This window comes from Anomaloglossus baeobatrachus, chromosome 1, assembly GCF_048569485.1.
Source record: "Anomaloglossus baeobatrachus isolate aAnoBae1 chromosome 1, aAnoBae1.hap1, whole genome shotgun sequence".
In the NCBI taxonomy this organism is placed as follows: Eukaryota; Metazoa; Chordata; class Amphibia; order Anura; family Aromobatidae; genus Anomaloglossus; species Anomaloglossus baeobatrachus.
This window is the reverse complement of record NC_134353.1, coordinates 767,146,855-767,270,223: the sequence shown is the minus strand read 5'-3', so window position 1 is coordinate 767,270,223 and position 123,369 is coordinate 767,146,855. Positions and strand designations below refer to the sequence as shown.

General features: G+C 46.9%; 1 protein-coding gene across 2 annotated transcripts; it reads right to left on the bottom strand.

The window, feature by feature from the left end:
- Window positions 1-9,213: 9,213 nt before the first annotated feature.
- TCN2 (transcobalamin 2) lies at window positions 9,214-68,703 on the bottom strand. Of its 2 annotated transcripts, none has more exons than XM_075324374.1 (10): window positions 68,581-68,703; window positions 55,775-55,848; window positions 51,958-52,147; window positions 44,696-44,850; window positions 37,519-37,674; window positions 35,708-35,883; window positions 35,183-35,363; window positions 30,819-30,993; window positions 14,101-14,204; window positions 9,214-10,111 (listed from the first exon to the last, which is right to left on the bottom strand). In XM_075324374.1, the coding sequence occupies exons 2-10, from the start codon at window positions 55,839-55,841 to the stop codon at window positions 10,059-10,061; spliced, it is 1,257 nt and encodes a 418-aa protein (XP_075180489.1). In that variant the 5' UTR covers window positions 55,842-55,848; window positions 68,581-68,703; the 3' UTR covers window positions 9,214-10,058. The 2 variants fall into 2 exon arrangements, with proteins under 2 accessions (XP_075180489.1, XP_075180497.1); XM_075324382.1 differs by having other exon boundaries at window positions 55,775-55,850; window positions 68,585-68,703.
- Window positions 68,704-123,369: the final 54,666 nt, after the last annotated feature.

Genomic DNA, 123,369 nt, shown 5'->3' with positions numbered 1-123,369 from the left:
AGCTCTATGAAGAAATGTACAACGTGATTTGGGCGCTAGCAAGCACATGGGGGTCAAGGCTTATTGGCTCCAGTATCAGGTTGTTCCTGTGCAAAATGGATCCTTCTACCAAAGCACAAGAGTGGAGGTGGAGTACATTATAGCTGGATGTGCGCGGTACGACACCAGCAGGGAGTGGCTCCTGCTATAATTACTGTATATTGCAATGTGGAGGCAGGGCTGGCAACTGTTTTGTTGGCACACAACAGATCAGCACTGAATGGTATAAGGGCCAGGACTCCTTTTGAATAGTCATTTGACATATGGATGGTTGATGAAGACACAGATCAAAGAGGAGTCAGATTAGATGATCAGAGAGATATATCTGCTTAGCAAACTTTTCTCCAAGAGCATGTTGGGCCTCTTCTCACCTGCTTTTTTCACCTGTGACGAAATTAGGCGAGGTTACACAGACAGCCAAGAAATCTTATGTTAGTTGCCGCCATATTGTGAAAACAAATGTTGGAGCTGCTTTTTCATAGCCATTTTCTGTATTCAAACTAGCTGATATCTTTTGTCACGGTACAAGATGGGGAGGGGAGAGAGGGATGTAGACCCACTGCTCTCAAAACCAGGCTTTCCCCGGACTAAGGGCCTACCCAGTCTTTACCAGAGCTTCTGATGGTGAGGTTGGACTTAAGGCCCCGTTACACACAACGACATCGCTAACGAGATGTCTTGGGGTCACGGAATTCGTGACGCACATCCGGCATCGTTAGCGACGTAATTGCGTGTGACACGTACGAGCGACCGCTAACGCTGCAAAATACTTATCAAATAGTTGCTTGTTGACACGTTGTCCATTTCCCAAATGTCGTTACTCGTTTAGGACACAGGTTGTTCATCGTTCCTGAGGCAACACACATCGCTACGTGTGACATCCCAGGAACGACGAACAACACCGTACCTGCGTCCTCCGGCAACGAGGTGGGCGTGACTTTCATGCAGCTGCTCTCCACCCCTCCGCTTCTATTGGACGCCTGCCGTGTGATGTCGCTGTGACGCCGCACGAACTTGTCCCCTTAAAAAAGAGGCTGTTTGCCGCCCACAGCGACGTCACTAGGAAGGTATGTGTGACTTGCCCATGACGCATTTATTCCTTGTGTTTGTCCTGATGAAGGGGACGGAAATGTCCCTGAAACGCGTAGACCCATGTAAATAAAGGAATTCTTCCATACTCTCGGTGGATCTGTGGTCTTGGCGCGGTATTCAAACCCGTTCTTTCTTCTACTCTGCAAACCGGTATCAATACAGGGGTAACCCTATGCAAATGGTTTAATTTATTTATTTTATACCATGATATAGACCTGGAGATACTGCCTGTGATTCCAACGAATCACGGACGCTGTCTGAGGATGGAGTCTGACTACAGCCAATCATATACACACGGTGGGTGGGGAAAGCAGTGAATATTCATTAGAGATAATTGTCAGACCCGAAAGGAACGCTGCAGCTGCGGGGACTCGGTAAGTATGTAATGCTTTTCCCTTCTTTGATTTCTTTCTTTTTTTTTTACAGTGGCCAATCACAGCCATGCCAATACTTGATGTGGCAGGGAGAGGATGGCTTTTGCCATCTGATCATTTACCGATCCTTGGCAAGATCTTTTGCGGTAAATCATCGGATGTCTGATGTTGATCCGACCAAAGATCACATGATTTAAGGATTTTCCGATATTTGTTGATCAGGATCACTCATCTTTACTTCAGGGAACCCCAGTAATGTCAAAAAGCACATAAAAACGTACAAAAAAAAGCAACGTGGGCATTACACGTGCGTTTTTTCCTGCATTTTTCACTGACTCCATTGAGGTCAATTAGGGAAAAAAGCAGGAAAAAAAAAACCTCACAAACAATTGACATGCTGCTTGTTTTTGCAGCAACAAAAACAGCAAGGACAAAAGAAGCAATGTGGGCACGGCAAGTCACGATTCTCATAGACTTTTCTGGGATGCTCTTTTCTTGCTTTATTGCTTTAAAAAGCAAGGAAAAATGCTATAAAAAACACACTGTGGGCACAAGGCCTTTGAGTCAGGACGAGAGGACGTTCCTGGTTTAGGGGTCAGTGTGTTGAGAGTACAGGTGAAGCAAGGAGTTGTTCTAGTGAAGCTGGTGTGGTGTGAAACAAATAGCACAGAAAGAGCAAGAAACCATTAAAAAGAACCTGTTGGAGCGACAGTGGTCACATTGGCAGACACGCTGGAAGAGACAAAAGAAATGCATGAAACCAAGAATGTAGTGAGTCCATTGTATACCAGTGGTGTGCGCACTGGTGAAGTGGGGGTGCTGCCCAGATGAGGAGACAAGGACGAGGGAAGCGGCTGTAAGAGCAGTTCTCGTATGGGATCACTGCCTGTGGCTGTGGGTGCAGGATATTCAGCAAAACATGTTGACCCATGGATTTCAGGACCATAGGGATGAAGGGCTTATTTAACTTGCCTGGTTAAAAGAATGTTTACAAGTAAAGTGTCGTTATTGGAAACGGCAATGATTGTGTTTCTGTGTTATACAGAAGATACCATGAAGTGTGCTGCCTGCTGTATTCTGTGGCCAAGTGTGCCAAGTAAAGACTATTTTGTTGTTATGAATAGGTTTGTTGCCCTTATCTGAAAGTCCCACGGACCTGAAGAATAGCGTAATAGCTCCGGCCTGAAGGTACTCAAAGTAACACTATCGGCACACATACAGTTAGGTCCAGAAATATTTGGACAGTGACACAATTTTCGCGAGTTGGGCTCTGCATGCCACCACATTGGATTTGAAATGAAACCTCTACAACAGAATTCAAGTGCAGATTGTAACGTTTAATTTGAAGTTTTGAACAAAAATATCTGATAGAAATTGTAGGAATTGTCACATTTCTTTACAAACACTCCACATTTTAGGAGGTCAAAAGTATTTGGACAAATAAACCAAACCCAAACAAAATATTTTTATTTTCAATATTTTGTTGCGAATCCTTTGGAGGCAATCACTGCCTTAAGTCTGGAACCCATGGACATCACCAAACGCTGGGTTTCCTCCTTCTTAATGCTTTGCCAGGCCTTTACAGCCGCAGCCTTCAGGTCTTGCTTGTTTGTGGGTCTTTCCGTCTTAAGTCTGGATTTGAGCAAGTGAAATGCATGCTCAATTGGGTTAAGATCTGGTGATTGACTTGGCCATTGCAGAATGTTCCACTTTTTTGCACTCATGAACTCCTGGGTAGCTTTGGCTGTATGCTTGGGGTCATTGTCCATCTGTACTATGAAGCGCCGTCCGATCAACTTTGCGGCATTTGGCTGAATCTGGGCTGAAAGTATATCCCGGTACACTTCAGAATTCATCTGGCTACTCTTGTCTGCTGTTATGTCATCAATAAACACAAGTGACCCAGTGCCATTGAAAGCCATGCATGCCCATGCCATCACGTTGCCTCCACCATGTTTTACAGAGGATGTGGTGTGCCTTGGATCATGTGCCGTTCCCTTTCTTCTCCAAACTTTTTTCTTCCCATCATTCTGGTACAGGTTGATCTTTGTCTCATCTGTCCATAGAATACTTTTCCAGAACTGAGCTGGCTTCATGAGGTGTTTTTCAGCAAATTTAACTCTGGCCTGTCTATTTTTGGAATTGATGAATGGTTTGCATCTAGATGTGAACCCTTTGTATTTACTTTCATGGAGTCTTCTCTTTACTGTTGACTTAGAGACAGATACACCTACTTCACTGAGAGTGTTCTGGACTTCAGTTGAGGTTGTGAACGGGTTCTTCTTCACCAAAGAAAGTATGCGGCGATCATCCACCACTGTTGTCATCCGTGGACGCCCAGGCCTTTTTGAGTTCCCAAGCTCACCAGTCAATTCCTTTTTTCTCAGAATGTACCCGTCTGCTATCTCTCTGATGGATTTCTTCTTTTTTTTCAGCCTCAGGATGTTCTGCTTCACCTCAATTGAGAGCTCCTTAGACCGCATGTTGTCTGGTCACAGCAACAGCTTCCAAATGCAAAACCACACACCTGTAATCAACCCCAGACCTTTTAACTACTTCATTGATTACAGGTTAACGAGGGAGACGCCTTCAGAGTTAATTGCAGCCCTTAGAGTCCCTTGTCCAATTACTTTTGGTCCCTTTAAAAAGAGGAGGCTATGCATTACAGAGCTATGATTCCTAAACCCTTTCTCCGATTTGGAAGTGAAAACACTCATATTGCAGCTGGGAGTGTGCACTTTCAGCCCATATTATATATATAATTGTATTTCTGAACATGTTTTTGTAAACAGCTTAAATAACAAAACTTGTGTCACTGTCCAAATATTTCTGGACCTAACTGTAGTCCCAGAACTCTCATTTAAAATCAGTGTGTCGAAGTGCTGCACTTCACACGCTCGCCCTTGGTTACTGCCCCGGGCACCATTGCTTCAGCCATGCGCTGCAATCTCCTGACACCTGAAAAAGAGATGACTCTCCTTCATGGAAACAGCTCCTCTGTTTTGCCTCTCTATTTTTGTCTTGCTTGGATGGAATATTAATATTTTTATTACCAATAAAGAAACTGTTTTTTAAGAAAATTCTACTTTCTCCTGAAGTTGCTGGAATTTCTTCCTTTCTTCATGTGTTCCCACCCAGGTCAGGGTGTTTCCGTGCACCGGAGGTAAGATTTGGGAGTGAAGAGGGGAGAGCTGAAGTTTCTTCGTTTTTGATATCTCCTTCATGGTAGCCCCATGACATCTTTGCATTACAACTATTATTCCTAATTCCAATAAGTAATATTCATGAACATGGATATTTATAGTATGTCCACCCATATCCTGTCCACTGCCATTAACTTGAGAACGGTGGCAGCTATAGGCATAGAAGTGGTGTCTAGGTATAGTAAAGTAGCCATGCGCTATGCAATGAAACCACCTATACCGCCACCTGGTGGAAAACAACGGAGTTAGCATTTTTATCTCGAAAACGGAACAAGATAGAGAAAAAAAGTGAATTACAAAGTTGTAGGGCATCGCCAATTCAATATGAGTCGTGTTTTCTGACTACCCTCCTGCCTGCTGTTTTTGTACCTCGCTGCCCGATCCGAATTTGACCTCTGCTATGTTTTCTGATTACGTCCTTGCCTGCCGATTCTATCCCTGTTCTGCTATTCCTGGTTTGACCCTGCCTGACGACTACTCTCATCGGACTGCAGCCTTCCACAGGTAGTGGTCTCCAGGGCCCTGTGGAATTCAAAATCCCTGTATAGGGGTTAAAGGGTTTCAGGGTTCTGGGGGTCCTGCTTGGTGAGTGGCTTCCCTCTAGCCTGTCCATTACATCTCATCTGAGTCTGTGGATCCAGGAAGGCGTTACATATATAGACTGTAACTCAGAGTTAGTGCATAATATGTCTTAGCAAAGTCATTAATTTTATTTATGTAGACCAGGGGTGGAAAACTCAAGGCCACGGGCTAAATCTAGCCCTACTAGGCAGGGATAGCTCGGTTAGTCATACTACTCAGGTTCCTCTTTCTTATAGCCCTACTACCCAGAGACAACTCTCTTAAAACCCTACTAACAAAGGACTCCAACAGGTTTTGTTCAACAATGGTCTTGTTTTGGCTCCATACATCTTCCCATCAATTTTAACCATGTTCCCTGTCCCTGCTGAAGAAAAGCAGGCCCAAACCATGATGCTGCCACCACCATGTTTGACAGTGCGGATGGTGTGTTTCCGGGTGATGAGCTGTGTTGCTTTTACGACAAAGATATCGTTTAGCATTGTGCCCAAAAAGTTCGATTTTGGTTTCATCTGACCAGAGCACCTTTTTCCACGTTTGGTGTGTCTCCCAGGTAGCTTGTGGCAAACTTTAAACAACACTTTTTATGGATATCTTTAAGAAATGGCTTTCTTTTTGCCACTCCTCCATAAAGGCCAGATTTGTGCAGTGTACGACTGATTGTTGACCTATGGACAAACTCTCCCACCTCAGCTGTAGATCTCTGCAGTTCTTCCAGAGTGATCATGGGCCTCTTGACTGCATCTCTGATCTCTTCTCCTTGTTTGAGATGAAATTTTTGAGGTACTGCTGGGTCTTGGTAGATTTGCAGTGGTATGATACTCCTTCCATTTCAATATGATCGCTTGCACAGTGCTCCTTGGGATGTTTAAAGTTTTGGAAATCTTTTTGTAACCAAATCCGGCTTTAAACTTCTCCACAACAGTATCACGGACCTGCCTGTTGTGTTCCTTGGTCTTCATAATGCTCTCTGTGCTTTAAACAGAACACTGAGGCTATCACAGAGCAGGTGCATTTATATGGAGACTTGACTACACACAGGTGGTTTATATATACCATCAGTCATTTAGGACAACATAGGATCATTCAGAGATCCTCAATGAACTTCTGGAGTGAGTTTACTGCACTGAAAGTAAAGGAGCAGAATAATATTGCATGCCCCAATTTTCAGTTATTTTTTACAAAAGTTTAAAATAAACAATAAATTTTGCTCAACTTCACAATTGTGTTCCACTTGTTGTTGATTCTTCACCATAAAATTAAAATTTGTTATCTTTATGTTTAAAGCATGAAATGTGGGAAAAGGGTTGAAAAATTCAAGGGGGCCGAATACTTTCGCAAGGCACTGTAACTCTACTAACTTGTAATGCCCATGCCAGTATCACCGTGCTGTCCAACTCCTCTTCCCTGGCTGAAACGCCATCCCTCTCACATACCCAGCCATCCAGTGGTGGCTGCTCAATCTCCAGTCTATGCTTCTGTCTCCCAGCGCCTGAACATATTGCAGAGGCCTTCTGTTAATGCTCGTAGGGTGTGATTAAAGGGTTAGTACGCCCTAATCAGGAAGTGCCTCTCAGGTCGCCTGAGAGGCTTCAGGTATTTAAGGTACCTCCCCCTTAAGGGAGGTGCCTGGGCAACGAGTTAGTTACGTTGCTAGTTCTCAGGTCTTCAGTGCTGCTGTCACTGCTGCTGTTAGGCTATGTGCGCACGTTGCGTACAGTCACTGCAGAAATTTCTGCAGCGATCTGAAGAGCACACGTGCGCTTCAAATCGCTGCAGAAAATGTCCGTAGTGAAAAAAAAAAAGCCGATTCCATGCGCTCTGACTGCAGCTCCTCCCATAGACAGAGCAGGGGCTGCAGGCAAAGCGCACGGAAGAAGTGACATGTCACTTCTTTGAACGCGCGCTTCGGGCAGCAGCCGAAGCGCTGCGCTCTAAGACGCCACGTGCGCACTGCGCACGGCTCCTGCATAATCTTCATAGATTGTGCAGGGGACGCAGGACGCATGCAGTTACGCTGCGCTACAAAGCGCAGCGTAAGTGCATGTAATTACGCAACGTGTGCACATAGCCTAACTGTTCTACATTCTGCTGTTGATTTGTGTTTCAGTGAACTCCTAATCTGCTGCTACAACCATCCATGCTGGCCGCCTACCACAATACCCGCTGCCGCAAGTATCCTTATAAGCTTCTGCTTCCACATTAATCCATAAACGCCGAATCCACAATACTGACTGCTGCTGCTACAACCAGAGACTGTATTGTATCTCTGGCACCAGCTGCTAAGGTACTGTAGATCCTCCAGGGCTGCCTTCTGGGGGCTGCTTAACAGCTTGTGTACCATAACAGGGACGGTCCAGTTGGCTCCACCAGGCAAATGAACGGTACTTTCAGTCCAGTAGACCCACTAATCCCATGCTCACCCTACGAGCATAATATAGCCAAGGACAGCTCTCATTTAGCCTTACTACCCCGGGATAGCACTAGTACACCATGCTATGAAGAAAAAGACATGGATCGCACATCCCACAAAAATACAATGATCTAAAGCCGCTAGGCAAAAAATTAATTAAATAGAACATGAGGTTCTTTTGTTACCATTCTGATCAGATTGTATTAAGCCCACTGCCACTTCATGGCAAACCTCTTGAGTGGGTCCCTATCCTAAACCTTTTAGTGCGGCACTGTGCGCCAACCACTGCTGCAGCGACAAAGCACCAGCAGGGCAGGCTCTTGTACAGCCCTACAACCCATGGACAGCTCTCATATAACTCCACTATCCAGGGACAGCTCTTGTACAGCCCTTCTACTCAGGGGCAGCTCTCATACAGACCTACAACTCAGCGACAGCTCTTGTATAACCCTACTTCCCAGAATCAGCTCATATATAACCCTTCTAACCAGGGACAGCTCTTGTATAGACTTAGGGGTGCTTCACACACAGCGAGATCGCTACTGAGATCGCTGCTGAGTCACGGTTTTTGTGACCTCATTAGCGATCTCGCTGTGTGTGACACTGAGCAGCGATCTGGCCCCTGCTGTGAGATCGCTGCTCGTTACACACAGCCCTGGTTCGTTTTTTTATTGTTGCTCTCCCGCTGATAAGCACACATTGCTGTGTGTGACAGCGAGAGAGCAACAATCCTGAATGTGCAGGGAGCAGGAGCCGGCGTCTGACAGCCTGCGGTAAGCTGTAACCAAGGTAAACATCGGGTAACCAAGGTGGTTACCCGATATTTGCCTTCGTTACCAGCCTCCGCAGCTCTCACGCTGCCAGTGCCGGCTCCTGCTCCCTGCACACACTAAGCTAAGCGGTCTGCGCTGGTAACTAATGTAAACATCGGGTAACCATACCCAATGTTTACCTTAGTTACCAGTGTCCGCAGCTTCCAGACGCCGGCTCCGTGCAAGGCAGTGTCGCTTGCACGTCGCTGCTGGCTGGGGGCTGGTCACTGGTCGCTGGTGAGATCTGCCTGTTTGACAGCACACCAGCGACCATGTAGCGATGCAGCAGCGATCCTGACCAGGTCAGATCGCTGGTCGGATCGTTGCTGCATCGCTAAAGTGTGAAGGTACCCTTAATGCTTGAACTATCTATATACCTTACAGCTCTCGTATAGCCCTTATACTCAGGTACAGCTCTTGTAGAGCACTACAACCCAGACACAGCTCTCATACAGCCCTAAAACCAAAGGACAGCTCTGACGTAGCCCCTGGCCAGTTTGTGTATGCTGGGACCGTGTTGCATGGAGATCTATACGAGTCCTTACAATTCCAAGCGACCCTTTGAAGGCAACCATAATGCTGATGTGGCCATCATGAGTTTGAAACACCTGATGTAGACATACTAGTGTACTGTGCAGGTGTACTGTTTCAGAGAAGACAGTCCCAACATAGAACAGATGGATTTCTTGGATGTGTTACAGTATTTTTCAAACATGACGGTATTTATTTGAAATCAGTTAGTAAGTATCTTGTTACTTAATTACAGTTGTATAAATAAAAATAATGTTAGCGAACTTATGGTACTGATATTTGGACACCATACTGCGTGATGCTTATACCTAGACTTTGTTCTAAATCACTATTAGTGCGTTATATGACAGTACATTATATGGTGGGAGTTGGGGGGCGCCAACACAAGGTAACACACAGAATTCATTCAAAGTAAGATCAGCCTTGTACAGTGGTTGAATAGTGCAATGCATTCATATGGTCAGTGAGACACTAGTACATGAAAGTGAAAAACATTCCTAATTAAGAATTATAGTGGAAAAGTATCAAACATCTCCAGTTTGGCACTCACCAGGTAGACCTGGAGACAGATTATTTAATAAAGGCAACTTAACATTGAAAATCCATCAGCGTTAATTGCATTGTAAGGCTTCAATTATGATTTTTCTATATTTGTGCTTCTGTATGTATCATGTTCAAATCTATATTTAAAACGTCCATTCTTAAACCTTAAAAACATTTTACGACAATTTATCATCATAGCAAAATGAATAAAGTTCACAAAAGAATCTGTTTTTCTACAGCCTCGAGACCCTGAGTATTGTATCTGTGAAGTACAGTTCATCAAAGTGAACCTTCGTTTAATATGTGTTCCCAAAAATATCAGCATAGGGATATAGATTTTTAGGTTATTTAGTAAAATCATTTAAGAAATATAGAAAAAAAAAATCTTGAATGTATGAGGAATCTCGAGAAAAATAGCACATCTGTAGTTTTTTTTGTGGTCTTCAATTTTAGAACTTTACAGTTTGAAGCTTCAGAGTCGCAGGATGATTGTCTCACCGTCCTCTGGCCTGTAATCAGCAATACCTAAAAAAACAACACAGTTTGTAAGAGGAAAAGGACTTATTCAGACATAGGGGTTTTTTTTTTCTTGCATGGAAACCAGATCATATTTTTAGCAGCGCTTGATCAGTGTCAGCTCATATTGTCAATGTTTCATCTGATCTACTGATGTAGATTTCTCAAGCTTCTCTTGGCACCAGTCAGAGAAAACAAAACAGCCTTAAGATGCCATCAGTGTGCCGCACCAGTTTTTAATAGACATATTAAGTTACATCTGGCGAGTTTGATCACCGACTGTAGTCAAAAAGAGACAAGTCTCCTTTTTTCTTTTTTGTGGACACTCCGTTTGCAAAAACTAGATGGGCCAGGCCTCGCTCAATACACTTGTATCTCACATACACCAGAGAATCCTCGCAGTGCACAGTGCGCTGTTCACTATATTGTAAAACTGACCTGGCAATATGATTCCCCAGGTCAGTACTAGTTTGTAGATACCAAACATGTATAGTTTTATGTTTATTTAAGTGGTGGAAAAAAAAAATCTGAAATTTATTAAAAAAGAAAGAATTGAGCTTTTTTCTCCATTTTCCAAGACTATTTTCTTTAGCGTTCTCATTTTTTGGGATCTGGGGCTGCGTGAGGGCTTAATTTTTGCATCTTGAGCTGATGTTTTTAATTACCGTATTTTTCGCTTTATAAGACGCAAATGATTATAAGACGCACCCCCAAATTTGGTGAAGGAAAAGAGAATTTTTTTTTTAATGTTAAATGGGGTCCATCTTATAATGCCAGTGTCCCTCTAACAAATTATATAGGGTATATGTCCCTCATAGCCCCCCATCCTAAAATTAGCCCCCTTAATCTGGATATGGCCCCCTTATATTGAATATAGCCCCCTTGTGATGGCACACGTTCCCCTGTGCTGCCTATGGCCCCCTATGGATTGCATACATTCCCCTGTGCTGCCTATGGTCCCCTATGAATTGCATACATTCCCCTGTGCTGCCTATGGTCCCCTATGGATTGCATACATTCCCCTGTGCTGCCTATGGTCCCCTATGAATTGCATACATTCCCCTGTGCTGCCTATGGTCCCCTATGGATTGCATACATTCCCCTGTGCTGCCTATGGCCCCCTATGGATTGCATACATTCCCTTGTGCTGCCTATGGTCCCCTATGGATTGCACACGTTCCCCTGTGTTGCCTATGCTCCCCTATGGATTGCATATGTTCCCCTGTGCTGCCTATGGCCCCCTATGGATTGCACACATTCCCCTGTGTTAGATAGCGCCCCCATGCTGCTGACCATGGCCACTATAGATTGCACAAGTCCCCCAGTGTTAGATAGCGCCCCCATGGTGCTGCCCATGGCCCCTATATAGATCGCACAAGTCCCCCTGTGTTAGATATCGCCCCCATGGTGCTGCCCATGGCCCCTATAGATTGCACAAGTCCCCCTGTGTTAGATATCGCCCCCAGGCTGCTGCCCATAGTAAAATAAAACACTCTTTCCTTCCCTCCTCCAGCGCTGAGCTCCCTCCGTGCTTCTGTTCTTCCACTTCCTGGTTCTCGGACGGTCATGTGATCGGCACAGCAGACTGAGATCTCTTGAGTGCCTGATCACAGTGGAAGCAGGGACACTGGGAGAAACGCTGCAGGGGTAAGTAAAGCTTTTTTATTTTAGAATGAGCAACAGTCTGGGGGCCAAATCTAACCCAGGGGGGCATGTGCCATCACAGGGGGGCGCAGGGACATATAATATGCACCGCTGCCCCAGCCCCTCACTGCGGTGCGATTTCAGCACCACCGGAGATGGACAGCGGCTGTGCATATTATATGAGCGGGAGCAGGAGATCAAACACTGCCGCCGCAGCGTTCACCTGCCCCCAGCAGCGCCCCCACCTCCCCTGGACCTTGCAGTGTATATATATATATTATATATACACCCCCACATATTCGGCTTATAAGACGCACCCCCTACTTTCCCCCAAAATTTGGGGGAACAAAAGTGCGTCTTATAAAGCGAAAAATACGGTATACCTTTTTGGGTACATGTGATGTTTTGATAGCTTCTTATTGCATTTTACTGCAATGTTACGGAGACCAAAAAAAATGTAATTCTGGCGTTTTTAATTTCTTGCTATGCCGTGTACCGATCAGATTAATTTATTTGATATTTCAATAGATTTGGTATTTCGGTGTTCATAAATGCCCAAAGTGTGCATTCTGTTTTTAATTGTTTTATTGTTAAATTGGGCAAAAAGGGGGTGATTTTAACTTGTGTTATAATTTTTTTTCATACTTATTTTTTTTATACTTTTTCTTGTTTTTACTAGTCCCCTTCAAGTTGATACAATGGGATCATTTCTGCTGTTCACAGCGTTGTTTTAGCATTGCTCTGAACAGCAGAAATGTTGATCTCCTATGACCACCGGCACTCAGCTGGCGTTCAAAGGAACTACATCATGACAGTGACATCATACGACCCTGGCTGTCATGACAACCCATGGGCACCCCATAATCACGTCTGATGGTGGCAGGGAATGACGGATTCCCCACTGGCGCACATTAAATCGTGCTGTCAGAAATTGATAGAAGGATATAACTAGCAAACAGCCGTGGGTGACTCTCTGATCTACCTATCCCGGTTAGCTGCACATGGCGGCTGATCAGATCAGGGACAGATGCGGGCTTATTGCACGAGCCCCCATTAAAGGGAAAAGATACAACCTTAGACTAGCTAGTACATCTAAGGTTGTAAAGGGTTTAATAATCGCAATGGCTCTGTTAAAAACTAATGCTATACGGATGGTGTCTGTACCGTATCCATTTTTGTTGCGCCCCCACTGAAATGTGTAGGTGAGTCTCCTCCAATAAAACGGATAACACTAGAGCATAGAGTGAATTTTTTTCACAAATTTCGTTGGTTTGTGTGAAAAAACATTCATGTGAACTAACACATTAACATTGGTCCATGTGCTGTGTTCGGCTATTTTCCAACTGGATAACACTCAGACCAAAAATACATGAATGTGAATATACAGTATACATGTTAATAGCCCCATAGCCTATAATGGGCACCTATTCTATCCATGAAAAACATATGTCTGAGAGAGGCCTAAGGGGCACTTTGCACACTGCGACATCGCAGGTGCGATGTCGGTGGGGTCAAATTGAAAATGACGCACTTCCGGCATCGCATGCGACATCGCAGTGTGTAAAGGCTGGATGATACGATTAACGAGCGCAAAAGCGTCGTAATCGTATCATCGGTGCAGCGTCGGCGTAATCCATGATTACGCTGACGCGACGGTCCGATGTTGTTCCTCGCTCCTGCGGCAGCACACATCGCTGTGTGTGAAGTCGCAGGAGCGAGGAACGTCTCCTACCGGCCTCACTGCGGCTTCCGTAGGATATGCGGAAGGAAGGAGGTGGGCAGGATGTTTACATCCTGCTCATCTCCGCCCCTCCGCTCTGATTGGCCGCCTGCCGTGTGACGTCGCAGTGACGCCGCACGACCCGCCCCCTTAACAAGGAGGCGGGTCGCCGGCCACAGGGACGTCGCACGGCAGGTGAGTGTGTGTGTGAAGCTGGCGTAGCGATAACATTCGCTACGCCAGCTATCACCACATATCGCTGCTGCGACGGGGGCGGGCACTATCGCACTCGGCATCGCAGCATCGGCCTGCGATGTCGTAGTGTGCAAAGCCCGCCTAAGTGTGATAATGGAGATACTAAGAGTCATAAACCCAAGCCTTCCACCATAGCACAGTCCCCATTTATTTTAATGTCGTCCTATAATGTCCTTGATAGTATAAAATAAATGAGGACTGTATTACAGTAGAGGCCATTGTATTTGCAATACTTTACTCAGTTTTACTTGTGTCACATATTTCCCATTGCCACTATTTTAGGACTATACATACGACTACAAAGTCTTGTGTATTCAGACCTCAGATTCTTAACCTTCAGAAGTTATCAATTCAACAAATTAATTATAAGTAGATTTACCTTCTATCAAGGAAATATTTGGCTCCTTCAGAAGTTGCCAGTAACCGGCCACCTTATTCACTGCGGTTAGCAAAGGTCCGTACAATGTATTTTTGGTTTCAAATCTAAAAGGGAAGAAATTACAATTATTGTTAGTAGTGGAGGAATAGAAAAGCTAAACATCTAAAAGACAACAGGGAAAAGTAAGACCCGCTGTGCATTTGAGAGTATGGCCATGGTCACATGCAGCATTTTTTTCTGCAGCCAAAACCTGCTCTCTTATTGCTGTACTCAAAATGCAGGTTTTGATGTGTTTTGGTGCAGATTGTAAGCATCATTGGTTTACAGTATATCTTTAATAAAGTTACATTTATTCCACAAAACTGCAGCAAAAAATACAGCAAATTGCATGAGTAAAGCCTGTTTTCTGCGTTTTTCACTTGCTCATTGCTTTGTACGGTTGAAAAAATGCCACAAAAGCACAAAAGGCAGATGAGTACTTTAGAAGTGAACCCCAATACATATACTGTTTGTACAGTGCCTACAAGTAGTATTCAACCCCCTGCAGATTTAGCAGGTTTGATAAGATGCAAATAAGTTAGAGCCTGCAAACTTCAAACAAGAGCAGGATTTATTAACAGATGCATAAATCTTACAAACCAACAAGTTATGTTGCTCAGTTAAATTTTAATAAATTTTCAACATAAAAGTGTGGGTCAATTATTATTCAACCCCTAGGTTTAATATTTTGTGGAATAACCTTTGTTTGCAATTACAGCTAATAATCGTCTTTTATAAGACCTGATCAGGCCGGCACAGGTCTCTGGAGTTATCTTGGCCCACTCCTCCATGCAGATCTTCTCCAAGTTATCTAGGTTCTTTGGGTGTCTCATGTGGACTTTAATCTTGAGCTCCTTCCACAAGTTTTCAATTGGGTTAAGGTCAGGAGACTGACTAGGCCACTGCAACACCTTGATTTTTTCCCTCTTGAACCAGGCCTTGGTTTTCTTGGCTGTGTGCTTTGGGTCGTTGTCTTGTTGGAAGATGAAATGACGACCCATCTTAAGATCCTTGATGGAGGAGCGGAGGTTCTTGGCCAAAATCTCCAGGTAGGCCGTGCTATCCATCTTCCCATGGATGCGGACCAGATGGCCAGGCCTCTTGGCTGAGAAACAGCCCCACAGCATGATGCTGCCACCACCATGCTTGACTGTAGGGATGGTATTCTTGGGGTCGTATGCAGTGCCATCCAGTCTCCAAAAGTCACGTGTGTGGTTGGCACCAAAGATCTCGATCTTGGTCTCATCAGACCAGAGAACCTTGAACCAGTCTGTCTCAGAGTCCTCCAAGTGATCATGAGCAAACTGTAGACGAGCCTTGGCATGACGCTTTTTAAAGTAAAGGTACCTTACGGGCTCGTCTGGAACGGAGACCATTGCGGTGGAGTACGTTACTTATGGTATTGACTGAAACCAATGTCCCCACTGCCATGAGATCTTCCTGGAGCTTCTTCCTTGTTGTCCTTGGGTTAGCCTTGACTCTTCGGACAAGCCTGGCCTCGGCACGGGAGGAAACTTTTAAAGGCTGTCCAGGCCGTGGAAGGCTAACAGTAGTTCCATAAGCCTTCCACTTCCGGATGATGCTCCCAACAGTGGAGACAGGTAGGCCCAACTCCTTGGAAAGGGTTTTGTACCCCTTGCCAGCCTTGTGACCCTCCATGATCTCGTCTCTGATGGCCTTGGAATGCTCCTTTGTCTTTCCCATGTTGACCATGTATGAGTGCTGTTCACAAGTTTGGGGAGGGTCTTAATTAGTCAGAAAAGGCTGGAAAAAGAGATAATTAATCCAAACATGTGAAGCTCATTGTTCTTTGTGCCTAAAATACTTCTTAATACTTTAGGGGAACCAAACAGAATTCTGGTGGTTCGAGGGGTTGAATAATAAATGACCCTCTGAATAAACTTTTCTCAATTTAAAAAAAAAAATAAAAAAAAGAAATAACATTCTTTTTTGCTGCAGTGCATTTCACACTTACAGGCTGATCTACAGTCCAAATGTCACAATGCCAAGTTAATTCCGAATGTGTAAACCTGCTAAATCTGCAGGGGGTTGAATACTACTTGTAGGCACTGTATACTGCTCTTATAGAGAAAAATCTACATGTTGAAATTCAGTGTTTTGACTGGGTTCACATGTCCGACGTTCATGGTTTGAGAATGGACTGCGTTGTACAGATCAGTCGCAGGTATCCTCCACTAGTGTTGAGCGGGCGCAATGTAAGTCAATGGGAAATACTTAGCGAGTAACCCGAAAGCCGTACTATTCGCTACTCGCACAAAAAGTATGGCTTTTGGGTTACTCGCTACGTATTTCCCATTGACTTGCATTGCACATGCTAATCATAACGAATATGCGAGTAGCGGACAGTACTTGCTAACAGCATAGCGAGTACGAATATTTCACTACTTGCTCAACACTAATCCTGACCAAAACTCAACAGTCTCATAATATAATCCTAGGAGGCAAAGTTTTGGTCTCATATGCCAAGAGGCTAAGTTGGCGGTCACATAGTTACATAGGTTGGAAAAAAGACTTCAACCTTCCTCCATCAATTATATATTTTTGTCACTAAATCGTCTGTAACCAACAATGTTGTGTGTTCTGAGGAAATCATCCAGCCCTTTTTTAAAAGCTGTTATAGTATCTGCCATTACTACCTCTTGTGGTAGGGCATTCCACAGTCTGACTGCTCTAACTGTAAAGAACCCTTTCCTATGTAGATGCTGGAATCGCTTTTCTTCCACCTGCAGTGAGTGCTCGCTGGTCCTTAGTATTTTCTTTGGAAGGAATAAGTCATGTGCCAGTCCTTTGTATTGACCACACATGTATTTATACATATAAATGAGATCTCCTTTGAGACGTCAAGAGACCTGAGGTCAACCCAGACCTCACGGTCTGTACTCAGACACTGAATGTCAGACATGTCAATCCAATCTTACGAAGTGAAAAAACTATTAAAACAATTGAAAGACATGTACTTTTCTAAAACAATAAAATAGCTTATAACAATATTTTTTTTTATATAATGCAAACATATTTCACATTATTTTACAATTAAGTGATTAATTGGAGACATGTACAAACAATAAAGACAATACAAATTATCACATAGTTCAATTGTTACAGGAGAAGTGGGAACACAGCTCACAATGAAATAGAGGGGACACTAGAGGTAAAAAAAGTACCGGTACTTGTCATGTATTGTCTGGCTATCATTATAATATCTAGGGCATTTCAAATAAGCTGCAGGAAAAGGTCATCATCCAGTATCTGTCTAAGTGCAGTTACCAAGTGCTTTTGGGTGCATGCAGGATGTGGAGACAGATGAATAGGAAGGATCAGATTCTGAGGAAAATTTAGAAAAAGGGAACAGAGTAAGGTTAGTGAGTTGAGGTGATAGGCCTGTCAAAAGAGATGTGTTTTTAGAGCACACTTAAAAACATGGCGTCTAGGTATTAGTCAAATCACCTGGGATAGTGCATTCCAGAAAACTGGAGCAGTACAAGAGAAATCTTGGAGACAGAGGTGCGAAGTTTGGATCATCAAGGATGTAAATCTTAGATTAGTTTCAGAAAGGAGAGCATGGATAAGGTGATAGAGAGGAGGTGGGAGATATTGGGTGGTGCAGAACTCTGGAGAGATTTATGGGTGAGTGAGAATGGTTTGTATAGTATTTTGTAGTGAATATGTAACCAGTGCAATGACTGGCACAAGGTGCCATCAGTTAAGGCCCCGTCACACTAAGCAACTTACCAGCGATCCCAACAACGATAGGGATCGCTGGTAAGTTGCTAGGAGGTTGCTGGTGAGCTGTCACACTGCGACGCTCCAGCGATCCCACCAGCAACCTGACCTGGCAGGGAGCGCTGGAGCGTGGCTACACGAGTTGCTGGTGAGCTCACCAGCAACCAGTGACCAGCCCCCAGCGCTGCGTGGAAGATGCTGCGCTTGGTAACTAAGGTAAATATCGGGTAACCAACCCGATATTTACCTTGGTTACCACTGCACGGAGCTACACGTGCAGAGAGCAGGGAGCAGCGCACACTGAGCGCTGGCTCCCTGCTCTCCTAGCTACAGCACACATCGGGCTAATTACCCGATGTATGCTGCAGCTAAATGTTCACAGAGCAGGGAGCAGCGCACAATGCTTAGCGCTGGCTCCCTGCTCTCCTACTTACAGCACACATCAGGTTAATTACCCGATGTATGCTGCAGCTAAATGTGCAGAGAGCAGGGAGCAGCGCACACTGAGCGCTGGCTCCTTGCTCTCCTACTTACAGCACACATCGGGTTAATTACCTGATGTGTGCTGCAGCTACATGTGCACAGAGCAGGGAGCAGCGCACAATGCTTAGCGCTGGCTCCCTGCTCTCCTACTTACAGCACACATCAGGTTAACTAACCCGATGTGTCCTGCAGCTAGCTACATGTGCACAGAGCAGGAGCCGGCAGCACAGGCAGTGAGAGCGGCGGAGGCTGGTATCGAAGGTAAATATCGGGTAACCAAGGACAGGGCTTCTTGGTTACCCGATGTTTACATTGGTTACCAGCCTCCGCAGAAGCCGGCTCCTGCTGCCTGCACATTTAGTTGTTGCTGTCTCGCTGTCACACACAGCGATCTGTGCTTCACAGCGGGATAGCAACAACTAAAAAATGGCCCAGGACATTCAGCAACAACCAACGACCTCACAGCAGGGGCCAGGTTGTTGCTGGATGTCACACACAGCAACATCGCTAGCAACGTCACAAAAGTTGTTCGTTAGCAGCGATGTTGCTAGCGATGTTGCTTAGTGTGACGGGGCCTTTAAGCAGCTGGACAAAAATATCACCCTGGCTGCCGCATTCAAGATAGAATGGAGAAGAGAAAGTTTGGTTAGAGTTAAGGGTGCTCTAGCGATCTCGTTAGCGATGTAACACGCCAGATCGCACATACGATTTGCCGAGATCACACATTTGACCGGCGCAACAAAAATTGACCTATGTGCGATCTCGGCAAATCTTATCTGCGATCTGGCATGTCACATCGCTAACGAGATCGCTAGTGATATAGAAGGGTTAATAGTTTCTCTATTTCTTCATTAAAGATTTATTGTTATTAGTAAGTATATCTGATGGTAGTTTATAGTCATGGAGCCTACGGAATAAGAGACAGTCTCAAGGATTATTATTGTCTCTAAATGTTCTTCTTGTCTTCTTCTTATCTCATATGCATGACTCTACATTTTTCTTTTGCTAAAACTTAAAGGTCATATGAGCAACTTGTAAAGTCCAGCTAAAAGCCTTATTTGCAAAATCACATTGATCTGTAAATGGTATAAATAAACTGTACTTTGGTTAAATAAACAGAAGAAATTGATCATGCCCACATGGATGCTGGTCTTTTCTCTCCGAGCGCTCGATCTTGATTAGGTCTGAAGAGGCCTAATTCAGAGGACCTCACTGGTGATCCCATAAGCTGACTTGTGACAAAACAGAACAGCTACAACAGTTTTTGGCGCCCAACGTGGGGCCGTGGCCAACCAGCCTATTCGGAAGAAGTTTTGGGGACTCTTGAGACAGTGAAATTTCAGCTGCAGCAAGGTGAGAAGCTTTATTCTTACACTTTATTTCACTCTCTCTGATTTCCCGAATATTCTGGGTAAGGCTGTACACACGGTTCAAGAACTCTGGCATCACCAGTGAGTATTGTTTTTTCATGCATGTCTGAATGAGAGTTGAAATATAGAGTAATAAGATAATCTGTGGTCCGTCCATTAACTGATTGCATAGATTGCATAGCACGGAATTTGGGACAGTCTCTGTATAATTGCATTTGCTGTGTTGCTGTGTTTTGTGTTTTGCTTTGGCCATCTTTGCATCTTTGATGGGCAATACACTGGTCTAGGGATATGTGTTCATAAGTGGTTTCATATTAATGCCTAGATAAAGTAGGCAGGCAATAGGTTGTTGTATATTGATGAGAAGTCTCTGAATAACAAAGTGACAAGTAATTGAGATAAGAGACTTGGTGAAATAATATGTATGTATAAGTCTAATGGTTATAGGTCATACTGTGGACTGTGAAAAGATGTTCCGGTTGTGAAATGTCACAGGGCATAGCCATATAGAGTATTTGAGTGGATACCTGACATATGTATTTTTTTTCCCATCAGTGTCAAGAGCGGTTTAGATAATTTTATTTACATGTGAGGTTCACTGACCCTTGGAAGGTGTATTGTTACATATGTTTCTAGAATCAAGTGCTGTGAAGGTATATAAGTAGTCTCAATTTTCTGCTGGGATTGTGTATTATACAAGTGGGTATTAGGGATGTTTTGGAAAAACTGAATCTGGACGAAGAATTCTTTTTGAGATAACACTCTTGCTAAACAAACTGTGCGCTGCCATTCTGTCATTCTGTTGGGAGGGGTCAAGTGAACAGCTGCGCGATTTTCTGCCCTCTGTGAGAAGTCAGCTCTGAGGATTGTTTTAACTCTAGTTTACGTTCGTTGCCGGAATACTTTGTAAAGGACCAGCATGAAGTACCCAACTGCACATCAGGTTTGAAGAAGTGGGTTAGAGAGCATTGTGGCCTTCCCACTTACATGGAGGTGGTCTAGCAGGTGAGAGGACTATCACACCTGGTCCTTCCTGCATTAGTCATCTGGTCTATTGGGTGAGAGGTGTTTTTTTAACCCTTCCCAATACGCCCTACAAGTGTAGCAGGTTAGAGTGAATGCTGATTTAGCCTTCCTGCTACCACTTGAGAGCCCATTCTGACTTGCCAGAAGAAGTGTGGCCTGTTAACAAGGTTCAGGGACACTGAGAGGGCATTTGCAGAAAGGTGGGCTGTGTGGGAATAAGTTGAAGCCATGGGCAACTTGTTCAGTGTGCAGCGTGGGGCTCCAGCAGGATCCAAAACAGCCAAACAGATAGTGCAAGAAAGAGAAGGCAAAGAAGCAGTGAAAAATGTCAGACCGATACTCAAAAAGGCAGACATGCCAGAGTACGAATGTTTGGATGTTGAGAAATGGCACAGATTCAGGGAAGAAAAGAGAGGTTGGATAAAAGATAAGAGGGTAGAGCAACAAGTAAATAAATGGTGTCGTGTGGCTGAAGAGGTGCAGCATTGTGGATATAAAGAGACCACAGCGGGAGATAAGGTGTATTATGAATGTTTTAATGCACCAAAAGCAGGAATTGTGACTGCTACCGCCCCCCCTTCACATAAGCAGAAACCCAGACCAGATGAATGGGCTTGTAAACATTGTAGTCAGAAAAACCCAGACTGGAGAGGTACTTGTGCTACGTGTAATGTTACTCGCCCTAAGCAGATTGCACTAAATCCTGTTCGAACCAGATCACATGTGATGACAGAGGACGCTGACACTGAGACAGAGGTAGTGAAGGAATTGAGTTTTGGGGAGGAAGCTGACGGTGAGGAAAGGAAAGAACGCCTTGGGACCAGTACAAAAAAATCAGATACATCCCGACCGAGGAAGGTCACAAGAATCAGACAGAAACAGGAATATTACCCCTGGAGCCCCTCTGACCAGCTAGCTATGTTGAAACAGTTACCTGACCCTGAAAACCAACCTTTCCCATTTTACAGGCAAATACAGACAATACAGGTGACTTATAAATGCACTTGGGCAGACCTCGAGAGTTTGGTGACTGCAAAGGCAGGTGACGTGCTGGGACACATAATTAAATCACATACTGATATGATGAAGGAGCAATCATGGGTCATGGATGTTCAGTCTGAGAGGTCTGGAATGACGTACTGTGAGGCATTGAAAGGATGGGCTACAAAGAAACAAACAGAGCAGTCTGTACTGATGACTGACGTGACACAGCAAAAAGGGGAGAGTATAGAGACGTACTTTGGGAGGTTGCAGCTGAAGTGGACAGACATGGGGTACAGTGCAAGAAACGACCTTGATATCAAAATATTGGTGAATGCATTCATTGACGGCATGAATAAGTTTTTACGAGAAGCAGTACAGACAGCCAGACCTGAGTGGAGAAACATGGACCCAACAGACCTTCTGCAAGTAGCTAAGGGGGTTGAACTGACAAAATGCAAGCGACCAGTTATGTATGCTAGAGCACAAGGAAGACAGTGGAAGCAGAGAGGGGGGGCACCAGGTGACCGAGCGACTGTACAGTGCTGGAATTGTGGACAGAATGGACATTATGCCAGACAGTGCAAAACTCCAAAAAGGAGAGTGAGCAGACTGATTTCCCTCCTCCCTTGCCTCTGACCTAAGAAACTGGCAACCCAGTGACAAATGTGTACCCTGTTTTCGTTCCCTCAGGACCTGGTCCCACCTTACTTACGACCATAACCATGCCAGGGGGGAAGGAGGCAGAATTTTTAATTGACACTGGGGCAGCCGGCACTGTGGTACATAAAGACCTGATAAAGCCAGATATGATCACTGACGAGACTGTGGAGTGTGTCGGGGTGGAGGGATTGGTGTCTGAAACTCCCTTGACAAAACAGATGAAGCTGAGATTACAAGATAGCCAGGAAATTCTCACAAAGCTTATTGTTAGTGAAAACACTCCTATGAATTTGCTGGGGGCTGATGTGTTAAGTGCTATCCAGGCTACCATACAATACACCCCAGAAGGTATTACAGTCACAAGTCCCCTCTCTGACAAACACTTGTGCAAGATTGCAGCAATGGTGTACATGTCCAAATCTGCGAGAGTATCCGATACCAGAACTAGTGAAGACATAGCAATGCAACAAGTTCCAGACATTGTATGGGCAAAGGAAAAAACTGATGTTGGTCGGCTTCCTATTCCCCCTTTTCTGGCAGAGAATGGTTGCAAAGTTTCACGTGAAAAATTACAGTACTGTAAGCAAAAGGTAACATTTTTGGGTCACTGTATCTCTGAAGGTACAAGACACCTGACTGAGGAGAGAAAACAAGCAGTCCAAAATCTCTCCTTACCCAGGTCCCACCGGCAACTGCGCACCTTTTTGGGCTTAGTGTCATACTGCAGGCCTTGGATAAGGTCTGCCTCGCAAATGATGCAACCCCTCTATGATTGTCTGTCATCTGACCCCTTTGACCTCACTCAGGAAGCTATTGATTCCTTTCATTCCCTTAAACTACTCATTGTATCTGCCCCGGCCCTGGGTATTCCAAATTACGATCAACCATTTTTCTTGTTTTGCACAGAACAGGGAGGGCATGCGACAGCCGTCCTCACACAGCAACATGGTGACAAACAAAGACCAATAGCTTACTACTCAGCGCGATTGGACCCAGTTGTCAGAGGGTCACCCACATGTGTCCGTGCTGTAGCGGCTGCTGCAGTACTGCTAGGGAAAGCTTGCGAGATCACATTGACATTTCCCTTAACAATTTACTCCCCGCATGACATTCATGCTATACTTGTGCAAGTCCAACCAAAACACCTGTCTATGGCCAGACAGCTCAGACTTGAATGTGCCCTTCTGATTCCTGAGTATGTCACCCTCAAGAGGTGTAATGTTCTGAATCCAGCCACCCTTTTGCCAGTAGATTCAGAAAAGGGGGAATTGGTGACAATGGTAGCAAGTGAGGATGAATACTTTGACATGACGCACGAGCATGACTGCATAGAGCTGATGAGTCAGGAGACAGCAGGTTTTCCACATGTCTATGATACACCTATTACTAATGCAGATTTTGAGTTTTTTGTAGATGGCTCCAGATACCACCTGGATGGGAGATTCTACACTGGATATGCAGTAGTATCCTCGCATGAGGTAATCCGAGCTGAACCACTCCCGCCGCACATGTCCGCGCAGGAGGCGGAGCTAACAGTGCTCATTGAGGCGTGTAGAGCGGGATCAGGTAGGAAAATTAATGTTTATTCAGACTCAAAGTATGGATTTGGGATCTGTCATGATTTTGGCCCTATCTGGAGAAGTAGAGCTTTTCTTACGTCAGCTGGTAAGCCTATTAAAAATGCAGAATTGGTAAAACGGTTAATGGAGGTACTAATGTTACCAGTCCAGGTTGGCATCATTAAGGTGAAAGCACACACAAAAGGTGACTCACTGGAGGTAGCGGGCAATAGAAGGGCGGATGCAGCTGCGAAAGCAGCGGCAAAGAGGCCTAGGGATCAGAGGATAGTGGCAGGGAGCCAGCAAGTCCCAGCCACAGTGAGTCTGGATGTCCTGAAATCCCTCCAGCATCAGGCTGCCCAAACAGAGAAGGAACACTGGGAGAAAATGGGAGCTGGGCTGAACTCGAATGGAGTATGGGAAAGTAAGGATAGGTTGTGTTTACCAAGGTCCCTGTTCCCTATGATGGCACAAGCAACACATGGCCCCACTCACGCCTCAAAAAGTCACATGTGTAACCAGGTGAATGCCTTCTGGATCGCTCCTGGCTTCAGTTATGTAGCCTCCAAACACGTACAATCCTGCATTATCTGCGCACAACACAACCCAGGTAAAACAGTAAAAGTCCCTAAGAAAGCAACACCCAGACCGCTCTACCCGTTTCAACGACTGCAAATAGACTACATACCACTACCCAAGGTAGGAGTGTATGAATACGTCCTGGTATGTGTAGATCTCTTCTCAGGATGGGTTGAGGCCTATCCAGTAAAATGTGCAAATGCTAAAACAACTGCAGAAAAACTGATGAAGGAACTAGTCTGTCGGTATGGCATCCCAGAAGCCATAGAAAGTGACAGGGGTACACACTTCACTGGAGAAATAATGAGGGACATTATGCAGGCTCTGGGAATAGAGCAGGCATTCCATACCCCTTATCATCCACAGAGCAGTGGAAAAGTAGAGAGATTAAACGGGACACTTAAACTAAAAATTCAAAAGGCCATGGCAGAGACAGGAAAGAATTGGGTAGAGTGCTTATCCCTGGCACTCTTTTCAGTCAGACACACTCCAAATAGAAAGACAGGCTTGTCTCCTTTTGAAGTCCTTTTTGGTAGTGCCCCAAAAACAGGTCTCTACTTTCCACAAGTGTTACAGATGCAACACGGCACTATGACAGCCTACGTCCAGGCCTTACAGGAAAGACTTAATGTGGTGCATAAACATGTCTTTTCATCCATTCCAGATCCCAATGCAAGTGCAGATGTGCATCAGCTGAATCCAGGTGATTGGGTGGTCGTGCGCAGACACGTGAGAAGGAGCCTAGATCCACGCTTTGATGGCCCATTCCAAGTCCAGCTGACCACATCCACCTCAGTGAAACTTGAGGGAAAACCCACCTGGATCCACGCCAGTCACTGTAAAAAGGTCACTCCACCGGCAGAATGACAGTTTTGCTAATTATCCTGCTAGGTGTAGCAGGGTTGCTGCACCAAACAAAGACACTGAGCGAACTTTTAAATACGGACTGGGATAATAAACTCATTCGCCACCATATTTCTCTTACTGAGGACATGGAAGGAGAAAAGCCTAAAGACTGTTGGATCTGCACACACAGTCCTATTTCTTCAAAGACTATGCCTTATTTAGCCTTACCTCTGGAACCACAGGAGGTGTTGGTACCAGACTGTATACACAATGAAACCTGGACTCAATCTAGATTTTTGGGAGAAGATGTACCTCGTGATGTATCTGCTACATTGACTATAGTTGGATGGGTCACTAAACCCTGGTTCCAGCTAAATATCACACGACCCGATGGATACTCGTGGTGGATGGAATACGATTCAGACAAGGGCATAATTGCCAAAATAAAGACTAAGATTCCTCATTCGGGCCCCATTCCTCATGATGGATTATGGTTCAGTCTTCAATACAATGGTGTTGGAAATTGTGGAAAAGACAATAACTGTTTCTATATACATACACATAACTTAACCAAGGACAATGAGACAGTATATCAGAAGGGTATTGAGGGCTGTACATCATCATTTATTAGACGGACTTTTAGGAGGGAGCGGGGTAGCTGTATCTCGGGTATGACTGGAAAACAAATGAACAATACGTGGTGTGCTCATAAAGTCATGAAGGGGCTTCTGAATCTGCTTTATTGTGTACAAAGTCAAACTCACTTTTGTATTTTCCCAGAGGGAGTGTTTTTGGTTTGTGGGAATCGTGCTCACAAGTGGGTGAGCCCTGATATGAGAGGGGTTTGCACACTTGCCAGACTTACACCAGCCACTTTCATAGTTCCTCATAGTAAAGTAGATGTAGCAGCTGTCCCAATTCATACCTTGTATAAAGGAGCAGCAGATAATAAACCCCGGCCAAATGGTAGGCCTCATGTAGTAGAAATGGGAAAAGCAAATAAGGTATTTAGTGCTATTTTCATACACCCTTTCTTAATGCAAATGTGGGACAAGCTAGTAGAGTCCACTGACTACCTGGATGATCAAATTTTTCGGGTTCTTGAGATTCTTAATGCTACCAATGCTATACATAAACAATTAATTGTAGTCACTAACCAGCATACTATAGTGCTAGACTTTGTGACAGCAAAAGACGGCGGAATGTGTCAAATAATTGGTCCTGCCTGTTGCCATTACATTGACCCTGCAGGCAACCTCCAGGTTAGAGCAGATATACAGAAAACAAGTGAACTTAGGGATAAATGGTTAAAAGAGCACGATGCCAACAAGGACTCCTGGTGGGGAAATACATTTTCTTTTATGAATCCAGCCAATTGGTTTAAGGGCATAGCAGGTTGGGTTTCCGGCATTATACAAACCTGTATGCAAATATTGTTGTTCTGTCTACTGCTTTATATAGCTGTAAAAGCATTGATATATGCATTACCTAAACTAATGAATAATGTATGTTCTAAGAGTCCCAGCATTGAACCCTCTGTAGTTTACTACGGACCCCAAATGGCCTCTGCTGACCGGGAGTAGGTGTCCACACTGAGGGTGGATGGGTGAAGTCTTAGGAAGACCCCTCATGGGTACTAGGCCCATGAGCCAGCAGCTCCTGTTTGGACGCCTACTGACCCTGTAGTGAAGGTTATACCATTTACAAAAGGGGGAAATTGATATAGAAGGGTTAATAGTTTCTCTATTTCTTCATTAAAGATTTATTGTTATTAGTAAGTATATCTGATGGTAGTTTATAGTCATGGAGCCTACGGAATAAGAGACAGTCTCAAGGATTATTATTGTCTCTAAATGTTCTTCTTGTCTACTTCTTATCTCATATGCATGACTCTACATTTTTCTTTTGCTAAAACTTAAAGGTCATATGAGCAACTTGTAAAGTCCAGCTAAAAGCCTTATTTGCAAAATCACATTGATCTGTAAATGGTATAAATAAACTGTACTTTGGTTAAATAAACAGAAGAAATTGATCATGCCCACATGGATGCTGGTCTTTTCTCTCCGAGCGCTCGATCTTGATTAGGTCTGAAGAGGCCTAATTCAGAGGACCTCACTGGTGATCCCATAAGCTGACTTGTGACAAAACAGAACAGCTACAACACTAGCGATATCGCAGCATGTAAAGCACCCTTGACACAGATTAGTAGAGAGTTGCAGTAGTCCAGACGAAAATGAATAACAATAACAGTCACAGTAAGAGTTTTTTCAGTTTCAAATTTTAGAAAAGGCCAGATTCTGGAGATGTTTTTAAGATGCAAGTAATATGAAATATTAGCTATAGGGAATAAAGGAAAGTTCTGTGTCAATTATAACCGCAAGACAGAGTGTGCTTGGGAGTTATGGTTCAACCACTTCATGAGAAGATGTGTACTTTGACAAGTAATAGGGCAATAATGTTTTGAACCTTTTTATTTTCAGGCTCCATATCTCACCACCCAATTCAGCTTCGCTTGTGAGGCTACTTTCATTTTATAAACAATAATCTTGGCTATCTCATAAATAAATTTGACTGGCAACTATTTAGCATATCATTAGTTATGCAGACTCTTGTGATATCACTGCATTGTTACTGTTTTGCTTCTAAAAATCCAAATTTAAATTTTTATTATTTTGTTAGTATTTTGTAAATCCACCTTTGGCTTTGAACACTGCCTGAATCATTCTGGGCATGCTCTCGATCACATTTTAAGCATGTGTCAACCGAAATCTGATGCCAGGTCTCTTCTACAGATTCCTAATGTTGGTGCATACTGGTCGACTCACTTGGGTACGTATAAAGCTTATTCTTCAACTCTACCCACAAATATTCGTTTGGGTTGAGGTCTGAGGACAGTGGGAGTCAACCCAGCACCTCTAATTCATTGTCGTTGAATGATTTCTTCACCTTTCTCGACGTATGCTTTGGGTCGTTGTCCTGCTGGAATACTATATCGTCCTTTTCATTCTCATACTACTCGAGTGTACAAATTAACTCGTCTAGTAGGATACTCACATGTAGCTCACTATTAAGTCCTACATTGATCCTGGTCAAGTAACCAATCCCATTGGCTGTGGAACAACTTCATATCATCAGGCTTCCTCCACCAAACCTGACAGTTCCTACAATTTCTTGATCTGTTAGCCACTTTTTCCCTTATTTCTTCCAGACCCATTTGCACCCATCAGAGCCTAGTCTATTGACTTTCATGATATCTCTTCAAATCACCCTTTTCCAATCTTCTACTGTCCACTTTTCGTTCATGTTTGCAAACTTGAGCTGACGCTTCTTATGACAATATTAAAGTCAAGGATTCTTCAACCTTTCCAGACTTGTGTAATGTGCATCGCATGGTGCGTGTATGGACGCATGTGATCTCACTATAATGAAGCATACGAGCCACCTCCACTACCATGTATGTTGCACCAGATTTGATAACCCTTGCGATGAGCCATGTTGTTGACTCGGATTTTTTGTCTAGACGCCCGCCTGTTGGCTTTTGAATGGATGGACGTACTTCATTTCATATTCTTCCAACTGTCATGGCCTCACATGATGCAGTTTGGCAATTTTCATGGCCGAGAGACCACTATCGATGAGCTGAGTGATGTGGTTTCTCTGTTCTTGGGAAATCTTCTCCATGGCGGCTGCTCCTTGATTTGAAACAGTGACATTTCGCTTGTGCATGAACCTAATAACACACTGAGCTATTAGGGAATGTGAGAACAAGTTGTCATTTATAGTATATAAGAAGAGAAGAAAAAAAAATTCCACCACCAGGAGCAAAAGAGTAACAATGTACTGACATGACAAGAATCTGCATAACTAATCATATGCTATATAGCTGTAAGATAAATGTATGTATAAGATAGCTAAGATCATTGTCTATAAAATGATAGTAGTCTCACGCGCAAAGCTGTAGTGGATGGTAAGATATGGAGCCTGAAATTCAAAAGTTGAAAACATGGTTACCCTTTTGCTCGTCAGTGTATAATTGGGTGTCATCAGCATAGGAATGATATTGGAAACTAAATCTGCTGATGGTTTGTCCAATAGGGGCAGTATATAGAGAGAAGTGGATGGGAGGTTGGACTGAGCATTGAGGAACCCTAATAATAAAGGGAAGATAAGAGTAGTAAGAGGCGGCAAATGATAGAGTGAAGCAGTGGTCAGAGAGGTAGGAGAAGAACAAAGAGAACTCTCTTGAGGCCCATAGAGCGGAGCATAGTGAGGCGTAGCTTTTGGTCCCCAGTGTCAAATGCAGATGAGAGATCTAGTAGAATCAGCAGGGAGTAGTGGCCTTTAGATTTTGCGGTTAGTAAATTGTTAGAGACTTCAGTAAGGGCAATTTCAGTAGAGTCTGGACAAGAGAGGGGGGAGATCGGAGCTAAAGATGACTAGATTGTTCAGAAGTTGCTGGGTATTGATGCCCCATAGATTTCTGCTTCTGTGATAAGTGGGACTGTTTAGGGACTGTAGAAAGTTTTTGACAGGGAAGGAAAAAAGGTTGAGGTCAGAGAGTGGGGGAGGGGAGTTATTAAAGTCATGCGCTGAGCAGAGTCAAGAGAAGACCAAGTCCAGAGCTTTTGGAATCACAAGTGTTTCTTCCTTTCTCCTTTGCTAACAACTACCAGATTTTTATTTCTAAATACATGGCATTGCAAAAGATTCAATCAACATACAAGTATGTTTCCCCGATATTAACAAAGATGTGTATTTACAATATCTCATGTTTATATTGATCAATCATTGCTGCAGAGTGTATGAAAAAGTTGTGAATTAATAAATTGATCAATTTTATCACGTACATACTGAATCAATATCATAAATTTACATTTAAAAGGGCTTAACCAAGACTATTTTTTTTTCTATATTAAAAGGCAGGTAATTCTACTTTGGCATCAGCTGTGAGTGGTCATCGGCTGCTCCTGCCGGTGATTCAGCTGCTCCATGTCGATATATCATCTCTTCGTCTTCCAGGCTTCTCTGTCGGCGGGGTGTGACTGTTCTCGTCATGCTGAGTAACAGCCCGTTTCCCGCAGTTAGGCAGCAGGCAGCTGGATGCAAATAAGTTTGACTATGGCAGTTATGCCCCATCAACAGGGCAGCGCAGAAGAGAAGCCACAGCTGTCAATGTGATGTCAGTGGAAGCTGCTGAATCGCCAGTGGTCTGTGCCAGCTGATATCAGCGCAGAGCAGAAAAAGCAGTTAGTTCTTAAGCCCATAGTAAAAAATTAAACAGTCTAGATATCCCCTTTAACTCCTTCTCGGTGGCCTTCATAGTTGTACCTAACCTTGTTTACATCTCTATATTATACCATATCTATGAGATAACAATAGAGTCTTCACCATAGTAACTCAGAGAGTGTTAATATTTTCTGGAACTTACGAAAACTTAGAATTTTGGTCTTGGGCCGTCTTCAGAATATCTAGCAGTGAGGAACGTGAAGGGACTTTAATCAACTCATTGAAATTCTGGCCTTCTACCATCAACCGGACGTGGATAAATTCATTACCAAGAACGATATCATCAGTGGGTGAAACAGGGATTAACAAGGGATTGTCTAAACAGGAAAATAAGAAACATTGGTTAATATCGGCCAACTTCAGAAACTGATGTTTCGAAGGTGGCCATACACCTTCAATAGTTGTTGAACGAGCACTTATTTGCTAGACAACTATTTTGCCAAATCATCCCCATACATTTGCATGCTCGGTTAGGTAGAGCATGCTTGTGCTTTCTATGAGGAGCAGGAAGTAAGCCGCTGTCGTCTGGAAACTTTCTCCTGAGAACAAAACAACTAGACTTTGAAATTCATCTTGAATTATTCTGACTTCCACCAACATAATCTACCAAAAGGAGAGTCAGGAGGCCCCCATACACACAAGGTAGTTAGCTTATTCCTCTGAAGTTGGAGGGTTTTGTTATCTTAGCTGTAATGTGTATGGGATCCTTAAAGGCATTGTCAGAACTTTCAGATTTCTCTCCCAATCTTTATCTTTACCTTCATAAGGCACTTACATTTGTGTGTCTCCTTCCCGTCTTCTGGAGTGCCATCTTATCATTTGAATACCCATGTCATGATCTAACTTGAGATTACATTATATCATCATTTGGGTCTCTTTCTCCAGTTGATAGCCTACTCTGTCAGCAGAACGTCATCAATTTAAGGGTTTGGGGAGGGGATATGTGGTATCGTGGTCTCCTATGTGGTATCCCATCCCATGTGGTATCATTTGGTACTTGCTCTACTGCTGCTGAGTTAGACAGTTGTCGTGTGGTAGTAGATCTCTTCCAGTGTGCCAGAATTACTTTGTGCACTGTCAAGCAGTAACAATTGCATTATGTTTTGCTGTGCATACTGTGAGGTAGTGGGGGGGACTCATATGTGAAGGATGGTATGTATCCCCCAGAATGCACACAGAAACATATTAGAGTACTGGACAGTGGTGAGTCCACTCCCTCCGGGCTGGGTTTTGGATACAGCTCATGACCACTGATTTCATTTAAAAGTTCCTGCAAAGGTTTGGGAGGAGCAGAGTTTGTTTTGTTAGTTGCAGAGCAGGGAGGTTTGTGTATGCCATGCTTGTGTGGAGCTAGAACACAGGTCTGTGGATTCTGCATCGTGGAGCGACTCGGCGAGGCCGTCTCCCATGATAACTGGTACCTTCTATCTGCTTATATTTGGACTGTGTGAAGCCCCGGCTGCGACCAGGAGGACATCTATGGTTACCTGTTATTTTCAAGTGCTGAATAAAAGCCGTGTGAGTTGGACTGTATTGGGTCACTGCCTCTGTCGTCCTGTGCGAACCCCGCAACGTTACAATACACTGAGGATTGTTTACTGCCATCTACTGGTCAATGTATGAGTATGAAAGTTATGTGTTCATTCTCCTCACAACAAGCTGCCATTGAAACGGGTGAGAGGAGCCTCCACCTCTGTGCTGACAAGACCAGTAAACTGAATAAACCAGGTCTAGTCAGGAGAGAGGAAAGAAGCTCCCAGAATCTCTTATCCCAGTCCACGCTGAGGGGACATCTTTATATAATCACTTCCATGTCGGAGTGAAGCTTCATACAGCCAGGAGAGATAAGGCTGAACATGGGGGTCTCCTGCATACTGGTTTCTATGTTCTTCCAGCTAGAACCAGTGCAACGTGACTTCTTTGCCACAAACTCTGTTTGTCATACCACCTGCAATAGGGAACGGTAGCGCATGTGAAGGTCCCTCCATCAGCAAAGCATTACCGGACTGTGCAGAATATTACCTCCTACAGCAAGTGAGGAGAACTGTACTCCAGCCACCCTGAGAGGCCTAAGCTTGCTTGTTGTATAAGGAGAAGACACCTTCTTTTATACCAAAATACTAAGTGTATCATATATAGTGAACTGCCGCCACTTTGCCTTTAAGAGAGAGACTGTACTCTGTTTTCTCTTTCAGTAAAGTGTTATGTTTGCAAGTTCACCCATGTGTCTGGCTGCTTGTAACTGCACAAACATCACGGGTGCCCAGACACCTGCACCCAGACACCACCTCCATAGGAGCGCCCCCGGGGGAGTCCTATACCATCTCTGCAAATACCACCTCCCGCTATTGACAATTGTTGTGGACACGAGGGAAGAGTTTAGGGGTCCAGCGACCCACTTCAGCTACCATGACAGTATCATCTGCTGCCAGTGGAGCTACATATCCCAGCTGGCCCCTCTACAACATCTGGCGCCTCCCCCGTGGGTCACTGCAGACATACATCCCATGTTTTCATCACCCAGAGCAAGCAGCGGCATACTTGTAGTATCAGGGACTGGAAGTGACTGGGCCTGACGGGCTGGAATTGGGTGGCAGGAGCAAAGATAGTGTGCATAGCCACCTGGATTTAGTTAACATTAATTTTTTAAGTCCACATAGGCATAGAGTGCCTATAATAGAAACGGAGGTCTGGGGATAAGACCCCCAGAGAGGTGAAGCAAAACAAAGCCCCCCTTACATTACCAAGTAACTTAGTTACCTGCGCCTTAGTTGGTGGGTGTGATGCCCATCTTGCTGGGTGTAGCCTGGCATGCAGCCCGGAACAGGATTTCAGGATGCAGGGCAGGCTTCGCCCCCGTATGCCCCTCTTGTCTGGGGGTCTTACCTTCAGACCCCAGCAAACAACACCATACCTACGTGGATTTAAAAAATTAATGTTAACGAAGCCCGGGTGGCCATGCCCACTGACTCCGCTAACACCCACTAACTCCGGACAATCACACACACTCACTTCCAGATCCAAGTGTGCCCAACCAGCTGCCTCTTCTATGCATGCAGTCTGATGGGAGGACACACAATACTGTTATTATTACCTCCCTACCTTTATCTTTTATTAAATCGAGATTCTACCCATAGCCACAAGGATCTTCAATCCAAGATGAGCTGAGTATGTGTTGTGTCTGGTGTAGCAGAGCTGCCTGTGTTGTGTTTATTCTAGCACAGATAATTTTGTTGGGGTGTGTCTGGTGTAGGATAGCTGTGTGTTCTTCAGTGTTGATTCTAGCAGAGATGATTGGGTTGTGGTGTGTCTGGTGTAGCAGAGATGACTGTTGTGTTCGGTCTGGCGTAGCAAAGCTGACTGAGTTAGGTCTGGTGTAGCAGTCATAATTGTGTAATGTTGGATCTTGTGTGGGAGAGCTGACTGTGTTGTGTTGGGTCTGGTGTAGTCGAGCTGACTATTCTACTTGGACTGCTGTAGCACTGCTAATGGTGTTGTGTTGGGTGTGGCGTAGGAGAGCTGACTTTGTTGTGTTAGATCTGGTGTTGTACGGTTGACTGTTTTGGGTATAGTGTAGCACAGCCTATTGTCTAGCATTGGGTCTGGTGTAGCAGAGCTGACTGTGTTTTCATGGCTGTGGTGTAGAAGAGCTGACAGTTATGCTCTGTGGGGTCAGGTGTAACAGAGCTGACTGTGTTGGATGTGGTGTAGTAGAGCTGACTGTGTTGTATTGGGTCTCGATAACGTAGCCTATAATCTAGTGTCACTGTCACTGCTGAATTAGGATGTAAACAAGAAGAGCTGCAGACTGAGGCTACTTTCACACATCCGGTTTGAGCAGTGCGGCTCAATCCGGCTGTGAAACCTATGCAACGGATGCGGCGAAAACACCGCATCCTTTCCATAAGTTTTTTTACATGCGGTCTGTCCATTTTTTTCCGGTTGCGGCACGCTACTGAGCATGCGCAGTGGAAGAAACCGCATGCGGCGGCCGGATGCGGTTTTTGCCGCATCCGGCGTCCATAGGCATGCATTGAAAAATGCGCCGCAGCGGCCGCATGCGGCGCAATGCGTTTTTTTTCCCGGAGCAAAAAAACGTGCCAGGGAACGTTCCATCCGGCCGCCGCATCGGCTAAATCTGTCGCATGCGGCAAAAAACAGACGGAACACAAGCCCATGCGGCACAATGCGGCGCCAAAGCAAGTCAATGCTGGAAAAAACGAAACCGGCGGCAAAAAAAAAAAACGGTTTTGTTTTTTCAGCAGAGCGCCGGATTGTGCCGCACTGCTACAGCCGGATGTGTGAAAGTAGCCTGAAAAGTATTACATGGATATGAATGGTGTGGTTTAGGCACTACGCACGATGGGTAATAGTATTTTTTTTGTTTCTAGACCTTGTTATTAAAATGATAAACCCCTTTTTTGTCAGAAAATGTCCAACAATCTTTAGTTAAATTGAGACAACACAGTTACTCCTGTCAGTCATATCCCACACGTGGTCACTTACTTATGCTGCTTTCACAATCCACATTAGCCACATCCAAATATGATTTCTGGAACAGCACAGGCATTAGCTGGGACATCATCGCAGGGTTTGAGAACTTTCCTTTTTCCACTCCTTTTATCAAGGCCTTTATTGCTTTAGAACAGGTATCCTTGTCTTTTCTTCCACCCAACGCTGACAAAAACTACAGAAGAGGCAGAGGAATGTTTAATAGTGCAGTGCAGTAAAGCAAAACTCTCTACGCGGAGGGACCCCAAACTGCGGGTACTAAATAGGAGACTTCTAAGAAACAAACAGTCGTCCAGCATCAAGACCTCATTGGATGCTTCTATTAATACTTATTTTTGGAATTTCTTTCTAGAGATATTCTATTTCTTGGGCCACATGTAAAGTTGTACACAAGAATTTTTACATATAGCATCTCATTCGGAATATTTTTTTTCCATCGTTCACCAGTGATAGTCCTTCTGATAGTTGGGTCTCAATAGCCCAATAGTCCCTATAAAGCTCTTGTATCTAGAGACTCACCTGCACAGCAAGGGGGGTGCTGTAAAGGTTTCCTAGTTCCCCTTCGGTGTTTTGGGATGTAACAATTTTGTCTTTTATGCTTTTAACAGAATTTTTTATATGCATTACCAGCTCCCGGGGATAATTATTGACTCTCTTTACACACAGCAGTGCGATGCCGGCCATGGCTTCTGTGTCTGCAACAGCAAAAATATATTACACTGTTAGTAATATAGATTTCATTCATATTAGCTGCTGGAGTTTCTTAAAGACTTTACATAAGCAATTCCACCATTAAGGCCCAGGACACATGGCGAGCAAAAAAAGCCAAGTGGAGTGTGATTTAAAAAAAAAAAAAAAAAAAAAAAAAAAAAAAAAAAAAATCGCATTCCACTCGGAATCATGTTATTCTATGGGGCCGTTTCCATCTGCAATTTTTTTCTCAGCTTTAATCATACTGAGAAAACAATTGCAGCATGCTGTGGGTATAATCCGATCCGTATTCACTCGCGCCCATACAAGTCTATGGATGCGAGTGAAACATCACACTGCACTAAGATGACATCAGAGTGCAGTGCGATAATTGCATCAGCTGATAGTGGAGGAGATGGAGAGATTAATCCCTCCCTCTCCTCGGCAGCTGTGATCCGATCGCAAGGATCGCATCACAATTGCATGATACTCGGTTCACGCTTGCAGCAGAGTGGGAGACGGGGGTCATTAGCATAACGCATTTGAAGCTCTTGCATCACATGGCATATGTTCATCTGTCCCCAGTTTTAATGGACCAGAAATTAACCATTTTTTTTTACTTTATATCTTTTCAGGCCTTAGGCGGGCTTTGCACGTTGCGACATCGCAAGCCGATGCTGCGATGCCGCACGCGATAGTCCCCGCCCCTGTCGCAGGTACAATATCTTGTGAAAGCTGGCGTAGTGAAAATTATCGCTACGCCGGCTTCACATGCACTCACCTGCCCTGCGACCGTCGCTCTGCCTCCTTATTAAGGGGGCGGGTCGTGCGACGTCACTGCGACGTCACATGGCAGGTGGCCAATAGGAGCGGAGGGGCGGAGATGAGCAGGATGTAAACATCCCGCCCACCTCCTTCCTTCCGCATAACCTACGGAAGCCGCGGTGACGCCGGTAGGAGATGTTCCTCGCTCCTGCGACTTCACACACAGCGATGTCTGCTGCCGCAGGAGCGAGGAACAACATCGGACCGTCGCGTCAGCGTAATTATGGATTACGCCGACGCTGCACCGATGATACGATTACGACGCTTTTGCGCTCGTTAATCGTATCATCTAGGCTTTACACACTGCGATGTCACATGCGATGCCGGATGTGCGTCACTTTCAATTTGACCCCACCGACATCGCACCTGCGATGTCGTAGTGTGCAAAGCCCGCCTCAGTCTGGGTTCACATGTCATGTAATGGTCCGTTTGTAACGGATCCAACGAAGGTCTAATAACGGATTCCTTAACGGATTGTCCAAACGGATCACTTTTTTTAACCAAACCATTAAGAGTTTCGTTATTGTTATAGTCAATGGAACCGATAACGGATGCGTTTTTGCATTTTTCAAACGGATGCAAAAACGGAAATGATTACAGGACATGTGAACACAGCCTTACATTGGACAGCTCACTTGTGACAACCCTGTGGGCAATTAAAAATTGTGCCCATGTTGGATTGGCAGCACACCAATAGAATATAAATCTATATCTGGGAAATGTCCTGCCCAGATCTCTGCTTTGAATTTTGACGTGTTTCAAAACTGGTCCAAATAATGTTCCATATTCCTATTTGAGAAGTACATTCTCCGCACCTATTGAGATGGTTTCTCCATATCCAAATTTGTTTTGCTCTTCAGCAAGGACCAGCTTGTGGACCACATGTCTGTCGACTATCTTGCCATTGACGCACATCGCCAGAATGCCCAGGCTGTACTGGAAGTAGTTAGAAAGTGGTTTGCCATTAAGTGCTGTATAAAAAGAAAAACATCATCATAAAGCTGTGGGTACGAATATTAGGTTGTTAAAAATCTGTATTCTTCTAAAATCACTTGCAGCCATAATTGTTAGAAATTTTTCCCACTGGAGCCAATATTCATTTTGGACCTTTCATTTTTTCCTCCCATTCTTCCAAGAATGATGACTTTTTTATTATTTTTCAGTCTAAAAAGCTGTTTGAAGGATTGCTTTTATGAGGGCAGACTTGTAGTTTTGTAAGGTTATGACTATATTGTGTTTTATCCACAAGTCAGGGTCTTCATCGGTTCTTACATCTGAAGCCTGGGAAGGATTTCAGCCTATGCACTGACTGGGCCATTGACTATAATGATGTCAATGTAGTCAGTCACTGTGTGCTCTATCGGACATTGTTTGGTCCATATCCGCCAATTTAACACAGTCGACCACGTCTTGGAGGCCACCTCTGGCTGAAAATTATGTTTGACAGACCACACAGTGACTCCATCTTCATTATTACAGTCAATGGCCCTGTGAGCATTTTGTGGAGGTGTGGTGATAGAAAATGGCAATTCTGTCATTTATTTTTATTTTACACTACTTATCATTTTGATTAAATAATGTTATATTTTGATAGCTCAAACATTTACGGTAATACTTAATATTTAGTCAAGGGTGAATAATGAAAAATTTGGGTTTGGATTTTTCTTACTGAATATCAAGTACGATTCTAGTATTCATTCCGAATAACAAATCTAAAGGGTACTTTACACGCTGTGATATCGGTATCGATATCGCTAGCGAGCGTACCCGCCTCCATCGGTTGTGCGACACGGGCAAATCGCTGCCCGTGTCGCACAACATCGCTTTCACCTGTCACACTACTTACCTGCCTAGCGACGTCACTGTGACCAGCGAACCGCCGCCTTTCTAAGAGGGCGGTTCGTTTGGCGTCATAGCGACGTCACTATGTGGCCGCCCAATAGCAGAGGAGGGGCGGAGATGAGCGGGCCGAACATTACATCCACCACCTTCCTTCCTCATTGCCGCGGGACGCAGGTACGGTGAGTTTCCTCGTTCCTGTGGTGTCACACACAGCGATTTGTGCTGCTGCAGGAACGACAAACAACCTCACTACTCACCTGTCAACGATTTTTGGTGTTGGAGCGACCTCTCCAATACCAACGATTTTTACCTCTTTTGCGCTCGTTTTAGGTCGCTCAGAGGTGTTACATGCTGCGATGTCGCTAACGACGCCGGATGTGCGTCACAAACACCGTGACCCCGACGATATATCGTTAGCGATGTCACAGCGTGTAAAGCACCCTTAAATCAAGTCAATAGGGAACCTGAGCATTATTCAGGGAAATCTTCAAGAAAATTGCTCGGGTTCCCCATTGACTTGCATTAAGGGTACTTTACACACTGTGATATCGGTACCGATATCGCTAGAGAGCGTACCCGTCCCCGTCGGTTGTGTGACATGGGCAAATCGCTGCCCGTGGTGCACAACATCGCTAACACTCGTCACACGGACTTACCTTCCCTGCGACGTCGCTGTGGCTGGCGATCCGCCTCCTTTCTAAGGGGGCGGTTTGTGCGGCGTCACACGGCAACCGTCCAATATCAGAGGAGCGGCAGAGATGAGCGGCCGGAACATGCCGCCCACCTTCTTCCTTCCTCATTGCCGGTGGACGCAGGTAAGGAGATGTTCGTTGTTCCTGCGGTGTCACACATAGCGATGTGTGCTGCCGCAGGAATGACAAACAACATTGTACCTGCAGCAGCAACGATATTAAGGAAATGAACGACGTGTCAACGAGCACCGATTTTTCACGTTTTTGTGCTTGTTGATCGTTGCCCATTGGTGTCACATGCTGCGATGTCGCTAACGGTGCCGGATGTGCGTCACTAACGACATGACCCCAACGATATATAGCGATGTCGCAGCGTGTAAAGCACCCTTTAGATTCATGATTTGTGACAAATGCTAGAAAAATACTAGGCATTTGGTAACAGTAATCCGAAACCCAAATATCTCACTATTCACCCATCACTATTAATAATATTCTTAGTTCTTAAATTTTCAGAATGATAAAAGAGGGTTGATTTAAACTGATATTTTTTGTACTATTTTTTAATTTTGTTTACATATTTTTCAATCTCCCTAGAATACATGAATCTGCAAGCAATTGATTGCTTGTACAATGTACTGCAATTTTTTTTCACAGCAGTATATAGTAAAATTGACAACTTCCTAACGATGTCATATGAGTAACAAAATTGGGGCCTAAAGTACCCCAACTGCCATGATAAATCATAGGAACCTTTTACTTGTGGGTAAAGTTTCTTCTTAAGGGGAACAAAAAACTTGTGTAAGGAGACTTCTAGGCCATCCATTGCTCCCTTTGGAAATAATATATCCAAATAGTCTCTTCACAGAGTAAAAGAACAGGGTCTCTGGTGTTACCCATTAGCAGGTGGCGATCTAAAGTCAATATAAACCCATTGGAGAGCTCTGCCACATGCCTTGGATATAAAGCCAAGCCAAGAACCTCTGCAAACGGACAAGACCTCCATATGCAGATAGCCGTTTTGAGGTTCTTGCCCTTAGTCAGTGCAACATAAGAGACTGGTTGGCTAGGTCAAACGCCTTCAATGGAGGGACTAATGAGTAAAGTTTCTCCTTAAAGCGAAAGCCAAATTGGCTTAGAAAAACTTATATGACATGCAATGCTACTACCTTCATTCATTTGGCAGTGATTTATCTTCCCACCGGACAAAAGTATTGGGCAATTTAATTCCAAATGCCTAATTCTTATTTCCATTCATGCACATTTGATGGTCAAACAGCCCTGCCAACATCGACAAATTCAGCCAACTTCTATCTAACGCGTGTAGTGGCCTGCCATCAGGATTTTATACCCCCAAACTAATGGCATGTAAGTAAGGGTGGTGTCATACACAGCGACGACGACGACGTCGCTGCTACGTCACCATTTTCTGTGACGTTGCAGCGATGTCCCGTCGCTGTCGCTGTGTGTGACATCCAGCAACGACCTGGCCCCTGCTGTGAGGTCGCCGGTCGTTGCTGAATGTCCAGCTTCATTTTTTGGTCGTCGCTCTCCCGCTGTGACGCACACATCGCAGTGTGCGACAGCGAGAGAGCGACGAAATGAAGCGAGCAGGGAGCAGGAGCCGGCTTCTGGCAGCTGCGGTAAGCTGTAACCACGGTAAACATCGGGTAACCAAGGGAAGACCTTTCCCTGGTTACCCGATATTTACCTTCGCTACCAGCGTCCGCCGCTCTCGCTGCCAGTGCCGGCTCCCTGCTCATGTAGCTGCAGTACACATCGGGTAATTAACCCGATGTGTACTGTAGCTAGGAGAGCAAGGAGCCAGCGCTAAGCAGTGTGCGCGGCTCCCTGCTCTCTGTACATGTAGCACAGCGACGCGTGTTGTTATGATCACTGCTGCTTCTGCTGTGTTTGACAGCTAAGCAGCGATCATAACAGTGACTTACAAGGTCGCTGTTGCGTCACAGAAAATGGTGACGTAACAGCGACGTCGTTGTCGCTGTCACCATGTGTGAACCCAGCTTAAGGGTACCTTCACACTTTAGCGACACAGCAGCGATCCCACCAGCGATCTGACCTGGTCAGGATCGCTGCTGCATCGCTACATGGTCGCTGGTGAGCTGTCAAACAGGCAGATCTCACCAGCGACCAGTGACCACAGCCCCCAGCCAGCAGCGACGTGCAAGCGACGCTGCGCTTGCACGGAGCCGGCGTCTGGAAGCTGCGGACACTGGTAACTAAGGTAAACATCGGGTATGGTTACCCGATGTTTACCTTAGTTACCAGCGCACACCGCTTAGCGTGTGCAGGGAGCAGGAGCCGGCACTGGCAGCGTGAGAGCTGCGGAGGCTGGTAACGAAGGTAAATATCGGGTAACCACCTTGGTTACCCGATGTTTACCTTGGTTACAGCTTACCGCAGGCTGTCAGATGCCGGCTCCTGCTCCCTGCACATTCAGGATTGTTGCTCTCTCGCTGTCACACACAGCGATGTGTGCTTATCAGCGGGAGAGCAACAATATAAAAACGAACCAGGGCTGTGTGTAACGAGCAGCGATCTCACAGCAGGGGCCAGATCGCTGCTCAGTGTCACACACAGCGAGATCGCTAATGAGGTCACAAAAAACGTGACTCAGCAGCGATCTCAGTAGCGATCTCGCTGTGTGTGAAGCACCCCTAAAGGTGCTTTAATGCTGATTACAGTAAATCCTTATGTTTCTTGTAAAAAACCCTTTAGCTGTTGTTTAGTTGTAATTGTATGCTAATGATTCGGTAGTGCAGTGTGTGGGCATTGCACTTACAGCTCTCCGGCCTCTCTCCCTATTCTCTGCCCCCTGCCTGTCTCCTGTCTCTGGGTCACTCATGTTTCAGTGACCTGTCAGTCAGAGACAAGAGGCAGGCAGATGGTGGGAAATACAAAAGCAAAAATGCTTAAGTACAATGGCCGCCTCGCTGCACTTGCAGGTCATTAGCATACAACTTCTCTCTAAAATAGCAATACAGACTTTTACAAGCAAAGCATTGCTTGTGGATTTAATCAGCACCTTTACATACATGACCTTTTTGGGGGTATAAAATCCTGATGACAGGTTCCCTTTAAATTTTTACATTTTAATATACAGTATATATATATTATATATATATATATATATATATATATATATATATATATATATATATATATATATATATATATATATATATATATATATACATATACATATATATACACTTATATATACAGTGCCTACAAGTAGTATTCAACCCCCTGCAGATTTAGCAGGTTTGATAAGATGCAAATAAGTTAGAGCCTGCAAACTTCAAACAAGAGCAGGATTTATTAACAGATGCATAAATCTTACAAACCAACAAGTTATGTTGCTCAGTTAAATTTTAATACATTTTCAACATAAAAGTGTGGGTCAATTATTATTCAACCCCTAGGTTTAATATTTTGTGGAATAACCCTTGTTTGCAATTACAGCTAATAATCGTCTTTTATAAGACCTGATCAGGCCGGCACAGGTCTCTGGAGTTATCTTGGCCCACTCCTCCATGCAGATCTTCTCCAAGTTATCTAGGTTCTTTGGGTGCCTCATGTGGACTTTAATCTTGAGCTCCTTCCACAAGTTTTCAATTGGGTTAAGGTCAGGAGACTGACTAGGCCACTGCAACACCTTGATTTTTTCCCTCTTGAACCAGGCCTTGGTTTTCTTGGCTGTGTGCTTTGGGTCGTTGTCTTGTTGGAAGATGAAATGACGACCCATCTTAAGATCCTTGATGGAGGAGCGGAGGTTCTTGGCCAAAATCTCCAGGTAGGCCGTGCTATCCATCTTCCCATGGATGCGGACCAGATGGCCAGGCCCCTTGGCTGAGAAACAGCCCCACAGCATGATGCTGCCACCACCATGCTTGACTGTAGGGATGGTATTCTTGGGGTCGTATGCAGTGCCATCCAGTCTCCAAACGTCACGTGTGTGGTTGGCACCAAAGATCTCGATCTTGGTCTCATCAGACCAGAGAACCTTGAACCAGTCTGTCTCAGAGTCCTCCAAGTGATCATGAGCAAACTGTAGACGAGCATTGACATGACGCTTTGAAAGTAAAGGTACCTTACGGTCTCGTCTGGAAAGGAGACCATTGTGGTGGAGTACGTTACTTATGGTATTGACTGAAACCAATGTCCCCACTGCCATGAGATCTTCCCGGAGCTCCTTACTTGTTGTCCTTGGGTTAGCCTTGACTCTTCGGACAAGCCTGGCCTCGGCACGGGTGGAAACTTTCAAAGGCTGTCCAGGCCGTGGAAGGCTAACAGTAGTTCCATAAGCCTTCCACTTCCGGATGATGATCCCAACAGTGGAGACAGGTAGGCCCAACTCCTTGGAAAGGGTTATGTACCCCTTGCCAGCCTTGTGACCCTCCACGATCTTGTCTCTGATGGCCTTGGAATGCTCCTTTTTCTTTCCCATGTTGACCAAGTATGAGTGCTGTTCACAAGTTTGGGGAGGGTCTTAATTAGTCAGAAAAGGCTGGAAAAAAAGATAATTAATCCAAACATGTGAAGCTCATTGTTCTTTGTGCCTGAAATACTTCTTAATACTTTAGGGGAACCAAACAGAATTCTTGTGGTTTGAGGGGTTGAATAATAAATGACCCTCTGAATAAACTTTTCACAATTTAAAAAAAAAAAAAATAAAAAAAAGAAATAACATTCTTTTTTGCTGCAGTGCATTTCACACTTCCAGGCTGATCTACAGTCCAAATGTCACAATGCCAAGTTAATTCCGAATGTGTAAACCTGCTAAATCTGCAGGGGGTTGAATACTACTTGTAGGCACTGTATGTATATTATATAATATATATTTACAATTTTATTGGTTTGCTCCTAACTGTCGTGTGACTGCTTACTACTAGTGATGAGCGAGCACTATCATGCTCGGGTGCTTTGAACTCATACCCAGCGGGTTGGACGCTCGGACGGGCTCGACTCGAGTACCGAACATAGTGGAAGTCAATGGGAAACTAGCTTTTTATTGGCACATCTTCCAGAAAAATGCTTTAGTTTCCCATTGACTTGCATTGCGCTCGGCAAACATGTCGCACCCATCCAAGAATCTGACCTGCTGGTTACGAGTACCAAGCACCCCAACATGGTGGTGCCCGCTGATCACTACTTACTACATTTAGGGGGGCAGTTACTTTTTAACATTGCTGATAAGCTGCATTTGTTCCTTAAAAATGCAGTTATTGAAAAATTGGGACATGTCTACTCGTCTTCCTTTTTTTGTCATTTTCATTAGACTTTTTAATACTTTTCATTGACCAATAAGAAGGGATCAGTGTGACAAATAAGTAATAACAAGGGTCATCTCCACATCTTCTAACCAGCCATGCCGTATCCAGGATTCATTGATCACAACCAGATATACAGTCAGGACTCAGCAATGAGGGATAATTACCTATATTTTCTTTTTCTTTGTGAAGGTGGTATTTCATATGTGTAAATAACCTGTTTCTTATAGGTGTTTCTATGTTCTCACAAGAAACCTTCTGTGCCATGAGCTGCAGGGCTAGCAGTCCTGTCTTGGGGTCCCCTTCTTTGATGCCCAATCGACTAGATTTGTAAATGAGAAAATGTTTATTGAGCAGAAAGCCAACATAAGAATCCACAACTCATACAGAACAAAATAGGGAGAGAAATCTGGTTTTCTTTACGTGCTAAAGTGGTGCTAAGCTCTTTAGAAGGTCTGCCTACTGACGGGAAAAAGTGGGAGACAAAGATTTAAAGGGAACCTGTCACCACTTTTTTGGTGTATAAGCTGCGGCCACCACCACCGGGCTCTTATATACAGCATTCTAACATGCCTCCCCTTTCGGCCATCTTCGTCCTCCTTCTGACTCCTGTGTGCATGACGCATCCTACGTCATACACACTCGCTGGTCCCACGCAGGCGCACTACAATACTTTGATCTGCCTGCTCAGGACCTGAATACCGGCGAGTGTGGATGATGTCGGACACGTCATGTACCACGACTAGAGAAGAAGGAGGACGAAGATGGCCGAAAGAGGCGGCGCCGGCACCGGAGGACGGAGACGCCCATCTGGCCAACCGAGCGACCGTTAGGTAAGTATTATAAAGTGTTTTTTATGTTCTCACAGCGGCCCGGGCTCTTATATACAGCATGTTAGAATGCTGTATATAAGAGCCCGGTGGTGGTGGCCGCAGCTTATACGCCAAAAAGTGGTGACAGGTTCCCTTTAACTCTAATGTGTCCTAAATGCTGGGAAATTATCGCTATATGCGTGATGTGGCCGTTCATCTGGATAGGGGGTAACTAGAATACGATATATATCTGAGATAAGGCCCTTAGTAGAAACTCCGGCTCTGCATAATCTTTCAAAAAGTGTAGGGGTAGAAACTTCTAGTGAGGAAAAAGGGTAGTACATCAGGTGTCTAACTTGTAGGTACCGATATTGGGAGTTGCCAGGGAGATTAAATTTAGTGGATATGGTAGCAAAGGGGAGAAGAACTTTGGAGTGCAAGTCTACTATGTCAGCATAGCAAAACAGCTTCTTGTCAAACCACGCTTTGGTCATGGTTCCCTGCATACCATCCGGCATCCTGGGGTTAAAAAGAAATGAAGTCAGAGGGGAGTGTTCAGACCTAAGTGGAAACTTTTTAACTAGTGATGAGCGAGTATGCTTGTTACTACTCGGTACTCGCACGAGTATCACTGTACTCGGGCTACTCGGCGGGTACCGAGTAATTTCGCGATACTCGTGCTTTACTCGTGGTCTTCATTTCTGCATGTTGGCGCTCTTTTGAGAGCCAGCCCTCATGCAGGGATTGGCTGGCAGACCACTGCAATGCCACAGCCCTGTTAGTTGTGGAATTGCAGTGATTGGCCGGCCTGCACAGCGTGACCGAGCCTTTATACCGGCCGGCGCGCTGTGCTCTGTACACAGCCATCTCATATTCCCTGCTTTCCACGCCCACAGGCGCCTATGATTGGTTGCAGTGAGACACGCCCCCACGCTGAGTGACAGGTGTCACACTGCACCCAATCACAGCAGCCGGTGGGCGTGTCTATACTGTGCAGTAAAATAAATAAATAAATAATTAAAAAAACCGGCGTGCGGTCACCCCAATTTTAATACCAGCCAGATAAAGCCATACGGCTGAAGGCTGGTATTCTCAGGATGGGGAGCGCCACGTTATGGGGAGCCCCCCACCCTAACAATAACAGTCAGCAGCCGCCCAGAATTGCCGCATACATTATATGCGACAGTTCTGGGACTGTACCCGGCTCTTCCCGATTTACCCTGGTGCGTTGGCAAATCGGGGTAATAAGGAGTTATTGGCAGCCCATAGGTGCCAATAAGTCCTAGATTAATCATGTCAGGCGTCTATGAGACACCCTCCATGATTAATCTGTAAATTACAGTAAATAAACACACACACACCCGAAAAATCCTTTATTAGAAATAAAAAACAATAACAAAGTCCCTCATCACCAATTTATTACCCACAACAAAACCCTCCATGTCCGGTGTAATCCACGGTCCTCCAGCGTCGCGTCCAGCTCTGCTGCATGGAAGTGACAGGAGCTGCAGAATACACCGCTGCTCCGGTCACCTCCACGCAGCTAATGAGGTGAGTATAGCGATCAGCTGAGCTGTCACTGAGGTTACCTGGATCCAGCGGTGGCCGCGGGTAACCTCAGTGACAGCAGCTGATCACGCTACTCACTGCCGCTCCGGTCAGCTTCACACAGCAACTGAGGTGAGAAGCGCGATCAGCTGCTGTCAGTCAGGTAACTCCCGGCCACCGCTGGATCCAGCGGTGGCCGCGATTAACCTCAGTGACAGCAGCTGATCGCGCTTCTCACCTCAGTTGGTGCATGGAGCTGACCGGAGCGGCAGTGAGTAGCGCGATCAGCTGCTGTCACTGAGGTTACCCGCGGCCACCGCTGCATCCAGGTAACCTCAGTGACAGCTCAGCTGATCGCTATACTCACCTCATTAGCTGCGTGGAGGTGACCGGAGCGGCGGTGTATTCTGCAGCTCCTGTCACTTCCATGCAGCAGAGCTGGACGCGACGCTGGAGGACCGTGGATTACACCGGACATGGAGGGTTTGTCGGGGTTAATAAATTGGTAATGAGGGACTTTGTTATTGTTTTTTATTTCTAATAAAGGATTTTTCGTGTGTGTGTGTTTTTTAACTGTAATTTACAGATTAATCATGGAGGGTGTCTCATAGACGCCTGACATGATTAATCTAGGACTTATTGGCAGCTATGGGCTGCCAATAACTCCTTATTACCCCGATTTGCCAACGCACCAGGGTAAATCGGGAAGAGCCGGGTACAGCCCCAGAACTGTCGCATATAATGTATGCGGCAATTCTGGGCGGCTGTTGGCTGATATTGTTAGGGTGGGGGGCTCCCCATAACGTGGCGCTCCCCATCCTGAGAATACCAGCCTTCAGCCGTATGGCTTTATCTGGCTGGTATTAAAATTGGGGGGGACCGCACGCCGTTTTTTTTAATTATTTAATTATTTATTTCACTGCACAGTATACACACACACACCGGCTGCTGTGATTGGGTGCAGTGTGACACCTGTCACTCAGAGTGGGGGCGTGTCTCACTGCAACCAATCATAAGCGCCGAAAAGCAGGAAAGCAGAGAATACGAGATTGATTAATGAGCGGCCGGCTTTTTCAAAAGAAGAAAAGCCGCAGGAGCAGTGTGAATGCCGTGCAGTGCCGCAGCAGTGATCGGCGAACGGTGAGTAAGAGAGAGGGGGGAGAATGACCGACAGACTGTGAGAGGGGGACAGACAAGACAGAGAGAGACCGACAGAGCGAGACCGACCGACGGGAGATAGAATGAAAAAAAAATGACCGACATCGCTTGTAAAAAGCACAAAACGTGCGTTTTGGACATCGGAGTGCCACACAATGTTTATGTAAAATCTTTCATGTATTAATCTCAAAAAGTAACATACACCAGCTCTATCTCACTATTGGGTATGTGCCCTTAACATTTCCGCCATGAAAAATCATTTTGGAATCATTTTGCAAGGTTTTCTGGTGAGTCCGTAAAAATGGCGTAAAACGCGGACAAAATTGTTCACAGCTGTGACTTTTGAGTGATAAATGCTTCAAGGGGTCTTCCCCATGCTGTTGCCATGTCATTTGAGCACTCTTCTGAGACTTTTGTGACATTTTTAGGGTTTCTACATGCTGCCGGGGGGTCATTTCACAAAAATACTCGGGTCTCCCATAGGATAACATTGGGCTCGTTGCTCGGGCCGAGTACACGAGTATCTTGGGATGCTCGGCCCGAGCCTCGAGCACCCGAGCTTTTTAGTACTCGCTCATCACTATTTTTAACACAACAGTCCCAGATCCTCTTGGTGAAAGCTACGGGACCTAGAGTGTGTGGGTCAGGTTTGCTAGAAGAGGTGTCCCAAAGATAAGGGTTGGGATGTAATGGAGCTAACCATAACATCTATTTCCATCCATCTAGAGAAGGCTCAACAATTGGACCATGCAGGGATATGAGTTGTCCAGTAGTGTTTAGTTATATCGGGGACCCCAAGCCCCCCGAGTAATTTTACTTTTGATCACACAAAGCAAATATGAATCTTCTGTGGTTAACGAGGCTCCAAACACGGAGATTCATTTTAAAGGAAAAGGCAGTAGAAGAGCTTTATATTTATAGAGGACTCGACAAAAATTTTTCAACATCATTTTTTTACCTGATGTAACAGCTGAAGCTCCCTGGAGCATGGTATTGTTTATGTTTTGTTCCTGTGCCTCTCCATCTCTAAAATATGACCCTCCTCTTTTCTTTTTACATTTTTAGCCAAGTGGGCGTGATCCTCAATTCTTTTCTCTAAGCGTCTTTTTGATGATTAGGCCCAGTTGACTAAAACGATGAGATTTATATACAGGAGGCCATATCTCAGGAACAAAAATAGAACAATACCAGAATCAGGAGAACATCAGCTTTTAAATAAAGTAAAAAAAATCATATTTACAGTAAGTAAGTGACAGATCCTCTCGAACCCCATCACGACGGAGTCAATTTCCGTTTTTGCAGGTTTTCTTCCTCCCGTTCTTCGCAGTGCCATACCTTTTTTTATTTTTCTGTCCACAAAAACATACGAGGCCTTGTTTTTTTGCAGGACAAGATGTACTTTAGAATGACACTAATCATTCTGCCACATAGTGTACTGGAAAATGGGGAAACAATTTCAAATGGGGAGAAAGTGTGAAAAAAAACGCCACAATATTCACATGATCTTTTGGGAATTGTTTTTACAGTGTTAAAATGACCTTGTGATAATTATCTCCTTGTTGATACGACTATGGCGATATCAAAGCAAGTTCAGTTATTTTTTTTATTTTAGTGTTGAAAAAAAATCAGAAGTTTGCAAAAAAATTTAGGGGGTTATGTCGCCATTTTCCAAGACTCGTAAAGGTTTTCATTTATTGGTCGAAGGAGCTGTGTGATGGCTTATTTTTTTGTGGGATGAAATGATGTTTTTATTGATACTATTTTGGGATAGATACGATGTTTTGATTGCTTGTTATGGCATTTTTTGTTGTATTGCTGTGATGAAAGAATAATTTTGCAGTTAAATATTTTTAAATATCTTTAAATATTTTTCTTTCCAGTGTTTACCGATTAATCATTTTTATATTTTGAGAGATCTGACTTTTCTGAACTCAATAACACCATATATCTGTTTTTTTTTTTATTTTTAAGTTGGCAAAAGGGGGTGATTTGAACATTGTTTTTACATTTTTTTCATACTTTTTTAAAAAAATTGTTTCTACTTTTCATTGTTCTTAACAGTCTTCTTAGGGGACATGAAGCTATGATCATCTGATCACTTGTGTTATATACAGCAATGCCATAGTAATGCTGCATATCATGAAAATCACAGTCTCCTTTAAAGCCCACCCACAAGCATGTTTCAAAGGAGCACTTCTATGACATGCACAGAGGTTTTCAGCAGACCACTTGCTGTCATAGCAGCTCATCTACAACCCACAAAAACGTCACCATGGGAGCTTAAAATGGCGCACCCCAATGCTGGCACTTGTTAAATCCTGCTGCCACAGTTTGATAATGAGATTTAACTGGTTAACACCCGTGATTGTTAGCAGCAAGTTCTGACTGGAGCACACAGCCATTACCTGCAGAGTATTGGGTGAGTTCACCCCGTGAGACCTCTTCATTCACTCACCTCCGACTTGCGTTGGGAATGTACGGCGCTTTTAGTGATAATAAGGTTAAAGGAGTATTCCCATGTGTAATATACATCCCAATATGTAGTAGGTATAACAATAATAATCTTAGCAAATACCTCCAATTAGAAATGTAGTATAGTTCTTCTGTTATAGCCATGTCTCTTACCTCATGTGCAGGGCATTACAGCTTAGGTATGCATGGTAAAGACCATGAGGAACTAAGGCTGGACTCACACGAGCGTATGGCATCTGATGCGAGAGCATCGGATGCGATATGCTAATGCCCCCGGGCTCAGGCTCTGCTGCGAGCGTGAGCCAAGTGTCATGCGACTGTCACCCAATCCTGCAATCAGGTCAAAGCTGCGAAGCTGAGGGCGGGCGCTGCGGAGGAGAGGGAGGGGTTAATCCCCGCTATCTTCTCCATTGTCAGCCTGTGCGTATATCGCACTGCACTGGAATAACATCTGAGTGCAGTCCGCTGTATCTCTCGCACCCATAGACTTGAATTGGTGCGAGTGATACGGCTCTCGCAGAAAATCGCAGCATGCTGCAACTTTTCTCGCATCCAGAATCTGGATGCGAGAAAAGCTGACCAACTCTCCTTCATTGACTAGCATTGGTCAGAGTGCAATGCGAGATTTTCTCACTTTGCACTCATCCGATTTCAATGTTCATATGAGCGTACCCTTACTGTCACTATATGAGCGGTCGTAACCATGGATACCTAAGCTGCAATGCCCTGCACATGAGCTAAGAGACATAGATATATAACGAGAACTATACTACAGTTCTAATTGGAGATATTTGCTAATATTATTACGTTTACGCAATTTTGGAAAAAGGAAATAACCATTTAAATAACAAATAATCAGTGGTGAGTAATAATGCTATTGCTGACATTACTTTACAGGAAGACATTCACATAGCCTTCCTCTGTCTACATTTGAGTTAGAGTCGCTGTTAAGAGGCTTGGTTGCAGTTTTTGTCATTATCATTAGGAGAAAAAAAAAATGTAGCATGCTGCACAAGTTTTCTGAAATGACGGACCCCTTAACAGAAACTCAAAATACCCCACAATAGTCAATTGGGCCCATGGGGCATATGTCTATGACAGATCCTGCATGAATTCTATTTTTCTGTTCTTTTAAATAAATGCATATGTGAACTGAGATTTAAAATATAAAGTTCCCATCTGCCATAATTTAATTTAACAATTCTCCACTTCATTAAAGGAAATCTGCCACATGGATTCTGAACTGCGAACACCAACACGATATTCCCAGGAAAGGCCTGACTTATAAAATTTTGGTTTTCCCACTTTGCCTTTTAATAAAGTTTCTATAAAAGCATGTTGTAATCTTGTTAAAAAAAGAAATAAAGTGATAATTCTCAGTGGAAAAAAAACATACAACAGGTTTCCCATCTATATGTCTATATGGCTAGATGCGCTACCTGGCAGAAATGGCCTCCATTGCAGTTTTAAGCCTCTGGAAGTACTCCTCCTCTTTATTCAGATTATGACTTTTAGAAAGACGAAGTCCAATATAGACACTTGGATTGGCGTCATTGGAATAATCAAATGTTGCACTCAATAGCTCACCATTAAACGACTTTATTAAATCAATTTTTCCTTCAGGAATTTCTTAAAAAAAACAAACAAACAAATAAAAAATAAATTAGCAAGACAACAAAGGCAAATTATATTTTTTATGGGCTTTTTCACATGGCAGTCGCAGACAGCTCCTGCCAGCGATTCTATGGCTTCCGTTGATGTCAGGTCGACAGAGCAGCAGCTTCTCTTGCACTCTGCTTTGTTGACAGATTGTGGCTACCAATGTCATACTGGATGACAGTCAACTCCCAGTTGTTTGACAAAAAGCTGCAGAATCGCAAGCAGGAGTGGTCCGCTCTCAGCCAGCACCAGGTAATTAAAGGATACTCCGGGGAGATAAAAACATTTTTTAATGGCTATTCTTTCATAAAGTCTACAGATTAAATCAATAATGCTGTTCCCCACCCTCACAGTACCTGGAATTTAGTGTGACACTGGAGCTGCTCCTTGGTGCTCCCCCTACCTTCTGAGATGTTCCATTACACGTCAGGGATTGTACTCTGCTGCCAGTAACAGTCAGCCCCTTGATAAAAGCTGTTGCCCTGCAGTCTGAGAACAGAGGGTGTGGTGGGAGTGATGTCTGCTGCTAGTAACAGCCAGCCCAGGGATATCGGCTTCCCGCAGTCCTAGATCAGGGATCAGGCCATGCCCCTACCACACCTACAGATGTGTGATGTAATGTCCCAAAAGGGAGGGGGGCATTAAGGATCAGCACCAGCATTACGCTAAATTGTAGGTACTGTGAGGGTGAGGACTAGCACTATGGATGTTATCTTTATAGTTTATGCATGCATGGCAAGTAGAATAATTTTTTTTATCTTCATGGGGTAACCCTTCAGCAAGTCAGTTATTAGGCCAATAGTCAAAAAATAAAAAATAGTCCCAGACCCTATTAAAACAATTTGATGGATCTAACATTTACCAACTAGACATTGAATGCTGATTGTTGTTTAATTAGCTTTAATTGGTTTTCCAATCTTATAATCTTGTGTTACATTGCTAGGATGTGCCATCACTTTATGATCAGAGGCGGTCCGACTTCGGAGACCTCCATGGATCCTAAAGCTGAAGGGGATGCAGCTCTGTTAAGTAATGTTTCCTTGGAAGTGCTCTCTGCACAGCAGAGGTCCTGACTGCTGCCAGTCACATTCACATGATCAGCGCTGTTCCCCTGGTGACCATAAAGTTGCTTATGCATGGCTTACAGCTAGTATGGGTTACTACAGTGGGGAAAAAAGCATTTAGTCAGTCATCAATTGGGCACTTAAAACGATCAGAGAGGCCTGTAATTGACATCATAGGTAGACCACAACTATGAGAGAAAAAATGAGAAAACAAATCCAGAAAATCACCTTGTCTGATTTGGCAAGATTTTTTTTTGCAAATTATGGTGGAAAATAAGTATATAGTCATCTAAAAACATGCAAGATTTCAGGCTCTCACAGAGCTGTAACTTCTTCTTTAAAAGGCTCTTCTGTCCTCCACTCATTACCTGTAGTAATGGCACCTGTTTGAACTTATTAGTATAAGACACCTGTCCACAACCTCAAACAGACACACTCCAAACTCCACTATGGTAAAGACCAAAGAGCTGTTGAAGGACACCAGAAACAAAATTGTAGTCCTGCACCAGGCTGGGAAGACTGAATCTGAAATAGGCAAGCAGCTTGGTGTGATTAAATCAACTATGGGAGCAATAATAAGAAAATGGAAGGCATACAGGACAACTGATAATCTCCCTCGCAAGATCTCACCCTGTGGGGTCAAAATGATCACAAGAACAGTGAGCAAAAATCCCAGAACCACACTAAGGGACCTAGTGAATGACCTGCATAGAGCTGGAAACACCGTAACAAAGGCTACCATCAGTAACACACTACGCCGCTAGGGACTCAGATCAGCAGTGCCAGAAGTGTCCCCCTGCTTAAGCCAGTACATGTCCGGGCCCGTCTGAAGTTTGCTAGAGAGCATTTGGATTATCCAGAAGAGTATTGGGAGAATGTCATATGGTCTGCTGAAACCAAAGTAGAACTGTTTGGTAGAAACACAACTCGTCGTGTTTGGAGGAGACAGAATGCTGAGTTGCATCCAAAGAACACCATACCTACCGTGAAGCATGGGGGTGGCTACATCATGCTTTGGAGCTGTTTCTCTACAAAGGGACCAGGACGACTGATCCGTATACATGAAAGAATGAATAGAAAAATATATTCAGCTCACCAGTTCAGTCGTTTGGATAGAAATCAGTCTTTAGTAATCCACGCCTGGAAAAGGCAGGAGCCACCACACAGCAGTGAAAATATAACAGGAAAAAAATTCCAGCGAAGGATCACGTTGAAATATAAGATAAAAATTACCTTTTATTATAAATATAATTAAAAAACAAAAGTACTAAAGTAATCCTGGCAATACATTAAATGCAGTCCATGGTGGAAAAATCAGATGAAGGCTCTTTAAGCCAAAACACGTTATCTGATTTTTGCACCATGGACTGCAGTTAATGTATTGCCAGGATTACTTTAGTACTTTTGTTTTTTAATTATATTTATGATAAAAGGTAATTTTTATCTTATATTTCAACTTGATCCTTTGCTGGAATTTTTTTCCTGAAAGAATGAATGGGGCCATGTATAGTGAGATTTTGAGTGCAAATCTCCTTTCACCACCAAGAGCATTGACGATGAAACGTGGCTGGGTCTTTCAGCATGATAATGATCCCAAGCACACCGCCAGGGCAATGAAGTAGTGGCTTCGTAAGAAGCATATGAAGGTCCTGGGGTGGCCTAGCCAGTCTCCAGATCTCAACCCCATAGAAAACATTTCGAGGGAGCTGAAAGTCCGTGTTGTTCAGTGACAGGCCCAAAACACCACCGCTCTAGAGGAGATCTGCATGGAGGAATGGGCCCACATACCACCTACAGTGTGTGCCAACCTAATGAAGACGTACAGAAAACGTTGGACCTCTGTCGTTGCCAAGAAAGGATATATAACAAAATATTGAGATGAACTTTTGTTATTGACCAAAAACTTATTTTCCACCATAATTTGCAAATAAAATCTTGCCAAATCAGACAAGGTGATTTTCTGGATTTGTTTGCTCATTTTGTCTCTGCTAGTTGTGATCTACCTATGATGTCAATTACAGGCCTCTCTCATCTTTTTAAGTGGGAGAACTTGCACTATTGGTGGCTGACTAAATACTTTTTTAATCACTGTATATGCATGTGCCGTATAGACATGAGTAGTAGATATAATAGACTATTCATATGCTTTTACAATAAATATTTTTTTATATATGGATTCATCTAGTAGAAGGTCTGAAAACATATCTGTAGTAGAAAAGGATGCAATGTAGTGGGACTACCCCACAGTTTCAGTTTTTGTGTTCATTGATGTCTAGTGATTGATTATACAATTAAATTATATAAGGTGGGGTCCCTGGTCCATGAACCTCTACGATGATTCTTTTGTGTACATTTAGGTACATATGTTTTTTTTAATTTCCTACTTTCCTCCCAAACTGTTGTCAAGGTTTCATCACTAAAAAGATATAAAAGTGGGAGCACAGTGCAAATGGTATGTAAGGGGTCGTAAAATGAATGAAGATCATATTTATGCTTTAATCCGTCCAAAGGTGCATTTCTTTATTTTACTCACCACATAACTTCACTGATACAATAAAGGCTTGCACCGAAATGATCAGGACTTGCCAGTTTAGAGCCATTATTTATCTGTAAGAGAAACCAATCTTGTATCAACAAAGACATTCATTTTGTAAGAAATCCATTCAACAAATCCAGAAGCGTCCACAGAATTTCTGGGTCGTCACACAGGAACAATTTGAATTGCCACTGCTGGTTTTCGGCTCAGAGCGCATGATCATAAGTCCTGGACTTCATGTCATGCGTACTATGAAGTACACGTCCCGGCTTCACACTGGTGTAGTGCGTATGTCCGGAAGTCCAGGGACGTTCTGATCTTGCGCACTGAGCTGAAAACCAAAGGTAGCAGCAGAGGTGAGCGTGACCATATCCCTGAAACTGCGCATTCATTAGCATAGTAGCACGCCCATAGGGGCATAATTACATGCTAAAGGGGCCGACTAGCCAAGGGAAGTAACGCCCTTGCAACTAGTCCCTGGCCTCATTAGCATATGATAAAAGATTTTTAGAAATAAGTCTTCTAAAGATCCCTTTATCTATGCTACTAGAACAGGGGCGGTTAGGCAGGGATTAGCAATATGTACCCAGAACTGCTCGTGGTTCTGGGTGCATAGTGGATTTGACAGGTTCCCTTTAAATATTTTTGCAGTCCAATTTGTGTGTGATGCATGAGCACTAAATAGTCCAAGTTGGGGAAGTTAAGTGAGAAAAAATATAGCCAAAAATTAAATTGATGGGATAAAATAAATAAAAACTGCCATTGGCATATTTATTCACCCCTTTTGTTATGACGCCCCTAAAAATTTATTATCTTCATAACTCACATGCTTAGTGAAAGCCAGTCCACCATTGTGCAATCTGGCACATGGTCTGTCAATATATACCCACCTATTCTAAAAAGCCACAGTGGAAGCAACACCATTAAGCAAGAGGCACCACTAACCAAAGAACACCACTAACCAAAGAACACCATGAAGACCGAGGAGATCTCCAAACAAGTGGGAGACAAAGTTGTTGAGAAGTACAAATCAGAGTTGGGTTTTTAAACAATACCCCAATCTCTGATGATTCTCAGAGCACCATCAAATGGAAAGAACATGGTATCACAACAAATCTGCCAAGAGAGGGTCACCCACCAAAATGCTCAGTCTGGGCAAGGAGGGCATTAACAAGAGAGGCAGCACAGAGACCAAATGTAACCCTGAATTTGTAACTGCAAATTGAGGCTCTACAATGTACAGACTTTAGGGGGTGAATAGTTATGCACACTGAAGTTTTCAGTTATTTTGCATGATCTTTACATGAACTGATGCAACCCCTCAAAAAAAAGTGAAATTCCAGTTTGTGAGGTAGCAAAACATAAAAAATGCCAAGGGGGTGAATACTTTCGCAAGGCACTGTACACAGAATGTAACTAAAGATTAAAACTGTGTTTTTTTTACTTATATACAGGGGCATTAAACTTTGCATACTCAAGTTAGGGATACTCATTACATGACTTTTACAGCAGTGGGGACAGTTTAGTAGGGCAAAATGACATGGAAGGTTCCCATTAACATTCACAGTAACAGATACTGCAACATCTTTCTTTTTCCAATCTACCACAGCAAACTCTTTTAGAGCATGGATGCTGGATGGAGAGTGATGCTCAATTTGTCTCTTCAGAATTCACCATAGATGTTCGGTTGGGTTCAGGTCAGGTGACATACTTGGCCCCTGAATCACTTTTACCCTGTTCTTCTTTAGAAATACAACAGTTTCCTTACATGTGTGTTTTGGATCATTTTCATGTTGGAAAAGCGCTCGTCTACCAAGGGTACAGAGCGATGGTAGTGTGCCGCCCCCGTGCCAGCAGCCGGCGCTGCTGCATGTGAGTACCTGTGTGTGTACTGGTGACACTGTCTGCAGGGTTGTGTATCTAATCCTATCCTGTGTGATACTGTCTGCATAGCTGTGTATCTAATCTCCTGTGTGATACTGTCTGCTGAGCCGTGGATCTAATCCTATCCTGTGTGATACTGTCTACTGAGCTGTGTATCTAATCCTATCCTGTGTGATACTGTCTGCACTACTGTGTATCTAATCCTGTCGTGTGATAATGTCTGCTGAGCTGTGTATCTAATCCTCTCCTGTGTGATACTGTCTGCATGGCTGTGTATCTAATCCTATCCTGTGTGATACTGTCTGCTGAGCTGTGTATCTAATCCTATCCTGTGTGATACTGTCTGCACGGCTGTGTATCTAATCCTATCGTTTGATACTGTCTGCACGGGTGTGTATCTAATCCTATCGTGTGATACTGTCTGCACAGCTGTGTATCTAATCCTCTTCTGTGTGATACTGTCTGCTGAGCTGTGTATCTAATCCTATCCTGTGTGATACTGTCTGCCAGACTGTGTATCTAATCCTATCCTGTGTGATACTGTCTGCAGGGCTGTGTATCTAATCCTCTCCTGTGTGATACTGTCTGCTGAGCTGTGTATCTAATCCTCTCCTGTGTGATACTGTCTGCACGGCTGTGTATCTAATCCTATCCTGTGTGATACTGTCTGCAGGGCTGTGTATCTAATCCTCTCCTGTGTGATACTGTCTGCTGGGCTGTCTATCTAATCCTATCCTGTATGATACTGTCTGCTGAGCTGTGTATCTAATCCTGTCCTGTGTGATACTGTCTGCACGGCTGTGTATCTAATCCTCTTCTGTGTGATACTGTCTGCTGAGCTGTGTATCTGCTCCCTGCTCAACACTTTCTCTTTGACACAGGCATAAGAAAAGTACCCCGCAGGAGAAAGAGCGGTGCTGTGGGGGCCCATACAGAGAGGTGAGTGGTAACTGTGCGGGCAGGCAGCTGGCTGCCTTCTCTGTGTGGGCAGGCGGCTGGCTGCCTTCTCTGTGCGGACAGGCGGTTGGCTGCCTTCTCTGTGCGGACAGGCGGCTGGCTGCCTTCTCTGTGCGGACAGGCGGCTGGCTGCCTTCTCTGTGCGGACAGGCGGCTGGCTGCCTTCTCTGTGCGGACAGGCGGCTGGCTGCCTTCTCTGTGCGGACAGGCGGCTGGCTGCCTTCTCTGTGCGGACAGGTGGCTGGCTGCCTTCTCTGTGCGGACAGGCGGCTGGCTGCTTTCTCTGTGCGGACAGGCGGCTGGCTGCCTTCTCTGTGCGGACAGGCGGCTGGCTGCCTTCTCTGTGCGGACAGGCGGCTGGCTGCTTTCTCTGTGCGGACAGGCGGCTGGCTGCCTTCTCCGTGCGGACAGGCGGCCGGCTGCCTTCTCTGTGTGGGCAAGCGTCCGGCTGCCTCTGTGTGCGGGCAGGCGGCCAGCTGGCTGCTTCTCTATGCGGGTTGGCGGCCAGCTGTATGGAGCAGTCTGGTACGGCGGGTGTCCCAGATGCTGGGTTCAAATGATGGCGCCCGGAGTCACCATGTGCGCAGATGGAGCTCTTCTTTGAAGCCAGGACTGCCGACAGAGCACCTGGGACACCTGTTGCGCAGGCCTGCTCCACACAGCCACCGCAGCTTCCGCTGCCAGCAGACTCCACCTATGCCAGGATAGACCCCACCAGCACCAACCCTGCCTCCTATGACTCCACCACCGCTGCTGACCCCCTCCGGTAAGACAACACCCGAGTATAAGGGTATGTGCGCACGTTGCTTTTTACCTGCTTTTTACCTGCTTTTTTGCTGCTTTTTCTTCTGCGCTGTTTAATGCCAAAATGGATGTGTTCTTCTATTCAAGCAAAGTCTATGGGAATTTGGGTTTCTTGTTCACACTATGTTGTTCAAAATGCTGCCTTTTTGTGGCAGAACTTTGGTCAAAAACTCAGCTTTTCAAAGAAGCAACATGTCAATTGTTTTTGCCATTTGGGTTTTGCACTGCAAAGCTGAGTTTTTGACCAAAGTTCTGCCACAAAAAGGCAGCATTTTGAACAACATAGTGTGAACAAGAAACCCAAATTCCCATAGACTTTGCTTGAATAGAAGAACACATCCATTTTGGCATTAAACAGCGCAGAAGAAAAAGCAGCAAAAAAGCAGGTAAAAAACAGGTAAAAAGCAACGTGCGCACATACCCTTAGACTGACTCCATTTTTTTTATCTCTACATTTGGGGTGCGTCTTATAATCCAGTGCATCAAATAAAATGAAAAATATGGTACTTTACTTTGTATCAAAGTGTCATATCTTTAGTGTTGTCCTATGAAAAGATATAATAAAATATTTACAAAAATGTGAGTTTGTGATATAAGTATTACATTTTGTACCTGGAACATACATATCTTTTTATGTCCTGGTTAAAGATCTACTCTGGAATGTAAGAGACGTCCAGTAAGCCGAGGGTGGTCAGGTAGCCAAGTTCAAATGGAAAACTATGCCTATAAATACAGGTGATTCCTCTGCAGATACGACTGTTTTAATACTTGGATAATAATTACAATTGCACAAGTCGCAAGCAGTCAGCAGATCACAAATACACAGTCAGCAATTGTGAGGGGGAAGCAGAAGAGGATCCTGCACTATCTGCAATAAACCTCTTCCAATTATCTTGTAAGAGACCTTTGACATCCAGCAGCTTATCTGTGAAGGTTCATAAATAGGCTTCACATAAAAGTCGACCTGACTCATTACAAAAATGACCCAAATCACCTCAAAGATACAATTTTAATTGTCCGCAGGCACAACTGTACTGACCACCTAGGGGCATAACAATAATGGGTGCAGGGGTTGCATTTGCACCTCAGTACTGAAGACTATGAGAAGACCAGTTGAATGTGTGCGCACAGTGCGTTTTTTATGTTTCTTGAAGCAGATTTGGTGCAGATTTGCCACAAATCTCCATGTCTATCTTTATGCCAGCAAAGTCAATGACAATTCTGAAGCACTGTGCGCACATTGCTTATTTTTTCCTAGAAAATTTGGTGCAGAAAATAATCTGCATCATGTCAATTGTTGATGCGTTTTTGCATGCGTTTTTTAGCCCTTTCACTTATTGACGTCAGTAAGGAAAAAAACATGTCAGAAAAATGCACCAAAGATGCATTTGTTTTTGGTGCATTTTTCTGCCAGAAGGTGCAGATTTGACGCAGAAAATATCTGCACCAAATACTCAGCATGCGCATACAGCCTTAAAGACTTGAAATGGTTGAGGGCCCTGTTAGAGATTTTCATAGAACGCAAAACAATAATATGAGCACTTGGCAGATTTGTAGGAGAGATCCCTGATGCAGAAGGATGTTCCACAATTGGGACTGTTTTTATGTGTTTCTCTAATTTTTAAAAACTTTTTTCTGATAAATCTACCGTTTTTGAGCAGGCAAAACAAGGCTCTCATAGATTTACACTGAGTTGTGACCTTCAGCATGCTCCATGAAACACTGGAGCTGCCGGGAGGTCACAAATCACAGGAGAGCGACTGGAGCGATACTGGAAACAGATGAAGATGACGGCAGGTGCATATAAGACTGGGCAGGGGACTTACATTCAAAGCACCACTCCAGCAAGAAAATAAAAAACAAAATGCTGGAGTGGTGCTTTTGAGTTTTTTGAGTTATTAATATGGGCATATGTGACAACCTGGCCTATCAAGTCGTCACAGGGTATTGTGCAATCTGCCCTTCAGCACAGTATCCACCCTCCTTGGTTACGGGTCCTGGTCCTTTGGGTGTTGCCAACAACTGAGCCAATCAAAACCCTAGGAACACTTTGCAGTGCACTGTACCCACCAGACACACTATTGGGGGGCCTGAAGGGAATAAGGCCGCCCACATGGGGTGTTGGTAGGGGAGAGTGAGAAACTGAGGAGAAGTAAAGTGGTAGTGGAAGGAGAAGGAGGTGACTCTCGTGAGGAGAGGTCACAGGTGGAGCAGGGCTCCTGAATACTAGGTGGCAGACGTTGGTCTGGACCTGGTAGGAGCTGGAACCCCGGTCGCAGGGGATAGTGTCAGGGGGCACGGACTGCCGAGAAGGGCGGCCGGCGGCCATGAGCTATCACCGGGCAGGGGCCAGGGAAGCTTCATGTGTCCTGGTAATTTACCCGATGGGGGTGAAGACTTCAAGTGTCATCCCCAACCCGCTCCAAAATCGGGGTACTAGCGCACCGATGAGATAGGACTTTCCCAATACAGTCCAAAGAAATTCTATGCGTGAACCCTGAGAGCAAGCTCACTCCGTTAGCCATACGGCTAACCCGAAAAGTTTCAGACTTGAGAGTCCAAAGAAGTAAACACAGGTGCCAAGGAAAGGGTCACGGACTAACTGCAACACCAAGGACATGGACCCAAGCGTGCTCCCTCCCAGCTGCAGTGGTGCTCAGAACTCTGGTTTACAAGCTGTCGGTTTGGTTATTTCTAGACTGAGTGAGTACACTGAAAAACCCTTCTCCTACCCCCAATGGCACCCCTACCAGCCCTATCACCATCACCGGGCTCCCGGGGCAACTGCAGCGGTGGTACTCCAAATTACCACGCACCGTGGGTAACGTTACGAACTTTCCTAATCCCGTGTATATACTCCCCCACTCCTTTTTAATTTGAGTGTCCGCGCGGACCCCCCGGGTCCGGAGACCCCTCGAGCCACTGCGGCTCCGGATCCGAGAAGCTCGGCTGCTGCTACGGGGGCGGTACACATACAGGTTCTATACAGCTGAGATTAGTAGAGATTGGCGAACTTGAAAAGTAAAGTTCAGTGTTCATATGCAACATGGACTTTACAAACAAAAATCAGTCTTCGAGTTTGGGATCTTTACATATGCTGACCACTCGAGTGTGCTTCAGTATGTGCGGTGCTCAGCCCAGTGTGAGTCGCTTGTGGTGTTTGACTGGCTCATACTGGGGGTAATAACAGCGTTATCAGATGTAGAGTGCACCAGAAAAAAAATAAAAACAAAAACCCAGCTCTCCCTACCCCCGAAGTGATCTGTTTATGGCTGCTTGTATGTGGGTGGAGACCTGAACTGCCCAATCAGTGCCTTTCAAAGGGATTCAGGTCAAGTCTGGGTCTCAAACCAAACTAAAGTCGGGCTGATCCTGCCGAACAGAACTTCAACAGGTCTAATCATCTATAGGAATTAGTTATACATGTATGCCTCCTGGATGATGGCTTGTTCAGTAAATTAATCTTTTATAGCTTTGATCTTCCCGGATATGGGGCATGTGCTGCATGGAAGATAGAATTGCCTCCAGTGTTCATTATACATGATTTCTCCTCCCCTTCTTTTCCTTAGAGTCGCTGTGACGCCAGAAATCCTGAGCCTGCGCATTCTGCCTGCTGACTCTCCTCTGCACTGCTCCGCCCTTCTGTGAGCACTGTAATCAACTGTGAAGTGTGCAGGCGCCGGAGTTTTAAGTACCTTATTAGAAACCACAGAAGTGCGAAACAGTACAGGGGAGAGACAGCTTGCAGAACTTGCAGGCTCGGGATTTCCCACCACACACCTGTCACGACAGGGACACTAAGAAAGAGAAGGGGAGGAGAAATCCTGTATAATGAAGACCAGAGTGTTACGAATCGGCGGTGCCTTAGCTGCAAGCAGCCTGCTGTGGTTCCATTTGCGCCAAGCGCCGGCTGCCGTTTTTGGCCATGCCTCGGGTTGTCCAGCTGGCTGCTTCCTCCTCTACTTCTAAGTGTGGAGAGGCGGCTAGCGCGCATGCGCGTGCCGATTTACGCCAGCCTAAAGGGCCATTTACACGCTGCGACACCGCTAACGATATATTGTCGGGGTCACTGTGTTTGTGACGCACATCCGGCGTCGTTAGCGATGTCGCAGCGTGTAACACATATGAGTGACCTTAAACGATCGCAAAAGAGGCAAAAATCGTTGGTATGTGAGACGTCGTTCACTTACCAAAAATTGTTGCCTATTCAGTAGCGAGGTTGTTTGTCGCACCTGCGTCAGCACACATCGCTATGTGTGACACCGCAGGAACGAGGAACAACCTCGTACCTGCGGCTGGCCACAATGAGGGAGGAAGTAGGTGGGTGGGATGTTGGTCCCGCTCATCTCCACGCCTCCGCTTCTATTGGATGGCTGCTGTGTGACGTCGATGTGACGCCGCACGTACCGCCCCCTTAGAAAGGAGGCGGTTTGCCGGCCACAGCAACGTCGCAGGGAAGGTAAGTCCGTGTGACGGGTGTAAGCGATGTTGTGCGCCACGGGCAGCGATTTGCCCGTGACGCACAACAGACGGGGCGGGTACGCTTGCTAGCGATATCGCAGCGTGTAAAGTGGCCTTTAGTCCAGTGTTTCGCCTAGTGAGCATGCTCAGCCTGATTGTGCCATTTCTCAGACTAAAGGCTGCTTTACACGCAGCGACATCGCTAGCGATGTCGCTCGTGAAAGCCCCCGACCCCGTCGTTTGTGCGTCACGGGCAAATTGCTGTCCATGGCGCACAATATTACTAGTACCCGTCACACATACTTACCTGCCTAACGACGTCGCTGTGGCCGGAGAACTGCCTCTTTTCTAAGGGAGCGGTTCGTGCGGCGTCAAAGCGACATCACACGGCAGGTGTCCAATTGAAGCGGAGGGGCAGAAAGTAGCCACAGGAAAGTCATGAGAATTGAAGGAAAGCGATCCAGCTGAGTGACCAGGTGATTTATTCAGTGCAATACAGACATGGCATAGTCGTGGTTAACGCGTTTCTGGCTTAACGCCCTTGATTAAGGGCGTTAAGCCAGAAACGCGTTAACCACGACTATGCCATGTCTGTATTGCACTGAATAAATCACCTGGTCACTCAGCTGGATCGCTTTCCTTCATTTCTCATTGCTGCGGCCAGGGCAGGGCCGGATCCGAGTCTGAGGTACGGTGAGGTCAGACGTGGGTGAGCTGGATTCCATTACAGGAAAGTCATGCCCACCTCGTTGCTGGAGGACGCAGGTACGGTGTTGTTCGTCGTTCCTGGGGTGTCACACGTAGCGATGTGTGCTGCCTCAGGAACGACGAACAACCTGCGTCTAGCACCATCAATGATATTTGGGATTTGAACGACGTGTCAACGATCAACGATTAGGTGAGTATTTTTGATCGTTAGCGGTCGCTCTTACGTGTCACACGCAACAACGTCGCTAACAAGGCTGGATGTGCGTCACAAATTTCGTGACCCCAACGACATCTCGTTAGCTATGTCGTTGCGTGTAAAGCCCCCTTAAGTCCTCAGTTCAGGCTACTGAGCATGTTCCCACACTTAATGCGAAAAGCCTCTTTACACAGGTACTTGGACTTCGTGCCGTGTCTAAGTCCTGTGTTGTGCCCACTGAGCATGCTCAGGCAGATAGTCTGATTTCTGAGACTGTTGTTCAGGCTAGTGAGCATACTTAAGCATTTAGTGCATTAGAGGCTAGATCTGGTAAGGACCTCACTGGGCATATCCGTGAGATGGCAGGCTCTGATAGGCCGGCAGGCATCAGGTGTCCTGATGATGTGTCCACTCCGGACTGGCTCTCAGAGGCCCGCCCCTATGACCTGGCACCTCACCATTGGTCATCAGACGACTTTTGAGGTGTTTGGGGCGTGGCTGCCATGAGGTCATCAGTGACGTGGCGGTTCCAGATAGGCCGCTGGTGATGTCACTGATGATGTGGCACTCTACTATTGGCTCCTGCAGATGCCATTGTGGTCCACCCTGGGTTTGGGGTGGGCCTAGGTTATAAAAGGCAATCAAAAGATAGTCCCGACACACAGTGCAAGAAGAAATTAGGACAAGTCCAGGTATGGTATGCTTAAACAAAGTTTTTTTATTTTTCACCAAAAAACGGTACGGCCCACCCAACGTTTCGGCTCATACAAGAGCCTTCACCAGGGGCCAAGAATACTAAGACAAACATGGTATGAGAGAGAAAGCAAACAGAAAGATTTTTACAATTTGCATCATGACATTGCATCAAGGGAAAACATGAAAATAATAACCTGTTTGGGAATAAGAAGATAAGGGGAGACAATTGTCGTAGTGTGGAGTGTGGAACAAAAGGATATAACCGCTAGGGATAAAGTGAAAGATCTAAAGATATAATAGGAAAACAAGGACAAGCACCAGGACTATAGCAGCAGAGCATAACTTATCCCTCTCTGTAGGTTATAAAAGGGGCTGAAGACAACATGGAGGTGTGGTCTTCTCATCTGTGGTTAGCACACCTCCATGTATAGAGCACAATACGGCTACAGGCTGTTAGCAATAGGTAGGGATAGGCGTCCGGTGCCAGCCACGTCAAGACACCCGTGGTCAGGCGCCGCACTTCCCTTCTACTGTCCAATCCTGCTAGTGCAGCCCAGTGAAGTTAACTGGTCTACGGCTGCTGCGCCACCTGTCCAGTTGTGCCCCCTACGCACACGGACACCGTACCCCTGGACCCCTGTGGTGTTAACAGGGAGTTGCTGGGCTGGGTGTGTGGACCCTGTGACACTAACAGGGTTCACAGTCTCCTGATCCAAGTGTTACTTAACTTGGATCAGGCTCCTATTTAGTTGAGAGCCACCCAGCTCTGTATTCTCCGCCTAACCTTTGGGTTGCCAGCAGCTCCTTTTTCATCTGGAGCACAGTGGACCCTGAGTGGCGATTGGGATATACACCACTTTATCCTAATCTGCCAGTCTCCCGTAAGGGTACCGTCACACTTTAGCGACGCTCCAGCGATCCCAACAGCGATCTGACCTGGTCAGGATCGCTGGTGCGTCGCTACATGGTCGCTGGTGAGCTGTCAATCAGGCAGATCTCACCAGCGACCAGTGACCAGCCCCCAGCGACGCGTGGAAGCGATGCTGTGCTTGGTAACTAAGTTAAGTATCGGTTAACCATGCGCTTGGTTACCCGATATTTACCTTGGTTACCAGCGCACACCGCTTAGGCTGGCTCCCTGCACTCCTAGCCAGAGTACACATCGGGTTAATAAGCAAACCGCTTTGCTTATTTACTCGATGTGTACGCTGGATACGTGAGCAGGGAGCCGGCACTGGCAGCCTGAGAGCGGCGGATGCTAGTAACCAAGGTAAATATCCGGTAACCAAGCAAAGGGCTTCGCTTGGTTACCCGATATTTACCTTGGTTACAGCTTACTGCAGGCTCCTAGATGCCGGCTCCCTGCACATTCAGATCGTTGCTCTCTCGCTGTCAAACACAGCGATGTGTGCTTCACAGCGGGAGAGCAACGTCCAAAAAATGAACCAGCACTGTGTGTAACGAGCAGCGATCTCACAGCAGGGGCCAGATCGCTGCTCAGTGTCACACACAGCGAGATCGCTAATGAGGTCACTGCTGCGTCACAAAAACTGTGACTCAGCAGTGATCTCGCTATGTGAGAAGTACCCCTAACACAGAGGCAGTCTTATCTTCTGGGCAGTGTATGCCCCATAACCTGGAAGAACAATGCTATAAAAGATGAATTTTACTAAACATGCCATCATCCAGGAGGCAGACAGGTATGACTAATTTCAGCTGTATAGACTCTGTATGCCCATATTAATAACGTCAAAGGGTGACAGATTCCCTTTAGGCATTTTATCAGTCTTTTAATTGGATACTGCCTAATCTGAAGAGGTTTCCTTTAGAAGTGGCATGCACTTTTTTTTTTTTTAACCAGACATTTTTAAAAAAAAACTGAGGAAAAAAATAATCAAAACACATAATATATGAAAAGCAAAATGAGTCTTACAAGCAATTTTTTTTTTTCTTTTTCAACAGTTTTTTTTAAAGCTGACCTTTTCCAAAAAAGCCAACAAAAAACTGTGCACAAAGCCTGACCTGTATGTAAGGCTACTTTCACACATCCGGTTTGAGCAGTGCGGCTCAATCCGGCTGTGAAACCTATGCAACGGATGCGGCATCCTTTGCATGTTTTTACATGCGGCCCGTCCTGTTTTTTCCGGTTGCGGCATGCTACTGAGCATGCGCAGTGGAAGAAACCGCATGCGGCGGCCGGATGCGTTTTTTTCTGCATCGCGTGCGTCCATAGGCATGCATTGAAAAATGCGCCGCAGCGGCCGGATGCGGCGCGATGCGTTTTTTTTTTGCTGGAGCAAAAAACGTGCCAGGGAACGTTCCGCGGCCGCGGCATCGGCTAAATCTGCCGCATGCGGCGAAAACCGGACCGAACGCAAGCCCATGCGGCACAATACGGCTCTGATGTAAGTCTATGCAAAAAAAACGCAACCGGCGGCAAAAAAAACGGTTGCTGTTTTTCTGCAGAGCGCCGTATTGTGCCGCAGAGCAAAAACCGGATGTGTGAAAGTAGCCTAACTGTCAGGTGGTAGATCACAGCAGGGTGAACGTGTCATGGATTCGGTCATCCAACCTGTCAACGATTATTTTCCTATTTATCATTAATTATTTTGGTAAACAGGCTTATGATGCACTACAACAAAACAACTGCTACTTTGATGCTAGCGACCCCACTTTATAAGCTCATAGGCACTGATTCATAAAAGAACTTAGCATTACTACTCCTTGTTATTATGCTTTACTAATCCCATGTACGTGTTTACAAAATATGAAATTATACAAAAATTCCCATTAATAACAATCACAAAGTAGTTTCCTACAGTCTTTAGTATGCTCTGGTAATTAAGCTAATTGGCATTCACATCACTATTATTACAAGAAATAAACATATAGGTACAGTTATGCTTATATGGTTCTATATATAAATCTGAGATCTTTTTAAAACATGATCACAACATAAAGAAGATGCATACAAAAGAATAAGTGACAATGAATAGTAAGCAGCGCAGATTGGAGCATTGACCATTGTAAGACACAAAAGCCTGATCTGCTCCCAGGCAATGACCTGTGATAAGGTGAAATCTCCGCTCACACTTACCTCTCTACACCATGGATCACACTACAGGGCCCTTTGGATCCTCCAGACTGCAGAATGCTGCTCCAGCTTGTTTTCTAGCCTTGCTGGTCACATGACTTCCCCCTTCCAGCCTCCCACTGTGAAGAGGAAGCGTTTAAGGTGGATCTGTATATGCAGCACAATGCACAATGCCTATGATATCTGCTGTTACGTAGCCGAAATCTTCAGTATCCAATGCTCTAATCTCAAAGGCTGGGGGCATAAACAGCATAGAAAGCAGTGATCAGCCTCCTGAGGATGGTGGAACAAATAAAATCTATGAAGATTTTGGGGCTCTCAAATTATTATTATTATTATTTATTATTATAGCGCCATCAATTCCATGGCGCTTGACATGTGAAAGGGGTATACATAATAGGGCAAGTACAATAATCATAAACAATACAAGACACAGACAGGTACAGGAGGATAGAGGTCCCTGCCCGCGAGGGCTCACAGTCTACAAGATGCACGAATACAATCCTTTTAACATAACATTATGGTTTAAATGAACCGAATAGGTTTGAGTCTGAAAGGAGGCAAATGATGAGTTACAGTTGGTTCCGACACACAAGTTTCCCACCAATGACCAGGGGCGGACATATCATTGGTGCAACCTGTGCGGCCGTACAGGGGCCTAGGAGGTCAGGGGGCCATTTCTACCTCCAAAGCAGGTGAAATTTTACTTTTTATGAGCTCATAGGCTGCAAAGGACTCAGACTGTTCTTGCACAAGGGCCCTTTTCTGTCTGTGGCCGCCAGTGTCAATGATAAACTATATAGCATCTGTACTCAGACTTCTATTGTACTGTTAAACAGTGGTATAGCATGGATTGCCGGGACAAGACAAGTATTATGCTCCCTAATCCAGTAAAAATGGAACTTGAGTGCGCCTCAGCCGTTTATTGACCACCAATACGACTTAAAACGGACCTGTGATGTAAGTGAACAGCATCCCGCAAAGAGTAAAAATGCTAGTGATGTGTTAGTCGCGATCAATCCGAGAAAAAGAGCCAGCTCCCTGCTGTGAATGATGGCACCCAATGAGAGCCACTGAATTCTCTTAAAGAGGTATTCCCACCTCCAAAATCATACCCCAATATGTAGTAGGTGTCATAATAATAATATTAATAATATTAGCAAATACCTCCAGTTAGAAATGTAGTATAGTTCTTCTGATTCACGATGTTGCTTACCTCATATGCAGGGCATTACAGGACCTTAGGTATCCATGGTTATGACCATCAGCAACTAACTAACTGAGACTATATGTGTGGTTGTAACTATGGATACCTGAGGTCCTGCAATTCCCTGAACATGAGGTAAGTGACATAGTGAATCAGAAGAACTATACTACAATTCTAATTGAAGGCATTTGCTAATTTTATTATTTTTCCACCTACTACATATTGGGATAGGATGTTGGAGATGGGAATACCCCTTTAACAGCTCTCACTAAACTTAAAATTCCAGTATTTGGAGGACAAAACCACGCACACCTGAATAAAGCCCTGCCTATTTGACTCGCCCACCCCAGGGCTATGGGACACCCGGTGCCGGACTAGTCCGGTGGTAGTCAGTGGTGGCTGGGCCCGGCTCCGTGGCCCTGGTGGGTGTCAGTTGAATATGTGGCTTGAATTAAAGTTTGTGTTCGTGACGCCACCTGTGGTATGCGGCTACTAAGCCGCCGCTGCTGTGTGAGGCCTCCGGGATGAGGTTATGGCAGCAATGGTAGTACTGCTCCCCACAGGTGGAGCAATGCCCGGGGCACGGTTGGTGTTTATGGAAGTCTATGGTGCTGCGTGACTAACACGGTGCAGGGCCGACCAGCAATGAAAGAAACAGGCACAAACAGTAGTCTCTTTACCTTCTCCTCTTTTACTCGGCAGAAACTTAGTCCAGGGAGACCGTCACAGATGGTAAAGATGATCCGGCCGGCCTGGAAGTGCCTGGGGTGATCTTTGGCCAGTTGAGTATGAGGCCTACTCCTTAATCTTTCTCTGCTGTGTTAGGACACTGCACTTTGGGTTTGCAATTGCCCTCTTGCTGCTGGGACTTGTTGTTCGTCCCCTTTTCTGTGTGGTAGACTGCGCAGGCCCTCTCTGGTGCTTCTCTGCTGGAGTCTACACCGGGCCCTTGGGATGCAGCTGTACCTTCAGATTGCTTCTGGGACAGGGGGCTTACAGCTCTCCTGCCCTCCGGATTCAGCTACCAGGGATGGATTTTATGCCCTGGCAACTACAGACTCCGATGTCCGAATCCCTGCTGTGCCTCTCTGCTCCCCTTGCTTCACTGGGCCAAGCTATCCCAGCTCTAGGCCCCAGTTTACAAGGCAGCACTACTCTGCGTCTGCACTCTTTCACTCCTGTCTCCAGACTAACTACCACTTCCTCCTTCCAGCCAGACTTAAGGAATGCTCCCTGAAGTTCCAGGTTCAGAGCTCCCCCTGCTGGCCGGAGGGAGAACTGTGTTGAGTGTTAACTTACTGGCCAATAGATCTCCCAATTACCTCCAGGCTCAGCATTAACCCTTTTGGGAGGGCAATGCTGTTGTGGCGACCAGGTCCTGGGGCGCCACACTCCCCCTTAGTTAAATTCAGTACTCCCGGACTGTAGAAACAAACATGACATGTTAGAACATTTCATCCCATTATGGGAGGCGCAAATACTTTAACGTTACAACCTTAAACATTACTATAAGAGTCCAGTGTGGCTCCCTGCCGGGTGTCCATTACACTGCTCCATGGGGGACCCGCCGCGTTCAAACCCCCAACGTAGGCTCTGGGCGTGCGTCAGAGCATTGATGACCCCACTCTATGCACGCCGGACGGGTTTTTCTTCAGGGGTGTTGAGCACACTGGTGCTAACTATGAACAATTTAGGTGTTGGCCACCCATAGTCCAGTGGCCCAATTGTCCATTTTCGCAATCAAAGAAAAAGAAAACATTTTGTACACAACATGACAGACATTTTGAATAACTATTTACATTCTAATAAGTACTCTTTCCCTTATACAGTTGACTCCCTATACCTTAGAGGGGGTTGTCCCCGAGTGCTGCGCTGGGACCTACGTAGCTCTGGTGTTTGCCCCTGACTACGTGGTGCGTCTTCTATCTCAGCACTACAGGTGGGCCTAACCCCCATAGGTAAGCGTGATGGTTGCCTTTGTGATCTAAGAGTCGCCAAGGGTATGACAGGTTCACCACTGACAGGGGGTTGATCCTCCTGTTCCACTGCTGGCGTGTCATCTCGTGCTGGAGCGGACGATTCTTTAGGTGGATCCGGAACCTTTTCCGTTTCTGGCTCGACCAACTGCGGAAACGTCAAAACTGGTACCACTATGGCATTGTTTATTCGGGTCCAAGTTTTGGGGAACTTTCCAAGGATGGTTTGAATCATCTCCCCTTCTTTCTCTTGACTTTGGGGACTTCCTTGTACTCCTTCCATTTCTCTTTGGATTCTGCACCGTTCAGGGCACGCTTTCAGGCGGTCTCGGGAAATTGCTTGATAGGTCTTGCCTTCATCTTTGCTTATGAGGCATACCTTACTATTGTCAAAGTTGGAGGGGATAATGGTGTAGGGCTCGCTTTCCCACTGATCATCCAATTTATGCGCCTTCCGCTTCTTCTTGAGGACTTGTTCTCCAGGTGCTAAGGGAGTTGCTGGGGCTGTTTGATTGTAATGCTGTTCTTGTCTCGTTCTTGCTTGAGACAGGCTCCTCTCTACGCACTCCTGGACCTTACGGTACCGCTGCTGCCGTTCTGTATCCCAATCCTCTATTTCTTGAACCGCCTCAGGCGACACAGTCCCCATCTCAAAGTCTACAGGCAACTTGCCTGGTCTGGCTCGCATCAGGTAAGCGGGGCTGCAGTTGGTCGAATTCACTGGGATGTGGTTGTACAGGTCTACCAGATCTGGCAACTTTTCTGGCCATTGGTTCCTTTCCTCCAGCGGTAGGGTCTTCAGCATATCAATAACCACATGGTTCATTTTCTCGCACAGTCCATTGGTTTGGGGGTGGTACGGTGTGGTTCGGATTTTCTTACAACCGTACATGTTACAGAACTCTTGGAACACTTCAGCCTCGAATGCAGGACCCTGATCAGTCAGTACCCTTTCCGGATAGCCGTGAGGTCGGCAAAAGGATGCCTGGAACGCTCTAGCTGCTGTCCTGGCTGTCTGGTCCTTCACAGGCACTACTACCAGGAAACGAGAGTAATGGTCCACAATGGTGAGGGCGTACACATAGCCTGACCGGCTTGGTGTTAACTTCACGTGGTCCAGGGCCACCAACTCCAGGGGCTGCTTTGTGACAATTGGCTGCAAGGGAGACCTTTGGCTGGCATCGTCTTTCCGCCTCAGGTTACACGGGCCACAGTCTCGGCACCACTTCTCGATCATCTTTCTCATGTGCACCCAATAGAACCGATCACGGAGTAGGGCCTCCAACTTCTTCCACCCGAAGTGTCCTGCGTTATCATGATACGCTGCTAGGACCATTGGAGCATCTCTCTGCGGAACCACTATCTGCCAGACAAGTTCATTTGTTCGATAGTTGACATATCTCTTGCAGAGCTTGCCTTGGTAGGTGAACAGTCGTCCCCTCTCCTTCCACAGCTGCTGGGCTTCCTCTGGAGCGTCTGGGCCAAGATGGGTCTCAGCTTGCGCTAGCTTCTCTTTGACCAATCGCACGGCCGGGTCACCGTTCTGTGTTTCTTCCCAATTATGGTGGAGTAAGGGGTTGACCGAGACCCCGTGCTGGCTTGAGCACTTCACTCCCACAGCATGCTCACACTGGGACACACCTTGGTGATGGAAAGCCGGTAACTCTATCTCTTCGAGTTCATCCATGTCTTCTCCAGACTCGGGCAAGTGAGGCATTCTGGACAGCGCATCAGCATTGTTATTCTTCTTGCCAGCCCGATACTTGATGGTAAAGTCAAAGTTAGACAGCCGGGCCATCCATCGCTGTTCCATCGCACCTAACTTGGCTGTTGCCAGGTGTGTCAACGGATTGTTGTCCGTGAAGATGGTGAACTTGGCCGATGCCAGATAGTGCTTGAAGCGTTCAGTCACTGCCCAAACAATAGCGAGGAACTCCAGCTTGAAGGAACTGTAGTTTTCTGGATTCCTTTCTGTGGGCCGAAGCTTCCTACTGGCGTACGCTATCACCCTCTCTCTGCCTCCCTGTACCTGGGACAGAACTGCTCCCAGTCCCACGTTGCTGGCGTCTGTATACAGTACAAACGGTTGGCTGTAGTCAGGGTAGGCCAGAATTTCTTCTCCCGTGAGAGCCCCTTTCAGCCGGACAAAGGATGTTTCCAGTTGGCTGCTCCATTCAAATGGAGGGCTCTGCTTCTTAGCCTGCTTTGGCTGGCCCACCAGGAGATCTTGAAGGGGCGCTGCTATCTTGGTGAAACCATCAATGAACCTTCGGTAGTAGCCCACCAGTCCAAGGAACTGCCGCACCTCCTTCACTGTGGTGGGTCTTGGCCAGTCCTTGATTACAGTGACTTTCTCCGGATCAGGTGCCACACCTTCTGCGCTGACCACATGACCCAGGTACTGTACCTTTGGCTTCAAGAGGTGACATTTGGACGGCTTGATCTTCAGGCCATATTTCGACAAGGATTCAAACACTTCTGCTAAGTGCTTCAGGTGGTCCTCATAAGTCTTGGAGTAGACTATTACGTCATCCAGGTACAACAGCACGGTTTCAAAGTTGTGGTGGCCCAAGCAGCACTCCATCAACCTTTGGAATGTCCCTGGGGCGTTGCAGAGCCCGAATGGCATACAATTGAACTCACAGAGGCCCATTGGTGTCGTGAATGCAGTCTTCTCCTTGTCCGCCTCTGCCACGGGAACCTGCCAATACCCACTGGTGAGATCCAAGGTGGAGAAATAGTTAGCTGACTTTAAGGCTGTTAGTGACTCCTCTATTCTGGGCAGTGGATAAGCATCTTTATGTGTAATGCGGTTAATTTGCCTGTAATCTACACACATTCTCATTGTACCATCTTTTTTCTTTACGAGCACTAGTGGAGCTGCCCAGGGGCTACAACTATCTCTGATAACCCCAGCCTCCTTCATTTCCCGTAACATTTCCTTGGCACACTGATACTGTGCGGGGGGTACAGGGCGGTATCTCTCTTTAATGGGATGATGATCACCCGTGGGGATTTGATGTTTAACCCCTTTCACCTGCCCAAAATCTAGGGGGTGTTTGCTGAAGACCCGCTCGTACTCCTGTACCACCCGGTAAACCCCATGCTTTTGGTGCGAGGGGGTGGAGTCGGTGCCTACATGTAATTTTTGGCACCAGTCTTCCGGCTGCCCCTTGGAGCCATTGTCTTCCGCCTGGTCGGACGGGATCAAGGGTTCCACTGCTTTAATGGTATTGTTACTGACAGTGTACAGTTTTGCTACAGTGGCGTACCGGGGCAATTTGGCCTCCTCCTCCCCACAATTCAGGACACGGACGGGCACTCTCCCCTTGCGGACGTCCGCTACCCCTCTGGCTATCAGGACTCCAGGCCTACTGTCTGAATACACTGGTTCTACCAAGGCATGGTAATCCTGACCCTTGAGGCCTATTGCTGCCCGACACCATATCAACATTTCACTTCTTGGGGGTATTACAATGGGGAGGGGGTCACTTACCCTCACACTGCCAATTTCTCCTCCGGCTAGCTCTACTTGCTGCCTCCTCATCAGGGCTCTGATCTCCCTCTGTAGGACACGCTGCTGCCCGGAGCTGGCAGTTTCAGACGCCTGTTGCAACAAAATTATCACTTCGGCAATACAATTTTCTATCACATTTGTACCAAGGGTTAGCAGTGGGTCAGATTCTTTGCGATCTATATCTACAATTATCATCCCCTGACATGGCAATTCCACCCGCCCCACTTTAATGGTTACTTCTTTGTACCCAATTTGAGGTAAGGGCTGACCATTACTGGCCACAATCGTTAAATCATCATCTGGGCCATGGTCAATGTCTGAATCAGCCCAATATCTTTTGTACAGTTTGTGGGGGATGGTTGTTACCTGGGACCCCGTATCCAGGAGGGCATTCAAAGGGATCCCATCCAGCACAATGGGAAGGACCGGGCGTCCTCCCACATACTTGCTGCGGCTGGGGTTTGAGCCGGGCTTCCTCACACCTGGGGGTCGGCTCCTGGCCCCAGGCTCGGCCCGTTTAAAGGACAGCGTCGTGCAATGTGGCCCGCCTGGTTGCAGTGGCGGCAGATCGGTTGTCCTGTTGAATCATACCGGTCTGTGTCTCTGCCTCGGGTCGGCGGAATCCTCCTCTGTCGCATCCATGGGACGTCTTCTGGGCTGGAGGCCAACTCGATTTTTGCAGGCGAGGGGGTCATTTGTAGAGACTGCACGGTCTTGGCAAGGGCAGCCACAGTCTTGGTCAGCTCCTGGAACTGCTGTCTGAGCTCTGCAGTGGGATCCTTATCCAGGGACTGCGCCTCAGCCCCTGCAGTGGCTCGTGTTGCAGGCACCACCCCGGGGTACGTGATAGCAAGAGGCCGGAGGGGTACTGGGTCATTCGGTGTAGATTCTCTCAGTACCCTGATGGCCTGGTCCTTAAACTTGGCAAAGTCCAGAGCAGGGTTCTGCAGGACCAGGATACGCAGCTGGGTCCTGTGGGCATCTGACAGGAGCCCCTCTATGAACTGCTCAGTTAGGAGTTTGTCTTCTTCACGTACACTCTCTGGGTCCACCTGTTTAACTGCTTTCAGGGCCTCCTGCAAGTTTAAGGCATAGTCCCTTATGCTGTCCGTGGCCCGTTGCTTGCACCCAAAGAATCTCATCTTTATCTCTGCTGCGGTGCGGGTGTCAAAAGTACTCTTTAGCTTGGCCAGTATCTGGGCTGCTGTCCCTTTATCTGTATCAGGCCAGGACTTCGCTTCACGCTGGGCTGCGCCGGCTAGCTGTCCCATTACTATGCCCACCTTCTGGCTCTCAGTCAGAGGATACACCCGGAACAAGCTGTGCAGGCTTTCTCTGAAGTCACTCAAGGTATGGGACTCCCCGGAGTACTGCGGCAGCCATTCTGCTCCTGGTATGTACGGCATGGTGATCGGCATTACCGGCGCTACAGTGGGGGCTGGGGCGACAATGACTGGGACTACTTCGGCCGGTGCTGCGGCGCCCTGGGCGATGGCAGCCACCTGCTCTCCCTCGGAGTCGGACATCTTCCTCCCCCTTAGTGAACCTTACCAGGCTCCGTTCACTTTTCAAATTTTCTTCCGGGTCGCGCGGGGTTAACAGCGCTCTGCTCTGATGGCGCGCTCCCTTCGCGCTCTTTGTCAGGCACGCCCCCCTTCTTCCTGCGCTCGGCGCGGCTAATGGCGGCGGCAATTTACAACCAGTACACAGTCTTTTACACAGTTCTTCAGGCGCACAGTACCCGGTGTGACCGGGCACGAAATCCTGTTCGTGACGCCAAAGTTGACTCGCCCACCCCAGGGCTATGGGACACCCGGTGCCGGACTAGTCCGGTGGTAGTCAGTGGTGGCTGGGCCCGGCTCCGTGGCCCTGGTGGGTGTGTTGAATATGTGGCTTGAATTAAAGTTTGTGTTCGTGACGCCACCTGTGGTATGCGGCTACTAAGCCGCCGCTGCTGTGTGAGGCCTCCGGGATGAGGTTATGGCAGCAATGGTAGTACTGCTCCCCACAGGTGGAGCAATGCCCGGGGCACGGTTGGTGTTTATGGAAGTCTATGGTGCTGCGTGACTAACACGGTGCAGGGCCGACCAGCAATGAAAGAAACAGGCACAAACAGTAGTTTATTTACCTTCTCCTCTTTTACTCGGCAGAAACTTAGTCCAGGGAGACCGTCACAGATGGTAAAGATGATCCGGCCGGCCTGGAAGTGCCTGGGGTGATCTTTGGCCAGTTGAGTATGAGGCCTACTCCTTAATCTTTCTCTGCTGTGTTAGGACACTGCACTTTGGGTTTGCAATTGCCCTCTTGCTGCTGGGACTTGTTGTTCGTCCCCTTTTCTGTGTGGTAGACTGCGCAGGCCCTCTCTGGTGCTTCTCTGCTGGAGTCTACACCGGGCCCTTGGGATGCAGCTGTACCTTCAGATTGCTTCTGGGACAGGGGGCTTACAGCTCTCCTGCCCTCCGGATTCAGCTACCAGGGATGGATTTTATGCCCTGGCAACTACAGACTCCGATGTCCGAATCCCTGCTGTGCCTCTCTGCTCCCCTTGCTTCACTGGGCCAAGCTATCCCAGCTCTAGGCCCCAGTTTACAAGGCAGCACTACTCTGCGTCTGCACTCTTTCACTCCTGTCTCCAGACTAACTACCACTTCCTCCTTCCAGCCAGACTTAAGGAATGCTCCCTGAAGTTCCAGGTTCAGAGCTCCCCCTGCTGGCCGGAGGGAGAACTGTGTTGAGTGTTAACTTACTGGCCAATAGATCTCCCAATTACCTCCAGGCTCAGCATTAACCCTTTTGGGAGGGCAATGCTGTTGTGGCGACCAGGTCCTGGGGCGCCACATATTCAACATGGGAGGGGTTTTCTCAGCGGGTGGGAGGGTTTTCAGCCACATCTTCTTAAATAGGTGTTCACTTGGGGTGAATACATATTTAATAGAGATCCATTTAAGATCAAAAAGATCTGCCTCTTTTTGGTGAACGAAACCAAGAGAGCTGGATCATCAAAAAGATCCGGACTGCCCACCACTAGAAAATGCAGCAGCTGTCAGCTGTACACTATAGCTGACACCCCACTGTATCAGCCACAATCAGAGTAGTCACAGACTATGGCTGTTTAGCCTCTTAAATGCTGCTTTAAATAGTAACTATGGCATCTAGATGGTTAATAGTCTGTGCGGGCTCTCTGTTAAACTTCATCAGTATCCTGAGATCATGATTGTTTGGCCCTGATGGTTTCCTTGGCAATTCACTGACAAATAACAGCCTTAGGCTGTGTGCTCACAATCAGTGTTTGCAGCATTTTGGATGAAGCGTGTTTTCACTGAATCCAAAACGCTGCGTTGTATGCTAGAAACACAGTGGATGGAATTTCTAAAAATCCTATACCCACTGTGAGTGTATTGCCCGCAGCAAAAACTGAGATATGGTGCGGCTTTCTGAGCCACAAGCATGTCAATTCTTTGCTGTAGAGTCACAAGCATTCTCCAAGCAGAGAACACAAGCGAGAGACCGCAGCGCACCGAATCGTGATCGTGGGTAGAAGCAGCTGCGGTGTCCTTCGTTCTCCTGCAAAGGATTGTACAAACCTGAAGTACAATTGGACTAGGTAACCCCCCAGTTACTGCAGAAAAGACTCTACTGATCACCCTGCAGCTCGACGCAAGTTTCGCATTGGCTTCGTCAGGAGGACGGGTTACCTAGTTCCATACTACTTCTGGCTTGCACAGTTGCGCATGTATGCCTAACGGCAATTATTGTTTTACACTTTATGTTACTATGCTATTCTGTGAGCGATCGCCCATTTGATTTGTAAATGTGTAAATAACCTTAGTAGTATATATGTGTTCTGTACAATTGATAAGAATGTGACTTCACTCTCTTTAACGGAACATCTGAGCAATTTCTGTACGGTCTAGTCTGCAATATCATATCATATTTATTAATATTTAAAATCATTTTATATAACCCCTTGTTTGCACTTTTCACTTTTTGCCTGCAAAATTGCTGTAATTCGACATATGGTATTTTGTGACCCTTGCATGTATCACATTGCCCTGTCTTTTTTTCCGTGGTTTTATAATACTCTGTTTCTGTGAGATCTTTTTGCTGTCCTTAATAAAATTCCATATGAATTTTCCATCATCAATTGGTCTACTAAGTAGAGATGAGCGAACCGGTCGCGGTTCGGCTCGAGGTCGGTTCGCCGAACAGGGGTCCCGTTCGAGTTCGGTTCGTCGAACGTTCGACGAACCGAACTCGAACCAATAGGCTATAATGGGAGGCAATCACAAACACATAAAAATGCATTATAAATGTACACAAACAGTTAATAAACATTGCCATAACACTTACCGGTCCTCGCGATCCCTTCTGCACTCTGTCTCCTGCCGCTATTCCATCCGATGATCGCTGAATCCTCCCGGTGACGGCACTGCCAGCAGAGATGCAGGACCTATCGTGACGTCAAAATAGCCATGTGACAAGTCACGTGGCTATTATCTCATTGGCTACAGACTGGTCACATGACTATGACGCGTCATGTAGGACCTGCGAGTGCATCTCTCCGGTACACGGTGCACATATGTGTATCGCCGTGTACCGGCGACATGCTCTAGCACACGGTCGACTCCCCGTTCCGTTAGGGACCGGCTGACACAGCTGGTCATTAACGGAGATCACCGTTGCCATAGCAACGCAGTTAGCGGTGACGTCACCGCGGCTCCGAGAGCACCGTTGCTATGGTAACGCGTCTGTCAGCGTTACCGCTGTTACCGCTGACAGCCAGCACTGATCACTCACGGAGTGAAGGCTGCACGCTGCTTCCCGATTGTAGTGAGGATTGTAGTGAGGATGAGGTTCCCCAGCCCCAAGTGATGAGCTGGTGAACCTCATCCTCACTACAATCGTCACTACTACTACACTAGAAAGAAAGAAGACAGAAGAGCAGGATCGTGGAGGGCTGACAGGGGGTAATAAAGATGGAGTCTCTAATGTGTCTGTGTATTTATTTCTATTAAAGTATTTTTTCTCTGTGTGGTGTCTTTTTTTAACCCTTTATTGGAGATCCTTAATGGCCGGGTCAAACGTGCCTGACATTAAGAATCTCTGGCTTAATACTGGCTAGTAAAACAAAGCTAGTATTAACTCATGATTACCCAACAAGCCACCCGGCTCCAGGGCTGTTGGAAGAGTTGGATACAGCGCCAGATGATGGCGCTTCTATGAGAGCGCCATTTTCTGGGACGGCTGCGGACTGAAATCCGCAGCAGAGGCGCCCAGAAACCTCGGGCTAACCTGTGCTGCGGATTCCAATCCCCAGCTGCCTAGTTGTACCCGGCTGGACACAAAAATGGGGCGAAGCCCACGTCATTTGTTTTTTTAATTATTTCATGAAATAAGTGAAATAATTAAAAAAAAACGTGCTTCCCTATATTTTTGGTTCCCAGCCGGGTACAAATAGGCAACTGGGGGTTGGAGGCAGCCCGTGGCTGCCTGCTGTACCTGGCTAGCATACAAAAATATGGCGAAGCCCACGTCATTTTTTTGGTGGGCAAAAAAATTCTGCATACAGTCCTGGATGGAGTATGCTGAGCCTTGTAGTTCTGCAGCTGCTGTCTGCTCTTCTCCATACAGACAGACAGCAGCTGCAGAACTACAAGGCTCAGCATACTCCATCCAGGACTGTATGCAGAAGTTTTTTGCCCCCTGAAAAAATTATGTGGGCTTCGCCATATTTTTGTATGCTAGCCAGGTACAGCAGGCAGGTACGGCTGCCCCCAACCCCCAGTTGCCTATTTGTACCCGGCTGGGAACCAAAAATAAAGGGAAGCCCTTTTTTTATTATTTCATGAATTTCATGAAATAATTAGAAAACAAATGACGTAGGCTTCGCCCCATTTTTGTTTCCAGCCAGGTACAACTAGGCAGCTGGGGATTGGAATCCGCAGCACAGGTTGGCCTGAGCTTTCTGGGCCCCACTGCTGCGAATTGCAGTCTGCAGCCGCCTCAGAAAATGGCATTTTCATAGAAGCGCCATCTTCTGGCGCTGTATCCAACTCTTCCAGCACCTGCCTGCTATACCTGGCTAGCATACAAAAATATGGCGAAGCTCACGTCCTTTTTTTGTAGTTTTTTGGCAAAAAAAATAAAAAATGCTTCCCTGGATTTTCCATTGCCAGTGAAGGTAACACCAAGCAGTGGGGGTTAGCAGCCAGTAGCTGCTTGGATTACCCTTAGCTAGCAATACAAAAAATGCAGCGGGAGCCCATATATATTTTTTTTAATTATTTATTTAAATAACTAAAAATAAAATGGGCTTCCCTGTATTTTGATTGCTGGACATCACAGTGCTGTAAAAATAAATCTTTAAAAAAATGACGTAGCGCTCCGCGGTATTTTTGATTCTCAGCGCAGATAAAGCAGACAGCTATGGGTTGCCACCCCCATCTGCCTGCCGTTACCTTGGTTGGCAATCAAAATACAGGGAAGCCCATTAATTTTTTCTATTTAAAAAATAGTTAAAAAAAAAAAAATGACGTTGGGTCCCCCCATTTTTGATAGCCAGCTAGGGTAAAGCAGACGGCTGTAGCCTGAAAACCACAGCTGGCAGCTTTACCGTGGTTGGGGATCCAATGTGGAGGTCCCCTCAGGCTCTTTTTTTATAATTATTTTATAAATATTAATAATTACACAATAAAAGTAGGGTCCCCCCCAAATTGGATCACCAGCCAAGGTAAAGCGGACAGCTGTGGTCTGGTATTCTCAGGGTGGGAAGGTCCATAGTTATTGGGCCTTCACAGCCTAAAAATAGCAGGCCGCAGGCACCCCAGACGTGGCGCATCCACTAGATGCGCCAATCCTGGCGCTTCACCCCAGCTCATCCCGTGCCCTGGTGCAGTGGCAAACGGGGTAATAAATCGGGTTGATACTAGCTGTAAAGTAACCTGAGATCAAGCCCAGCAGTTTGTGATGTCATGGCGTCTATTAGATACTCAACATCATAAACTGTCAGTACTAACAAAAAAAAAAAAAAAAAAATCGACAAAAGAAATTTATTTGAAAAAACAGTCCCCAAAACATTTCCTCTTTCACCAATTTATTGTAAGAAAAAAAATAAAGGGGTCCCACGACGACTCTGGACCGTCTAGAATATGGGGGGGAGACACTCAGGGAACGTATCCCCCATTTTCTAGGAGTGCGGACCCTTCATGTGAGGAGTGTGGGTGCAATGAATCTGCACTCACTCTTCTCGGGTCCACAGCAGCAGAGTCCATGTCGTAATGGTTGCTACCAAAGCTGCAATGCCCTGCTCATGAGGTAAGGGCATGCCTAATCAGGAGAACTACTGTAGAGGAAGCTCTGCTCACTGGTATATAGGTGCTCAGAGGTAATAATAGATAAAATTAGTGAGTAACCTCGGCACTCTAAATCTCCCAGACTAAGTCAGTAAGTCCCAATGGATAGTAATGCAAAATCACTCGTTATTGGTCCGTATTAAGAAAAAATTTTTTTTCATAAGCATATATGTTTTTGTCCAAAACAAGTTACAAATGACGTTTCGGCCTGAGCCTTCGTCAGATTGGACTTATCTGCATGTACTCATGAAAAATGACAATAATCAGTATCACATAAGAGTGAGAGAACAATAACATAAACTCGAACAATGTAGAGGTACAATTGGGATGCAGCAAAAAAATTGCAACACAGCAAGAAATGAAACACATGATACAAATGTCATAATACAGTACAAGGACAATATAGTAATGACAAATATGGGGTCAGAGTAGGCTTAGACAGCTCTGGTACGAAAGAGATGTCAATCATAAAGTAACATGTGCAGTACGTGTAGAGCTACAGTATGCATGGCAGAGCTAATGGGTAGACCGACCATAGAAAAAGAACGGAGAAAAAGTGGAGAAAAAGTGGAGAAAAAGTGGAGAAAAAAAAAATGGAGAAAAAGTGGAGAAAAAGTGGAGAAAAAGTGGAGACAAAAATGGAGGAAAAGTGGAGAAAAAAAAAAATGGAGAAAAAGTGGAGAAAAAAGTGGAGAAAAAGTGGAGAAAAAGTGGATAAAAAAATGGAGAAAAAGTGGAGAAAAAATGGAGAAAAAAAAAAATGGAGAAAAAGTGGAGAAAAAGTGGAGGAAAAGTGGAGGAAAAAGTGGAGAAAAAAGTGGAGAAAAAGTGGAGCACCCTTTGGTACCTTTCATGTGGCACTAAGGGGTGCTTAGCTTTGTATTTAGCCAAAAAAATGAAAAAAAAATGACGTAGGGTTCCCCCTAGTTTTGTAGCCAGCTAGGGTAAAGCAGACGGCTGCAGCCTGCAGACCACAGCTGGCAACCTCACCTTGGCTGGTAATCCAAAACTGAGAGCACCCCACGCTGTTATTTTAAATTAAATAAATAATTAAAAAAAAAACACATAGGGGTCCCCCAAAATTGGATCACCAGCCAAGGTAAAGCAGACAGCTGGGGCCTGATATTCTCAGACTAGGGAGGTCCATGGTTATTGGACTCTCCCCAGCCTAAAAATAGCAGGCCGCAGCCGCCCCAGAAGTGGTGCATCCATTAGATGCGCCAATCCTGGTGCTTCGCCCCAGCTCATCCCGCGCCCTGGTGCGGTGGCAAACGGGGTAATATATGGGGTTAATACCAGATGTGTAATGTCACCTGGCATCCAGCCCTGGGGTTGGTGAGGTCAGGCGTCTATCAGATACCCGACATCACCAACCCAGTCAGTAATAAAAAAAAATAGACCACATTTTTATTTGAAAAAACACTCCCCAAAACATTCCCTCTTTAACCAATTTATTAGAATGAAAAACAAATCCAGGTCTGGTGTAATCCAAGGGGTTGCCATGACGATCCACACTGTCCCAGTCAATGAAGAGCAGGATGTTCCCCATTGGCTGGGAGAGCAGTGCAGTGACCTGAGCTAACATCAATGGGTCAGCCCAGGTCACTGCAGGGGATGACAAGTGCTGCTATCAGCGAGGTACATTACCTGCGCTGATCTCCAGCACACTGACAGCCCCTGTCACTGAGTTCAATGACCGGCGCCTTCACACCAAGTATCGCGAGAGGCCCGTGACGTCACCGCTAGTCAGTCTCGGGTCGGAAGCGAGAGGTGATGTGACAAGCGGCGGCCATGGAGGACAGTGACAGCGCTGAGGTCGGGATGGCGGGACTTCATCACCGCAGGTAAGCCGAGCGGGACCATGTGTGTGTGTGTGTGTGTGTGTGTGTACACGTGTGTACAATACATGCCGCGTGCAGGAGGGGGCGGAGCGAGCTGAGCGGGGAAGTGTGGGCTTCCTGCACGTAACTAGGATAAACATCGGGTAACTAACCAAAGCGCTTTGGTTGGATACCCGATGTTTATCTTGGTTACTAGCTTCTGGCAGGCTGCCAGCGATGGCTCCTGCACGCTGTAGCTGTAAAAAGCCCTGCTTTTTGCTGCTAGAACCGTTCTCGAACGTATCTAGAACTATCGAGCTTTTGCAAAAAGCTCGAGTTCTAGTTTGATCTCGAACAGCCCCCAAAATCACTCGAGCCTAGAACTGGAGAACCTCGAACCTAGAACCGCGCACAACTCTACTACTAAGACATTATTGGTATCATTGTTAGGTACAAAGTCATTTGTAGGTAATATTGCAGTTATTGCCACATAAAATGACGTCAGATTTGAAAATTTGGCCTCGTTACTAAGGTGTAGTAGGTGTACAACAAATACCCCTGAATGTTTTATTACTGCTCCCCCCAATAAATAAAGATCATGCTAACTTAATCTGAGTCTCCAATTCCTCTTTCACTTTGTACACAGAGCTGGTCGGCACAAGCGGTGCAGTAATGGAACGACACCAACATCTTTAGGCCAACATACGCATGTGTCCTACAGAACAGAGAATAATGGCCCTATAGCGCCAGCACTACGGGGGGATCCAAATGTATCAACGTCATTTGACGCAGACACAGTTCAGAGTGGTGGAGGATGAGTTAATTTGTACCTTTGCGCTAAATCTTTGCTGTCAAAAATCAGTAAAATTTGGTCGTCCCTGACACTTTTGCTCAATGGGCTTGGCAATAGGAGTTGTAGACATGGCCGGCTTTAGGCATGTGCGACTTGTGCGGTCGCACAGGGCGCTGACGGCCATGTTTCGGGGGGGCCGCAGCAGATAGGTAAGAAGTGGTAAATTTCCTGGCTCCTCCGGTCCCAGCACAGCGTTTTTACTGTAACCGCCGCCAGTTACTTACTTAACTTTATGTAGCGCCTGGCCAGCCGGGCCCACCACCTTCACTGAGCCCCAGTCACAGCTACAGCAGAGGGGAGCAGTGTCGCTTCAGCCACTACTGCAGTCTGCACATGACTACGGTGCATGCAAAGTCCTTCTAGGGCATCGCATGCAAATTAGCCATGTGGTGGAGGAGGCACTGTGAACAGAGCAGAAAGGTGGCGCGTCATCCCGCAGCCCAATGTGATGAGGTCATCACTCTGCACCTCATCACAGTGCTGCAGGCAACGCAGAGCTGGTAAGCGCACGCCATCCGGCAGGGAGAGGTAGGCACACTATGAGCTGAAGATTGCCAGGGGTGGTAGGGGGGGGGCCGCTGACTCCAGCCGTGGGGGGGGTGGTTGGGGGGCCGCTGACTACAGCCGCAGGGGGCGGGGAGTGGCCGCTGACTACAGCGGCAAGGGGTGGGGAGGGGCCGCTGACTACAGCCATGGGTGGTGGTGGGGGCCGCTGACTCCAGCCGCGGGCGGCAGGGGGGGGGACGCTGACTCCAGGGGTGGGGGGTGCTGACTCCAGGGGTGGGGGGGGGGCGCTGACTACAGCCGCGGGTGGTGGGGGGATGACTGCAGCCCCTGCCTTGCTTTAGCTGGATGTGTTGAGGGCACAAATCCAGCTGAAATGCATCGCTGCTCAGAGAGGACGCTGCAGGATGTAGGAGCCAGGGAGGGTGAGTAAAATGTTTGTTTTTTTCTTTTTGCGGTAGACAAATATACGAGGAGAGACCCAGGAAAGGCACATATACACAAGAAGGTGGAGATATATACAAGGAAGGGGACAAAAATAAGGATGGGGACATATATACCAGAATGTGCCCAGGAGGGGAATATATATACATCAGGAGCCTAGGATGTGGATATATATATATGCTAGGAAGGTACAAATAAACCAGGATGGGAACATATATACCAGGAGGAGGACATATATACCAAGAAGGGGACAGAAACAAGGATGGGGACATATATACCAGAATGTGCCCAGGAGTGGGATATACATACCAGGAGGTGCCCAGGATTGGACATATATACCAGGATAGGGAAAAATAAACCAGGATGGGGACATGCATACCAGGAAGGGCCCAGGATGCAGACATATATACCAGGAGGATATTATACAGAGAGACAATGTGTGTGGGGGATAGTATACAGAGGGGTAGTGTGTGTTGGGTGATATACAGAGGAGCATGGTGTGTGTGTGTGTGTGTGTGTGTGTGTGTGTGTGAGGATATATATAAAGAGGGGCAGCTTGTGTGGGGGATAGTGTACAAAGGGGCAGCGTACATGAGGGATATTACACATAGGGTCACTGTGTGTGTGTATATTATACAGAGATGCAGTGTGTGGGGATATATAAAGGAGCAGTGTGTGTGTGTGGAGGATGCTACACAGAGGAGCAGTGTGTGGGATATTATACAAATGGGCAGTGTGTGTTGGTATTTACAGAGGAGCAGTGTACGTGTGGGGACATTATACAGAGGAGCAGTGTGTGGAGGGGATATACTGTATTGAGGAGCAGTGTTTGTGGGGAGATATTATACAGAGGAGCAGTGTGTGGGAAGATATTATACAGAGGAGCAGTGTGTGGGAGGATATTATACAGAGGAGCAGTGTGGGTGGGAGGATATTATACAGAGGAACAGTGTGTGGGAAGATATTATACAGAGGAGCAGTGTGTGGGAGGATATTATACAGAGGAGCAGTGTGTGTGGGAGGATATTATACAGAGGAGCAGTGTGGGTGGGAGGATATTATACAGAGGAACAGTGTGTGGGAGGATATTATACAGAGGAGCAGTGTGGGTGGGAGGATATTATACAGAGGAACAGTGTGTGTGGGGGATATTATATTAATAAACAGTGTTTGTGGGGGACACTAAACAGAGGAGCAGTGTGTGGGGGGATATTATAGAGAGGAGCAGTGTGTATGTGGGGATATTATACAGAAGACCAGTGTGTGGGGGGGTATTATGCAGAGGGGCATTGTGTGTGGGGGATATTTTACAGAGAAGCAGTGTGTAGGGGGATATACTGAGGAGCAGTGTGTGGAGGGATATTATACTGAGAAGCAGTGTGTGGGGGGATAGTATACTGAGGTGCAGTGTGTGTGGGAGATAGTGTACTGAGGTGCTGTGTGTGTGGGGATATTATACAGAGGAGCAGTGTGTGGGGGATATTATACAGAGGAGCAATGTGTGTGGGAGAGATATTATACAGAGGAGCAATGTGTGTGGGAGAGATATTATACAGAGGAGCAGTGTGTGTGGGAGAGATATTATACAGAGGAGCAGTGTGTGGGAGAGATATTATACAGAGGAGCAGTGTGTGTGTGTGTGTGTGTGTGTGTGTGTGCGCGTGTGTGTGTGATATCTTACAGAGGGGCAGTGTGTGGGGATATTATACACAGAGATATCGTGTGGGGGTACATTGAGGGGCAGTGTGTGGGGGAATATTACAAATAAGGGCAGTGTGGGAGAGAGATTATGGAAAGGGGCGGTGTAGAGAGTATATTATGGAGAGAGGAGGTGTAGGGGGTGTATTATTAATTTTCTGGAACAACTTCAAAAGTGCTAACACTTTTGGCCATGACTGTGTGTGTGTATATATATATATATATATATATATATATATATATATATATATATATATATATATACACATAGAGCCTACAAGTAGTATTCAACCCCCTGCAGATTTAGCAGGTTTGATAAGATGCAAATAAGTTAGAGCCTGCAAACTTCAAACAAGAGCAGGATTTATTAACAGATGCATAAATCTTACAAACCAACAAGTTATGTTGCTCAGTTAAATTTTAATAAATTTTCAACTTAAAAGTGTGGGTCAATTATTATTCAACCCCTAGGTTTAATATTTTGTGGAATAACCCTTGTTTGCAATTACAGCTAATAATCGTCTTTTATAAGACCTGATCAGGCCGGCACAGGTCTCTGGAGTTATCTTGGCCCACTCCTCCATGCAGATCTTCTCCATGTTATCTAGGTTCTTTGGGTGTCTCATGTGGACTTTAATCTTGAGCTCCTTCCACAAGTTTTCAATTGGGTTAAGGTCAGGAGACTGACTAGGCCACTGCAACACCTTGATTTTTTCCCTCTTGAACCAGGCCTTGGTTTTCTTGGCTGTGTGCTTTGGGTCGTTGTCTTGTTGGAAGATGAAATGACGACCCATCTTAAAATCCTTGATGGAGGAGCGGAGGTTATTGCCCAAAATCTCCAGGTAGGCCGTGCTATCCATCTTCCCATGGATGCGGACCAGATGGCCAGGCCCCTTGGCTGAGAAACAGCCCCACAGCATGATGCTGCCACCACCATGCTTGACTGTAGAGATGGTATTCTTGGGGTCGTATGCAGTGCCATCCAGTCTCCAAAAGTCACGTGTGTGGTTGGCACCAAAGATCTTGATCTTGGTCTCATCAGACCAGAGAACCTTGAACCAGTCTGTCTCAGAGTCCTCCAAGTGATCATGAGAAAACTGTAGACGAGCCTTGACATGACGCTTTGAAAGTAAAGGTACCTTACGGGCTCGTCTGGAACGGAGACCATTGCGGTGGAGTACGTTACTTATGGTATTGACTGAAACCAATGTCCCCACTGCCATGAGATCTTCCCGGAGCTCCTTCCTTGTTGTCCTTGGGTTAGCCTTGACTCTTCGGACAAGCCTGGCCTCAGCACGGGTGGAAACTTTCAAAGGCTGTCCAGGCCGTGGAAGGCTAACAGTAGTTCCATAAGCCTTCCACTTCCGGATGATGCTCCCAACAGTGGAGACAGGTAGGCCCAACTCCTTGGAAAGGGTTTTGTACTCCTTGCCAGCCTTGTGACCCTCCACGATCTTGTCTCTGATGGCCTTGGAATGCTCCTTTGTCTTTCCCATGTTGACCAAGTATGAGTGCTGTTCACAAGTTTGGGGAGGGTCTTAATTAGTCAGAAAAGGCTGGAAAAAGAGATAATTAATCCAAACATGTGAAGCTCATTGTTCTTTGTGCCTGAAATACTTCTTAATACTTTAGGGGAACCAAACAGAATTCTTGTGGTTTGAGGGGTTGAATAATAAGTGACCCTCTGAATAAACTTTTCACAATTTGAAAAAAAAAATAAAAAAAGAAATAACATTCTTTTTTGCTGCAGTGCATTTCACACTTCCAGGCTGATCTACAGTTCAAATGTCACAATGCCAAGTTAATTCCGAATGTGTAAACCTGCTAAATCTGCAGGGGGTTGAATACTACTTGTAGGCACTGTATATATATATAAATATACACACACACACATACGTTTTTCCAAGAATGGTAGTGAGTGTGGAGGGCTTGAGGGGTAGAGTCGGAGTTGGGGTGGGGTGTAATATCCATGGATACGGCATAAATGGTTGAAATCGGAAGACCCCTAAAAAAACGATGCTTGTAGAAGGATAAGGCACAGCCAATATAGTGGAGGTATATTGAGGTGCACTTGTTGGTTTCCAAACCGTAAGTCAATCAAATAGGTACAAGGCACTCAAGGGTTAATTTTAATAAATTTATTCCAAAAGTCTAAAACATGTGACGTTTCAGCCACTAGGTGGCCTTCATCAGACAACTGGTATCATAAACTGGCCAAAATTGGAGTGTCAAGGCAGCGGTGTCCAGCGGTGACGCAGCATAGCGGTGGACACCGCTGCCTTGACTCTCCAATTTTGGACAGTTTATGATACCAGTTGTCTGATGAAGGCCACCTAGTGGCTGAAACGTCACTTGTTTTAGACTTTTGGAAAAAATTTATGAAAATTAACCCTTGAGAGTGCCTTGTCCCTAAAAAAACGAGTGACAGACGTGGTGACATTAATGTGGATTTGAGGTGCAGATTCTCTAGCACAAATTTGTAATTTATTGTACATTTGAAGAGATCAATTTTCGTAGGATATAAAAAAAGATGGTATCCTGTCCTCGTTTGTTTCCTGGGAAACTGGGTAAAAAATCAGTAGGGCGGGCACCAAAGGGCAGTTTTGCACAGGGCACCATTCAGGTTAAGGCCGGCCCTGGTTGTAGACAACTGCCAGGAAAGAAGAAATGTCAACTGGCACCGACATTGCTTTTCTTCTTTCAGCTAAATCGACCCCAAACACTTGTGTGCCGCCCCCACATCAGCAGCCGGGCTGCTCGGATCCGGATCTGCAGTGGCTCGAGGGGTCTCCGGACCTGGGGGTCGTGCGGACACTCAAATAAAAAGGGGCATAATATGTGTAGAGGATTTTTAGTAAACACTTTGTGACGCCACCCATGGTGTGTGGTAAGGTGGAGTACCACCGCTGTTGTTGGGGAGCACCCGGGGGCGATGAAATGGCAGCTGGATGTTAACCTCTCCGTGGGTAGGGGTTGAGGCCCCGGGGCTCAGTGTTCAGAACACGGGAGATGATGGCTGTTGGTGGTGACCGGGCAGGACCGGAGGGTGTTGATGTACTCACGATTGAATAAATGCACACAAGTCTGCTGGTAAACCAAGGTGTCAGTGGCCGGCTGTCGCTTCAGGGTGTATACGGTTCCCACACCCGGCTGGTGTACCAATGTCCCTTCCTCCGGCACTCTGTATTTTCCTTCTATTTTGGACGACCTCGTATGGAACGGGGAAGTCCACTCCCGGTTCGGTTTTGGTTGAGAGTTGTGCCCACGAAAACTGACCCTTGGGATCTCAGTGGGTTGTTGCGGATATCCTATCCCCCATGGTGGGCTGCCGTTTCGCTCTATCTGGGCTAACACTCTGGAACAACGTTTGGAACCTTTCTCCTGGCCTGGTTAATTAGAGAAGGGGCTTGCAACCGTCTTCTAACTAGGGTCCAGGTACCCCGCCTGAGCACAGTTTCCGGACTGGATCTCCGCTGTCGGTACTGGCAGGCTCCAACCCTGTCCCGGTCCACTCTAGGATATCCCACGACTGGACTCCCGTCGCCTTTGGACACAGTCCACTGCTTGCCACATAGCCAGTAGACCAGGGCCACTACCCTGGCTACCTGCACTAGGCTCAGACTGCAACTCAAACTCTCCACCACAGTCTGCCTCCATCTATCACTGTCTACAGACTGTCACCCAAAACTCAATTACTTGGTTCCCTCCTCTGGATCCTCAAGACCCCTAGATGGGCGCTCCTAATCCGTCTGGTCCTGCCCACTGGTGTGTCCTTCTTACCCTGAGGGGGGTGGCTAGGGTTTTATGGCTGATGGAACCTGGTGTGGGATGGTGTTGTGTGGGGTGTATGTTTTTCTGTGACCACCTGGCGTCGCCAGGGCGTCACACTTGCAACCATGGTACTGCCCCTCCTTTGTTCCGTTGCCGACTATCCATTACCACTCTGATTTCTGTGTTTTGGCTGCAAAGGTCAACACGTCAAACTTCCACATCACTACTGCAGACAATCGCTATGCCAATGTAGACCCCTTTAAATTTATGTCTTCAAATCTACCCCAACTACAATGCCAGCCATAAAACCTAAAAATATGAGATGAGATGGCGGGGAGGCAGGGTTGGATGGGTGCAGGGTCACTTGGACTGCGCAGCGCGGTGCCGGACGGCACGGTAGTACTCACTCAGCCACAAATGTACGCAAAGTCTCTGGTAAACCAAACGGCTGGATGGACGGGTCCCGCAGCCGGCTGCTGTGGCTTCTCCTGGACGGTTAGTGGTGGCTGCCTTTCCCTGCACCTTTGTGTATGTTCGGTCCCGATGGATTCCCACCGGTAACCCGCTCCCCAGCGTATATATGTGCCGGAGGAGCCCTTTTGCCCGCAGGCTCTGGCCCTTGGAACTCTAGCTATGGCGGTAGCTGTATTTCCTTCTGTTGGTTGGACGATTGCCTTCAATCGGGTCTTGGCTGTTAGGAAACCCCTGGGGTTCCGGTCACTGACGGATTTGACCTCTAATGGCGACTCCAAGCCTGGTCGGGGTCCGTAGGCCCTGCCTGTGTGTGCTGGCTTCACTTCGCTCCCCGGTTCGGTACCGGCGGGCCACCGCCCGTTCCCGGTCCTACGGTTCCGCGTTGATCTGCCTCTCCTGCAGACGGCCACCACCGTCTGCCAACCTTGCTCTTGGTGCCCGGGCCACACACCCGGACACGGTCAGTCTGCTCTTCACTTCTCACTCACTAACACTGAACTCCACTCTCCCTGACTTCCTTCTCCCGCCTCCAGGACTGTGAACTCCTCAGTGGGTGGGGCCAACTGCCTGGCTCCACCCCACCTGGTGTGGACTTCAGCCCCTGGAGGGAGGCAACAAGGATTTTGTGTCTGGCTGATGTGCCTGTCTCAGGGTGGGGGTGTGTGTTGTAGTACCTGTGACGACCTGGCTAGTCCAGGGCGCCACATTCCCCCTTGGTTAAATGCAGACCGTCCGCGGGCTGCCCGTCTATCACCGGTTTTAATTTTTCTTTTCAACTGTAAAATATAAATAACATTTAAAACTTTTCAACATATGCATACTTCAGGTCATCTTGAACGTTGCAAAAACACATATATTTACATTTTTAATAACAACGGACGGACGGCTTCCGCTCTCCCACCCAAACAACCTGGCCCTGATGCTGCCCCTAAGAAGTGGTCAGCACCTTTTGACCCCAGTCCAGATCCAGGCTGCTCTAGCGGTAACGGGTATGGTAACTCGCACCCGACTGTCACCTCAGGGGACCCCACGTCCATGGGGGGCCCCTGACCCCCGGAGGATCAACACCGGTTGTGGTAGTGGTGGGCCTGGGCCATCTCTTTCCTCCAGGCCCATCCTCCAAATCAGCCTCTCCGGAGGCGGCAACGGAAACATGCCCCAACCTATTTACAATCCCACAAGTTCGTGGGTGTCCTGCAAGTTCTCAGGCATGTCCATGAAGAGTTCCTAATGCCAATGGTACAAAGGGTCCCTACGGGGACAACTTGCTGGCAACGGCCGGGTCAATCACGGTGTCAATCAGGTGACTTTCTCGATTGATTCATTCATTTACTCATTTACACAACAGATTACGGTACTGGTGGTCCCAACGGGGACAACGGTGCAACGGAGGGACCGCTGCCTTCAATGCTCACTTTTGTACTCCTCACCTGGTCCCAGGTGAAGAAACACGGGTTCCAGCCCCTCCAGCGCACAGCAGGCACGACGGGGAAGGGCCGCCCAATATCCATTATTTCTGCTCCGTGGGATGAAAGTGGCCTCCATGTGATACAAGCTGACGATTTCCTCCTCCTCTGAGACAGGCTCTGTGTCAGGCCCGGAATCATCACTCCTAACCCCCTCACGGTCAGGCGCTCCCTCTAGGGCCAGGCGGACGGCTGGGGCCTTCTTCTCCTCCGCACCATGTGAGTCGTTACCAGTCGCGGCAGCATCCGGGCCTGCAGCCTCCTCAAGCTCTCCGACCTCCGGACCCTCGGCACTCAGCATTTCGGGTCCCACCGCCGTAGCACGGGGCAGCAGGTCAGGTAGGTTAGCGCTGGGGAGTCCCATGGGTAGGGGCAGGGACAGTACAAGGGCCAGGAGCGGACCGGGTCTCCCAGCTGCAGTGGCCGGTCCCTGTGGGACATGGAGGCGTGGGTCACTCACCAGCTCCGTCACGTCGGCTCCCATCTCGTGCATCTGGGCAATCGCAACAAGCGCTTCCACCTCGGTGGTCCACTGCTCCGCCAGGAGACGTATCTGATTCCGATGACGTTGGTTAGACTCAGTTACTCGGGCCCTCATCCACGCCACGGTCCTGGGGCGGGCGGCTGGGCCTCGGGCGGTGCAGGCGGGGCTGACATGGTGTCGCGGCTTCAGGGTTCCAGGAACCGGGTTGTTTACAGAGTCCTGGCGTCCCTGCTTTTATGGCCTCGGTTTACATGTGGCCGGACGCCATCCGTCCCCCCTTGGTTCTTCCTCGGCACCTCCTCTTCAGGGGCGGGGCTTCGGCTTTCGCGCCTCCACTGCTCGAGAAGACGCTCGAGCGGGAAAATCTTCGCGCCCAAGTTGGCGGATTCTGAAATTTTTCGGCCGGACACCGCCGGCGGGGCACAAGGCGCACTTCTACCAGCTGGCAGAACGGTAAGATTCTGTTCGTGACGCCAAGTTGTCGCGGGCGGGGAAGGACGCCGCTGCGCTGCATTCGCTAACGCTCGGGTCCAGCGCTGCTGCGACGGCTGCTCGGTGGCTCGAGCGGTGGGCCGGATCCGGGGCCTCGAGCGGTGCTCCTCGCCCGTGAGTGAAAGGGGGTAGTTTGGTTTGGGGATTTGGTCCGTGACGCCACCCACGGGTTGTGGTGAGATTGAGCACCACCACTGCTGGTGACGGGGATCCCGGGAGCGATGGCAGGGAGCAGCTGGGATGTTGTTTTCCCCCTCCGTGGGTAGGGGTTGGTGGTCCCGGGGCCCGGTGAGATGGCGGGGAGGCAGGGTTGGATGGGTGCAGGGTCGCTTGGACTGCGTAGCGCGGTGCCGGACGGCACGGTAGTACTCACTCAGCCACAAATGTACGCATAGTCTCTGGTAAACCAAACGGCTGGATGGACGGGTCCCGCAGCCGGCTGCTGTGGCTTCTCCTGGACGGTTAGTGGTGGCTGCCTTTCCCTGCACCTTTGTGGATGTTCGGTCCCGATGGATTCCCACCGGTAATCCGCTCCCCAGCATATATATGTGCCGGATGAGCCCTTTTACTCGCAGGCTCTGGCCCTTGGAACTCTAGCTGTGGCGGAAGCTGTATTTCCTTCTGTTGGTTGGACGGTTGCCTTCAATCGGGTCTTGGCTGTTAGGAAACCCCTGGGGTTCCGGTCACTGACGGATTTGAGCTCTAATGGCGACTCCAAGCCTGGTCGGGGTCCGTAGGCCCTGCCTGTGTGTGCTGGCTTCACTTCGCTCCCCGGTTCGGTACCGGCGGGCCACCGCCCGTCCCCGGTCCTACGGTTCCGCGTTGATCTGCCTCTCCTGCAGACGGCCACCACCGTCTGCCAACCTTGCTCTTGGTGCCCGGGCCACACACCAGGACACGGTCAGTCTGCTCTTTACTTCTCACTCACTAACACTGAACTCCACTCTCCCTGGCTTCCTTCTCCCGCCTCCAGGACTGTGAACTCCTCAGTGGGTGGGGCCAACCACCTGGCTCCACCCCACCTGGTGTGGACATCAGCCCCTGGAGGGAGGCAACAAGGATTTTGTGTCTGGCTGATGTGCCTGTCTCGGGGTGGGGGTGTATGTTGTAGTACCTGTGACGACCTGGCTAGTCCAGGGCACCACACAAGCAGGAGACACGCTGGGCTGTGATCAGTGGTGAAACTCTGCCCACAGCCCAGTGACTCACAGAGACTGGGGCAGGCCGCGGTGACGTCAGGTGAGCAGGTAGTTGACGTGACATCACCGAATCCCCGAAGTCACGTAGCCCGAAGGTCAGGTGATGGGGAAGAGTGGTCTGCAATAGCGCCGCTCACAGGCACTATTGGCAACACAAAGTATTTGAGTGAAACCTTATTTCTCAACATAATATCGAAGTGGCCAATAATGAATATGGTTGAACCACTTTAAGGAAAGTTCTGTGTCAAATATGACCCCAAGACAGTGAGTGTGCTGCTTGGGGGTTATGGTTGAATAACACAAGGAAACAACATGCATTTTGATGTTTTAGGCACAATTCAGCCTATACATGTGAATAAACTCTAGAGGTACAAAGCTTGGACAGATGAAGCACAGTGAGTAATTTTTGGTCATTTCAGAATAACTTGTCTACAGTGGCATAACTAGTGTCGCGGGCAGCGGGGCGCTGCGCTCACCACGCTCGGGTCCGGCGCTGCTGCTGCTGCTCGGTGGCTCGAGCGGTGGGCCGGATCTGGGGACTCGAGCGGCGCTCCTCGCCCGTGAGTGAAAGGGGGTAGTTGGGTTTGGGGATTTGGTCCGTGACGCCACCCACGGGTTGTGGTGAGGTTGGGCACCACCGATGCTATTGACGTGGATCCCGGGAGCGATGGTAGGGAACAGCTGGGATGTTGTTTCCCCCCTCCGTGGGTAGGGGTTGGTGGGCCCGGTGAGGTGACGGGGAGGCAGGGCTGGCAAGGTGCAGGGTCGCGGGGACTGCGCATCGCAGTGCCGGAAGGCACGGTTGTACTCACTCAGCCACAAATGTACGCAAAGTCTCTGGTAAACCAAACGACTGGATGGACGGGTCCCGCAGCCGGCTGCTGTGGCTTCTCCCGGACGGTTGGTGGTGGCTGCCTTTCCCTGCACCTTTTGTGGATGTTCGGTCCCGATGGCTTCCCACCGGTAACCCGCTCCCCAGCTTGTGTATGTGCCGGAGGAGCCCTTTTGCCTGCAGGCTCTGGCCCTTGGAACTCTAGCTGTGGCGGTAGCTGTATTTCTTTTTGTTGGTTGGACGGTTGCCTTCAATCGGGTCTTGGCTGTTAGGAAACCCCTGGGGTTCCGGTCACTGACGGATTTGACCTTATTAACTAACACTGAACTCCACTCTCCCTGGCTTCCTTCTCCCGCCTCCAGGACTGTGAACTCCTCAGTGGGTGGGGCCAACCACCTGGCTCCACCCCACCTGGTGTGGACATCAGCCCCTGGAGGGAGGCAACAATGATTTTGTGTCTGACTGATGTGCCTGTCTCGGGGTGGGGGTGTCGTGTTGTAGTACCTGTGACGACCTGGCTAGTCCAGGGCGCCACATTCCCCCTTGGTTAAATGCAGACCGTCCGCGGCCTGTCCGTCTATCACCGGTTTTATTTTTCAACTGCAAAAGATATAAAACATGTGAAAACATTCAACAAAAGCATATTTATAAATCTTCCCTTAACGGGAGGCACGGTACTTTAACGTTGCAAAACATATGTATACAGTTTAATAACAACGGACGGCTTCCACTCTCCCACCCAAGCAACCTAGCCCTGATGCTGCCCCTAAGAAGTGGGCAGCACCCCTTGACCCCAGTCCAGATCCAGGCTGCCCGAGCGGGAACGGGTACGGTGTGTTGCACCCGACTGTCACTTCAGTGGACCCCACGTCCATGGGGGACCCCTGACCCCCGGAGGATTGCCACCGGTTGCGGTAGTGGCGGGCCTCGGCCATCTTTTTCCTCCAGGCCCATCCTCCAAATCAGCCTCTCCGGAGGCGGCAACGGAAATGTGACGCCCGGGGACCAGGGGGTACTCAGATCCGGGCCACGGGGTCACTTCTGTGGGTATCACGGTGGCATGACCCGGTCTGTGATCCCAGGCTCCACAGTAAAAGGGGGTTTGGTAAGGGAGATTGTCCGTGACGCCACCCACGGTTGTGGTGATTGTGGACACCACCGCTGCGATGAAGGTGCGGGACTCCCGGGAACGGTGTTGGGATGCAGCTTAGGATGTTAACCCCTCCATGGGTAGGGGCAGTTGGTCCCGGGGCCCGTTCGGGGATAAGCCGGGAGCAGGGCGCAGTGCTGCGGTGCGGTGCCTGAGGGCACAGGCGTACTCACAAGTATTTCACACAGTCACTGGTAACTAGGAATTGCCGGTGTCCGCAGCCTTCGGTACGGGGGTGTTAGCGTCCCACACACGGTGCAGCAGCTCCTGCTGTTCTTTCCCTGCAGCCAGGTGCCTCTCTCTCCACTCTCTTCCTCTTTCTCCTCAGCCGGGAACGGGGAATCCACTCCCCTGCAGTGATCCGGGTCACCCTAGGTACCGGTGGGCCACTACCCTGCCCCGGCTACCTCTGGCCCCTTCCTCACTCACAGCCTGTCCCGGCCCTTTCGGAGCACGCTTCGCTATCAGCCTGGGAGCTACAACTCCAGACTCCTCTTCTGTCTGTCTCTCCACACACTCTGCTCCAGCCCCTCCCCTCTGCTCTGCTTTTCTCTTACCCTGGGGGATGTGGTTTGTCCTGCTGCATCGGTGTGGGATCAGGTTACCAAGGAGGATTAACTCTTTCTGTGACAACCTGGCTTTGCCAGGGCATCACAGAAACATGCCCCAACCTATTTACAATCCCACAAGTTCGTGGGTGCCCTGCGAGTTCTCAGGCATGTCCATAAGCAGTTTCTTATGCACGGTGGGGGGTAATCAACGGTTAATCAAGGGACAACAACGAGGATGGTTCTCTTTGCATGGATAATCAAATGAATTACTCGGTTGATTCACAGTCATTCACTTACCAGGTTAATGGTACTGGTGGTCCCAACGGGGACAACCGTGCATCGGAGGAACCGCTGACTTTGGGGCGGCTACCACCACGGGGAGTCAGCCCAATCGGGGACCGAACGGTACATCGGGTTCTCCTTCCATAGGCAGTGCAGTCCAGAACCGCTGATCGCTGTTGGGAACGGTGGCGGGGGCAGCGTGCTCGGGACCTCCTCTTCCATCAGCTGCACTCTCTCTGGACCTCCTGCTGCGGTACCGGCCCCCGGCTCCCACTCAATCAAGGCTGGTTCAGGAGCTTGGGTGGCTTGATCGCGACGCGGCACAGCCGCAGCAGCTCCTTGCTCGCGGGCCCACACCACGGCAACCATTCTGCGCACCTCTGCCTTCCAATCCAGCAGCTGCTGCAAGCTCTGCGCCCTCACCTTCAACAGAACCAGCCCAGCTCCCGCTCCAACCAAGCAGCGGTCCCGGCGAAGAGCTGACCCGGGCCGCAGTCTTCAAAGGCTACTCCTCCTCTGCCCCTCCAGAGCTTAGACGCTCCGGTGGCGGGCGCTCCCGCGCTCCAGCCCGAAGACGCCGCCATCTCTCCATCCGCGTCCCCCCCTTGGTCTTTTCTCGGCACCTCCTCTTCAGGGGCGGGGCTTCGGCTTTCGCGCCTCCACTGCTCGAGAAGACGTTCGAGTGGGAAAATCTTCGCGCCCAAGATGGCGGATTCTGAAATTTTTTGGCCGGACACCGCCGGTGGGACACAAGGCGCACTTCTACCAGCCGGCAGAACGGTAAGATCCTGTTTGTGACGCCAAGTTTGTCGCGGGCGGCGGGGCACTGCGCTCACCACGCTCGGGTCCGGCGCTGCTGCTGCTGCTCGGTGGCTCGAGCGGTGGGCCGGATCCGGGGACTCGAGCGGCGCTCCTCGCCCGTGAGTGAAAGGGGGTAGTTTGGTTTGGGGATTTGGTCCGTGACGCCACCCACGGGTTGTGGTGAGGTTGGGCACCACCGCTGCTATTGACGGGGATCCCGGGAGCGATGGTAGGGAGCAGCTGGGATGTTGTTTCCCCCCTCCGTGGGTAGGGGTTGGTGGTCCCGGGGCCCGTGAGGTGACGGGGAGGCAGGGCTGGCAAGGTGCAGGGTCGCGGGGACTGCGCAGCGCTGTGCCGGAAGGCACGGTTGTACTCACTCAGCCACAAATGTACGCAAAGTCTCTGGTAAACCAAACGGCTGGATGGACGGGTCCCGCAGCCGGCTGCTGTGGCTTCTCCCGGACGGTTGGTGGTGGCTGCCTTTCCCTGCACCATTTGTGGATGTTCGGTCCCGATGGCTTCCCACCGGTAACCCGCTCCCCAGCGTGTGTATGTGCCGGCGGAGCCCTTTTGCCCGCAGGCTCTGGCCCTTGGAACTCTAGCTGTGGCGGTAGCTGTATTTCCTTTTGTTAGTTGGACGGTTGCCTTCAATCGGGTCTTGGCTGTTAGGAAACCCCTGGGGGTTCCGGTCACTGACTGATTTAATCTTATTAACGGCGACTCCAAACCTGGTCGGGGTCCGCAGGCCCTGCCGGTTTGTGCTGGCTTCACTTCGCTCCCCGGCTCGGTACCGGCGAGCCACCGCCCGTCCCCGGTCCTACGGTTCCGCGTTGATCTGCCTCTCCTGCAGACAGCCACAACCGTCTGCCAACCTTGCTCTTAGTGCCCGGGCCACGTACCCGGACATGGTCAGTTTGCTCCTCACTCCTTCACTTTCCTAACTGATCTGACTTCCTTTCCTGCCTCCAAAACTGTGAACTCCTCAGTGGGTGGGGCCAACCGCCTGGATCCACCCCACCTGGTGTGGACATCAGCCCCTGCAGGGAGGCAACAAGGATTTTGTGTCTGACTGATGTGCGTGTGATGGGGGGTGTCGTGTTGTAGTACCTGTGACAACCTGGCTAGTCCAGGGCGCCACACTAGAGTCTGATGGACCGTCATGCAAAATCTTGACCTGTGCATCCAATCCATTCTAGATTCCATAAAGACGTGTTCAATTCCTATATAATTATGTTTTCCATTCTGGCCCCTTCCTATAATCATGTCCTTCATCATTAGCACACTCACAACTTAGAGGATCAGTATTTTTGGAAAACTTACCAGATTTGCCTGAGCTACTTGTGGAGGTATGTCGTGTGCGCGCCCATTTCCGTATGTCAGTTACAGCTGCCGTCAGCCTGGCAGCAATGCTTGCAAGTTCCAACTCACTGACTGTTGTGCGACGTTCCCACGCATTGGAACTCTACATTACACATGTTGGCAAAGTTTTGGGATCAGCAGAGGGCTGTAGTTGAATTTTAGCTACAACATGCCTGTCGATATTTTGGTCAACCTCCGCACATAAGAACCAAATGGGTATGAATGTCTGATATTTGTAAGGTTCTATAAAACTTTGAGGAGTTAACCAAGATGGTGAACGGCAATTGCACCATAATCAGCGTAATCATCCCACTTCTGTGTCTACTCAAATGCTTGCTGCTCACAATTAGAGGAATCCTTGCATGTGGACCAGGAGGAGATGTAGGAAGAATGTACAGAGGGTGATAAAACCCAGCCTAATCACATCGTCACAGCGTGGATTGGGTGATAATAAAGAGGCGGCTGAGAAGGAGGAGGAAGAACAGGAGATGATTGCCTGAGGTACAGAGGGTACTACCCAAACTAGCTTCCTTTTCAGCTGTTGATCATGGGTTGAAAAGGAAGAGTCGGAGGAGGAGAGGGCGGTGGAGGGGATGGATAATCGTCCTTCTGGTGAAAAAAGGGAAGTAGTGATGAGCGAATATACTCTGCACAATTCATTACTTACATGAATATTAAGGTATTTGTGATATTGTTACTCAACAAGCATTTTGGTATTCGCCTCATGAATTTTGAGTCTCCTTCCCACATGTTTGCGCCTGATTTTCAACTATTAAACATGATGAGGATGCTTGCCAATCACAGTTAGGCTATGTCCGCACGTTGCTTTTTACCTGCTTTTTACCTGCTTTTTTGCTGCTTTTTCAACTGCAGCGTTTAATGCCAAAATGGTTGTGTTCTGCTTTTCAAGCAAAATCTATGGGAATTTGGGTTTCTTGTCCGCACTATGCTGTTCAAACTGCAGCCTTTTTGTTGCAGAACTTTGGTCAAAAACTCAGCTTTGCAGTGCAAAACCCAAATGGCAAAAACAATTGACATGTCAATTGTTTTTGCCATTTGCGTTTTGCACTGCAAAGCTGAGTTTTTGACCAAAGTTCTGCAACAAAAAGGCTGCAGTTTGAACTGCATAGTGCGGACAAGAAACCCAAATTCCCATAGACTTTGCTTGAAAAGCAGAACACAACCATTTTGGCATTAAACGCTGCAGTTGAAAAAGCAGCAAAAAAGCAGGTAAAAAGCAACGTGCGGACATAGCCTTATGCCATTGCCATCTTTGCTACTGGCATTACTGTGATTGGGAGGGGCAATGATAAAAACATAAAAATGACATGCAGTCATTAAAGCAGGAGAATTATACTTTCCGAGTTTCCCTGCAGCTGTCAAGCTGCTTCCTGGTCCAATCATTTAATGTTCATGAATATGCACTGCTTCCTCTGCCCTCCCTCTGTAACAATAATTGTCTCAGTTATAGATCTGCAGAAGGCTGTGGGTAACATCATATATCCAAAGGTAACATTATCTGGAATAGTCCAGGGTCAGTTCTTCAAGATGGCAGTGACTGAAAATAACTTGTAAGTAGTAGTGGCAGATTAGAGTATACAGTTAGGTCCAGAAATATTTGGACAGTGACACAATTTTCGCGAGTTGGGCTCTGCATGCCACCACATTGGATTTGAAATGAAACCTCTACAACAGAATTCAAGTGCAGATTGTAATGTTTAATTTGAAGGTTTGAACAAAAATATCTGATAGAAATTGTAAGGAAAAAAAAAAAATGCACGGTTTCACTGCGCTGCTCAGAAAGGTAGTGATAAGGTTATTTGGGATGTAGATTTATTAATTATTTACATGCCACTACGCGTTTCGGGGGTACAACCTCCCCCTTCCTCAGGTAGCAGTAAAATGCAGGAAAATCAAATCTTAAATACACAAACTGGATGAAGAGAAAAAAAAAAAAAGAGAATCCTTATTCCCTTAATCAGATTGAATCCCCATCGGGGTGGGATCATTCAGACAATTAGTTGATTAGGAAGGCTCTCCCCTAGAAGATACCGATCTTTTGCATTCATAAAAAAACAATGGTATATACGGGTTTACAAAAAACACCAATACATAATAAAATAAAATGTGCATTAAAAACATTGATAATAGACAATAAATGTGTATTTTGCCTCCATTTGGTGCAATGCATGTGTGATGCCATATTGGCAATATGGGGAGTGACTAAAAAACAGGAAGGTTACTGTTAGTTAAAAAAGCGATGATATAAAATCAATATAGAGACCCAACTGATTTTCCATGTGAATTTTCATAACAAAGACTTTTGGATAAAAAATTCTTTCGGAAAGATTAAAAAGCTATATAGGTAAAAATAAATTGGAAAGGAACTTTTGATAAAAATGTTGTTCCCCATCGGAGACTAAATTAAATTATTTGACTGGAGCTGACATACCAATATACGTTAAAAATAGGGTAAATTCATACTGGCTGATGCCTTTCAGAAAAGTTCGAAATTGGATCAGGACAAGTGCCTGTCCAAGATTGAGGAAAGGGGCCTGGAGGAGAGTAAAGCAAACACTGGTTACAAGAGCTGCCTGGTAACCACTTACACTGATTCATACAGAAAGGTAAAGGAGCTGGTAAGCAGATATTGGTATATCCTGAAAAATGACAAAATTCTCTCGGGGATCCTACCCAATAAACCGAAGGTAGTGTTCCGTAGAAACAGAAATTTAAAAAGCATGATTGCCCCTAGTAAAATATTTAATGAGAAATCTACCGTGTCCCTGAAGGAGTCAGACATCAAAAAACCAGTAGGGAATTTCCGCTGTGGCCAACCAAGGTGCCTATGTTGTAAAACACTGAAACAAGGTACACATTTATTCAAGTCCAACATCACGGGGGAAGAATTTTCTATAAAGCAACACCTTACCTGTACCACCTCCTATGTGATCTATCTGTTGGAATGTCCCTGCGGCCTACAATATGTAGGTCGTACAACACAAATGTTACACAACAGGCTAAATGGTCACAGATACAACATCCACCATGGTCTACTTACACACAGTCTATCAAAACATTTTTTGTGTGAACACAATAAGGACAGTGACAACTTTAAAACAGTAATCATTGAAGAAATCATGACAGATAATATGGACAGATACTGGAAGCTAGTGGAGCGGGAATCCTTTTGGATATTTAAACTAGCCACCCTACATCCTGAAGGTCTAAATATAATGACGGAGCGAGTAAAATAGGTCTAAATAAGAGGGATCAGAATACCATTACAGAAAAAACCTTAATTTGAAAACTCATATTTGAAAATCATTAATTCAATATTTAACCACCCAATCCCCACATTGTTGCATAGGGAATGAACTATTTATTATACCTCTTCTTTTTTTTTTTTTTTTCTTCCCTATTTTGGTTTCATTTTCCTCTTTTTTCCCCTTTTTTTTCCCTATTTTGGTTTCAAATTGTTTTCATTTTCCTCTTTTTTTTTTTTTTTTTTTTTTCTTCCCTCTTTTGGTTTCATATTAATTTTATATATTTTTTTTGTCTCTCTTTTGATATCATTTTTTTTTATCATTTTTTCTCATTTTTTTCCCTATTTTGGTTTCATTTTCCTTTTTTTTTTTTTTTCTTCTTCCCCTCTTTTGGTTTCATATTATTTTTTTTTTTTTTTTTTTCTCTTTCCCTCTTTTGGATTCATCTTTCCTTCCTTTTCCAATCCTCCATTTTCCCCCTTTTATATTCTTATACTAACTAATTATAATTTTCTCCATATAAATTTCTCCATATGAATTTACCCTATTTTTAACGTATATTGGTATGTCAGCTCCAGTCAAATAATTTAATTTAGTCTCCGATGGGGAACAACATTTTTATCAAAAGTTCCTTTCCAATTTATTTTTACCTATATAGCTTTTTAATGTTTCCGAAAGAATTTTTTATCCAAAAGTCTTTGTTATGAAAATTCACATGGAAAATCAGTTGGGTCTCTATATTGATTTTATATCATCGCTTTTTTAACTAACAGTAACCTTCCTGTTTTTTAGTCACTCCCCATATTGCCAATATGGCATCACACATGCATTGCACCAAATGGAGGCAAAATACACATTTATTGTCTATTATCAATGTTTTTAATGCACATTTTATTTTATTATGTATTGGTGTTTTTTGTAAACCCGTATATACCATTGTTTTTTTATGAATGCAAAAGATCGGTATCTTCTAGGGGAGAGCCTTCCTAATCAACTAATTGTCTGAATGATCCCACCCCGATGGGGATTCAATCTGATTAAGGGAATAAGGATTCTCTTTTTTTTTTTTTTCTCTTCATCCAGTTTGTGTATTTAAGATTTGATTTTCCTGCATTTTACTGCTACCTGAGGAAGGGGGAGGTTGTACCCCCGAAACGCGTAGTGGCATGTAAATAATTAATAAATCTACATCCCAAATAACCTTATCACTACCTTTCTGAGCAGCGCAGTGAAACCGTGCATTTTTTTTTTTTTTTTTCCTTGCATCTTTATCTCCCTATGGGAGCTCACGGGGCTGCTGCAGCCAGAACCAGGATCGTACTATCCGTTTGAATCTAACACCAGGGGCTGGGGAATCACCGCATCTGTGATCACGGGACCATCCGACCCGGAGGAGGAGCTGCTATCAGACGCCGGTCCGGCGGCTGCACACTGCACGTGGAAACCCTGATCGTGTGAGCAGAGTCCTGCGGAGTCAGGAGGACTGGATCCCTGCTGACAAGGAGCGGTGAACTTGCGATCCCCCTTCAATACCACTATCAGTGTTGTACCTGACGTACAACACTATCAGGTGAGTGTGCACCTCACATTGTACATACCTCGGTACATTAAGATCCCACACAGGAGCGCCCTCTCTCTCTTTTTTTATGATAGAAATTGTAGGAATTGTACACATTTCTTTACAAACACTCCACATTTTAGGAGGTCAAAAGTAATTGGACAAATAAACCAAACCCAAACAAAATATTTTTATTTTCAATATTTTGTTGCGAATCCTTTGGAGGCAATCACTGCCTTAAGTCTGGAACCCATGGACATCACCAAACACTGGGTTTCCTCCTTCTTAATGCTTTGCCAGGCCTTTACAGCCGCAGCCTTCAGGTCTTGCTTGTTTGTGGGTCTTTCCGTCTTAAGTCTGGATTTGAGCAAGTGAAATGCATGCTCAATTGGGTTAAGATCTGGTGATTGACTTGGCCATTGCAGAATGTTCTACTTTTTTGCACTCATGAACTCCTGGGTAGCTTTGGCTGTATGCTTGGGGTCATTGTCCATCTGTACTATGAAGCGCCGTCCGATCAACTTTGCGGCATTTGGCTGAATCTGGGCTGAAAGTATATCCCGGTACACTTCAGAATTCATCCGGCTACTCTTGTCTGCTGTTATGTCATCAATAAACACAAGTGACCCAGTGCCATTGAAAGCCATGCATGCCCATGCCATCACGTTGCCTCCACCATGTTTTACAGAGGATGTGGTGTGCCTTGGATCATGTGCCGTTCCCTTTCTTCTCCAAACTTTTTTCTTCCCATCATTCTGGTACAGGTTGATCTTTGTCTCATCTGTCCATAGAATACTTTTCCAGAACTGAGCTGGCTTCATGAGGTGTTTTTCAGCAAATTTAACTCTGGCCTGTCTATTTTTGGAATTGATGAATGGTTTGCATCTAGATGTGAACCCTTTGTATTTACTTTCATGGAGTCTTCTCTTTACTGTTGACTTAGAGACAGATACACCTACTTCACTGAGAGTGTTCTGGACTTCAGTTGATGTTGTGAACGGGTTCTTCTTCACCAAAGAAAGTATGCGGTGATCATCCACCACTGTTGTCATCCGTGGACGCCCAGGCCTTTTTGAGTTCCCAAGCTCACCAGTCAATTCCTTTTTTCTCAGAATGTACCCGACTGTTGATTTTGCTACTCCAAGCATGTCTGCTATCTCTCTGATGGATTTTTTCTTTTTTTTCAGCCTCAGGATGTTCTGCTTCACCTCAATTGAGAGTTCCTTAGACCGCATGTTGTCTGGTCACAGCAACAGCTTCCAAATGCAAAACCACACACCTGTAATCAACCCCAGACCTTTTAACTACTTCATTGATTACAGGTTAACGAGGGAGACTCCTTCAGAGTTAATTGCAGCCCTTAGAGTCCCTTGTCCAATTACTTTTGGTCCCTTGAAAAAGAGGAGGCTATGCATTACAGAGCAATGATTCCTAAACCCTTTCTCCGATTTAGATGTGAAAACTCTCATATTGCAGCTGGGAGTGTGCACTTTCAGCCCATATTATATATATAATTGTATTTCTGAACATGTTTTTGTAAACAGCTAAAATAACAAAACTTGTGTCACTGTCCAAATATTTCTGGCCCTGACTGTAGTGATTGTGCAATGCACACGGAGGTGGATGACAGTGATTGTGTGCCATAATCTCTGGAGGATAATAATATCAATCTTTCATTATTACATTCCACTATACCCTCCATGTCTACTAGTGGTACCTTAAAGGGAACCTGTCACCACTTTTTTGGCCTATAAGCTGCAGCCACCACCACCGGGCTATATACAGTATTCTAACATGCTGCATATAAGAGCCCAGGCCGGGGGTATAACATAAAAAACACTTTATAATACTTACCTAACGGTCGTGCTGTGGGCTTTATGGGTGTCTCCGTTGTCTGGTGCCGATGCCTCCTCTTTCGGCCATCTTCGTCCTCTTTCTGAAGCCTGGGTGCATGACGTGGCTATGTCATACACACTCGCCGGTCCTGTGCAGGCGCACTACAATACTTTGATCTGCCTTGCTCAGGGCAGATCAAAGTGCGCCTGCTCAGGACCTGAATGCCGGCGAGTATGTATGACGTCGGACCCGTCATGCACCGTGGCTAGACAGCGCGACCGTTAGGTAAGTATTATAAAGTGTTTTTTATGTTATACCCCCGGCCTGGGCTCTTATATACAGCATGTTAGAATGCTGTATATAAGAGCCCGATGTTGGTGGCCGCAGCTTAGAGGCCAAAAGAGGGGTGACAGGTTCCCTTTAAGGACTAGCTCATGTGGTTCATCTTGGATACAGCATCCCTACTGTCCTATTCCTCCATGCAATGCTTTCCCTGGTGCAAGTAGCACTTTGCCTTCAAACTCGCTGTGCCACCTCAATAATCCAAATAATTCAATCCTACATTCAACAATGGTCTAATTTATAGGAACAGTGCAGTCTACAGAAGGGAAACATTCCAGAGGATATCCGAGGTTCAGAAAGAAAAGGTTCACAAAAAAAAAAAAAGACTATCTAAAACAAGAGTAGCTGCTGCAATGGGCTGCCACTAGCACAGCACTGTATCGTCTCCTTCCAGCACAGAGCAGACAAAGTAATAAATATCCCCCATCCTGGGCCCCTTTCTATAATAATATCCTCCGCCCTTGGCCTGTCCTGTAATAATAATCTCCATCCTAGCCCGCATCCTATAATAGATGAAATGTCCCCCATCCTTGGACCTTTCCTATAATAATGTCCTCATCTTGAGCTACATCCTGTAAGAAATGTTCTCCATCCTGGGCCACATCCTATAATGTCCCCATTGTAGGCTGCATAATGTAAGAAAAAAAAGTCCCCCATCCCGTACAAAGTCCCCCCATCTTGACCACCTTCCTATTATAATGTCCCCAGTTTGGCTGCTCTTTTTCAGCACATTTTAAAAAATGAAGCAAACAATTCTTCTTACCATCCCGTACCATACCGTCTTCTATAGCCGGCGGAGAGTGTGCCTCCCCCTAAAGTGCTCCTCTCCCTACAGTTTGCTTTCCCCTACAGGACGATTCCCCGTACAGTGTGCCACACCTTATAGTGTGCCTCTCCCTACAGTGCGCTTCCCCCTACATAACCTCTCCCCCTACAGTGCTCCTCTCCCTACAATGCGCCTCCCCCTACAGTACTCCTCTCCCTACAAGGCGTTTTCCCCTACAGGGTGCCTCCCCTTATACTACTCCTCTCCCCACAGTGCACTTCCCCCTACAGTGCTCTCTCCCTACAGTGCTCTCTCTCTACATGGCACCTCCTCCTACAGTGCTCCGCTCCCTTCAATGCGCTTCCCCCTGCAGGGCGCCTTCCCCTACAGTGTGCCTTCTCTTACAGTGCTCCTCTCCCTACAGTGCACTTCACCCTACAGTGTGCCTCCCCCTACAGTGCACTTCCCCCTATAATGTTTCTCCCTACAGGGCTCCTCTCCCTACAGTGCGCTTCCCCCTATAGGGCACCTTCCCAAACAGCGTGCATTCCCCTACAGTGCGCTTCCCCAACAGAGCACCTCCCCCTACAGTGCTACAGTGCACCTCTCCCTACAGAGTGCTCCCCCTACAGGGCACCTCCCCCTACAGTGCTACAGTGCGCTAATCCCTACAGTGGGCCTCTCCCTACAGTGCGCCTCTCCCTACAGTGCGCCTCTCCCTACAGTGCGTCTTTCCCTACAGTGCGTCTTTCCCTACAGTGCGCCTTTCCCTACAGTGCGCCTTTCCCTACAGTGCGCCTTTCCCTACAGTGCGCCTCTCCCTGCAGTGTGCTACATCCTACAGCGTGGTCCCCTCTAGAGTGCACTGCCCCCTACAGTGCGCCTCCCATACGGACTGGAACCACTGCAGGAAGTAATCTGAGACTGGTGGTGAACTCCAGCAGGGTTGCCAACTTGATATTTTACTTTTTCTGGACAGTTTGTCAAAAAAAATCTCATCCAGACAGCATTCTTTATGGATATTTTGGAAAACTATAAGAAATCATTCTGATTATAAGTGATTGATGTCTATAGCCCATAGTTCTGATATGAGGACATCAGCAGCAGTCACTGCATACTGGAACATGATGAGAATTACTGACATAATCTGTAGAAGTTTCTTCAGCTTCTAAATAATCAGACATCTTAAATGTTCTTCTTTATGATCAGATCAAAAAGGTGCGTCTGTTGTGAATGTCATCCGAGGGGGTGATGGTTTAGAGCTCCCTCTGGTGGTCAGGACTGGGGGTGAAGCTGACTGTGACTCAACAGGTGTTGGAGTTAAAAGGGTGGTTCACCCATATTTTTATTGTCTAGTTCGATATTATATTGAGAAACAATGTTTCTCTCAAATACCTTGTGTTAGTGTGGCGCCCCTGATCTGGTCAGGCACCACTGAGTACTGCACCCATGCTGGGGGCAGTACAATACAGGTAATCCAGAAGGCTGACCGAGGTGTGACTACACAGGCGCATAGTAATCAGGTCTCACACATGACCTTTGGGAGGACTCCTGAGAGCTTCCAGGAGGGGGCGTGGCCTCCATGTCCACTCAAGGGGTGTGGTAGAGAGCCTGGTTGCTAGGTGACATAGGCAGGCACAGTGGGGAAAGAGGAAAAGAAGGAGGAACAAGCAGTCTGAAGCAGAGTGTTGAGGAGTGAGGATTCTGGAAGTGGAGCTCAGACAGAGAGACGTGCAGAACCCATGAGTGAGCCAGTTAGTGAGTGGAGCTCAGGGAGAGCAGACACATGCAGCAGACCCTGGAGTCTGACACAAGCTGACAGCGTACGCGCAGTGACTACTGACGGGGGAGATCGGTCACCTGGTAATGCCACCCGAAATCCACCCAAGGCTAGAGAGAGCAAAGGGGTGGCAGAGTAAGGGGACTGCCAGGGAGGTACCAGGCCCACAGGGGTAACAGGTTACAGTGCAGAGATAGATCCAGCTTTTTTCTGCCAAACCTGCCGGTGTGGGGCCCTTAAAGCCCACACCATACCACCACAGAGTCCGCAACCACGTAGCAAAGAGAGGGTCCCATAGTTCACAGGAGGCAAGCAGCCGGAGTGACCTGGTCCAGGCTACAAGCAAACGGGCCAAAACGAGGGGAGCAGCAACTTCCCTGGGTGACCCCCGTAGGGACAGCAAGTCGGGGTCATCACAAACAACAGAAGGGCTAGAGAAGGCGAGTCAGTAGCCACCCTTACAAGTCAGCCTGAAGGATGCCTGGTTCCAGCCTGGTTCATCCCAGCTACGCCCGGGTTACTCACCCTGCCACCATCAGTGAGTAAAATCACTGAAAGACTGTATGGAATGTGCCTGAGTCATTCTGCACCTTATGGTTCCACACACCAACACAGGGTCCTGGGGCTTGCCTCACTCTCGGGAGGCCACTACAACTGACTGCACCCACCATCAGCCCCAGGCACCCCTCAATCTGCAGTGGCGGTCACCCTGATCGCAATACCGAGAGTGGCGTCACGACAAATCTAAAAGAGGGTTCCCTACCTGTGACCAGACCGTTCCATCCACGTGGAGTCCCTGAAGGTAATGCACCGACACCGCACCTGTGGGGCTTCACATCAGCAATAGTGACTGGGAGAGGTGCTATTGCAGACCGCTGTTCCTGCTGCAGTGACGTCACCGTCAAGTGCTGCACACGTCACATCCGTGCAGCCGGCTGCATTCTTTCAGACTCACTGAGCTGTGGGCGGTGTTTCACCACTGTCGCAGCCCATTTGCTCCCTGCTCCCTCCCTCCTCCCTCACAGCAGAACGCTGCAAGCAGGAGACGCGATGCGCTGTGTGAGGGAGGAGGGAGGGGGAGCAGGGAGCAGATGGGCTGTGACAAGCGGTGAAACACCGCTCACAGCTCAGTAAGTCCGGAAGATTGGGGCCGGCTGCACGGATGTGACGTGTGCAGCACTTGACGGTGACATCACTGGAGCGGGAACAGCGGTCTGCAATAGCACCTCTCACAGGCACTATTGCCAACACAAGGTATTTGAGAGAAACATTGTTTCTCAATATAATATCGAACTAGACAATAAAAAATATGGGTGAACCACCCCTTTAATTGGGAGTTTGGGAAGCCCAATTGCAGATCAGCCTGGGCTATATAGTAGAGCAGTGTCTGCTGGCTGGGGCTGGGGATAGATGTTTTTCCTCAGTCTCTGAATTGGCTTGAAGTTTGTGTAGCGCCCCTGAGACCCTCAGGGCGCTACAGGGAACTGCATCCTCTTAGGGATGCAGGACCTACCCTCTTGGGACCTGGAGTATTAGTGCAGATACCACCAAAGCATAACCAAAATCCTAGTTCTTCACTGCACACTGGGCATAGAGGGTTAACCATGTAAGGGGAAGGTCGCCATGGAAAGGAACGAGTGCCTGGGATTAACCAGCCTAGTGGGAGGGGTCAGTAGTCAGTGAGAGAGAAAGGAGAGTGTAGCACACAGGAGAGGTGTGCGGACATGCCTAAGCTGGGTCCGTGCAGCGGTGACCAGGGGGCACGGGAGAGAGGTCACCAGGTCAGGTACCGGAGATACCACTGGGACCGGAGCACGCATGGGGCACAGGGCCCTAGATCAGGCGCCAGTTCTACACGGCTTGATAAATACCTGCCCGGTGAGGATATCTTTACGGACTTCACCGAACCAAATAATCCGGGGTCATCAGCAGTAAACTAGGATCGGGGTTCGGACACTTACCTCACCACAGGGTCCGCACTGCCGCCCGCCATACAGAGTAGGAGACTGTACCCCAAAAAGGACAGTCTGGCCCCAAACGCTCCACGCTACGGGGACCCAACCAACAGAGAATGCCAGGGACGGAGCAACCTGGGTTACTACATTGGCACTGATACTTCAAGGGACCTGAACCAGTAATCCAAGGGTCTGAGTTGAGACTGTTAAAGACAACATCGATATTACCCCTCATCATCTCCCAGGCACAGCCCTACCTGCAGAGGGCCTAAGACCATTGCTACAATCACCACCAGCTCTGGGAGTACCCACATTTGGCAGCGGCAGTTCTCCATCCTTAACCGTAACCCTCAGGTGGCGTCACATGACACTACCTCTATTCTCCCCTTGTAAATATTGTAAATCCCCCATTACAAAAAAGGGCCCAGGGCACGGAACCTGGCAATGGCCACCAAAGTGACATCCCTAACGGTATATTCTGCCCGGGACCGAGTACCCCCCTTCCCTGGGCGCTACATTTGTCCTTCCATTTATCCTGTGCCCGTACCATTCCAGCTAAGTTGCAAGTTCTTTGCTTTATTCACTGATCCACACCTACCGTATTTTTCGGACTATAAGACGCACCGAACCATAAGACGCACCCTGGTTTTAGAGGAGGAAAATAGGAAACTAAAATTTTATGTAAAAAATGTGGTCATGACACACTTATGGGGCGAGGATCTGCTGCTGACACTGTTATGAGGGTAATGTCCCCAAATTCTCTACTAAGGTACCCCATCCTGATAATTATCCTCCTGCTTTGCATATGATCCCCATCCTTGTACATATGTCCTTATCCTGCTATTTACCGCCGTCCTGCTATTTACCGCCATCCTGCTATATACCGCCATGTTGCTATTTACCGCCATCCTGCTATATATCGCCATCCTGCTATATACCCCATCATGCTATATACCCCCATCCATCCTGCTATATACTCCCATCCATCCTGCTATATACCCCCATCCTGCTATATACCCCCATCCATCCTGCTATATACCCCCATCCATCCTGCTATATACCCCATTCATCCTGCTATATACCCCCATCCATCCTGCTATATACCCTCATCCTGCTATATGACCCGCTACATGTGGCACACAAAAAAAAATAAATGTTCATACTCACCTTTCCTCGCTCCATACAGCATCGCTCCTCCTCCTGTCAGTGCCGGCAGCAGCGCCACTGGAGTGAGGAGCCGTCCCCGTTCCCCTGCAGCATCGCGACCTCCTCCTGTCTGCCTGTCAGCTGACCTGTGTAGAGACTAGCGGTGCACACAGGGATGACGTCATCGCTGTGCTCACCCTCACTACTTCTACACAGATCAGCTGGCCGGCAGACAAGAAAAGCTGCATTATGCACATGGAAGCCTTGTGGAGGCTGCATTATATACATGGAGGCTTGGTGGGGGCTGCATTATACACAGGGAGGCCTGGTAGGGGCTACATTATACACAGGGAGGCCTGGTGGGTGCTGCATTATAGAAAATGAAGGACACCTTATACATGGACTATGGGGGGCATTTACATGGAGGAGTATGGGGCTGCATTATAACACATATAGGACTATGGGGGCTACATTATAATATATGGAAGACTATGGAGGCTACCTTATAGATGGACTATGGGGGTGCATTATAAAACATGGAGCACTATGTGGTGCAGTATAATCTATTGAGTACTATGGGGTGAATTATAATAGATGGAGAACTATGGGAAATGCATTATAATAAATGGAGGACTATGGAGGTGCATTCTATTATATCAAGGCTTATGTGGGACCCTTTATACTATATGGAAGGCTATGTGGGGGCCATTACAGTATTTGGAGAACTATATACGAGGGATGACAAAGATACAAGCATGGGATGGTAACGTTTTGTGCTGAGGGAAAAAGGCTCTTTCCCTCAGCACCCAGCTTTCCAATGCTCTGCTATAATCTTCTCGCAGCACCCAGCTTTCTCATGCTCTGATATGGGAAAACTGGGTGCTGAGGGAAAGATGTATAGCAGAGCATGGGAAAGCTGGGTGCTGATGACAAGTTAGATATCAGAACATAGGAAAGCTGGATGCTGATAGAGGGTTTCTAGATCATGGGAAACCTGGGTGCTGAGGGTAAGAGCCAAGTGTCAGCGTGATTATCACGTACCCCGAGTGCCAGTGTCATCCCGTACCCCAAGTGTTGATGTGCGTGGAGGGGGGGGCCCGGGTCCGAACTTTGCACCGGGGCCCATCAAACTCTAGTTACGCCACTGTCCAAGCTGTAGTTGCCAGGGGTGATCATGTGGGCCGGCTCTTTACTATGCGCGCACCCCCCGCCCATCATCCCGCCCACCTGTCAGCACTGGCTTCAGCGCTGAGGGATGATGGGAGGGAGAATGGGCGTGCATATGAAATGAGCGGGCCCATGTGGTCACGGCAGGCTGTTACAGCCTGCTCATGCCACAGATGACCCACTCCACCTCAGCACCCTCATTCCTCGCAGCCACATTCAGACTATAAGACGCACCCCCAACTTTCCCCCAATATTTGGGGGGAAAAAAGTGCGTCTTATAGTTCAAAAAATACGGTAAGTGTGGTCGTGTTTCTTTTCATTTTGCTTATACTGTAGTCTGTTTTCTTGCAGGAGAGGAATTGTCTTTCTGTTTTGATGAGCATGGGGGTTCCCCCTCTGCAGGCCGCACTGCAAGAAAAGGGAGATTCTCCCTGTTTTATTTGATTATTTGAACTTTTGTATTTCTTGTGGTTTTTTTTGGTATTTTGTTTCTCCCATTATTTAGAAGAGTACCTGATATAGTGGGGGAGAGTCTGTGTGGTCTCAGTATTTTTATCAGGAGATTGGTATTTTTTGCAGGGTTTTTTGCTGTCCGCAATCTGTTATCTGTCCTGTTCTATCTAGGAAGTTGGGCCTCGCCTTTGCTAATCTATATTTCCTATCTGTGTATTGTGTTTTCTTACATCACCATTGGCTTTATATGTTGAGGACTTGCTATTCCTTTGGGGACTACTGTGAGGCAAGATAGGTTTCCTCATTTCTATCTGTGAGGTGTAGTAAGTTTCTCCGGCTATGACAAGGCGTCTAGGTGTGTTTAGGAACGCTTCATGGCTACTTCTAGTGTGGTCTGACAGATAGGGGATTGCAGTCAGCTCAGGTTCAAACTACTCTTGTGTAGAGTTGAGCGCGGTTCGTGGTTCGCGGTTCTCCATTTCGCAGTTCGAGTGATTTTGGGGGGTGTTCTAGATCGAACTAGAACTCGAGCTTTTTGGTAAAAGTTCGTCAGTTCGAGTTACGCTCGAGAATGCTTCTATTAGCAAAAGCAGGGCTTTTTACAGCTACACTGTGCAGGGAGCCATCGCTGGCAGCCTGCGGTAAGCTGGTAACCAAGATAAACATCGGGTATCCAAGCAAAGCGCTTTGTTTAGTAACCCTATATTTATCCTAGTTACGTGTGCAGGGAGCCGACACTTCCCCGCTGGGCTCCGCCCCCTCCTGCACTCGGCATGTACACACACACTCACACTCACCTGTCCCCAGCCATGCAGTCCCCGGCACTGGCGTCCTCGGCGCACATGGCCCCGCTAGGCTCCACCCACTTCGCACTCCACCGCCCGCACACGTGGCCCCGCTAGGCTCCACCCACTTGCACTCCGCACACATTACCCCGCTTGGCTCCACCCACATGGCACTCCACACACATGGCCCCGCTTGGCTCCGCCCACATGGCCCTGCTTGGCTCCGCCCACCTGGGACTCTGCACACATTACCCCGCTTGGCTCCGCCCACCTGGGACTCTGCACACATTACCCCGCTTGTCTCCGCCCACCTGGCACTCTGCACACATGGCCCCACTTGGCTCCACCCACCTGGGACTCTGCACACATTACCCCGCTTGGCTCCGCCCACCTGGCACTCCGCACACATGGCCCCGCTTGGCTCCGCCCACCTGGCACTCTGCAGACATTACCCCGCTTGGCTCCACCCACCTGGGACTCTGCACACATTACCCTGCTTGGCTCCACCCACCTGGGACTCTGCACACATTACCCCATTTGGCTCTGCCCACCTGGCACTCTGCACACATTACCCCGCTTGGCTCCACCCACCTGGCACTCTGTACACAGTACCCTGCTTGGCTCCGCCCACCTGGGACTCCGCACACACGGCCCTGCTTGGCTCCGCCCACCTGGCACTCCGCACACAAGGCCCCGCTTGGCTTACCTGCGGTGATGAAGTCCCGCCCTCCCGACCTCAGCTGTCACTGTCCTCCATGGCCGCCGCTTGTCACATCTCCTCCTCTCGCTGGCGACCAGAGATTGTCACTAGCGGTGACGTCACAGGCTCTCGCGATACTTAGCTGTGAAGGTCATTGAAGTCAGTGACAGGTCTGCTATCAGCAGTGCAGGAGATCAGTGCAGGTAATGTACCTCGCTCCTGACAGCAGCACTTGTCATGCCCTGCAGTGACCTGGGCTGACCTATTGATGTTAGCTCAGGTCACTGCATTGCTCTCCCAGCCAATGGGGAACATTCTGCTCTTCCTTGACTGAGACAGGGACTATGGTATGGATCGTCATGGGAACCGCTTGGATTACAGCAGACCTGGATTTGTTTTTCTTTCTAATAAATTGGTGAAAGAGGGAATGTTTTGGGCAGTGTTTTTTCAAATAAAAATGTGTTTGTCGTCCATTTTTTTTTTATTACTGTGAGGAAAGAGTTAACCTTTTTCACTGCCTTAGAAAAATAATGGAAATTCATTCTCCCTGGCAATATCAAACCAGACTTACTTACGTAATAAACTGTGAGACCAACTTCAAGGACACAGAATGTTTTCACTTAGAAATGACTGACAAACATCTTGTTATGGGAATAAGAACGCAACAGTTTGTTATGGGAGTATAAGTCATTATGTTAATTTCTTTTGCTGGGAATATGAAATTCACGCCTTTAATGAATATGTATGCTGCATAGTTACGCCCTAATCAAATCTGTATAACCTTGTAATGTAAACAAAATAATACAGTTTTTCTTTTTGGGAGCCGCACGTCTCCTAGCCTTTACGTGTATAACGGTGTCTGCCTGTTTTCATTGAAGGCTAAAGGGAGGGCAGAGGGGGGTCACCGGTACCCTCTCTGCATTCGGACATCGCTGGCAACAGCTGTGACCGTTAGGTCAACCTAACATTATCTGGCGCCCGAACAGGGACCCGTGTTTCTAATCCCAGGATGCAGTGCACTGTCTTGCCAAGCCGAGGGGGAGGTGACCAGACGTGGGGACCAGAAACACCTGGCCAGGTAAGAGTTGAACCTTATTCTTCTCTTTATGCTCCCCACATCTGATCTCCCCTCTCCTCAACGCGCAAAATGGTACACTGAGTAGATACTGGGTTATTGGCGGGTTTCTACTGAACTCTGAGAGAGCCTTGCCAGATGATGTTTTCTGTGCCTTGTTTGGTTGTTTGCTTGTTTGTTTCTCTGTGTTTCTCTGCCTCTCCGTGTGTCGCGTGTCTGCTCTCCTGCGCTTTACTTCTGTGCTGTTGTCCTTGTTGGTTGTCATAGATCCCATACATCAGTGAGTGTTGAAAGGGAATAGTGTACCTGCTCTGTCCAATGGATGTGATATTCACTGCCCTAGTGTTAGTGGGAATAGCCCTGTTTGCCATTGCTATCGGATATAGAGTGTATCTCTGTTACAAGAAGGGTAACCCAGCGCCATTCAACATTCTCAGCCCCCTCTGAAGTTAGGACACCACCTTTCAGTAGGACTACAAATAAGGAGTTAGTCTCTAGGTATCTCCAGGAAAGGTGGTTCTAGACCTCACCTTAGGTAGGAATACAAAAGGAGTTAGTCTCTGAGTATCTCCAGGATAGGTAGGTTTAGTCCAAAGGACGTTCAAGGGTCTAAAAGCTGAAGAAGATAGAAGAAGAAGAAGAATGGGGCAAGGAATATCAAAAGACAGAAGAGCTGGATGCACCCTGCAACATCTCATTACGTGTTATCATGGCAAAAGAACAGCCAGTCAGTCCAAGGAAGTTTTTTAAGACATTTGGATTGAAGGGGGAAGGATCAATTGGACCCCAACAAATGGGACACAATAACAGCTACTAGAGCAGGAGTGATAGCAGATAAATCATGGACTAAACTGGTCAGAACTCTTTCTGACATTGCAAAAACAGCCCACGATCAAGGTTGGATATATCATGAAGAATCAGACACATGGGAAGAAGCTGGGAAGCAAGCTAATAAGGATCCGCAGCCCCCTCCGTACCTGTCAGCTACTCCTGGAACAGCTCCAAAAATAGCAGGATCCCCGGAATGGACCTGCACAAACTGTGGCCAACAAAATCCGGACTGGAGTGAAACATGCCTAGCCTGTGCAGCCCCACAGCACAAGCTACAAGCCACAGCACCAGTGCCTCTTTATCCCGTAGTGGAAAGAAGAGTCCTGATAAGACCACCTGTTAATCTACAAAACCCAGATGCTCCCAGAGATGCAGTTCCCCGTACGTATGAAGACTACGTACCCTGGACTCCAGCCGAGCAGATTGCTTTCCTGCAAAATGCTCCAGACCCGACTAGAAACCCAGTTTTTCACGTTACCTGAACTAAATACAGGTCTCCTACAGATTGATGCAGTCATTCGCAGATGAAGGGCTGGACTTACAAGCGGGTGCAATACGTCGCCTGATGGTAAGATCCTTCATGGATGGAATATATGCACCTCTGGCAGAAAGATTGAAAGCGTGCTGCCCAGAATGGAGAAACATGGAAGACATAGATCTTCTAGTCAACAAAGCAAGTGGCTTAGAAACCGACGCAAAGGATAAAAGGAGCAACAAGAAAGTTTTCATAGCAGCAGTGGACGGTCAGCCAGAAGGTACAAGAAGGAAGGCACCGACCTGCTACTATTGTGGAAGTCAGAGGACGTGATCAGAGACTGTAGAAAGAAGAAGAGGGACACTCAAAACCGACCCGAGAGTCAGGAGGAGAAGACTGCCTGACTTGCGGCAGCACGGGATAGGGATGCCAGAGGTCCATTTATACATGTCCCCCTTCACATTGGCAACAAGGAAATAAGAGCTTTAGTGGACTCAGGAGCCTCTCGCTCCGTACTCCCCAAGAATCTGGTGCCTGAAGGATCCATCTCCTCTGAAGCTACTGTAGTATCCGGATTTGATGGACAAGCCCAGATAATCCCAATAACACATCCACTGAAGGTGAAACTGGGACCACACATGTTCGTGTCTAAATTCTTAGTGTCCCCCCTGGGTGGAGATGCCCTAGTGGGAGAAGATCTACTATCAAGACTACAAGCTCAGATTGTCTACAATGAAGATGGATCTGCTATCCTGCAAATTCCAAAAGATATCCCAGAAGAAATCCTGTGCACTCTCCAGATGATAGAAGATCAACCAGAATCTGATGTTACACGTAAAGTAAACACGGATCCAATACTTCTACAAGTTCCTCTAAAACTCTGGTCCACATCAAAAACTGACCTCGGCACACAACCCGTGCCCACAGTAAAGGTTTTAGTCAAGCCTGGAATTACGCCACCGCAGCTGAGACAAATCCCCCCTCCCGCTACCTCTCGCAGTACATCTACCAGTACGTGGATGATTTACTACTGTGCTTCCCTAGTGAAGAGGAATGCTTACCTTTCTGGCAGAAGTAGGATGCAAAGCAAGCAGAGATAAATGCAGACGGTGGATTCCCAATGCGTCACTACTCATGCAACCGCTGTATGATTGCACAAAGAATGTTCCTTTCTCCCTCACAGAAGAAGCTCGACAAAACTTTCAAAAGCTCAAGGAACTAGTGATTGATGCATCTGCTCTGGCACTACCAAACTATGATCTCACCTTTAATCTGTTCATAGCAGAGCTTCAAGGATTTGCAGTAGGAGTACTCACCCAGAAGACGGACAAACATCACATAATCGGGTACTACTCCTCTCAACTTGACAACGTCACAAAAGCAGCACCAACCTGTGTCCGTGCTGTTACAGCAGTTTCAAACATACTGCAGAAAGCATCTGAAATCTCACTCGATTTCCCGACTACCATCCTTACTAGCCATTACATCTATGCTGTTCTCAATCAAGTGAAGTTGAAACACCTCTCCATGGCAAGATAAGTCAGACTCCAGTGCATGCTGTTGCTACCCCCCAAACATCTCATTTGCTCGAGTTACAAGTCTAAACCTTGCTGATCTGCTGATCTTCACAAGTTTAGAAGGGGGGACAGAAGAGAGGACAGAAGAGAGTGACAAACGTACCAGCGCACCATTTGATCATGATTGTCAGGAACTCATTGAACATGAGGAAAAGCCCCTGCACAATATTTAGACAACACCGCTTACAAATCCAGACTTTGAACTTTTTGTGGATGGTAGCAGATACGCTGATGAAGCAGGCAAGTTCCACACCGGATTTGCAGTAGTGACTCTATATGCAGTCTTAGCCAAACAACCGCTACCTCCACGCATATCTGCCCAAGAAGCAGAACTTCTTGCCCTCATCTGGGCAATTGAGTTTCTGGAAGAACGAACAGCGAACATCTACACGGACTCAGCCTATGCACACGATTTTGGCACTATCTGGCAGACAAGAGGATTCCTCATAGCAACCGGAAATCCCATCAGGCATGGAGCCTCAGTGAAGAAACTAATGGAAGTAGCCTTGATACCAAAACAGCTAGCAATCATAAAGGTTGCTGCACACACCAAGGCTCAAACACCTGAGGCAAGGGGGAAATCGCTTGGCCGATCAAACAGCAAAAGAAGCAGCCTTACTCCCTTTGAAGGAGACGGAAACAGTGTCAACGACGGAGGAAGAAATGCAGAACCTCTTTGAGACACAAGAAAACGCCTCTGAGGAAGAAAAGGCCGGATGGCGGGCCAAGGGGGCAGAAAAGGTGGAGGGGATTTGGCGCCTAAATGGACTTCCCGTCCTGCCACGCAGTTGCTTCCCTGCCATTTTCCAAGTACTCCACTATCCCACACACAGTAGCACAAACTCAATCATGAACCAGATGCAACCATATTGGGTAGCCCCCGGCTTCAGACAATACGCCTCCCAGAGAATAAAAGCTTGTCACATCTGTCAACAACACAATCCAAGCCAGCTAACTAAAACCCCGCAAAGACACATGCCAAAGACGTTTGCCCCATTTCAAAGAGTACAAATAGACTATATACAGTTGCCAAAACATGGCATCTACGAGTTTGTACTTGTCTGTGTAGACCTCTTCTCAGGATGGCCAGAGGCCTACCCTGTCAGCTCAGCCATGGCCCGAATTACAGCAAAGAAATTGGCCTGTGAGCTGGTGCCTCGGTTTGGACTCCCTGAAGTCATAGAGTCGGACCGAGGTACTCATTTCACTGGACAAGTTTTCCAGAACACCTGTGCCCTGTTAGGCATTCAGTCAGCCTTACACACGCCTTACCACCCACAGTCATCAGGGAAAGTGGAAAGGTTAAATGGCACTCTAAAGCTCAAACTAGCCAAGGCAGTGGAGGAGACTGGTAGACCATGGACAGAATGTCTCCCCATAGCTCTTTACTCTATAAGGACTACCCCGCAGGGAAATCACAGGCTCTCACCATTTGAAATACTCTTTGGTAGTGCACCCAGATTAGGATGCTACTTCCCGCAGGAGTTACACCTGCAATGTGAAAGCCTAACGTCTTATGTTGTTTCCCTGCAGAAGAGACTAACTGAAACCCACCAAAGGGTCTACTCTTCTCTACCTGATCCTGATGCCATTCCAGGAACCCACTCTCTAAAGCCTGGTGACTGGGTCTACCTAAAGAAGCACGTGAGAAAGACCCTTGAGCCACGATTCGAAGGGCCTTTGACTGTCCAGCTGACCACTCCAACCTCCGTCAAACTTGAGGGGAGATCGATATGGGTCCATGCCAGCCACTGCAAGAAGGCCTAATACCGCTAAGTATTTCTATGTGTACTCCCTTTTTGGGGCCTTCTACACCACGGCAGAATTCATTTGAGACCCATCATGAAGTGTTAGCTGAAAAACTTGAGATCACAGACTGCTGGATATGTACACACGCACTTGTGACAGCCTCTTCCATGCCATACTTAGCCATACCAGTCCTACCAAACAAAGTGTTTCAATGGGGAGGCTGTTACAACAGACTATCAGTGTTCCAAGTGTTACTCTGTTTACTAGTTGCTTATGTAGTGTTCAAGTTGCTAATGGCTTTGTTTTCCCGCTGCTTGAAGCAATGTAGATAAAATGATTATTCAGCACCCGTATGAAATCACTAATATGCCTTTTTTCTCTTCTCTACTCTTTCCTCTAGAAATCACCTTGGCGTATCATGATGAGACTCCTATCGAGAGGCATGCAGGCAGTCCTGGGTGACGGATGTGAGACGACACTCCCTGAGCAAACCCGCGGCTCAGAAAGTATCTGGAGGCTAGCCTGCTCGCTCTATAGTCCACAGCTTCTCGATGGCCCCCTGTCCATCAATCACGCCAATAGGGGGGATTGTGAGGAAAGAGTTAACCTTTTTCACTGCCTTAGAAAAATAATGGAAATTCATTCTCCCTGGCAATATCAAACCAGACTTACTTACGTAATAAACTGTGAGACCAACTTCAAGGACACAGAATGTTTTGACTTAGAAATGACTGACAAACATCTTGTTATGGGAATAAGAACGCAACAGTTTGTTATGGGAGTATAAGTCATTATGTTAATTTCTTTTGCTGGGAATATGTAATTCACGCCTTTAATGAATATGTATGCTGCATAGTTACGCCCTAATCAAATCTGTATAACCTTGTAATGTAAACAAAATAATACAGTTTTTCTTTTTGGGAGCCGCACGTCTCCTAGCCTTTACGTGTATAACGGTGTCTGCCTGTTTTCATTGAAGGCTAAAGGGAGGGCAGAGGGGGGTCACCGGTACCCTCTCTGCATTCGGACATCGCTGGCAACAGCTGTGACCGTTAGGTCAACCTAACATTACTGACTGGGTTGGTAATGTCGGGTATCT

Coding starts and splice junctions, on each gene's coding strand:
- TCN2 (XM_075324374.1), bottom strand. CDS start 55,841: ATGGCTCTAAACTGGCAAGTCCTGATCATTTCGGTGCAAGCCTTTATT. Junction 52,148..55,774: donor TGTATCAGTGAAGTTATGTG/GTGAGTAAAATA, acceptor GTTTTTTTTAAG/AAATTCCTGAAGGAAAAATT. Junction 30,994..35,182: donor GGATTGTGAAAGCAGCATAA/GTAAGTGACCAC, acceptor TTTCCTGTTTAG/ACAATCCCTTGTTAATCCCT.